Source organism: Gigantopelta aegis, chromosome 4 (genome assembly GCF_016097555.1).
Source record: "Gigantopelta aegis isolate Gae_Host chromosome 4, Gae_host_genome, whole genome shotgun sequence".
Lineage (NCBI taxonomy): Eukaryota > Metazoa > Mollusca > Gastropoda > Neomphalida > Peltospiridae > Gigantopelta > Gigantopelta aegis.
Genome location: NC_054702.1, coordinates 73,925,397 through 74,060,927, shown reverse-complemented (window position 1 = coordinate 74,060,927; position 135,531 = coordinate 73,925,397). Strand labels below are relative to the sequence as shown.

Sequence of the window (135,531 nt, the reverse complement as noted above, 5' to 3'; positions counted from 1 at the left end):
GGTTTCTTTCTGTAGTATGTGTATTAGTGATTAATATGTGGATTTTTTTGTATCAGTTAACTCGAAAATGATCGATGTAAAAGTATTTGACGTCAAACATAGGATTGTTGTGGTATTAGAGCGGGAATCTTTGCCTACCGTTTGGTAGTCAGGAATTGCCTAAAATATACATAGGTTGGTCTCTGACTGTAATGAGCGTATTTATGTCCAAATATCCGTCTAGCTCTCTTACAGTCAGAGTACTCGGGCTACCTTTAACCATGATAATAGAACGTTAAAAGGACAAATTCTGGGAATATTCACAACATGACTTGCTTGATGTTCACGCTCAATAATACGGTAACATTTATTAACATTTTGTCCATAACGGGCCTCCATACTAAACAATCACAACAACCGCGGTAACTGAGAGTTCCTTCCCTTTGCGTACGTACGTCACCGCATCAAAACTGATACGTTTCTTACTGGAAATTAATGACTTGGGTGGGATATTTTTATTTCACTATATGCATGAAAGCATGAATAACAAAACAGTAAAAAAAAATGTTAGATTAGACAAATGTTTTTATTCAGAATCCCATTTTCCGATAAGCCACACGGTATGCTATATATATTTTACAAACTATTCACTGGTATGAACGCAATGCCTATCAGTATTGACATCAAGTGTTAGCGATGTGTGTTGGTAAAACGCGGACCGGACCAGAACGCTTGACAAACTGAATATTTCCTTAAAAAGAAAAATTAAACAACGTGTTCGTCAACTGTGCATATTTAAGAAACATATATTTTTCATGTAGCCTAGTGACCTTAAAGTTACATTCTCTGGTTACCATATTATAACATCATGTACAAATGTGAAATACAAGCTCAAATGCACTTTTAAAAAAGTTGTGTATGTTCGCTATGAACGGATATCGTCAAACGTATACGCTTGATTCGTCGCCTGTGTCGCCATAGCTCGGCAAAGCACAAACGACAGCCTGTTGTCAGTTTCAGTTAACATGTGCGTTTGCCGATTTCAAATTGTAGGGTTCGTCTCAAAAAATTAAAAGAGAAATCTTGCGCTGTACGAAGAACGTTCGGTTGAGGATACGGTACTAGAGTCTTTAGTTAAAACCGGTTTGATCTTAACAACGTATTATCGACAGTCGTACCTTCCTATTTCAGAATTGATATTTTATAAAGTGTTAGTAGAACTTTCAAAGTTTGGTTTGTATACTAGTAACACATTAATCATGTATATATTTTTAAAATAAAATATACTAAAGTAGACCATGAACGTTTTCACTTCTTAATTTTACGTGTTAAAATCGACAAATTCAAATAAATATTATTTCGTTTGGAAAGGGTAAAGTTAGGGGGGGGGGGGGGTTGTTTAACGACATCAAAGATAAAGCATATTAATTTAATAATCATCCGATCTATACAACCGTAAATAAAATGTGTTGAATGCGTCGTTAAATAAAACATATCCTATCCTTCCTTCCATCTGCTGTTGGATGTCTAACATTTGGTAATTTTGACATATAATCTTACAGAGGAATCGGGTGCATGTGCAGGGGGAGGGTATTGGAGGTCGAAACCCTTACTTGCCCAAGCTTAATCAAAATTGAAATGTATTTTTGGGGGGAGCATGGCCCCATATAAACTTCGCTCAACACAGTCTATAACCCTAACCCCGCTGAAATCCCTGCACATGCGACTTGAAAACCCGCTACATTTTGTTTAGCAAGGGATCGTTTATATGTACCATCTCACAGACATTATAACACATACCATGGTCTTTTTGTATACCCGCCGATGGGGATCGATCCTAGACTGACCGCGCATTTCCAAAAAAAATACCTTTTTTGGTCTAGGTAATTAATAAAAATAACATATAGTCTTGAAAAATGTTACGTAAATCGAACACAGTACCCTTTTTCTCTACCCCTAGAGCGTTACGTAATTAGTAACACCCCCTTACATGTAACGCGTATTTCAACAGCTGGCCACTGTCAAAATATCAAGGCAAATCCCCCACTCACCGACCCCTGGAAAGGCATTGTACCATGCCTCTATGGATATAAATATGTTTTGGAGATATGAGACGACCCCTCAATCAAGACAGTTAAATTTGTTCAAAAATTGCGAAATCTCACGTGATCTCGTTGGAGAATTCTATACTTGTGATAAGCCAATGAAAACCGAGATCCATTAGAAGTTTGCTGGCGTGGCGGTCTATTTTTAGATTAAAAAATCATTTATGACGCACATCCGTCTAAATATAGACTAGTTATTTGATTGTCTGGACTAGACCATTACAGAGAAGGGGTGTAATCATACAATATTTACCTGTGCACTACAGGACAATACTGTTGCACGTTGACACTCGGAGTTGATTGTTTGTGTAACAGGGACATTTTAATCTGTACATAATGTTTTATTTTGTTTATTTCAGTTTACAATTACATGTAGTTTGTTCTTTCTTTCAGACTGACATGCAAACTGAAATAATTATAGTTCACCTGACTCTTGCACACTTCACTATCATTCGCGTCACGGCAATCGGCACCTACGTTTTCAGCAATAACTTTACTTCTAAAAAAAAATTGCTCCTATTTTTTTAAGTTTTGAAATAATTTAATTTAAATTAAAATAAACAATAGTTCTTTTTTAAAATTTCCAAAACTTTTTTCCTTTTTTGACTATATGTCGTCCCAAACTAAAATAATCAAGAAAAAACAAAACAAAGTAAAACGGATTTGTTTTTAACGAAATTTATAGTATAATAGTTTATCTTTACTCCTTTGCAATAAATAAAGAATTCATACAACGTATTAAAATTTGTCAGTTTAGGAGGGTTGAGTTTCATGAATTTCACACAAAATGTCAAATATCGCGTTTTCGTCAAAATCTTCAAAACACAAACACCTTAAATTGTAAGATATGTCTACAACATAGTAATTTTAATTGAAGTTTGTGGTTGTTATGGTTATAAAAATGACCGTGGAAAATTGCTCAAAAATCGAAAATTGTCTAAAAAAAATATTTTTCTTTCGCTATTTTTTTAATTTTTGAAATAATTTATTTAAATTCACAGAATTTTTTTTTTTTTTTGTCTTTATTTCCAAAACGTCGATCCTAACTAAAATAATAAAGGAAAAAAACCCTACTCAAGACTGCTAGCTGTTTGTGGTATAGGCCAACGAAATGCACAGAACACACAACTCATCCACACCTTGCATCAGCAGCAATGGGACAGCCCACACATGTCAGATGTTTACCGGACAAAAGACACACAAAAAACACCTTCGTGTCGTTTATAAGACAAAAATTACAAATATTACACATTTAGCATAATCTACAATCAATCCCAAAGTCAAATGAGCCCATAAAATCGAGAAATTGATACATTTGTTTACAAACTTTGACGTTTTCACTAAGTTCGCAACAACAGACATATGGAGTGCGCATGCGGTGAGAGTAAGAAAGTTCGTAAACTTCACTTTTTTTCAATAAAAAAAATGATGGATTATAATCTGCACCAGTCAAAAAAATATTTACACTGATAGCTCGGCAAGTATCTCAGGCATTAATTGGCTAGCGAACTGGGATGAAACCGCCTCCTGTCAAAATGCTTGACTCGGGGAATCCCTTCGAGTCCCCGATTTTAGCAGGGAATCCTCAAGCTTTTCCATTAGGAATGAAATTGAAACGATTTAAAAACATGAAAAATGACGGTGGAAAAATCAATAAGAAAAATATAACAAAACTATTTTCGGGTAGAAAAATGGTTAAAGTTCCATATTCTGAGCGAACTGGCTTGCGATCGCCGTTTTATTAAAATACAAATGTGTTGACAGTGAAAAAGCCTGTGTTAAAACGTTACTTAACCATTGAATTTAATTAGGTCTGCGCTCAGTGAGCAAACTTCTTCTAATGGGTACGAGCCCGTCAAAAGTGTCCCACTTTCAAAATGCTGGCTTTGTTTTTGACCTAGATAAGCCAGCGTGAAACCAATGCGGAGTGCGGCGTCATATATGCACCTCTATTTCGAAATACCATAATTTTTTTATTTTTTTAAACATCAACAGACACTTTCCATTTAATGCAGTATATGCACAAATTATCCAGTGAATGTTGCAGGCCATCGTCTGACTCGGCAAATAAAACCATAACGTGTACATACATTAAAATAAAAAGACTGAGTTCTTGGAAATAGTATGGTTCAACGCTGTTCTGTACAAAATGCATCTCACAATCATTGACAAATAGATTAAACACAATTGGCGAAATTACCTCCGCTTGTACTAGGCCAAGATAGCTGGTGAAGTACTCTGTTAATTTACCATTTAATGTTACACATGACATGACTTAAGATTTTTATATAAAGATCTTATTGTATTAAGGAGTTTACCCCGGATTCCGACTTTTAGTAATTTGTACCGAGTCAAAAGCTTTAGAAAAATCCACAAATGCACAATAAAGTCTTCCTTTCTGGAGAATGGTTTAAAACCAAATTGAACATCAGTTACTATATTGTACATTTCTGACCACTTAAGTAATCTATTGTTGAGAACAGAAGTAAATAGTTTGCCAAGATGACGTAGCAGGCTAATGCCTCGAAAATTACTTGGGCCATTAGTTTCATCCTTTTTATGCACGGGAACAATTGACCCCTCCGTATGACGAGTTAACCACGCCCCCCGTCACACGTGATGCAAGGTTAGACAAACTTTCAATAATGGCTGCCAATTCGCATAGGTCGATAGCAAAATCAACCGATCTGCCGATTAAGTTTTCGCCTTAATGTATTTAGAAATATCGTTGTTTAATTAAAAAGCCGACAAGAGGAGGCATTCAAGTGTTTCATTACAGGGTACATTTACGATGACAACGTGATTTAAATCGACGAAACCATTTTTACTTCAGTATATCGAAGCACAAGAACCGGAAGTGACGAACGTCGAATGCAAGCAAAAGATGATTTAAAACATCCTACCGTATGCTAACTTTTGTCAGAACTGACAAATTAAAATGTCTTGTTTGTTTCGTTTTTCTTCTTCTTTTTCATCTTAATTTGTGTTGTTGTTGTTCGACTTTTATATTTATGGAATCCCGATATGCCGAGGAACAAGTGAATAGGGCCTAGAAGGCGCGGCGACGATCCGGCCTCGACTTGTTTAAAACCGTGACGTCTTTATTTTCGGTCGGGTTGCGTCAAATGTTTTTTTTTTTTTTTTTTTTTTCAAAGTGGAGGGGGGCGGGGCGTGAGCAGTAACATTAAAATACACGGCGTGGGGGAATGCTATTATAATGTTATGCACGAAAGGTTACAAAACTATAGCAGGATACAGTTGCATGTGCAAAAATTATGCAAGCAGTGATTTAGATTGTGGGATTGCGAAGTTTATGTGGGTGTATTCTTACATAACTGCACTGCTTGAACCAACCGATATACGGCACTTGCGCTATTTATGAAACCAAAGCCATACACGAAATTTTTTTTTTTTTTAAATCACAACTGGCATAGCCAGAGGGTGAGTTGGTGGGGACCACATCTTTGGGCCTCCAGTTATGTATACTAACATATTGGCCAAGACATATTAGGGCTGTTTACGTTTGGGTGCCCCAACCCCACTTTATAAAATCAGGCTGTCCAGCACACCCTTTTGAAAAAGTTGGACACAATTAGGAATGAAAATATAGAAAATGTAAGACAAAAGTAGGAAAACGTAGAACAAAAGTAGGACAGAAACAGTACGTAGCGACATTATTCATGCTCATATTGAGAAAACACAATTTTTTGTGGTGCTCAATTTGTATATGTATTTTGTGTTCTATCAAAAATTATGTGAATCTTATGTAACGGTCACGTTATAGTTATTTCAAATTACTGTACACTATTAATTAATATACATATTTACATGCATAGGAATGCTGATGCACAGTAAAACAGAGTTAACATGATTAATTTAAGTTTTCTATAATGTATTATAGATTCTGAAGTTATACACACACATTGTACATTATAATCATGTTAATCATTGGAAAATATGTTGGCTTTGAGGGTGTAATTTTAATATGTTGAGATTATATGGTGCCACAAACTGAGAGATATATCTTGCTGCCAAGAAAAATTAAAATAATTCCCATAACTGATGACTTTTATAACACAAGGAATATGCACACTTTAACAGCAATTCGTGGCATTTTTAAACAAAAAAGTAAGAAAAACTCAGTATTCTGAAGAAAAAGTAGGAAAAATAGAACAAAGACCAAAAAGTAGAATTGTTGAACAGCCTGTAAAATATTTGCCAATTAAGCCAGTACAACACAGTGTTTAAATAAATTATAAACTTATGTGTTGCGGCAACAACTGTTGGGAATCAAACTTGAAGCTTCTGGCCCCCACAACCCAATCTCCCCCCCCCCCCCCATTAGTTATCCTACTGTCACACAAAATGTACTCACAAAGCTTTTTCTGTTCTAGAGGCATAGGCAGATAAAAAATAGTAATAAATATTATAAGACAACCCATGCCTACAGAACAATAATAATAATACAACATAAAAATTTAATTTAAAAAATGTATATATTAAAAAAAAAAAAGAGGCAAAATTATATATATATATATATATATATATATATATATATATATATATATAACATGAAACTAAACCACAGATTGCATTCGCATAATTTGTTTAATATTTATTATGAGAATACTTCCTAAGATTTTCTTTTTTCTCAAAGAGAGGGTCTTTACATACTAATCCTCATGCAGTCTGGTACAGGTAAATATATTTATTCAAAAATGTATCTTTCTGTGGCATCCATCTCCAAATCCTCTAAACTTGTACAGTCAACTGAGCAATTAAGGATTACCATTTGATGGGTGGTGTCAAACTGAATCCCAAGTCTTGGAAGTCTGAATTACTCGTTAGCAGCAATATGTCACACACAAAAAACAATAAAATATTGTATTAAATGAAATTGTTGAAAGTGTTTCATTTTCAGCAGCAATTTCACCCACTGCCCCAGTTTTTCTTTCACATATCAGTTGAAACTGTTCTATTATTTTTATCATTCTGTTCTCAATATCAAGATGCAATGTAATTTGTTTAATAGTTTGTCTTCAGAATCTCATTTTCGACATCTAATCAATGACTCCACATCCATTGGTCCAGTTGCTGAAATATATAAAAACAAACATGTTAAGTATTTCACATCTATGTGAAGAAGTACATTAGTCTGTAACTTAATTACATATTGTTGTATTAATTTAAAGTTTAATTTAATTTTAGGAATTTTTTTTTTAACAGGAAACAAAATCAGTGTGACTAAACAAAGAATAAAATTAAAAAGTATAGCAGTAAATTAAGAAAAGTAGTAAACAATGTATTTAACTTCGATGATGTTAATTGATTTCTATTAGAAAGTTGCACAAAGCTACATATATGATGACATGTGGAAGAAGAAAAATGCCTATGCTTTGCTAAAATTTGGGGTATAAAATAATGATGAAAAACAAAACTACTGTCTCCAAAAGAAAAATCATATTTAGGGTAGGTAATAAAAACAAAACAGACATAAGTGCCTCATCTAGGTGGTTATGGGTTTGAAATGTTTTGAAATTAGATTTGGGACATTGCATTTGAAGCACATGACCATTTATAAACAGCAGTTCTTTTACTATCATTTATCTAAACAATAATAAATATATATATTAATTTCCAAGATTTTAGGGTACATAAGTTTAACCTCAGTACCCTCTGGCAAAAACCATTAAGTTGAAAATTCTAAGAATAACAATAAAGGAATAATAAAATGTCTTACCAGTATTTATTATAAATTACCCAAGATTGGTAATTGATCTGCTTGTTAGGTGAGGAATTGTTTTAATATATATTATGGTAAAATTGGGTTGTTTAATTGAGAGGTGGGGTGGAGGGGGACTAATGGATAAGTTAAAGTTTGTTTTGTTTAAAAACACCACTAGAGCACATTGAATTATTAATCATCAGCTATTGGATGTCAAACATTTTGTACTTTTGACATGTATAGTCTAGAGTGCAAACCTGCTACATTAGTAGCTTAGGTATCTCTAGGTATATATATATATATATATATATATATATATATATATATATATATATATATATATATATATATATATACACACCACCCAACAGACAGAATAGCACATAGCACAGCCTTTGATATACTAATCGTGATGCACTGGCTTAAATCGAATCAAACCGAGAAACCATAACCGGCAGATCTGTTCCTATTGCAAAAAATCACTATTATTATTTTTTATAAATTTTTTTTGCTTCAAAACATTTCAGGGTCCCTACATAAAATTTACCTAATTTATAACGTTCCAGACAATACTTCCTTATCCCCCTAAAGCTCACAACCATATAGGTTACTCCCTCACCCCCCCCCCCCCCCCCCCCCCTCCCACCCACACACAAAAGCACATACACACACTCACACTCACGCCTACACACATTTAAACAAAAAGAAAAGGAAAAAAAGCTAAGACTCGAACGTTCCAGCATGCTTGTTAATACTATCACTAACCCTAAACCTAACTTAAGCCTGAATTAACTGAATGCTGGAACGATCGGAAGTCTTGTCAAAACCTTTATTTTGGCCATTCGTCTGACTGTGTATCGTTCGCCCCAGTTCGCCCCCACCCCAAATGCAGGTAGGCAGGTATAATTAGTTTTCTTCTTCTTCGAGAAATCGAAGCTCATATTACGAAATAAAAAAACTAAATCAGGTAAGTATAATTGGTTTAAACACGTTCTTAAAATGAAAGGTGAAACTTAATTTAACTTACGTGGGGGAGGTGAGTTTGAGGTGGGCAGGATTTAAAATAAACCCAATCAGTTAATACGTAAGCGAAGAAGGAACGGTATTCACAAGTTATCGCGCTATACATATATCGGCGTAATCATGGTACTTTGATGTCGGTTGAAGGTGTTTGTCGCTTTGATTCGTAATGACAACGTGGCCTCATCTTGATATTCACTGTAGCCTTTGTTCTACCTGTAATTGTTATAACAAGTTTGAAACACACACACACCTGCGGTCAAGTGAACCGTAATAGTGCATTAATTAATTACTTTTACAGTATGGCGGCCAGTCGTCTTCTCAAGGAATGTGCAAAACTCTATGGATTATGAAAACAATATCTGTGACGAACTTCAAAAACGTTTCTAGTGTGGTTCTCTCCTCTTTTGTGCTGTTAATGTAGTGCTCAATATGTTTAACGTCATTTTTATGTCAAGTAATGACGTCATTGTTGTCTCCTATTCAGTGCCTCCACATCTGTATTGCTTGTAATAAATATTATATTTGAAGTTAATGCTGAAAGGTAAGAAAGGTGCAATTATTTTAATAAAGAAAATTTATTTATATTGATATTATTGCGTTATGTTGTTTTTTTGAAAACAAAAGTAAAAGTGTTTCGAAAAATATACCATTTCAACAGGTGTTGTTTTGGCTGGAAACGATTTGGGGGCGAACTGGCACTTCGTGGGGGCGAACTGACAGATTATTCGGGGGCGAACTGACTGGGGGCGAACTGGCTGGGGGGGGGGGGCGAAACGTCATGGATCCGTAGAATTTATATATCAGTTGAATTATGATGGATTTCGGCAAAAAATCACTTCCAGTACCATGTGACGGTTTCGCAGGAAAACACTGATTTTACGTCAATCCTAGGCTCCGCATAGTTGTCATCGCTGTTAACACATGTCAGCAGAAGTATATCTTTACTATGATTATAATTCAGTTGGAGTAGACAATTATTTTAACTAATTTTAATGCTAACTATACAAAAACGTTACACATCGAAAACAAGTATGTTGTCTAACCTAATGGCGTCCAAGCAAAGTTGGGCCCGCGTTTTTTGAATCGCAAAACATGATTGGTCCAGCGCGGTTGTCAATCACGCCGTACGGAGGGGTCAATTATTGCTGCTGACCAGCTCGCAGGAAAAAAAAAACAGAATTTAGAATTTTATTAAATAGAGTTAATAGCAAAGTATCAATATTTCTTTACATTCCATAAAATGTTAATTTAAAAGTCCACCAGGGCCACAAGAATCATTCCATTTAAGATTGTTGATCACTACTTTAATTTTTTCTACCATGATTTCAGCATCAAGAATTCCATATACACAAGTATTGTCGTCATCAACATCATAGTCCGGGATCCACAGGTATCAAAACCCTCAAAAATGGGTTGAACCTGACTTCACCTAACACACTTTTATTTTGTGTTTTATTTGTTTGAATAGACCTTCGTGTGATAGAATTGGGTGGTCTGCTTTGCCAAAAATTTTGCAAACAAAAATTATGGCTACATTTATACATATACTATGCAATATTTTTGTAGCAAAAAATAAAATAAAAATAATATATTTTTTTTTATTATGTTCTTCCCTACAAAACCTCTTGTTACTGTAGCTCATTAAATGCATTCTAATAATGACAAACAATTAACCATTGACCCACTGACCTGGACTTACAGCCCAGATAACTGTAGTAAGTGCCCAGGATAGCGTGCTTGAACATTAATTGGACATATGCACGAAAATCAAATTAAACGTAAAGAAAAGAAATAAAAAATCAGTTCAACAGATGCTATGCGTTCTGACGCATGGATTCATAGACGTGTTATAAATACGTGTACCAGGAAGATTGTGAACAACCATGTGGCCCGCCCATTGTCAATCTAACACCCCCCCCCCCCCCCCCCCCCCCCCCCCCCCCCAATCCCAATGCTAAACTGTTATTAATGATGCTGATCAATTCCATACCTATGGAAACTATCTAAGCTTGAAGGATCACTTCCTACCTGAACTAAACACAAATCTGTATCGGTGTGAGTATATGTGTATGGATATTTTGACCAACCTTGTGTGTTCCCCTTTCTACTTTGGATCTACGAAGACGAAAGTAATGTTTAAACACCTATGAGAAGAAACAATGACTATGCAATGAGAAATGGAAGTACAGTCAAATCTAAACGAGTCGCTAACCATAGTCAAAGGCCACCTGTCTTAGTCGATTGTTCTGTTCCCCCTGGATGATTTGTATTGCCTTTACGAAGTAAAAAGACGAGACATAGGTACATGTATTACCTTTACAATAGCGGCGGTATTTGTGGTAATGGCATCATCTTTTATATTTAGCTCAACTTTAAAGTGTTGCGTTTAGCCCCATTTCTCACAAACTATAAGTCTTACATCATTGACACTGGGTTTATAGTTTCAATGACCGTTATAAAAAAATCTAATTTATTAAATAAAATATTAACTGTTGGTGTTTTTGATAATGTTTTTTTTTCTTCACATACATGTACATAGAGAAAAACATCTATGGATGAAACCATCAGCTACCCTGAATGTTGAATAAAGTTATGGTAGACATTTAATTACACTGAATTCTTGATTGATAAGTGACCTGTATTAACCTGTTACCTGTCTAGCATTGGCAGCAGCAACTTACATAAGCATAGGAGATAGGAGAGGGGGTAATAACTGCCCCCTAGTGCTGGAGCAAAACCTCAAATTCGGGCAGAAATGATACAGATATTCCGGAAAATGTGCTAACCTGAGACCTTTTACCATGTATTTCCATCATTAAACCCTCAAAATTAGTTAAAATCCATGTAAAAATGTGCAGTGATTCGTTTGCAGCCCTATATAGCTGTTTGGTAGTAATATTAAGATGAATAAATGGTGTTATCCAGATTCTGGCATTTTCTTTAATTTGGGCAAAAGCCATTCTTCTACCGAAACTGTATTTTAATGAGATGTGCAACAGTGATGCTGAAGGAGTCTGATCACTGCAAGATGTCCCAAGTACTGTCGATGCAAAATATAAGCTAGAACCTGCGAGGCTGTACATAATCAAAGGCTAATGTGAAATGTATGATGGCTTGTCTTTGCACTGGTGATCTAAGGAAATTAGACAGCAGTGAATAATTAACTATTGACAGGAATGATAAACTTGCTGGATAGAAGCAGTAAGTAAACTTCATTGTACCAGCTTCCACATTTCAAATAATACTTCTAAATTCCTATCTTTTGGAATAATAACAGATGTTACTAAAATAATATTGTGAAGCATTACCAATAGCAGGGATAGCTTCTACACAATAAAGTATTGTGGAATTGTGTCAACCTTCAGTATGTTAAAAGAGAAGCCATTCAATATGTGACTATGGGTAAGGGTAGACAATCTACATTTTTAATTAAAAGAAGTGCAGTAACCGAAAACAAGAACAACGCTTAAATCCATGATCGAAACATAATGTGTTAATTTGATACCAAAGTCTTGCCGCTTTTCTTGAGAGGCACACTTTAATTTATTGATTCTCATATTTTCTACTGAACTGTGATACACCAAACTACTTCTATAGGGCATAGTGCAAACTTGCAGATTTTGTTTTCTCTCACACACACATTTATGACAATAATTAAAAATAATAATAATACACAGTAGCATGGAACTTCGTTGGATCATGATTCTTAATGATTATATTACTATATATTCAATAAAGTGCCACAGAATGGTCAAAACTGTATTGCAATATATATTTGATATTATTTATATTTATATATTCAAATGAAAGCAGAAGGAATAAATATTTTATAAACTTTGTTTATTAACTACAACGGATATGCTAAATCATTTAGTCCATACCTTTCTTCACAGAAATCAGCATGGCTACTATTTCTGGATTCGCTGTGTATAGTACATGTAGTTATTTATTTTTACTGGGGAGGGGTTGCTATTTTCTTAAATTCACTAGAAAGTGAGAGGCTTATTCAAAGATATCAGCTTAATTCTGGTAAAACTTATTACAACTTGGAAACAACGTATAAAAACCGCGATATGCAAAACTGTAACGCGATTCGTATCAAGTTGAAATATCGCGATATACCAGTTTATGGTTGCAGCATTAATATTAAAATTGAATGGCAAATGTATTATTATTAATTAATTAAAAATACTTTCTAAACTCGTAAATGGACTAACAATGTCAAAAGAGATCCTGATAATTGGCCGATGACGGCACACTGAACAAAAAATGTCAACTCTATTGTTTCACGATATTTATATTTTCAAGTATGGAAGCATAAGAACATATCAATTAAAAAAATAGCTGACATTCATACAGTTGAATGTATCTTATAAAGCAAATGATAAAAAAAGGAACCGTTTCATCAGTTATTCCTATAAATTTAGCAGTCTACACATTGCTGCAAGGTGTTTAAATACTACCTCCAAGATAAGATGGTACAAACTTCATTTGCTTTTTTGAATAAATTTGATGACATTTATTATTATTCATATTTTAAAATCTAAATAACCATCTAATATTTATTTAAATAAAACACTCAAATTATATGCTGTATTAATAGACAGTGTTTTGATGTGAAGTTCATTACTGATCTGCCTTCTATTACGGTTTTGATTTGTACAGATTTTATTTGCTTCCATAAAATGATCGATGTGTAATTTTACAGTTTCACTGACATTACTCACTAGCATGTAAATATAAACATGCACATACATATGACAGTTTGCCATATGTTTAGGGTTTAATAGTTATAAAATACTAAAACTACAGTTGTTTTAATGTGCATACAGTTAGTGTGCTTTTAACCAGTTTAGGTTTGGGTATAAAACACATTAATTTCAAAAGTAAAATTAAAAAACAATATGGATATACTTCAATTTTCGTGGCTGGTTGCTGTCTGTACTTCTGCTTGTCCATCAGGAAAAGTAATTAAAATTATAGGTGGTTAATTGCTAAAACAATTGATGAAATCTCAAATGCTCCGATTCAATACAGCCCGCGATTCAACGAAAAGCAGTATACATGAACATATGGTCATATTTTTTGTTTGCAATGTTTCCAGCAAAGCAGACCACCCAAAGGTTTATCCTGAAGGTCTGTTCTAACAAATAAATAGCAAAGCAAAAGGGTGTTGTGCGGAGTCAGGTCCATCAACATTTCAAGCCCTTGGATCCCGGACTATCAAATACAACTTGATCAGTTTAATTTTCATCAAAACTACCGAACAGGGATTCATATATTGAAATAGTTCATTCAGCGAAAGACTGGAATGTAAGGACTTTTCATTTTTAAATTTGCTATAAAATTCTCTTGGATTATTAATTCTTAAATATTCCAACATATTACCCTCATACTGCAGGTAATTTCTTGAAAGTGTTGATTCTTTAATTTTATAACTTTTTTTTTCGGCGTCGTAAGCTGTCTATGCGTGCGAGCATTTTTTGATTTATTAAAATCGTTCAGTGTACTTCTGTATATACGATATAGTCGTTTCATATCATCGTTAGACCAAGGAAAGAAAAATGTTTTATTTAACGACGTACTCAACACATTTTATTTACGGTTATATGGTGTCAGATATATGGTTACGGACCACACAGATACATGGGCTACTCTTTCCGATTAGCATCAAGGGATCTTTTATTTGCGCTTCCCACAGGCAGGATAGCACAAACCATGGCCTTTGTTGAACCAGGTATGGATCACTGGTCGGTGCAAGTGGTTTACACCTACCCATTGAGCCTTGCGGAGCGTTAGACCAAGGCTTATCAGAATTCTGTTGTGTTTTCTTATCTCTTACTGTCGTTCTGTTTTGGTAGTATTTTACAAAAAGGCGACATACTTTTTTTTTCATTTATCAGTGGATATTAACCGCATCATTACCAGATTCCTGTGATATAAAAATCTATGCTATTAATAGGGGCTCTGTGTGTCATAATTTACACGTATTGCCATCGCGCCCTGATGTTTATACTATATATTCCATTGACATTATAATTTGGCTCATTCCCTATAGTTATTTTACATTCGGATGTAAGGGGGCGTGGTCAGAATATTCAGTAAAACTACACACAATGTACTTATTAATCAGTTAAAACATTTCACTGCTTGTAACGATATAATCGATTACACTCTAACCCGTAGCACCACAGAATGTATAATCGTTAGAAAAAAACATCTTTATGTCTTCCGTTAACAATACGAAGAGAAGCGCTTTTCCATATGTGTAATAACCTGTTACCAAAGTTGTTTACGATATCCGGATTTGTACGGTCAACCAAATGCACATCATTTGCATATATAAACAATGATTGTTATGTATTAAGCATTGTACTGTGTAAACGATCATTTACAATAACATCTGGTTGGTTACCTGTTCTGCTATCAAGATCTATTATCATCATGTTCCCCTTATTTCAATAATTTTCTACATTTTGTTTTTTCAATTTCATAAAACAAGTCACAGCCGTATTGTTTATAAAAAGTGGAATTTGAGGGTGGTACATATACACACGCCAGGTAGATGTCGTAATCAGGGGCAAGAATTGAACTATCTATTTTCAACCAAATAACACTGTCATATTTTACATGTAATAAAGATTAAAAGAATTCTTCATATGTGTCCATGTGGGACAGGACTAGTCCACCCAAGGGTACATACTTTGTTGACAATCATATTATGTACGCGAGGTTGGAATAGCCCTGTCCCACATGGATACATAATGGAGGATTTGGGGAAAATGTGAAAAACCTACATTTTCTATTTTTTATTTTGTTGATAACCATTGAAAAGATCGTAACCAAAAATGGTTTATACTAAAAGTATAAACCGAAAATGATAGTATAATTTCATTATGACAGCAGGTTTCCTTGTTTTTATGAAATGTAAAAAGCATTTCTTGCGTTATTTTGCCGTTTACGTGACGTCACCGAATGTTAAAGTGCTTTTCCAGACCATACACTAAACTTTCAAATTCCACAATTAAATGCTTTCTTAATTCATTGCAATATTTTACACCGATATTCAAATCAATAATTACGAAAATGCCCCATAAAAGTATTAAAACATCACTCCCGTAGAACACTACCCGAAACGACCGAGTAAAATTCTCGGTAAAAACATTTGTCAGTAAATAGCCGTGATGTCATGGAGGGAACTCGCTTCACAGAAACCTACCACGAGATGACTTCCATCGCAAGCGAAAGTGGGACCGACAGCAACTGCCAAGCTCAATTATCATGCGATTCTTCTTTCGATGATAAATAGTGTAGTAATGACGACTGGACTAATATTTGTGCAACACAACAAATAATGCCTTATCAGTTTGAACCTGGAACATCTTCCTACGAACCACTGGTCTGACAGATGACGATCAAAATGGTCGTGGAGACAGCTTACCACTAATTTACAACTTTTATTCTTGTTTTGTTCTTTAACTTTTCGTGCGAATTATTTTGCTACACTGTATGTTTTAATACTTGTGTAGTAGAAAAGAGGATACATAACTCTTGAATTCTACGAGTCAAGTGGACCCGTTATCAGTAATTTTAAGAAATAAACAAAACGACTTTTAGTCCGTCCCATCCCTCTATAAAGATGTTTTTTGTGTGAATACTTTCAATTTCGTTTGACGTAAAAAAAAAGAGAGTAAAATTGTTTTGGAAATAACAAAACAATACTATTTTTGTGAGCAGTTGTGAAAACAGTCGGCTTAGAAATAACTAACTTATAGCACATTCCATAATATGAAAAAAGGTGTTCTCTGTGGGAAGGTATAGTAAAATTAATTTAATGTATTTATAGTCTGTCTCACAGGTAACGTCTTTTTTTCATACTATGGAATTTACAAGTTATTTATTTCTGAGCCGATTGTTTTCTAAGATGCATACAAAAATAGCTTCTTTTTTTGTGTTATTTACAAAAAACATTTTTGTAAGATGGGACGGACTAGGCTATAGATACTTACTTGTCTGAACTTTATTGTTAATGAAAATGTTCTCGAACTGTAAAGAAAAACCTCACAAATGAACGAGATGCAAACGGCAACATATCGGATCTGGTTGATTGCACGAACCGTGCATGAGAAAACAAACTGACCGGAGTTTGAAGCGTAAAGCAGTTTGGGACTTTGACGATATGCACCCCAAGGTCGTTTCGATGTGGATGGCGTCAGCTTGTTGTCATTTGTTTTGTGTCGCAGAAAAATTGTTGGTACGGCATCTTTTTTAAAAGCCATAACACATGGTATTCCCATATCTCGCTTAAGCCGACAAGCCAGTTCGGACGAATCGAAACTAAAGTGTCTGCTGTCGCAACGGTCTCCGGCATTTTCTTCCTGTCCAGTCTTTCCACATTGTTTTAATCAAATTCGCACACAGCTTTCTCACAGAAACATTACTAGGAAATGCGTGAAGACTAAATTTATCGGCTTTTGTATTGCTACAGCCGCCAACAACACGCCTTTTAATCATAATAAAAACACAAGAAGCATTGAACAATGACGCTGACTATCGAAAGGAGTTCCCTTCGTGACTTCACGGATAAAAACTTACGGAAATTCCCGAAACGAATTCAGGTGGTTCTGTTTTTCAGGGGAAATTCTTTAAATGGAAAATATACCGGTATATAATGTTTTCCCCCATATTTTGTCCAGACACAAATCGTAAAGAAACCCCACAACCCCCTCCTCCGCAAAAAAAAAGAAAAAAAAGAAGAAAAATAATAAAAAAATAAATATATATATATACCCCCCCTCCCCGAAAAAAAAAAAAAAAAAAAAAAAAAAAAAAAAAAAACAAAAAACCCAAAACAGAACAAAACAAAACCCCACAGAAATTCCACTTACTAGATTGTAACCATGTCAACGGCGTGTATCGGCTTCACCGAGATAGCACAGGACAAATAACAGAAAGAAAGAAGAAAGAAATGTTTTATTTAACGACACACTCAACACATTACGTGTCAACAAATATATGTATAGTGTATTTTAATAAATATGCGTCTTCTACTCACGAAACAGAGACCTCAGTAGAACAACGCTGTTGCCAGGACGCCGTATCGACTCTGCCTGCAATAATAATTTCATCACAGGCTAGCGCACACGATGCAACGACATACGATTTTTGTAGCATGCAACAAAAGATTGCACCTTCTTGCAAAGGTCTGCGGTGGATTTTATGCAATACCGATTTATTCCGCATGGGCTGACGTCATAGAATACGCCTGTCTTTCATGGCTAGGGATGGGAGAAATATACGGTTTGAATGAGTTTTTCGCGAAAATAACTGAACCACCCCCGTGTGTATGTTTTGATATCCAACATTCTGAAAAATACACAACGTCGTACGTTCTTATAAATGCACAAAACTATAAGCCATTTAGTTTTTTTCTCCAGGCCTCCTTTATGTTCCATTATAATAGTTTTAAGTCGTGAGGGGACTGTTTAATCTCCTCCTACTGTGTGTCCTAGGAAGACGTAGGAGTAGCTGTAGCTGGATTAGTGTTCGGGCTATCATTCGCAGCCAGCGTTGCTCTTGTGACTGGGTTTTGCGGTGTGCGGTTATCCTGATTGGGACTTAGTTCAGGCCGATTGCTAGGTCTGCGTTGTTGGTAGTTCGGTCTGTTCGGGTCTCTGTCGGTAGATGGGTGATATGCACGTCCGGCCACAAATAATTGATCGTACACCAACTTGACTTTCGCTCCGCGACGTTGGTATTCTTTCAGTTTTGGTACTAATGCTGATCTTCGTTGATTGATCTCTGAGGGTTATACTCAGGGTTTCATACGGGGGGGGGGGGGGGGGGGGGTGCGGGGAGATCCCACCCATCAGTCTGCAGAGCAGTGTTTTTTTAAAGGTCATTTTTAGCTCTTAGCATAACATTTTCTAAGAAAATGCTAGGTAGAGAGAATATGTTAATTATCAAATGTTAATTATCTAGCTGTTTTGCTAGTAGTGTAGTGGGATATGACACAGGAACCTTTTTAATGTTATTAATAAGCGAAAAGGTAAAACTGTCCCGGGATTTGGGGGGGGGGGGGGGGGCATGGCCCCGGCTACGAAAAATAACAAATGTGCACAGCAATTTATTACTGATGATATTGCTGAACGTCATGGGCACTTGTGTCTAAGACTGCCGCCAAGACATTCTGAAGTCAATCCGATAGAACTGATCGGAGTCAAGTCAAAGAGCACATAGTTCGTCATAATGATGGTAAAATGACCACGGTGCGGAGAGAACTTGCACATGCATTGAACTCTGTCACACCTACACACTTCTCTGACGCAGTTAAACATGTAATAAAGATCGAAGAAGATTTTAGAAAACAAAATAGTTTTACAAGAAATAAAATACCCCCTGTGGTAGTCCCCCTTAACGAAGATAGTGATGAAGAAATTAGTTAGTCGACTGATGAAGTTATTTCTCCATACCCATCAGGAGTATTACTTTAATGTATGCATGAACTATTTTACACCAAAAACAATTTATTTCCATATCATTCACTATCAAACAACCTAACAACCTATAAACTAATCGACTAGAAATGCATATAGACTACACATACATACGAGAGAAATGTTTATTTAACGACACACTCAACGCATTTGATATACGTTTATGTGGCGTCAGACAAAACGGTTAAGGACCATTATGACAGTGAGAAAGAAACTCGCTACCGCCACATGGCCCACTGTTTCCGATAAGCAATTTTGATAAGCAATAAGGGACGTTTTATATGCACCATCTCATAGACAGGATAGCACATACCACAGCCTTTATACATCAGTTGTGGTGCACAGGCTAGAACTAGACACAACCCAATGGGTCCACCATGTGGGATAGATCAGTCGACCTACCATGAGCGAACGCTTTACCTCTGAGCTACGTCCCGCTCCATATACAAAAGAAGCCTTAAGTGGGGTTGGGGTTGTGCAGAGGGTCACACCTCCACCAATCGCATGCATATCATATTCTTCTCTCTCTCTCCCTATAACCATATAACCATAGATTAAAATATGTTGAGTGCGTCGTTACATAAATCACGTCTCTCTCTCTCTCTCTCTCTCTCTCTCTCTCTCTCTCTCTCTCTCTCTCTCTCTCTCTCTCTCTCTCTCTCTCTCTCTCTCTCTCTCTCTCTCTCTCTCTATCTCTTTCTCTCTCTCCCTTCAGCGCGCGCGCTTGTGTATTCCACAATATAATTATAATATTTGATACATATTTTTTTTTCAAACTGAGCTTTTGTCACTTGAACTCCCCACCTGAATCCGCGCCTGCTTCATGTTTACAGATATTTTCTTAAATATAGGTCATACTACGATTTGTGCGGATAGGACGATAGAACCGAATATTAGTTTGAAACGCACTATAGAATGATGCTTTTGATATGCAAATGACCTTAGTTATTTATAGGAGAAATAACGTGCATTCCGAACACACAGAGATTTTTAAAAAGTGGAATTAAGTCAACTTCGTGCATTTTATATGATGATTTGTATATAAAACCTGTCGGGGTTTGGGTTTGTTTTCATGTAAATGCAAAGAAAACAAATATCGAATAGGAAATAAACGTAACATTTGCAAAAAACTTTGGATCTAAATAATTGAACAGGATAATAGTGTAAAGAAACAATAACACGAAAGAGAATACGTAACTGGTGCACACGTTGTCCTTGTTCACTTTGTTTCACGGTGAAAGGGGGAGGGAAAGAATGCAGTCGGGACAACCTATAAAAAATCCCAACTTGCCAAAACACCCTACAGATAACCCGTCCCCAGTCCCCCTTCCCCATCCCCAAGCACCCCCCGTTTATATATATTTAAAATAATTATAATAATAATAAAAAAAAAGACCCGCCATCCAAAACCCCCAAAACAACAACAACAACAACGAAATCCTCCAAACCTAAACGATCCCTGCGCATCGTCCTCCAAGAAGATAAGGGGAGGGAACAGGGGTAAACTAAATCCTATTTTACCAAACAACCATACGAATATGAGCCCAGTTAACCCATCTCCAGTTAACCCTTTCCCCACCCCAAAGCAGCTCCCCCTATTCAGTAGCAGGCAGCGGACCACGGCCAAGATCGAACTTTTTTTTTTAAATATTAAACTAATCTTATTACTATTCCATGATCACTGTTTACAAAAGGAATTAAATTAGTTCATTGAAACAATTAAAATTACTTAAAAACCATTAATTCGATTATTTATAACAACAACAACACCCCCCCTCCCCCCAAAAAAAATAAAAAAATAAAAAATAAAAATAAATAATAATCAAATAATAATACAGTAATACTAACAGGAACGCTAGAAACAACAGACAAATAATATTAATAATAATAATAATAATAATAATAATAATAATAATAATAATAATACATTTGTACATTTGTTGGTAGATTGAGTAACAACTGGTGGCAAAAATTAAAATTCATAGTGCTCTTGATTGCTGTGATTTAGGTTCACACTAATTGGTCATATTGCTAGCCACTAAGTAACTAAAGTCTAAGTTATTGCATAATTGGCAGGTGACACCATAAAAAATACACAGCTAAAATATGAATTACTTTTGAATATGACAGAACAGAACAGATCTTTATTTCGCTTAAAGCCACCAACCGGCAGCTTCAGAGAATTATATACATATAACAAATAAATATATATATACACATGCGCGCAAGAGTTATATCTCTATGGTATAAATATAAACATAAATAGATACAAATTTGAAAAATCAACAACAGAAAATCAAACAAAATGAAATAGGTTTTTAGGAGAAAAAAAACAAACTATTTATAATATTAATAAATTCACGCAGCTTTTTAAGAGTACGGGCACGTTTGCGGTTGATGAATTCTTTCATTTTGATCACATTAGGTCTCACAAAATAATATTTGTTTAGCAGTCTCATTCACGCATCTTTTATGTTTATTGCATATAAATAGATAATGAAACCCATCTCCGATATCGTCTATATTAACTAATTTACATGTTCTTTGTTCTCTCTGTACACTTGACCATCTACGTGACCACTTGACTAGAAAAGTAATGTCATTTTTTTTTATTTAAGATGTTAAAATAACTTTCAAATTCTATTTTCTTTTTAAAGAGTATGTATAATTTAGTTTTACACTAATTGGTCTGATTGCTAGCCCCTAAGTAACTAAAGTCTAAGTTATTGCAAAATTGGCAGGTGACATCATACAAATTATTTGAATCGTATATACACAGCTAACATATACATTTCTTTTGAATATAGTTGTAAATGTTCCACTATGACAATATATAGGGAATGGCTAATATTCATTTCACTGACTAAAGCTTACAGTGTATTGTAGGGCACAATTTTAAGTGGACTAAATTTATACACACATAATGTAGTTACTACTTTATAGGCAGACTTAATTAAAATAATATATTCACAAGGACCTGGATTTTAACAAGTATCTAGAGTAAATTAAAGTATATAATGATATATGAAAAATATGAAAATGAGAGAGAGAGAGAGAGAGAGAGAGAGAGAGAGAGAGAGAGAGAGAGAGAGAGAGAGAGAGAGAGAGAGAGAGAGAGAGAGAGAGAGGATAAAGGAAAAACAAATATGCACACACATACACACACACGCACGTGTTTTGATTATGTACATATTTATCATTATTTGTAACAACATTTCAGTAGGATATACAATAGGCATACAGATATGAAGGTGTTTTACTTTACATCAATTTTACGTGACCTGTTGGGGCTGATGAAAACAAATGAATGAACAAAAGTAATTTTAAAATTATATATCAAATAGAGAATGGTACATTGCCCACTTGGTAACGAATTTATTAAAGCAGTTTTTACTGTAGTGAATATGTTTCTCAGTCAGGTATCTTTGTTTAACTTCGTTTTGGAAATGAGTAATGTTTAACTGTACATTTTGCACTTTGCATTTATATATAAAATACTTAGCTAACAATAATAATAAATCAAAAATATTATCTGTTTTAGTATTACTTTTACATCCAAATATAACAAGTTCAAATGATAAATTTAGGTTAAATATATGATTACAAGATTTTAATAACCAATTAAAAAAATTGTTCCAAAAAACCTGAACAACTTTACATTCCCATAATAGATGTTCTATAGATTCTCGCATTTCATGACAAAAAGTACACATTTCACTGTCAATAAGTTTTAGTTTATAAGCAAACGTGTTGGTAGTCAGTATCCTGTGTAAAATTCTATATTGGAACCATCTTAATTTTATTTCTTGAGTGGTTATAAATGGCTTTAAGTAGATAACAGACCAGTTTAGGTTGGAAGTGAAATAAAGTTGCCATTTTAGTATGGCAATATTCGGAATTTTCGACAACGTTAATGTATAATAATATAATTTTGAGCCTTTTCTAATAGAGCAAAGTGACCGTTGAACCGGAGATATTTGTTTCAACTTTTTAAATATTTGTTTTCCTAAAATATGACTTAACGGAATTAACGACGCCATGGTATTCTAGAAAAGAAACATCTAACTCGTATATATCATTAAATTCATTTAAAGTCAAAAAATCTCTTCGCACATTAACAAGATCGCAAATCTGAGAAATGCCTTTCTCAAGCCATTTCTTTTTCAAAAATGTTTTCCTATCAATTTTTATTTGGGAATTATTAAAAAATTGGTTCAGATAAGAAATCTTCAAAGGATGTTACTTTTATTGCTGTCGAGAAGTCGTAAAAAGCCTGAATACAGTCCTTCCAAAACAGGTTATTAACATTTTTTAAAACATTTTGAGGGGAAGTCGTTACCAAATACAGAAATATTACGAAATTGAGGAAAACAAGCAAATAAAATAGGTTTCAAATGGAAATTATATTGAAGCAGAGGATGGTGTGACAGGAAAACCCCACTAATACATCAGTCGTGTTATGTAACAGAGTGCATGGGAACAAAGTTACTTAATATACAATAACTATTTGTAGTAGCCGATATATCAATTTTTTAAAAGTTTAATATGATCTTGTTGCCACTACGTTCAAAACTAAGATTTAAAGGAGTACACAATATTCCTATAGACTGATTATGAGTCCATAATATATTGTTTTTGTCCGACAGATAAATAAACATCTTCTGAAACACATGGCCATTGCTTACTAAATATCCGCCAATGACCCTGGGCTTGTCTGAACCTCCATTCTGTAGGGAACGCGATGTTGTGTGGTTTACAAATATAGACCAGTTAAAGCCCGTGTTATTTAATGTGGGAGGGCATTTTCACTCTCATATCATGTCCACAATGCAGTCCAGTTTTTAAACTTAAGAGGAGTTATCTGATTGGCTGGCCTTTAAATTTTTATTCATTCTGGAGCAGTGGTCCGTATTACCTAGCGCCTTTGATCGTGTCTGTCAGAGGATGGAACATAAGCTGAACTGCTAATTTATTTCATTGTCTAGACTACCCCTTAGCGTTATATTGCCTCAGAATTCACCAAAGATCAATGGGACAAAGACCACAAGATGTGTTTAGATCTTTGTGTTGGTAAATGGCAGAAACAAACTAAGATTTAATTTTAATTACATTGGATATGCATCATATGGTTAAGTGACTGTATAACATATCATGCATAGTTATTATGTTTCACTTGCTGGTAAATGTATTACCGTGATAATATGCAGAGAAAGAATTTGGATTATGCTCTTGTCGAAGAAATCTCCAGAGAAGTAACCGTCGTGTTTTATGTCTTGAAACAACGACATAAAAAACCAGGGCTCGAACTTAAGAATTTATCACCCACGGCAATTTAAAAAAAAAAAATACCGTCGATGAAAGGGCCCACCAACGGCAATTTTGTGTATGCGACGGCAATTTTTTTTAAACTGACCTTTGCAACAAATAAACTTGGCTGAAAGGTTATTTTTCTGTATACACATTTTTCTGTATTGTCATATTTCTTCAATTTATGTCAGTAAACAATAATTTGTTATGAATGGAATCATGGACCACATAAGCTAACATTTAACGGAACATGGTATTTCTGAGACGAAGTTTCCCAAATTTTCGGTGAATATGACATGAAAATTGTTCAGTGAATGGCATTAAATTGTATACAGTGTTCTCGCTAGTTGAAAATTAAACGAAGATGGTCGCGCGACAACCCCACCCCACCATTTAAAACCCCCCAACAAACCCGAACAAAAACTTGAACAGCAAAAAAGAAAAGAAGAAAAAAGAAAAGAAAAAAAGTGAACGTTTGGTTACCGTATATCATTATGTGTTGGTCGACTTTGTGGAAATACCTATCCCTTATTTTGCCCCTCAGTATCTGGTATTGAAAAGTTGGTACCATGTACTAGCTGTCTTATCTTTTATATCCGTTAAAACGTAGTTCAGTTAAAACAGTGTCGGTCTGACATTCACAGGTATTCGTTTTGCTAAAGTTTTAATATTATTATTTTAATAAAGATTTTAAGATATCTGAAGAATAATAAAGATATTTTTTTAAGTTGATCTCCTACTGTGGGATAACATTTTTCTGTTCTTTTTATTTTCATCTTCATCAAATGAATCGATCGCATTATTACCAGCTAATAAAAATAGTTTCATTTTTGTAAAGACAGTGTATATATTACTTAAAACCCAAAACAAATGATTTTAGTAATGAACACTACCACTTCCGTTGTTTTTATAAGCGGTAATAACCCTCACTGAGAAACTGCTGCATGTGGGTAACTCTAACGTTTTCTTGACCCATATCTGTTCGTACACACACCGGCTGTCCCTGAAACTTTCGACATGCTTCCACAACATACCCAGCAACAGCACGTGGATCGCTTCTGGTTTTGGCAGCCTCCAGCCATATTATCTTTTTAAAGAATCCGTCAATGCAGCCATTGATACAGATTCCACATGGTGATAGTTTGTCGTAGGAATCAATGTGCCACATGAAACTTGGGTCCCCTGCTAGAGTATACACGCCATCGTATACGACACGCTGATCGAAGCTGGACACCAGCAGGCTTCAGTACTGCCATCAACGACCGTATTGTTTCTTCTTTTACGACAAAGCCGGACTGGATACATTTTTGATGCATCCACCGATATCCATGAATCTGTCCTGATAGTCCAAGTTGGTTTTTAATAAAGTCGATGACAAGGACGATTTGATTATTCTTTTATTCGAAAGAGTGAGAGGTATCTCAGTAATCACTTTAAATGGTGAACCGAAAGTACAATGCCATGATTTTTAGCAAGAACATATGTTATATGATATTGGTGAAACCGAGACTGAAGTATCCACGAATGAGATCGCATCTTCTTTCCAATCATCAACCCTCATTACCCGCTGAATTAGTCAGTTGCAGCTCTATTTAATACTGTACGTGCATGTGTACCAAGAATGCGTAGAATACTTGCATTAATAACAACTTGTGCGCATACTTTAATATTTCATGCAGAGGCTTTAGTAACTAGTGTGCACATTTAAAATTTAAAAAAATATTTGTGTGTATGTGTAAGATTCCAAATATACCAGTCACCTGGAAAGTGAAAATCCAACAACTGAAAGTAGGAGCGACATTTATTTCAAAAGCATGGCGTCTGACAACTTTGTTATCAATGTCAAGTTATGTTACATGAATATGCACAAGGCACTACAATATCAACATTAATATGACTTCAACACTAATACTAACGCTTGGTTAACGCATCTAACCTGTATTCTTATTATAGTGCACTCACACTTGGATGACTAAACAATCAATTTCCACAATAGGACGTGATACATTATCATGACCATAAATCGCAGTCATTCTGTCAACAATATCAATCTTCACCTTAGCCCAACTCTTAATTAACAAATTCATGACATTAAACTATATATTCAATATCAGTCTCCACTTTAACCCATATGGGGTTAACTCTTAATCAATTAACTCTAGTTTACGTAATGAATAGAGATTCAGTTGCAAACCTATTTGATCCATTAATTCAAATAGCTAAATACTGAAACCACACAACTTGTTTCTATTCCGAACAATTAAAATGTAAACAGTGGAGTTACTTCCCTTAATAACGCTATGACTGAAACTTCTATTTCTCTTCCGAACATTAAAATTACTTCCCTTGATGACGCTAGACTGTAATTCTTGACCGATCATATAGACCGATCGACCTACATAATGCGCTATCAGTCAAGGCAATTACATGTATTCATCTAGTTATTTTCCTTTGTTTTAAATTGAGTACAAACATACACTATTTCCTATCCAACAATTACACTGTATCATATTAATAAAGTATTTTAGAGCAACAATTAATTTTCCCTAAACCATGAACTTAGATTTACTAATATAATCCTACATAACTTACCAACCCCCAAGGTCATGCGACTCATCGTTCGCGATAACCATTTATTAACAAAACATCAAATTAACTGGACATGTCAATTTGTTATACAAATATTTACATAAACTGTGTTTTTGCCAAGGTGTGGGACGTGTAGGTCTTCTGTACATTGTGTTTTACTAACCTGGAAAGTGAAAATCCAACAATTGAAATTAGGAGTGACTTTTATTTCAAAAGCATGGCATCTGACAACTTTGTAATAGCCAATCAGACTTCACCACACACTATAGCTCCGTACTTTATCCGCTATTTACTGTAAATACAGTTGACAGCCAAATATTTCCTTTTCCGATTTTATCGTTTTGTTACACTCTCCCCCAATTTAAATATGCTGTCCTAACATAAAAAAAAAAAAAAATCCTATCAACACAACTGGAATGAATTATTAACTGCATGCACAAGCTTTCATGCATCTCCACTGACAAAACACCCTGGCGAGAATTGGTATTTATCAGACTCATGTGCTACTGTACCCCTATTACTATTCTATTCCACGCATCAGTACCATAGTTAAACTCCTTAACGTCTTGATTAATTGGTCTCTGTATTACTTACCCTTAAGAATAGTATCCATAGGTATGTACCAATCCATACTGAACAAGCACCAAACACATCACCAAAGATATTAAAGGAAATCACTTATTTTTACCTACACACCTATACAGCTGTCTCGAATCTAAATCTGGGCAATATATGGTAACACTTTGTGCAACTGATAATTTCCACTTGTTTACTCGTATCCAGATTCCACGAGGGTTTACCCAATGTATTGTAAGTAAACACTGCTGGAGGGTGATGGTCATGAGGTTCCATCTCTATCATTCTCAGTTTGCTACCCATCATCACCACTATCTTCATTGAAGTTAGCTTCCTCCTCCAATTGATCATTGATCTCCACTGTTTTCCTGTAACAAAAGGTTCAGCTTCAGGATTCAGTTCCGTTCGTATGGGTTCAGTCTGTGTAGGGTTGTTCATCACACTGTAACAACTTTCCTCATCAGAGGAATCATCCGACGACACTCGGCGATCTACAGGTGTAAGTCGCCCTCTAATTAATGTTGATTTTGAGGCTACTTCCCGTTCTTGAGGAACCACTGGTAAATGGTTACATAGCAGCAACACATTCCGATGAAGAATCCGATCCCGTCCCCTTTTATTCTCCGGCTTAATCATAAAAACCGGACTGTCATCGGCCATTCGCTTGACCACTACATCTATGCAGTCTTTCCCGGAGGAACAGAGTTTTTTTGGACCACGTCTCTCACCTAGATTCTACACTAACACGTGGTCACCTGGCATCAGTACTGAACTATGAACTTTTCTATCAGAAATGTTCTTACCTTTTGTTCCAGATTGTTCTGAATTCTGCGCTGCTAAATCATATGCTCTCTGCATCCTTCTTTTCCATTTCTCAGCATATTCTCATTTTCCTCGTCTTGATCGATACCAAAAAGGAAATCAATTGGTAGCCTTGGGTTTCTACCGTATAGCAGGAAGAATGGTGAAAAACCAGTACTGTTACTTTTTGTACAATTATATGCATGCACCACTTGAGCAAAATGGTCCTTCCAATTGCGTTTAGCCTCTTTTGGAAGCGTTCTCAGCATACTCAACAGAGTCCGATTATATCGTTCAACCTGGCCATTACCCGCTGGATGGTATGGTGTTGTACAAGATTTCTGAATACCGCAGTAATGTTGTAAGTGATCAAACAGCTTGTTTTCAAACTCACGTCTTTGGTCATGGTGTAACTTTTCTGGAAACCAAAGTGAAGAACATAATCATTAAACATTTTGCTGGCTGCTGTGTTTGCTGATTTGTTACGAGTGGGTAACAGGTAAAGTGGTCCATGATGACCAATATATATTAATACCCACCACTACTCTGCTCCAAGTGAAGACAATCAATGCACGGTTTGGGATATTTGGTTGCCTATCCTTGAGACAATGACAAACATCTGTTAAATTTCCTTGTCCATCCGAGGCCAGAAAAAAATACTCCCGAGCCAGAGCTAATACCCTCTCTGTCTCCCAGGTGTCCTATCTTATTGTGCAGCTCTTCCAAAACCACTGGTACACATTTTTTTGATACAACAATTTGTACTTTTGCTTCACCTCCGGAAAAGGTCACTTTTGTCTCCAATACTCCATCCGAACTCACCGTCATCTTATCCCAATCTCATATCATCAACCAGGAATTTAATGGCCAAGACCGTGTCTCCCTGAAACTTGGTTTTTGACCTTCTAATGTAGCTTGGAACACTGGTGCGATCCCATGATCTCGTCTCTGAGACATCTGAATATCCAATGGTAACAACCTCTTGAACCCCACTCCAAATTTTTCACCTTTATCGAGATAGTTACTGGTAACAGTGCATATCCATGGGGTCTCTTTGTTTGCGCACACAGTTTTTACCACTGCTGACAGAAACGCTGGTGAAATTTCTTCCCTCTGTTCATGTCTAACCTTTTCAATATCTGTCGGCATTCATGATAAACCGTCCGCATCTACGTTCTTTTTGCCAGATCTATATTTGATTACGAATTTAAACTCTGAAAGTTCAACCACCCACCTTTGTCTTGTGCTGTCAAGTTTTGCTGATGTTAAAACATACGTTAGTGGGTTATTATCTATATATACTGTAAATGAAGGAGCATAGTACAGATAATCTCTGAAACGTTCCGTTATAGCCCACTTCAAGGCTAAAAAATCAAGTTTCCCGGAATGCATGTGGTATTTCTGCTCGGCAGGACTGAGTGTCCTCGATCCATAGCCTATCACATGTAGTTTCCCATCATTGCCTTCTTGATACAAGACAGCTGTCATGCATCTGTATTAACTACAAATGGTTTTTCAAAATCTGGATATGACATTATTTGCTCCGAACATAGTGTTTCAATCAAACAATTCAACTGCTGTTGGTGTTTTTCTGTCCAAGTGATTGGTTGTATAGAAGATGCTGGACCTACCTTTCTTCTCCCAACACTATTTCTTCACTCTGATGACTTGTCCCGATCATTGTTCACCTTAAGAAGGTCATGCAAAGGTTTCGCCTTCCTTGAAAAATCTTGTATATATCGTCGAAAGTAGCCAATAAAACCTTACAGTTTCCTCAATTCTCCTACGTTATGTGGCCTTTTCTCTCTCATGGCCAACACTGCTTCCCGATCTGCTGGATCCATTTTATATCCATCGGCTGATACAATGTGTCCCAGATAACGCACACTTTTGTGGAAAAGTTTAGGCTTTAACTTTCCTCCTTTCTCTGCTACACTTGGCGAGGCACTATAAACAATAATGTTGTCCAAGTATGGCATATAACACTCGTCCCGGAGACCTTCCAATATATTATTCATATATCTTTGGAACTCTGCAGGAGCTCCTGTTAGGCCAAATGGGATCCGAACCCATTCATATAGTCACCATGGGGTGACAAATGCGTTATACAGTATACACTACTCTTTTACAAATCCTTGATGGTACACCTTTCCTTGGTTAAAACTGAGAACCAACTCTTACCTCCAAGACTATCTAATGCATCCTGTATTCTGGGCATAGGTTGTCTGTCAGGAACAGTCATTCAATTAAGTAAGCGATAGTCGATGCAGAGTCTAAGTTTTCCATCCCGCTTCCGCACAGCTACCAATATGGTGACCGAGATGTAACAATCCAGCCACGCCAAATTAAGTCTTTCAGATATTCCTTCACCTCCTTGTACAGTGGGGGAGGTATTCCCAAGTACGTTTTCTGTACTGGTGTCCTGTCCAAAACTTCAATATTCAACTGCAGTTCAGGTATAGTCCCTACTTCTCCATCTTTTGTAAAAGCACTACTTTCCTCCTGCAGCATTTCTCGGACTATCTCTTCTTGTTCTCTGATAAGAGTTTGCCCAAAATCTACCGGTAGATACCACTTACCCGTATGCCTTACCTCATCGCTTTTCTGTCCCTTGTCACTCTTGTCGGTATTACTTTCAGTTTCATTTTCTTCCACTTTTCCTTTAAGTGGGGTTACTGACTGTATCATTTCTAATGTGGCCAACATTAGCTTACCTTTTAGAGTGACTGCATGCTTATTGGTATTGGATACCCTAATGGAAACTGGATTGTATCTCCCACCTCTTAGCTTCATTACAGACTCGGTTACCTCCAATCCCTCTTGCCAGGTTGCTTCCACACACGGTTGAGACAAGACTGGGATTCCATTCAACTCCGGACATGTTCGAACAGAACATTTCACAGATTCAGAAGTACATGCCAGTATTACTATCCCTTTCCTACCCAGCCTTACTTGACCTACAGTTTCACACCTATCCCTTTGATGACAGTTACCACTGCTTTTGCTCTACTAAAATCTATATCGCCCACTGATGCCCTCATCACCATAACCTTGTCCTTTAATGGGGACTCTCCTTGTTTCATGTAATGTTCTATTACATTATACCCCACTATTACCTGATTAAAATCTGACATATTTGTAATCAAAAATGGTACTGAAAGTTCTGTTTGTCCATCTAGCAATTTAAACTGGATACACACTAATCCGGTAAATGATACGATTGTCCCATTGGCCGCATGTAAAGTTAAATGATTATCACCTACCAATTCATTAATAGGTCTAACCACAGTGCCTTTCAGGTGAGAATGTATCCAACTTTCTGGCATGATGCACACCTGAGCCCCCGAGTCCCACAAAACATCAGTCTTTACACCGTTCATAGTACATGTCACCCGACATTCATTCACAACAAGTCTTGTCAGTTTTGCACTGTCACTTGAAGGCAGAGAACTCATTCCTTTGAACTCATGAATGCTCCATGAAATTGTTTGTGATATACTCTCGAGGCTCCTAATCTTTTCACAAAGCTGTTCATGTGTGTATGGATCGTTCAGTGGATAACGTTCCTCCGTTATCCCATAGTCAATTTCAGAATTTACTGGTTGGGACCTTCTGTTTAAAGCTTCAGGTGGTCCCCTTTCTGAAGCCTGTGTCGGTTTCCCGATCTCTGGCAACCTCGACTCCAGTGTTCTGAGCTCCCGCATTTAAAACAGTGGTCACAATGGAAATGGTTTCCTTTCTGTGAACAGGCCGTACACTTTCACACGGGTCTGGCTGGTCTCGATTCTGGTCTGTGCTTCTTCTCCTCTGGTTCCTGGTTTAAAGCACAAATTTCCGCCCTCGGTTCCTTGATTGTCCTCTCAGTGGTCGCATCAAATGAGTTTATTTTCTTTCTCACTGCTTCGGCCGTTTTCGTTTTCTCTCCGCCTCTGCTGCCATAGAAGGACTCACAGCCTGCAATAATTCATTATCCGATGGATTTCCCAACAAGATTGTTTTCAAATCTTGACAAATCAACCCATCCTTGAGGCCTGTGTAGATAGCCCTCAGAGCCATTCGACGTACGGGTTCTTCATCACATTGTAAGCCTGACCCTTCCTCTTGGGAGGCAAAGTTAATGTTCTGATGTGTTTCCAAAACACGAAGTACAAAGTCCTGTGGGTCTTCATTCTCTTCCTGAGCCATAGTGCACAGTTTTTGATATAACTCGGTTGCTGATTCTCTGTGTAGAAAGAATGCAAAATCTTGCGTAAGATTGGCAGATTCAGAAAGTCCATGCCATCAAGATAATCTCTGAGAGGTTGACCAACTTGAAACTGCACGAATGACCGCATCCACGATCTCTGAATCGTTGTATCCCTTCTAGATTGCCGCCTTTATTTGTCTTGATAAAGATGTGAAGGAAATGGCGCTACCCACACCAATCTGTCCACTTATTTTCATGTTCTTTCTTATTGGTGTGTTTACTCCTCCTTTGTTTTGAATGCTTTCATGTTTTTCCACAAGGATGTCAATATAGGGATTACCTCCCTATCTTTTGGGATTTTCTCCAGGTAGGGTTCAATTACGACGATGGCGTCAGCTCTTGTTTTCACAGTAACTTTCCTAGGAACTTTGCACATTTTGATGACTTCAAGTAAGTCTTTTGCATCCAGTGCATACAGAACAGTTCTGATGTTAAGAATCAAGCTTTCCAGTTTCATGGTGTATGTCCATGCAGGTAGATGGTATCAGAACGGTTTGGTGTTGTAAGTCTCCAATTCCATGTAAGTTGTTCACATGGGTCGACTGTATCCATTAGCTAGGAACCATCCGATCCTAAAACGGTTGATCTAGGATGCTTCCAATCCTGGCAAGCTCGCCAAATGTAAGATTCTAAATATACCAGTCACCTGGAAAGTGAAAATCCAACAACTGATTTAGGAGCGACTTGTATTTCAAAAGCATGGCATCTGACAACTTTGTAATCAATGTCAAGTTATGTTACATGAATATGCACAAGGCACTACAATATCAACATTAATATGACTTCAACACTAATACTAACGCTTGGTTAACGCATCTAACCTGTATTCTTATTATAGTGCACTCGCACTTGCATGACTAAACAATCAATTTCCACAATAGGACTTGATACATTATCATGACCATAAACTGCAGTCATTCTGTCAACAATATCAATCTTCACCTTAGCCCAACTCTTAATTAACAAATTCATGACATTAAACTATATATTCAATATCAGTCTCCACTTTAACCCATATGGGGTTAACTCTTAATCGATTAACTCTAGCTTAACTAATGAATAGACATTCAGTCGCAAACCTATTTGATCCATTAATTCAAATAGCTAAATACTGAAACCACACAATTTCAGTTTCTATTCCGAACAATTAAAATGTAAAAAGTGGAGTTACTTCCCTTAATAACGCTAGACTGAAACATCTATTTCTCTTTCGAACATTAAAATACTTCTGTACATTGTGTTTTACTAACCTGGAAAGTGAAAATCCAACAATTGAAATTAGAGGCAACTTTTATTTCAAAAGCATGGCGTCTGACAACTTTGTAATAGCCCATCAGACTTCAACACGCACTATAGCTTTATCTGCTATTTTCCGTAAATATTTCCTTTTCCGATTTTATCGTTTTGTTACATATGTCTCTTCAACGCCGTGGTAATATCTAGTATCATTATATAAATAATATCTTGACATTACTTTGTATAGTAAGGAAGATAGCTTTGATTGTTTTCCCAAGACAACACGTGTCCAATGACAAATAATTCTTCTTTGAACAATCAACGCTATTGAAATTCTTCCTAGCTAACCATATAGCATAAAATATGGGATTGTGTTTTTCAATGGTAAAATGTATCGAATAAAATTAATATGAAAGAAAGAATGAAATGTTTTATTTAACGACGCACTCAACACATTTTATTTATGGTTATATGGCGTCAGACATATGGTTAAGGACCACACAGATTTTGAGAGGAAACTCACTGTCGCCACTACATGGGCTACTCTTCCGATTGGCAGCAAGGGATCTTTTGTTTGCGCTTTCCACAGGCAGGATAGCACAAACCATGACCTTTGTTGAACCAGTTATGGATCACTGGTCGATGCAAGTGGTTTACACCTACCCATTGAGCCTTGTGAAACACTCAATCAGGGTTTGGAGTCGGTATCTGGATTAAAAATCCCATGCCTAGACTGGGATCCGAACCCAGTACCTACCAGCCTGTAGACCGATGGCCTTCCACGACGCCACCGAGGCCTGTGTATCATGGGCCCCGTTTTAGGAAGCGATCTTAGCTGCTGCTGCTATAAAATCGTAAAACAATTGTAAGCTATGACGTATACGGTAGTGACGTCACAACCTACGATGTTTTTACGATTTCGTAGGACTAGGTTGTGGGAGCGTGCGTGCATGTGTGCTACATGACAGTGAATTCAACTGCAAATTATCTATTCACAGTTGGATATTTTAATGGCCGAATATGGACTGTGATAGAAAAGTTTGGGTAGCTGTGCCATTCAACATAAAGATTTCCTGTGAACAGATTTAGGCAAACGTGATTTCTAAGAATCAAAAATGTTTATTCTGCATTATCTGGTCTTCTTGCACTTTCTTCACGGACAAACGTTCGCAGCTCTGAAAGATCTTTACATACTAGGATTGTTCCCCATGGAGGGTGAATGGAACGTCGGGCTGGGTACTCAACCAGCAGCTGAGTTGGCCCTGGAGTACGTTAACAATGATGTGGCTGTTCTTCCAGGATATCGACTCAATATGATATGGAACAACACAAAGGTAGGACTGCACATTTATTATTATTATTCCTGGGGGAAAGAGTGCACTGTAAAAATGGTATTTTTGTTTTCTAGTCAAGGTCTAGTTTTTTATTTATAATTATTTTACAAATGACGATTAAAAATAAAATTTCTTGCCCTTAAAATAATTTATTAAAATGTATGTATAATAGCACCATACTTGTGAAAAGTATCGTGAATAAATCGAACCGTGGACCAAAATCGAATGAAAAAAAGAATTGTCCTATCTCAATGGGGGAGGGGGAAGGGGGATAATTTACTACTAACCACCGTGGTTAGTTTTTCTTCCATTTTGTCTGCACCATGTTAAGCGATAGTCGTATATATTATATATTGGTTTATTTATCAGACTCTCAGGAAGCGTACAAATCCAGAATATCTACCATTTTATAATGCAGGCTGTCCAGCGATCCTACTTTTCCTACTTTTATATACTTCTTAGTCTTTGTTTTGTTTTGTTTAGTTTTGCAAGTTTTCCGTACTTTTTTGTTTCAAAATGCCGCGAATTGCTGTTAAAGTGTGGATATTGCCAGTGTTATTATAAAAGTCAACAGTTGTGAGATTAAAAAACAAAAACATTTTCGGATAATGAATGAATGAATGAATGAATGTTTAACGACACCCCAGCACGAAAAATACATCGGCTATTGGGTGTCAAACTATGGTAATGCAAATAAATAAAGTGATGATCAACATCAATATAAAAATTTAAAAACAGTGTAAAGAACTGTGCAAAAACATAAATATCACAGAATTTTACGGATACTGAATATGACTCAAAACTTAAATTTTGTGCTGTATTGGCCATTCTCAAAGAGAATGTTACACCCCTGCACCACGGTGAGGTTACAGCACACGCAGGGGCATTTTCGGATAAAGACATCTTTGAATATGCTGAACCATATATTCTCAACATATTAATTGACACCATGAAAGTCAATTTCTGGCACTCGAAGGTTACTTTGTCATGACTAGGTAGTGTGCTCCATCAATACTCTGGTGAAGTTGTCCGCTGAGTACTGGAGTTGTAGCGCTACTACATTGCATTGAATTATTGTCTTTATCTAACATTAGCTTTCACCTTAGTTTAATACCCAATATCTAATATATTTTGTTTTGTGCTGGAGTGTCGTTGAACATTCTTTAGTAGTATATCCGGCACTTGAGCCTCCAGATATTCAAATGAGCTTGGTCAGGTGACCTGTTCTGCACTCTGATTGGTTGGCAGGGCCTGGCCTTAATGATGTCAAGGCGTGGCTCTAAGTTAATGGCTTTGGCAGCTGTCAGATGACCTCGGTGACCTAGGTTAATGTGTTTGGCAGCTGTCATCTGTCCTCGGTGACCTGGGTGATTAGGTTTGACAGCTGTCAGTTTAACGGGGGTTAATGACTTTGGCCGCTGTCATCTGACCTCAGTGACCTGGGTGATAGGGTTTGACAGCTGTCAGGTTTAAGCGTGCGGACGCTGACGTAACGGGGTGGTGTGGTTTGACATATGTAGGGGTTAGGAAAAAAATAATAAAATGTTTCTTGTGAAATATGTCTTGCCTGGCTGAATAAAAAAATATGATACCCTGAGTCGAAACAGATGTCTTTTTAGCAGACGAAAAAGAAGAAAGAGATGGCAATAGGGGAAGAAAGGAATGTGTGACACCCCAGCCCATTATTTAAAAGCGGAAATGATTAAAACAAAAGAAAGGAATGCGTAGATGAACTCAATCAGCAGTTAACAGGGAAAGAAAGATATATGAGTTAAGGAGAACAAAGGGATGTTTGTTAAGGAAAAGAAAGGAATGTTTGTTATTGAGAAGAAAGGCATGTGTTAAAGAGAAGAAAGAAATGTTTCTTAAGGGAAGACAGGAATGTGTGTGTCACCCCAGTCCATTGCTTTGAAAACAGACATCATTATACAAATAAAAGAAAGGGATGTAGAAGCCTTAATTGGTGGTCAGTAGAGGAAGAAAGGAATGTGGTTAACACCCCAGCCCATTGCTTTGAAGAAAAGAATGTTTTATACGTGACTGCAACTCAACGCTCCAAACTAACCTATGACTATAATAACTGCATTTTAAACTTCCTTAGAGAACTAGCCTTTACAGGGTCGTTTAATATCAATTTTACCAAATAGGTAAATACAGGGGTGAGACGTAGGTCAGTGGTCAGTCTAGGATCGATCCCCGTCGGTACCCCATTAGGCTATATCCAACCAATGCACCACGACTGGTATATCAAATGTGCTATCCTGTCCTGTTCACACATCCCTTGCTACTATAAGTTAACGGGTTGCGGCAGAAATATCAACTGTTTGACATCCAATATGACAAATATAGTAGTGTTATGGAGTAAAAACACAAAAACAAACGCAATGGTTTGGTTTTCATTTATTTTTATTACAATCACTAGTCTACTGACACATATATAGTGGACACACATTGGGTTACACCGTGAGGCCTTAAGGGTGACATGTGAATATTATTATTAGTGTTAATTTTTCTTCATCATCTTCGTCAGTACTGTAATAATCATTGGTATCATCATCGTCTGCTTTGTCCAGGAACGATACTGATTTAATTTAGTACGAATCTGTGGACTCACATCTTTGTTGGGATTCACCGACTGTAGAATTTTCCTCGTGGTGGGGCCTTTGTCAAAGTAATGCATATATGTACTGAGTCAAATTAAAAACTCCACAATCTAAAATTTGAATAAAGTCAGTGAGTGTTGAAAGCAGGTATTTTTCAGAAATAAATATTGTAATGGCAAAGTCGATACTCCATTTGAAGCCCATCACAGCCCACGTGACCTGATCCATAGCACATGCACAGCACCATTGAGGTAAAAGTGGTTTTGCATGTGTCACTGGTCACGTGATTACAATAGCACACATGGTTTCATCGTTACTTGCTCACAGTAATCTGATAAAACGAAAAAACACGTTATTTATGATATTTGTTTCGATGCCACACCTCACAAATGTGCAGCGTGAACGTGTCATCGGCATGTTGCACGCGGGAACGTCAGTAGCTGACATTGCAAGGGTGTTATGTTGCAATCAACGTGTAATTTATGACCTGCGGACATGAGTACAACAAACGGGCACCACAGCTGATCGCCCCCGACTAGGTAGACCACGTGTGACGTCACAGGCAGATGGCCGTCATATTGAGATGGCAATAGGGGAAGAAAGGAATGTGTGACACCCCAGCCCATTATTTAAAAGCGGAAATGATTAAAACAAAAGAAAGGAATGCGTAGTGAACTCAATCAGCGTTAACAGGGAAAGAAAGCATGAGTTTAAGGAAACAAAGGGATGTTTGTTAAGGAAAAGAAAGGAATGTTTGTTATTGAGAAGAAAGGCATGTGTTAACAGATAAGAAAGGAGGAATGTGTGTGTCACCCCGTCCATTGCTTTGAAAACAGACCATCCATTATACAAATAAAAGAAAGGGATGTAGAAGCCTTAATTGGTGGTCAGTAGAGGAAGAAAGGAATGTGGTTACACACACCCAGCCCATTGCTTTGAAGAAAAGAATGTTTTATGACGTGACTGCAACTCAACGCTCCAAACTAACCTATGACTATAATAACTGCATTTTAAACTTCCTTAGAGAACTAGCCTTTACGTGTCAATTACCAAATAGGTAATACAGGGGTGAGACGTAGGTCAGTGGTCGTCTAGGATCGATCCCCGTCGAGGCTATATCCAACCAATGCACCACGACTGGTATTTCAAAATGGCATCCTGTCCTGTTCACACATCCCTTGAATTTACGGGTAGCGGCAGCACTGTTTGACATCCGACTAGTGTGGAGACAAAACAAACGCAATGTGATCACGTGACACAGTGGCACAGATGGCCGTCATATTGTGTAACATCACCTCTGCAACGGTTTCATGACAGCTATAGCAACCAGTAATGGACTGTTCAGACGTCACCGGTATCCATGGGCTCTTCATCCACGATTTCAATGGATTCACGAGCAGCATCCATTTGATCCGTGGCATTCGTAGGTCTACGTGTTCTCATTTTGTTTGGTAGCCACTCTTTTGCATTTGATCGTGTGTCTTTCGGAACATTTGCATACGAAGACGTCATCACTGCTACCGCTGCTAAAACTGCTGCTACTGTTGCTGTCCACTCTAGAATATCCCGAAGCCATTTGGAGCATACGTCTTCTCTCTACAACGGTCGACCAACGAACGACGCACAGTTCTAAAATCTAAGGTTTTTATACACAATGTCGGGGGGTTTCTCCCTGACGTCACAACTCCGAACATGTCTGGACACGTTCGAATTGAGTCTAATTTCTAGGATTATATTCTAAACATATCATGGCTCCCATTAGATTCTGATGATCCTCTCGTAAGTGGCACGGTATGACATCTCTCAACTATGGCACGAAGTCGTACATACCAACAAAACATTTCTGGAGTTTTCCCCATTGTTCGCCATTCAGTCTAACACCTCGACGTGAAGGCTTCAGTTCTTGCCCCCAATACCACCACTGACGAATGTCCACTCCCTTATAACTCGTCTCGACGTAGATGTTGCCGCCAAGATGTTGTGATGTGTCCCGTTTGCATGCCACTAGTTCCAGCCACTGCTTCATCATCAGAGTGATGCCTTTCTTGATAGGAAGCAGTTTACTCCAATCTTCGTCAAATTGACGAATGTGAATAGCAATCTCCCCATTCCACGTTTTCGCCACCACGAATATGTTACTACCAAGATCTATCTGACATCTGGTTTCATTGCCTTCTGTAGTGCTTCTTGAATATTCCAATGCCATTTTATATATAATACTATCAATGGTATACGTCTTCTCTCTAGCAACTTCTGTGAAAATGGGCAGAATTTTGAAAATAGCAATTAGTAAAAAAGTTAATAGAATTAAAAAAAAAAAAAAGGTTACAAGCCAAAAATAAAAAGAATTGACTGCTCGGCCGAATATTTACATAATTTGGAGCATTTTATAAGGACAGTCCAAAACTAAATAAGAGAAAGAAGAGAGGATCGGACTGTTTAATAATATTTAAAAAAAAGAAGTAATTTCGACATAAAATTTTGAACGCAGATCTAAAAGTTTAAAGTCCGATCGATATGTCCACGCGAGTGGCCTCGTTAAGGCCGTTTTGGGTGCACAGCTTAAAGGGACGAGATGGGTTGCATCCCGTCAAGAAAACCCCTAGATTGACAGTCGATAGATGTTGAAGGTTTAGTGCTGTGCTGAAATACAGATCTTGAGAAGCCGGATCCGTCTGAACGAGAGAGAGTATCAGACTAGGGTATAGTCCAGTCGTCATGGGTTGGTATAGTGGTGCGGACGGGCCCGACTCCGGAGGATACGAGATGGTATTACTATAAAGCAAGGTAAAGTCTAGAAAAAGAGTAGTAGGGGCCGACCCCGCTTCCTATTTCTTCTTAGAGTGGGGCGGTCAATCTTCCAGTGCTGCTAGGACAGACTCGGACATGTAGAGACTAAACGCGAACAACCGTGGCGTTCTGCAATTAAATTAGAGCCACGCCGTGACGTCATTAGGCCACGTCCTGTCAACCAATCAGAGCGCAGGATAGGTCACGTGACCTAGCTCATTTGTATATCTTGAGGCTCAAGTGCCGGTATGCTAATTTCATTCACTCATTATTATTATTATTATTATTATTATTATTATTATTATTGCCCACATCACTGTTAAAATTGATTATTTTCTGTTGTTTTGACAGTCCTTAAAACATCAACGTTGAATTTCAGCCTCAAATTGTCCACATCACTCTTTATAAGCAGTTGGTGTCAAATTTACAATATCATTAAGTTTCCATCTCATTTTACATTAAAAAGACAGACGAAATGTGCTGTAACAGATTATTTTATCCCATGGAGAGGCTCTATTGTGGACAAAATCTTTGTAGCACTGCAGTCAGTCGTGATGGTAGATCATGACTGGCGTTGCTAATTTGTTTCCATACTGTGATAGCACTGCTTCAAGCTATTTCCATTATTAGATATTTTTATATTCAGTTTGTGTAACTCTAATATCTAGTGTCTGAAAAATAAGGGCTATTAACAATTTTTAAACTCAGTTTAAATTGTAAAATTTTCGGTGTTAGCCGTTTATGATTTCTTCAAATACTCAGTAGATAAAAAAATTTCCAATGTTAATATATCAATTAACAACAATATAAATAACTGTATAATATGGCCGTTACATAAGATTCATATTATTTTGAATAACAAAAATATAGGTACAAACTGAGCAAAACGTTTCTCAATAATACAGCTTTTTGGTTTTAACACATTCGTTTACCCAGTATGAGCATATTGTTAAGTACCATTTGAATCCTACTTTGTTCTACTTTTTCCTTCTATTTTCCTACTTTTGTCCAACTTTTTCTGTGCTTCCATTCCTACTTTTCGCCTACGTTTTCATACAGGTATGCTGGATAGCCTGATAATATATTATTTTCACGTTACTACATATAAAACTTTCTCTTTATATATTTAACATTTTAACTGAATTGGTATGACTCCCTTGGTAACGTGTTTTCAGTCATACTAGGGTTTGAGAATTGTGAAACGTAGATGTCCTGACATGCAATTTTCTGTTTTCTATAAGTTTATTTCATCAAGAAAACATTTGATAAATCCCTATAATATATATTTTTTATTCAGCCACCCTCCCCCTCCTCCCGCGCTTTGCCGTGCCTGACGCACAGACACACACTTTAATTGGAAAATGTATTCATAACCCAATTGCATTACTACCTGCAGTTCATATCACGGCCTGGGTCAAATAAATATTATAATGAAACCAAAAAGCGTGATTCTATAAATCCTTCAAAAGCAGCAGCAGCAAAAAGAAAAAAAGAAAAAAAAAGAAGGCCAGGGGTAAAATATTCCACATTTTTCTGGGGCAGGATCTCCATATCCCCCATCACGGGCTTCGAGCCTTCAGCGTTCGCCTCAAAGGGCTAAGCCCTGCACACGAGTTCGTTTGATTCACAGTCAGTCCCTAATTTGACAGGCTGGTTATGGCCCTGGTGATGAACACAGATTTGCAGTCATGGTATACTTGACGCCAACAACAATCTACAGTGCTTCAAACAGACTTTCCTCGGCTCAGTCGCTGTACGCTCCTTCGTAGTTATCGTCTCTTTTGGCTCTGACCTGTTCCCATTCCTGCACTTATTATGCCTTGGAACCACCAGAGACCAATCTATATCAATATTGCGCAATTTCTGCATACTAAAACGGTAGTCAAAGATTCCTGCTATAATACAACAATCATATGTTTGACGTTAAATACACAAATACATCGATTATTTTCTAGCTCCCCGATAAAACATAAAATAAAATTCACATATATTATTAAAATCTAGTACACACGCTACAGGAAGAAACCCGACAACACCCCCTTTCAAAATGGTCCGGTTAAATATGTATTTGCTGACGGGGTTCGTCCTGTAGTGTTTGTATTAGTTATTAATATGTGTCACACGACTTGTATGTAGAATGTGTAGTATGTTGTCCTGTCTGTGGTCAAGTGCATATAAAAGATCCCTTTCTGCGTATGAAAAATAAATGTAGCGTGTTTCCTCTAACTACGTGTCACAATGACCAAATGTAGTCCAGTGACCAACGATGTGCTCTTCTGGTGCCGTTAAACAAAACAAATTTGTTTTGGTCAAGGACTTGATTGTTATGTTTTTTCCCCCCAGTGCAATGCAGGACTGGGCATCAACACTCTGGGACACATGACATGTAATGGTCCAACGTTCATAATGCTGCTTGGTGCTGGTTGTTCTTCTGTCAGTGAGGTCGTGGCAGAGGCAGCTAACCTCTGGAACCTAGTTCAGGTGAACGTCTTTCTGTCCAGGTAAAATGATGTAAATATGAATAAATTCACAATGCCGTGGAGTTTTTCATTCTCTGCGGCATTTTTTTGCCGTGGACTATATTGGATTTTTTTTTCAGGGTGGATTTTTTTCCTTATTGTTAGAAATAAAATATACTTTATGAACTGAAAACAGACTAAAAATAAATATTAAAAAAAGTAACTGCACCGTTATTATTAAAGTATCTGAATCTCAGCTCCATCGGGCTTGATCGCAAATACATCTAAAAGTTCTACCAGCAAACGTTTCGCTTAACTTCGCGAACTATTTGATTGGTTGCCGACGTGGTCATTTGGTTTACTCTGAAGCGCTTAAACCAGTCTAGCGGACGTTTTTCTGCAAGGGTTCTGGCTGAACTCGATAAAACATTGAAGCGAGTTTCAATTAGGTCATTGCACGCTGTTGACTGTTTGTATCACGTGCATTGCAGGGACCACCTGATTGCAAGGAGGTGACAGCTTATACAGTGTTGAACCGTGGCTATGGTGTGTTACGGGTGTTTTATTTTTAATAAAATGTTCATCATACACTCTTACAAATCACTTGAAGTGTTATGGTCAGCCTGATGATGAGATATTTGTAGATAAACTTATATAGAGAGATATCGTTCCGATAGTTTAATAAACATTTCTTCGACATTTATGTTGGCAAAATATGCTATCCTTTTCTGGTGCCGAGTGGCCTAATAATAATAATTAAACAAAATAATAATAATAAATAAAATAAAATAAATCAATCAATCAATAAAAATAAAAAATACAACAAACCCACATTTACCGATTTACTTGGTTTTGAAAGGAGGGCATTCGGTCTTGGCGACAGATTTATGAACAGAACTTATGCCATTATTAAAGAAAATTATTTAAATTCTATATTGCATTAAATATATTCTGACACTGATGTAATATAGTTAAAAGATAAAGATTGAACTGGCACGTCAGTGTGGACTGACTACGCTGTATATGATAAATTGTCATCCCCTTACAACCCCATTGTTCTTGATCATGCACTCATTTCAGCTTATTTTGGTGGTTATATCCAATTAAGGTTCAAGCACGCTGTCCATGGCACACACCTCAGCTATCTGGGCTGTCTGTCCAGGACAGTGGGTTAGTTGTTAGTTGGTTAGTGAGAGAGAAGAGGGTGTAGTGGCCTTACACCTACCCACTGGGCCCTAAAGAATTCGCTCTGGGTTGAAGCCGGGGCACGTGTCATTTGCGTGTTAACTGTTACGTCACTTTCGGTCAACAAATACTATGACTGGTATAAATGAATCTTACGAGCATATTGGCAAACAACACAAATAACAAATTCATCATTCAAATTTACTTACAATCCAGAGTTGCAAACATATTAACTGTAAAATTGCCGTGGAAAATGCCGTGGACACTATTTTTCCACGGCATTTTTTGTTGTTGTCGTGGTTAGTTTCTTAATTGCAGGGGTTGCACAATGGTATTAACTAGGAATATATCATTAAAACACTTGCAATAAGGACAGCAATCGAAATTGTTATATAGGTTTCAATTCTTTGCCATTTCCCGGCAGCAAATGCTACCCAGGTTTAACATTTTCCTGGGTCATCGCTGTCAGGAGTTGCTGCCTAATGGAATTCCCTTAATTCAGTCAAAATTTAAACCTGTGTCTCTCCATCACTATGCTAATAATTACAATCATTCAAACCCACCAAAAACATTAACAATAATAATAGTGGCAGGATTTAGGATAGGTAACTTTTTTTAATTTTTAGCAGCAAGCAACGTTTTAAAAGACTATTGTTTCATTGCATTCAATATCAAAATATTGAAATGAAATTTTGCATATAACTTTATTATGTATAGGTACATATACAGTTTGACATGCACGGCTCTTAAGCACAGGAACTATTACAACCATCATAACATTTGCAATGCTTTACGATACTGAACTGAACTGACTTTTGGGTATTGTTTTATCACAGAGAGGTACAGGTCAAGTTTGTGTTTCATGAATTTTAGAGAGCACAACTGGTTATACACCTTTCGGCCTTGTATGGAATTGTGTGTATAGCTTAACAATGAAGGGTTACAGATCAAGTTTGAGTTCTATGGGGATTTGCTAATTGTGTTACTAACATTTCTTTGTAAAGCATCAATTGGGTTGAAATTTTGCATATAGCTGTATCATGTATAGTTACATAACAAGTTTCACAGTGCAAAATGATGCGAGTACATTGTATACTGTAATGGCCCACAGCAGATTTCTTCTCTATCTGTGTTGACCCAATGGTCGCTTGTACTTATAAAAAGTATACTAGTATAGGCAACTCAACAAATAAAAAGATAGTGTTGTTGAAATAAAAAACAATAATTTATTAATATACGGTCTTGGTAGTCAATCTGTGTGTTCCAACTCCAATAACACTAATAACACTCATAAACTACGTTTACTATCAATAGAGTAAATGGCAGCTTAAAAATCGGGTCACAGTAGATAACTTGATAAGACTCTAATCCAGTTAATTTCCCGTTGATAACTCGAAGTAATTGCCTTTCTGAATGCCTTATAGTGAAATGTCAAAGTTTACGATAGTTCACCTTTAATTGTAGACAAGGGAGTAAGCTGTCAATTACATTCAAAAATATTGGCTATGTTCTTTAAATAGACTATAACTTTACTGTTGTGCTCTACGTACTCTTGATGGAATTAGATCTTTATTTCTGGCTTTATTTCGTTTTCAAGTCACTGTTTGGTTCCGGTCTGGCAATCGACTACGTCCCGGCCCTGCAACAGAGTGACACCATTAATGGGAATGGGAAATTGTTTAACATGCACATTCAGAGCAAGCTGTTGTAGCGCACGCCTGTCCTCTGCACAAGTACCGGCCTCAGCCGGTTCTTCCGTCCAGGACAGGAAAGGGTTGGGGTGGGTGAAGGAGGGACCGCCTGCACTGGCAGGTGCAAGGGAGGACCAGCAGTCCAACCGTAGCCGGTAACAGGCGGGAGGTGGTATGGTGCTATGCAATTTGGAATGTCCCGTAGGATTAAGCCAAAGGGAAATAGGTGCGCATTTTGATGAAGGACGTTTGGCGCAATTTTGATGGTCGTTCTCAAAAAAAAGTAGGGAGATACGTATGGGTTTGGATTTTAGTAGGCCGAGAGTAACTGGTTAGTTAAGACCTGCGGATGATGAGGTGTCTCCATAGGGCCCTTGGAAAGGGTCTGATCACTTCTGATCGTGGTATGACAACCCAGACACCATTAAGGATTTGCCAACGCGGTGCGACCCGTTTGACGTTATGTTTACTAACTTGGCTTACTAAAATGCTATTTTCGTAGTTACATCATCATGACCATAATGTTGTTGTACAGTTTGGTACCTTCAGTTTGTCTAATAAGTGTATAGTTGATACAGAATTATCAAATGCAACCGGCCAACCTGACATGCGACCCGCTTGCAACCTGACCTCTCGAAAGGTAAATACCAACCCGATCTAACAAAACGGTGTAAACCAATAATATTTGTAAAATAACTGTTTCAATTTTGTTGTAACTGCATTAACACTCACACAATAAAATATTTGGCGCCCTAGATTACGTAATAATCTGCACCAGTAAGTCAACGTGAAATACTAAGGGATAGTCTAATGTAACGATACAACTGTAACCACAAATCTACAGTTGACGACAATACAGATCAAAACAAGTTTGATAAATTTTAACACAGGTAACCGATATTAAATCTAAACATTAAATTATGTAATTATGTCATTCAGCTACATTCCATTTCGTCTAACGTAGCCTTGACCTGTCCTAACACATCTTCAAGTAAACATGGCGGTGTCCTTCAAAACCCGAAAATAAATATAAATAAACTATGGCGATTCCATTGAAGTGATAAGTTATTGTGTGTAGAAACTTATCATCATTATATAGCTATTTGATCAAATATTAAAATACATCTGTGACGTCACTTTATTGTCTCAACGCTCCATTATGTTTCAGTAATGGAGCGATGATTCAATAACTCTCCATTACTAAGAGTTATTACATTTCCCGCGTATCTAATAAATATTACAAACGCAAACACTTCAGAAAATGGTTTTAATAATACCCAGTCACGTTTGCACAAGGTGACAAACTGAACGTTAATTAAAATATACTTTAATTAAAACGAACTTGCACATTTAAATACACCGAAACATCTTTTCTATTTGTTAAGGCTTCAAACGTGCTATCCTCAGTTTTATTTTATTTTATCTCTGCAGTAGGACCTCCTGTAGATGTATTTCCTTGAATTAGAGAACTTATTATCAGAAGAGGAGTATAATACTCGTCTTCTGATGTTCGTTTGTAGTTACGAACAGCTGATGACCTATGCCCGGTAACCTCACAAATAAGCTGTTCGTCAATGCCAGATTGATACATACGGCTAGCCGCCGATGCTCGAAGAGAAAGGTTTGTATGGTAGCCCGTCAGACGAGCATTTGCACATACACGAGCAACAACACCTACAAGTTTATGTCTACTAATAGCCTGGTCTGAGAACCAACTGTCACTAGATGGCTTCACAATGCATCAGTTTTATTACATGTTGAACAATGTGAATGGTATTTTTCAACTACATTTACAATGTATCTCTCTGGACAGTCAGTATTTTCTTAGGCAACAACACATTTTCTGTCCACAGATGCATGCTTCAAACCACCCTGGTTAGTCTTTGATGAGTCCTCTTTGTATAACAGGTATCGACCGTGATTATTTCTCTCAATTGTTAACTGAGACGTTTTTCCACGACGCAAATCGCGATGTTCTTGCCCTACTCTTAAGGCGAAATTAAGGCCGATGAGGTATAGTACAGTATTCATCCGTTATTCCGGATTTTCAATTCTAAGTGCACCCGTTTGCCAGAGTATCTCCTCCTCTTCGAGGGTTATCACTTGTGCTTGTCTTTTATGCGCAGTTATCTTGCTATTGGCCTTCATCATGTTGTTCAGGGTATTTTTAATCTGGGAAAATTATTAATCAGAGAGTAGTTTAAATTGTTTGCCCAATGTTTCCAAATATAACTGTAAACAGATAACAACACTGTACAATGTGTCAGATAATCACTTCCATCAACATTTTTAATCTCGAAATCTCGAAATGGAATAATTGATTTCATCTCGTGTCAGGTTTTCCAGTTCAAGTGATATTATACTGATATTCAGGTCGTCTGCCAGTTGATTTCTGCTTATTTGCCAGTCTTTGAACGTCTTGATGGCCCGCCGTATCTTCTGCATGATACTGCTGGCAAACTCATTATCGATATAATGTATAAATGAAACGCAAAAGTGGACAATCAATTTACTTTAAACACAAACATTTTATATTAACACATACCTCTCCCTCCCTCTCGCAGCTAATCACGGTGCTGAAAAAAGGGGCCCGATAGTGGGACTTGAGATTTAATTGATTAAAAATATCAAAATATAGTAAAAATGAACGTTAATACATAATGAACAAACGTTCATATTTTGTTTTGTTTAACAATAACACTAAAGCATATTGATTTAGTAATCATCAGCTATTGGATGTCAAACATCGCCTACCCACATGCCAGCACATACTACGGTCTCGCCCACTGGCAATGACTGATGCCAGACTAACTCGCACCAGCCGAGTGCTTTACCACTGGGCTATAACCCGTCTCTTATAAAAAGATGATAAGAAAGCAAATAATAATGAAAACTACCTTTTGGATTGTAGAATCTGAATTTCCTGGTCGAATTTCGGCGTAGCAAATCTCTGCAAATTTGACATTAACGTGTTTTTACTCCTAAGCGAATTTTCCACCACTTACAACTCGCCACGATTTCGTCATCACTGATAGTGATATCAGAATACAGTTCAGATTCATTAACTTTTTTATCCTCCTCGCTAAGGCCGAAATTATTTTTTTACTTGTTTACATGCTGGAAAAATATAGGGTAGGTAGGTAGGAAAAACATTTTATTTTGGAAAATAATTTTATTTATGGATATTAAATAAAGGTGTTGACTACCGGTATCCAAAATAACCTCTGCATGTATAGAAATGCATTATGCAAACCAACAATACCATTCATCACAGTGTTTTCCCTAGAAATGAAGTAATGCATGGTAAAGTGACGTTTTGGGGGCATATTTTATGTGCAGTTTTAAATATAAGGGCTTTTTTTTCCATTATACAATTTTCAAAAGGACAAAAACCTTATGGCCATTTTATTTTCTATATCTACTTCATAACTTAATTAAAAAAAGGAAATATGTAGTACTATTCACATAGGTGTGTTTAAAAGGCTCCTTTTTACATGAGCAACTTACAAATTTATAAAAGGCAAGGCATTTTGATTTTGAGGGCAACATGGTGCTAACCTATCTGTGGGAGAGTACACACAAAAGACCCCTTGCTGTTTAATAATAGGCAGAAGGTTTACTCTCATACTAACACTTAACTTCTGTACTAGTCCAGGACAGACTTGGTTGAACCGTAATGGGATAGAAACCAGTAAATAAGTTATAACAATTTCTTTTAATGAAAACTGAAAAGAAGGGTTCTATATTTATCTGTCCAACGATACCATTAAAAAAAAAAATGTTATGAATATTATTTTTCCTAGTGTATCTAAGAAATGGTAGACTTACCAATTTTATAATTTGCAATGTTAGTTTTATTCTGTATGCATCCAGTATTAAAGTACACACTTGGTTTGAAGCAATCAATTGGTCCAATGAATAGAAATGCAGTACAAATGCTCAGGATGCTCAAACGAATGTTGAAAAGTAAAGTTTGTTTTATTTAACGACGCCACTAGAGCACATTGATTTTTATCTTTAATATCATCGGCTATTGGACGTCAAACACATAGTCATTCTGACACTGTTTTTAGCGGAAACCCGCGAAGTTCCCAGTGACCACTTACAAAAAATAACGAAACGCATCGAGATCTTACTGACATATTTAATCATGGTAAACTCCATCAGTATCGGTAAACATTCCCTCCCCTAGTTTATCACAAGGTCACTAAATTTCTACAAGGCCAGTTTGTCGCTGGAGTAAATAATTAAATATAGTTATTATAATCATTATTATTATTATTATTATTATTATTAATCAGAACACCTCGCTACGCTAGATGTAGAGTAAATCGGAAAAGATCGCATATATTCGTAAAAACAATTTTCCGATTCTTCGCCCGATGTCTCACGAAAGTTACCGAACTTCAATTTGAAGGGAAGTAACTCCATCAATCAATTGTTAGAAGAAAACATTTCGTGGCTAACGGGTCGCCAATAAAACTAAATTTGCGACTCTAAAACCACCGATATACGTCCGCAAATCGGAAAACACAGTAGGGTTATCCCCTAAATGACACTAAATTAGTGCTTGTGATAGTTTTGGAATGTTTTCGTGGAAATCGTTGTTATATTAAAAAAAACATTTTTGGATATACAAAAAAAGTTTTAGGGTCGGCAGGTTCAAATTAGGGTCGGTCGGGTAACCAGAAACAAACAATATTTTATGATACGCCTAATGGAAATATCAATGTTCGACGTCAAGTCATTTCGCAAAGTTAAAATATCTACACAAGCAGTATCAGTGTCGTAGTCAGACTACTCTAAGTCAGAAAAATACTTTCTTCTTCGCTCATCTTGAAAACGATTTGGCTTTGTCAGTTGAGGACTTTTATTTAAGACAAGTACGCAAAGTCCATTCAACTCCCAGGTAAGTATCCCCCAACCTTGCAATAAAGTCAAAACAGTCTCACACTAACCTTTAAAATTAATAAAGTACATGCAAGTTTATTGCATGGCACTAAGATATTTTATATAAAGTTTATGTACGTGTATGGATATACACACATAGATATATAATTCTTAACCTAAACTCTATAAATAAGATGGCATGCCCCTCTAACGCTGTCAAAATGGTAGATCCCAAGTAATACAAAATAATGGATAGTTATTGTCTTGTTGTGTAAATGCACAGACACCCGTGAATATGCATGTAAACAGCACACGAGATGTACATGGACACCCGTGAATATGCATGTACACAGCGCACGAGATGCAGAAATACAGATGAAATATATTAGTTCATAAGGTTCTTGATAAGTGGGCCCAATATTTAATTACAACTACACAAAAACAGTACATTTTAAAGTATCGCAATTTATCAAATGGTTTTAAACACTTTTAAATTACTATAAACACGACCTATAATGATGTATTTTAAGTAGGGGAATATCCTCGTAACTCTCCATTCCTGAAAAATAATGGGATTCGGCCCTAATGGAGAGTTACTCGGACATTCCCCTTAACGTAAAACGTTTGTCACAATGAATATCCACGAGTAATGTATGACAATGTTCTGTTGTTTTGACAGTTGTACTTCGTAATCTGCACTTTGGAACCTATGCGACCTGCCTCGTACTTGCACTAGAATAGATAATTAAAACCATAATGGACACTCAGTATAAATGATCCTCTGGATCATGTTGTAGTCAGCAATACCATCATTAGTTATCGACCTAAGTATTTAAACCTAATTAATATCCTTAGAATGTTACACAATTATCGTTGTTAATCTCAGCACATCTAGTTAGAAAAATCGCGAGATTCTCCATCCATCTGAAGAATCGACTAGGATCACAAACACCTATCACTCTATACAAATGTCCTCCATTAATCTTTGACGATTCCAATGATAGAAGAGAGTTCTCCATGAATCACCGAAGAGCCAGTAGTTGAAGAATTCTCTTGAATCTTTGGAATATATGTTAAATGAAGAGAGTCACTGAAAAGATCAGAAGAACGTTCTTAAATCTCTTAAGAAACCAATAATAGAATGTTCTACTTGAATCTTTAATAGAATCAGCAGTAGAGTGAACTAAAGTCCAATTGAAATATCCAAGCATTAACAATCATAGGAATGGAATATATATATATATATATATATATATATATATATATATATATATATATATATATATTATTTATATATTAACTATTAGACCGGACATACATCTTGACCACAGACATCCTAGTAAAGAACGTTCAGGTCTGTTTATCAACACATCGAAACACATTCCATAGTTTGCACATACATCACGCAGTTGCCCCGTACACGTGCGTGGGGTGTCATTCTCGATTTTGACAATTTCCAGGAAGGTCGATTAATCACTGTGGAATATTATTTCAGTCAATCTTTTTTCATTCTGTTGATCATACAGTTGTTATTGTCTTGTTTTTAGTCAGTGTTATTGTTTGAATTTGCGATTTACTGATAAAAAACCCGTCTACTTTCAAATTTCACTTCTGATCCCAATCGTCCTTCAAAATCTTTGGTGGTCATAAAACCTAATATATATATATATATATATATATATATATATATATATATATATATATATATATATATATATATATATATATATATATATATATATATATATATATATATTATATATATATATATATAATGAACTTGACTGTGATGCCAAACAAAGCGGGAAAGTTTCGATGGGGTGTGGTGGCCTTACACAGGAATTTTCGACCAAAATGCGATCGCCGTGTAGATAGCTGCCCTCATTAGCCGAGGCTATGTGCATGGCCGTCGTTTATATAGTTACCTCTGTGTTAAGTGACATAGATGACGGCTTCTGATGCCGTTGTGTTTATGGAATTAATATTTGTATGCAATATTTAATATGATGTGTGTAAATTAGTTGACTAGTTCCTAGTGCAAAAAAATCCTTGCGAATTTCAGCTTCGTTAAGTACAAAAAAGCGGTCATTAATACAAATTAAAAGATAAGAAGCTATCAGAAAGGTCAGAAACTGCATATTAGACTATAGATTATACAAATGCACAAAGAGGGACAATGCAATAACAGATACACACAGAAGACAGTTGATAATGATTTTAAAAAGTGTATGTTCACAACCAATCACCTGAATAACAAACAACATACCATCAATAGGTCTAAAATAATTTATTCATGCATATTATTAGAAGTTAAATCACTTTTAGTTCATAATCCCCCCCGCCCCCCCCCCCCCCCAAAAAAAAAAAAAAAAAAAATATATATACAGATATAAGAAATTGTGGATTTGCCTAAGGGAAGGTAATTATGGCGAGATTGTGACGTCATAGATCAACAAATTTGACAAAATTATATTCTACAAAAAACCCACAGTCTGTTATCTTTAAGATGATAGATAATTTAAAGGGACATTCCTGAGTTTGCTACATTGTAAGATGTTTCCGACAAATAAAATACTTCTACGATTAAACTTACATATTAAATATATTTTCTTGTTTAGAATATCAGTGTCTGTATATTTAATGTGTTTCTGGCCGTCTTAATATTTGTAAGAAGCCCAAACTGGATTTTGTTTTCAAATAATTTCGTACGTACGAAAAAATATATTTTAGTAAATAAAATGAAATTTAACCTAGTACAAATATTAGAACGATCAGAAACACGTTTAATATACAGCCACTAATATATTATGCAGAAAAATGTATTTGATATCTGATTACAATCATTAAATAGTCTCTGTTAGTCGATAACATCTTAAAACGTGCAGCAAACCCAGGAATGTCCCTTTAAAAAAATATATCAATTAATAAAAAAATTATGGTGGAAAATGTATCCCTACCCTCTAATAAAACACCCTCACCAATATTTCTCATATAGGTCATATACATACGCCTTGATATTTTTAATATTATATTATGAGGTATTTCAGATTAAAAAAAAAAACAATTTTTTTTTTTTTTTAAATCCGGTGCAATTACTTGTGGGTTGACCCCTTTTTTTAAAAGCTAATTTGACTGGAATATAGAGTGTGCGCCTTTAATGTGTTCATTCCTTGAGCATGTATCTTGCGTTCGCTCATGACGGGAAGAAACATTCATGAAATACGCAGGCCTATAGTGTCCAAGAGCAACATTCAAATTTGATATAAATTATGGCGGTAGGTAACTACGAAAGTAGTCAGTTATTAATAATACAACCAATTATACATGCATTGCAGAGTTGTTTTTGTTTATACGTTTGGTATGTGATTTTCCCTTCATAAATCCTCGTATCGTCTTTCACTAAAATTGAATGTCTTGTTTTATATTGAAAATATACTAGTACACCTCCACTCCATACCCATATGATACAACCCCCTCCCCCAGCATTATCCCCGGGATTGTTGATGTACATGTTATAATGAATAACGTCACAGACCATGTTATCATTCTGCTCACTAAATATCGGAATGCTAATGATTTAGAGGTTTTATATGTATGTATATAAACATATGTATACCATATGTAATATATAAAATATTGTGAGACAGTGACATCGGGGCACCCCTACCCTGACACTGCCATTCTGTATTCTGGGGACCCCAAAACAAAACAAAACAAACAATCGGCAATTTTCGTACAGACCTATCATTCTTACGGAGGATATTTAATCATTTAATTTCCTCCTCCCCCCCCCCCCCCCCCCGGCCCCGCCACTTCCCCGTGACCACATGGCATCCCCACGCAGTGACATCGCCAGACCATGCTTAGAAGCCATCCAAATCAGATGGTGGTCACGTGACCTATCTCATTTGCATACATGTGGCTCAAGTAGCCTACCTATTATTGTTATATCCTTTGAACTTTGGAAACATTACTACCATAACAACATCAAGCTAATGAACTGAAGTTTTGAATATAACGTTATCGCAGATATTCAGATCAGATGTCATGAGGTTTGTCCCTTTTAGACAGCACGATTGGTTGTACACTAAAATTCAAAGTGAGGAAATCAGTATAATAATATTTCTGATAGGGTAATAGTCAAAATGCCTCTTCGCCCTTTCAGAAATGTTATATTTGTATGATCCACATGGAAATGTGTTGGTCCCGGCAAGTTACATGTATCACTTTAGCAGTTCTTTCACAATACTAGTTTGACAAACTATTGGTATAACATTTAAATAGTAGCTGTTAGCACACATTATTTCCATTGTGATCATTCATAATGGGGAAATTGTTCTCAGTAAGAATTATTATAGTAATATACATTGGTTTAATTGGTAATTTCACTGGGTAGTTCAAGTCACTTTGGCTGGTAGTGAATCAGATTGTAATGACATTAGCCAGGTACAGGTAATGCTAGTGACATTTGCTTTGCATTAAGATATTCTAGAATTTACGGTTACAGGTTAGCTACGGGTCCTCATCACCAGCTCTGACGAATAAGGTCCGCTATCCCACCTTTTTTCGACTTGTTGTTTCCTTGAATGAAGATAACTATGCTCGTGTTGCTCTGCTCCAGCATTTTAATTGGACTCGGGTCACAACAATACACGAATTAAAACATATGTTTTCAATGGTAAAGTATATTTTATCTTCATTGGCTCTTCATAGTGGTAGTGTTGGTGATAGTAGCAGTAGTAGGTGTGCTAGTAGTAGAAGTAGTTGCAGTAGAAATTGAAGTATAGTAGTAGTAGTAGCAGTAGTAGTAGTAATGGTAGTAGTAGTAATGGTAGTATTGGTAGTAGTAGTAGTAGTAGTAGTAGTAGAAGTAGTCTAAATCATCATGATGGGAGGGGGAGGAGTAGAAAACGTATTAGTAGTAATAGTAGTAAAAATGGTATGTTGTACTGGAAACACTGCAGCCTGTGCTGAAATTACAGGTATCTGTACAAATAAATGACTGCTTTTTTTCAAATATTATATTTAGTATCAGGGACTTAAGCAGATCATTGTGGCCAACTAGGGTAAGCTTGTTCTGACCTGTGATAAAAACTAATGGTAAATGAACATTTGGTATTTTACAGAGTAAACTTTAAATGAGATTAAAATATCAAATGTACACCCCCCCCCCCCCCCCACCCCCTCCTCCCACCAAAAAACCCAAACACTTTATTTTGTTATTGTTTAGGCCAATTTGGCCAGTATGAGAACAGTAGTTAGCAGTGGTGTATACTTATTATTTAGTAGTGGTAAATAGTATTATGTTTCTAACTAAAATTATCTCAAAACAAAAACATCAAGAACACCAGTATAAACGTAATCTATCTTCTGTATAGTTACTTCAATTATGACAGTTTTCAAGTCTGAGGTATAATTTTATATGCTTTATTTTTATTTCACTATCAGATGATGGAAGATATTCAAGGTATCCTGATTAAAAAACGCATAGAAATCACGCATATGTACCAGTTCAGCGAGAGCCCCAGAGTGTCCGTCCAACAATTAAAGGTAAGAGAATCACAATTATATTATTTCTGATCTGTCTGAGGTTTTCTTTATTATTTCCTGTCTTGGCAATGTCAGTACTCCTAAAGGCCAAGTAGGAAGGGTGTTTTAGGAAAAACACCTGGTATAGACTACTCTAAATATTTGAATGTGATGGGTTGATGGTTTCGCTGTTCAAATTATAATTTTTTTAGCTCAACTATGACTTTCGTCAGTGGTGCTTTTCTAATAATACAGATTCGTCTGGCGTCCATGAGCCAATGAACGTTTTCCTTGAAGTCTGTCTTCTCATACAGATTTGATTGAATTGTTTTGAAACCTTGTACAATGATCCTCCACATAATAATAGAGATTTTTTTCTACTTTTTTTCTTCTAGAAAATAGTGAATATGTGTTGTTTTTAAACATTACATTTGAAAGTCTATCTTCTCTTAAAGTTTTAATTGGATATTTCTGAAACATGGTTCTATGATTTTTATAGGCAGTCTTCAGAAACTAATATAGCTATATTTTGGAAATATATATTAGACCGAACATACGTTTTAACCACAGACATCCTAGTAAAGAACGTTCAGGTCTGTTTATCAACACATTCCATAGCTTCGGGTGTCATTATCGATTTTGACAATTTCCAGGAAGGTCCATTAATCACTGTGGAACATTATTTCTGTCAATCTTTTTCATTCTGTTGATCATACAGTTGTTATTGTTTTGTTTTTAGTAATTTTTTATTGTTTGAATTTGTGATTTACTGATAAAAAAAACGTCAACTTTCAAATTTCACTTCTGACCCCAATCGTCCTTTGGTGGTCATAAAACCTACTGTAATACTGAACTACCAGTTGTAATGTTTGCCCAGTTAATTCACTATTATCATATAACCATTGCCCACAGCTAATATACCTTACAATTTTTGCAATAATAAATTCTTACTTTTTTTTAAGAGTGTATATATATATATATATATATATATATATATATATATATATATATATATATATATATATATATAATAATTATATTATTATTATTATTATTATTATTATTATTATTATTATTATTATTATTATTATTTCGTCCCTTCAATAGTCCCAGACTTTGGCTTGTCTACATTCATGCATTCTGACTTGCACGTGAAAGTCTCGGCGTTCGCAAATTGTCCGAGACAACGTTAGTGTCTCGATTCATGCATTAGACCCCAGGTGAAGCGTTTAAGTCTGTGTTATGCTCAACTTTTAAAAGTTTGTCATTCTGCAATTTTGCTTAGATGTACCCTCCAGCTGACCAAGTAGTAATTAGCTCTGTCTACACCGGCATGCGATCGTACTTCAACTGTCTACCAGTAGTCACCTTTTAAACAATGGGGACAGTTCCTAATTAATTAGAACACTGAACTGAACTGAACTTTATTACACTCAGGCCGTTCCACAACGTAAAGTAATACATAGTATAAACGTGACAAGATGGTTTACAGGAGGATGAAATAATAACATATGATAATACATAATACATGTATTTACTTGTATATGATTTTAAATGATAATAACTGTAACAGTAGTAATAGTAGTAGTAGTAGTAGTAGTAGTAGTAGTAGTAGTAGTAATAGTAGTAGTAGTAGTAGTAGTAGTAGTAGTAGTAGTAGTATAGTAGTAATAATAATAATAATAGTAATGGTAGTCGTAGTAGTCGTAGTAGTAGTAGTAGTAGTAGTAGTGGTAGTGTAATGGCAGTATCTGGTACAGTAATAATAATAATAATAATAATAATAATAATAATAATAATAATAATAATTTTATGAAATAATCGTGCCTCTTTGAAGGCTTAATGAACAATGAACCTTTTCATTTAATTTCAACTTATTTTCTTACTTATAATCCAATTAAGGTTCAGTCACGCTGTCTTGGGCACACACCTCAGCTATCTGGGCTGTCTGTCCAGGTCAGTTGGTTAGTTGTTAATTGTTAGTGAGAGAGAAGAAGGTGTAGTGACCTTACACCTACTCATTGAGTCGTTAAAACTCGCTCTGGGTGGGAGCCGGTACCTACCAGCCTTATGTCGAATGGCTTAACCACGACACCGCCGAGGCCGGTAACAATGAACCACACCTGTTGTAACGGGTGTAGGTAGCAAGATAAATCGGATTATTATTTGTATGTGTTCATACCTGCATTGTATTATATCAATCTGTTGTTTAATACCTGCATAAATGACACTTCCGTTTGGCATTGTCTTACTGAATTTGTAATGGCGGATCAACCAAAAAACCGGGCAACATGTCAAACTCTCCTGAGAACATGAAGTGAAATTGATTGATGGATTTTCATCAAATTCTCTGTGTAAACAGAAAGATTTAGCTTTGAAAGTCAAGATTGGAAGCAGACAGTATCAGATATACTGAAACGTAGTGACCATTACCGGCAATTGTACGAGGACAACATTTCGGTAGAGAGAAAACCAATAGCCAACAGCAAGTTCGAACATTTGAATGGTTTCTTAGAAACGCAAATATGTATCAGGTTTATACCAGCCACTAAAAGAAGCATTGCTTAGCCTTGCTTTCACATAGCCCAAACGTTTGGTTAATATGGCGTTGTATTTGTGTTGCTATTTGCTGATTAATATATCGTAACTCTGGACGAACTCTGTCTACACCTGCACAGGCATATTTCATCAGTCCCAAGTAAATCCATTTTAGACAGTCCACAGTATATATACACCTCCACCAACAGTTCAGTAATTTAATGACATGTTTTGGCATTTTGCCTTTTTCAAACTGACAATAAGATGATGTCAAGTCAACAGGTTAATTATATATTCTTATTTCTATTAATATCACTTTGTCATTATGTTCAGGATATGTAGTAGATTCAAAAGTAGACTAAAATTAGCAGGTTAATGCACAGACAAATAGCCGTGAGAACAGACATTAGACCACTAACTGAACATATTGAAATTTTAAAGTACAAAGTCACATTTCAAGTAGGCCTATATAAAAATAAATAAATAAATAAATAATACAAAATAGTGCATAGGCATCAATGCATTGCTTAGCAATTTTTTAGAATTACTATAAAGACAAGATTATTAAATGATCTACCTTTGTATATAAAACATTGTTTCAATGTAGATAAATACAAAGTAATCCCACTGTACTGCATTGTATCTGTATGATGTACTAAGTTATTAAGATATATTTACATTAAATAAAACGTTATCATTAAGTTCATGTGGTGTTTAGTTTGTAATTCGTGTATCAACAATATTTCCCTTACTAGGCGATGGTGTTCATCATTGTTAATAACTGTTCAACTGGGGTAAAAGAAAAGTTTGATATGGAACGACAATTCGTATTAAAGTGGGTATTAACTAATATAGATTTACATGAATATAAATTGATGTCGCTACTATATCCATTAATTCGTAAAGACATCTTACCCCCTCCCCTGTTTGTCCTGTATATTGCATACCGCATTTTGTGCAAGTGATAAGATAAATAACATTTGAAGAACAGCATGTCATAATATGTTTTATGTGATAAACGCCTCCATTTTGAATGCTTTTAAAGTGTGTTTTTTCTTCAAGGAATTTGTAATTTTTACATTTACGTTTGCCACATTTTAATGCAGAGTGATTTTTTATTAACACGAAGGACGGAAGGAAATGTTTATTTAACGACGCACTCAACACATTTTATTTACGGTTATATGGGGTCGGATATATGGTTAAGGACCACACAGATATTGAGGGAGGAAACCCGCTGTCGCCACTTCATGGACTACTCTTTTCGATTAGCAGCAAGGGATCTTTTATATGCACCATCCCATAGACAGGATAGCACATACCACGGCCTTTGATGTACCAGTCGTGGTGCAATGGCTGGAGCGAGAAATAGCCCACTGACGGGGATCAATCCTAAACCGACCGCACATCAAGCGAGCGCTTTACCACTGGGCTACGTCGCACCCCCTTTTATTAACACCATTATATTGTAGTTTAGAATGGACAAGCATGTTGGTTGAGTTTTTTTTAAAGCAACAATTGGATTGCTTTGTGTCAGTACTTTGAATTTACTTGACTGTTCGAGAATTCACCAATACCTGTGTAATATGTGACCAATATTTGGTAGGAATGGGATGTATATTACGACGAAAGGTATTATTGTTTGTTGTTCAGAAGTAGATGCAGGTGATTCTAGATGCTTTTCTTTGGGTCCAATTAAACCTTTTCCTATGGCGTTATTTCCAATGGGAGGAGGGTAAAGTCTGTTTAAGAAGTGTTGTTTTCTTTCAAACGTTTTAATTCAGTTTGTAACGTCTCACTTTTAGAAATGAATGTGTGTACTTTTTAGCTTGATTGAACGGAATTCTTTTTTTTTTTTTACATGCTTTTGGGTGAGCTAATTTAAAATGTAAATATTGGCGTGTTTGTTGTTTTTGTATGAACCGTTGTTTAAAAAGACCCTCTAATTAATAACATCAATATCTAAAAATATCACTTTATTCCTTGAATATGTGTGTGCGTAAATTTAATGGTCGGGTGTTGTTCATTGGTAGACTGAATGAAATTATTTAGATCTTGGTAAGAATGGTCCAAAATAAAGAATTTGGTATCTATATATCTAAGCCAAAGTAGCGGCGATTTCACACATTTGCTTAGTAAGACTTTTTTCAAAACAGCCCATAAATAAATTAGCATAACTAGGGGTCATTCTTGTACCCATTGCAGTGTCTTGTATTTGGATAAAGCTTTAACCATTAAATTGAAAATTACACAATGTAACAAAGATTTTATTATATTGATATTTTTGCATTTTCCATTCAGTTTTGTTAGATTAAGCATACATTTGGCATTAATTAGTACTATATGTCAGGTTTTAGAAAAATATTCCACATTCTTGAAATTCCAAGCACCGAATATTCCAGTACCTTTTAGGACCTGATGCTTTCTAGAATGTTTTGGTACTTTCTAGAATCTTCCAATGACTGCTATGTTTAAGTATTCTCTAGAATGTTCCATTACTTTCTAGAATATTCCAGTGTTGTATATAATGTTCCAGTGCTTTCTAGAATGTTCTACTGCTGCCCCCAAATGGTGTATATATAGGTCTATACGTGTACAGGTCAACTTACTATTTTTCATGTGTGCAATGTCTTCATCGCGAAGCTGCTTACATTCTGGCGATTTATTTTGTTACGTTTGTGGATTCAACATTGGTCATATGCAGGTAAAGCATGGAATCAAAGTATCTACGAAATTTGCACAAGCCTATGAATTATACTTTGGCATGAAGATTGGGGATCAAGACAAATCAATGGCTCCACACGTTGTTTGTGGTACATGTCGATCGGATTTGGAGGGATGGATGCGAAGTGACCGCCCCTCAATTCCCTTTGCCATACCCCGAATATGAAGAGTACTACAGAACCATGTGAATGACTTCTATTTCTGTATGGTGGATATTTCAAGATTCAAGAAAACGAAAATATTCCATCATCTATTGCTCCAGTTCTACACTCTGAAGAACTGTCTGAAGAAGTTGAAAAGTTTGAATTTGAATCTGAAGAATCTTACGTTGGTCATACTGACGAAGAAAAAAAAGCAACCACACTTTCCAAACCAGCAGGAACTGGATGATTTGATTCGCGATCTCGGGCTGACGAGCTTCTAACATCACGACTGATGGAGTGGAACTTTTTGGACAACAGTTGTCGAACTACAGCTCCTAGGAAAAGACATGAAAGGTTCTCATAATATTGTGAATTATGATTGTTTCTGTAATGACATTGAGAACTTATTTTAAGAACTGGGTATTGATCATGAACCAAATGATTGTCATCTGTTCATAGACAGTTTTTCCCGAAGTCTCAAATGTGTTCTTCTGCACAATGGAAATCAGTATCCATCAATACCAATTGGGCACTCTGTGCATATAAAGGTAAACTACGAACATGTAACATTTCTTCTGGAAACTATATAAACAGGTACAATTGGCAGGTCTGTGGCGATTTCAAAATAATTATTGGATTCTAATATTGTTGCAACTAGTTTACTAATTGTATTAATGGGTATGTTGGAGTTGTAATTGTCACCAGTAAGTGTTATTTCCATTACTTCAATTCCTTCGTTGTCAAGAATGTTTGTATATAAAGATGACACGTCCATAGTTACGAAGAATGTTTCTTTGAATATGTTTGGTATATTATGCAATCTTGTAAGAACGTCCGATGAGTCATGGACATATGAGTCTAATTTTTCCACACGTGGCTTCAAAATGTCATCTATGAGACACGAAATACGTTCTGTTGCTGAATTACATCAGGATATGATTGGGCGTCATGGATGTCCAAGAGAGATATCTTTATTAACAAGTCTGACGTTCATCGTGCTTTTAACACTTACGAGGCGGGATGTAGCCCAGTGGTAAAGCACTCGCTTGATGTGTGGTTGGTTTGGGATCGATCCCCGTCGATGGGCCCATTGGGCTATTTTCCGTTCCATCCAGTGCACCTCGACTGGTATATCAAAGGCCGTGGTATATGCTATCCTGTCTGTGGGATGGTGCATATAAAAGATCCCCTGCTGCTAATCGAATTGGTCCAATCCAGCCAATCACGGATCAAGAACCCCACTACACCTAACTGTAAATAAACTGCACGAATTTGTCTTTGCACCCGCACCATGTTTTTATTATTATTATTATTTTTATTTTTATTTTTTTTGTATTACTGATGCATTCCATCCTAGCTAACTAATGTAAGTCAACTAGGGTTCCAGAAGCAAAGACATGCAGGAAAACCGATACCCAACTATCCAGATAGCCTGAAGACAAACCAAGTAAGCCTACTAAAATCCTATATTTAGGGGGCGGGAATCAAAATTCTTCAAACTAAGTACCTAGATCGGTGCATACATGTATACAATTGCTACTTGCCACCGTTAGTTTCGTTTTATTGCATTGGTAATAAAGTTAAGTATGCCAAGCACTAGGCTTTTAAACTAATACCTACACTATAAGGGTTTAACCCTTCAAATTAGATAGCTAGGCTAGTTTAACTTCCCCTGCGTCATTGTATTCAATGCTAAACAAGGACGGAGGGGGATGGGTGGTCATGACTGACCGTTGAACTCACTAGAATAGGGACTTAAGACAATAGATACAACCGTAACACAAAACTAGGATTCACAGACAGACTACACGCTCACTGCATCAGTACACAGGGTGCATTGACTAATGATAACAATGTACCTGCCCCCATTTAATGGTCCAGCACGTACTCTAATAAGGAACCGGACAAAAGAATACCGTTCCGAGTACACAATTGCAATGCACCCGGGGGAAGCTGAACAAAAGAATATCGGCCTGCCCCACCCAAACCCCCAATACTTGCTGCTGGTAATAACTTGGTACTTGGTGATGCCTCGACCACAAGCGGTCAGGCCCTTTATAAGGGCCCTATGGGCAAACCAAGGGAGACACCACAGCATCGTAAAGGTCTAAAATTAACGAGCTACTCTCGATTCATTAATATCAAAACCTATATTAGCTCGGCCATTTACCTTTCTACCGACTGTTCAAAATTGCGCCAAATTCCTTCAATCAAAATTGCGCACCCTTTTCTCTGGCATTTAACTGCTCCATTCAAATTCCATAGCACCACCCCCACCCTTACCCGCCTGCTACCGATTTGATCGGGCTGCTGGTGCTCCCTTGCACCTGCCAGTGCAAGCGGTCCCTCCTCTCCCCTCCCCCCACCTTTCCTGTCATGGATGGAGGAGCCGGCCAAGGCCGGCTCTTGTGCCCACGACAGGTGCTACAACAGCTTGTTCTGAATGTGCACGTAAAACCCTATGACATGACATGACATAATCGAAAAGAGTAGCCCATGAAGTGGCGACAGCAGGTTTGCTCTCTCAATATCTGTGTGTTACTTAACCATGTGTCCGACACCATATAACAGTAAATAAAATGTGCTGAATGCGTCGTTAAATAAAACATTTCCTTCCTTAAACACTTAAATACCTCCGCAGTAATTTCTTGATCATTGCACATTAATTTGATGTCTCATTTTGCTAACATTTTTTACATGAGTCTCGGTTAAGACTGTTTCTGTTTTTGTGTTTTTTTTCTCTTTTTTCTCGTTTGTTTTTTTCTCTCTTTTATTTGTAAAAACATTTCTCTGTTGACTTCTGCGATGTAACTGTCTTTGTCAATAATTAAGATGGCGGAACTTTTGTCAGCTTTTTTAGTGAGTGTTGAATCATCCATTATTAATTTACTCAGTACCTTCCTTATATATATTCTTTTTTATTAATTATTTTAATTTAAAGGAAACTTAGTATTCAAAATGTTTAAAGGCTTTAAATATAATTTTGTTCGAATCTTGTTGTGAATAAAACACAATGATACAACACTAACATAAATGTTCTTAATACAATATTAATTTCGAATAACGATTCTTATTTTCCAGGAACATGATGCAAGAATTATCATTGGCGCCTTTATTGAAAATAAAGCTAGACAGCTTTTCTGCGAGGTTAGTCTAATTGAAGTCAAAGACATTTTGAGAATGCTAAAATTAGGTTGACTTTTTTGTAAATGCTTGCCCTCATGAACATGTCACAGCTCTTACTGTTGCTCCTCTTAGCTTTTCAACAGACGAATTAAAACTGTTAGCATAAAACTGTTAATAGCAAAACAAAGTTTAAAGTGTTTCTAGTGTTCGTTCATAAATAACATGAAATGGCATTGGGTAGGTTAAATATATTGCCCGAGAAATGGAACGGAATGGAAATAATATGTGAATGAAATTTGAAACTGCTGTTCAGAGCAGATCTATGAGATCTTAAATTTAACTCATGTCTTTTTACTTATAGAATGAATGAATGAATGAATGAATGAATGTTTAACGACACCCAGGCATGAAAAATGCATCGGCTATTGGATGTCAAACGATGGTAATTCAAAACATGAAGTGATGATCAACATCAGTATAAAAATTCAAAAGTCAAATAAAAACACAGTGTAAAGAAATGTGCAAAAATACAAATATCAAATTAAAATTTAGAGTAAAAGTCGGTTTCACGTAAAAATTGTAATAAAAATTCTGGATGGAATTGAAATTATTCCATCACATTCCTTTGACAAGATATATATTTTTCGAGTTTCTTTCAGATACTTACACTCACCAAAATGTGACATACCGTCAGTGTACACTGACGGTGCATTTTACTATGGTAAATAGAAAAAATATGGTAAATGCAAAAAATAAGTGATGAACAGCATCAATCTAAACATTCAAGAAGTAAATTAAAACACAGTGTAAACAACTGTACAAAAAGGACAAATATCACAGATAGATAAAATAAAAATGTTGAATACAATTCAGTATCACAAAGAAATTGCAACAAAATTTATGATGGAATCGAAATGATTTTATGACATTTCTTCGTCCAAAGATATATTTTCTAGGTGCTCTAAGATGACTTCACTCCCCCAAAACGTGGAGTACCGTCAGAGTACACTGACAGTGTATTGTATTGTCCATTCTCATCACTTATGTCAACAACCAAAGGATGGGTGGGGGGTGTTTCAACATCAGACAACTTTCTGTACTTATGTTCATCAATTGGCCAAGTAAGATCAGTATTGACATAAACACTTGTCATGGAAACCTTAACTACTGCAGCATACATTTTTTTCTGCAGTAGCTGAAGATATTGATGTTTCCACCATTTTTCTAGATTTCTGAAATGACAAGTGCCTGTCAACCATGACCTGCTGAACCTTCTTTTCCAACTTCCACTTAGCACTTTCGCGAATATGCAAAGTGATTCCTGTTATAATTGACACACTTAATGTTTTGTTGTCATGGTGAAACTGAACACAGCGAGCACATGTATATTTATTTCAGCATGTATTCTGATCATGCCTAAATGTTTGATGTTTGACATTTGAAACAACGTAAAAGGTTCGGGATGTAAAGTTGAACAGGTACACCGAGATAACCAGCATTAATTGAGCTTGGAAGCGTTGGTTTATCTTCAACAACTCCTTCCAAATCTCGACATCTTATGGCACCTTTGGATGAATTTAAAGTTCAGTGAGCTGTCACTGTAATCGATATATTGCACTTTGAGAGATTCTCTTTGGAACATTCCACTAGCAATTAATCATTAATCATTTTGTTTTACATTTTTTAACTCACTAACCAAACCAACCAGACCTTTCTGAATAGCAAACAGTGAAAGTTTGCCAACGGCTATGTCAGTTGAAAAAGTAACAGCCAAGAACCGTGACCAGGATTCAGAAGAAACTAGTCTGGACTTTTTAATTATAACATTGATCATGGATTCTTCATTATGTGAAGGAGAATCCACAACTTCGATGTGGACCCTTCTTGAGCTTAGCATGTCTAATCAGATCGGGGCTTCTTAACCAACTATCTGACTGAATTCAACCACCAGGATCCCATCATCAAATATTTCGGGTCACACCTCACAGCCAACAAAGTGCCCCAAAAGGGGAGTTGTGCTGTATTGTCCATTCTCAAAGAGAATTTCATACCACCTGCACCACGTTGACGTTACAGCATGTGCAGGAGTATGTCGGAATAAATTCTATGAAGCAAATCACTATATCATGAAAACTGTATATGTCTGTGTGAGTGTGTGAGTGTGTTTGTGACAGACAAAGAGATAGAGTGTTTTGGTGCGCTGTTTGTCAGATCGTATATTGGCATGTCTTGCTACCTTAAATATCAGGTGTAAAAGAATAGTTTGTATTCAGTTTTCTCGAGCAACCTAACATTATACCACTACTAGTGAAGTATTTGACTGATATGCAACTTGTGTTTTCTTTACAAAGGCCTTTAAAATCAGATTCAGTGGACCGAAGATTGTTTGGGTGATTCCACACTTAGAAGATAATTGGTGGAAAGTCAACGATACAGACTGTACTAGTAATGAAATACTGTCAGCTGCCGGCAACTACTTCTCTATTAGTACTTTCTTTGAATCTTTTGGCACTAAGCAGGATGACAACGGATTTACACTACAAAAGTTTATGAGTGATTACAATACTAAGACTGATTACGAAATGCGTCCAGGTCACGACATGGCACAGGCGGCTTATGATTCGGTATGGGTTATTGCTCGTGCTCTCAATGCTACGATGGCTGATCTTAAAAACACAGGTACATATTTTTGAGTATTGACAATTCTCTTCAAGATTGACAAATTTGAACTGAGAGCACTATTTACAACAAATTAACCTTTTCAGGCAATGCATATTAGCTTATATCATATTATGACATATATGTATTGCAAACGCAGCTATGTGGTATAGTAAGCGGACACGCGAGGATAGTAAACGTACAGACGAGAAGGTCCAACATTTCCACCACCGTGTGTTTAGTGTTTCTATCCCACATGACTGCGTATGATGGATGACTTTTCTCTCATCCATGCAGTAAATAAAGTATTATAATCACTTGCAACTTGTGTGTTACCTTTGTATTTTGCACGATTAGACAAAGAAGGCTTTCCAATTTATTTATTTATTTATAAAGATATATCTAAACCATTTTATCAAAAATAAGCAACACTCTCATGTGTCCCACGTCTCTGTAATATTTCAGCGGAAATGGAGTGTGTTTCAAATGGGTTAGAGGCACTGTCAGTGGAGTGGCCTAGTGTTGTTCAAATGCATCATTTTTCGTCTTCTGGGGTCTTATGCATGAACCGAGACAACCAAAAGTCTCGGACAAGTCATTGTCCCGGACTACATACGTCGAGACTTTGCCCGTCGTCAATTGCCTATGCATGAACTAGACGAGGGACTAAGACAATGAAGTGCGAGACTTTAGTGCGATAGTCACGACGTTTTCCATAATTCTATTTTTAGAGTGGTAAATGTACACCATTTCATTCAGAGATACGTTGTATGCACGTGTAAACATGACCTCACCAAAGTCACCCGTAAATAAACGTGTAAAGAAACCAAAATGTAGCCAACAAGAAAATATAGTATTATTGGAAGAAATAGCGTTAGAGAAAAACCTTTTGACATCACATTTTCAAAATGGTATTACTATTAAAAAGAAAGAATTGATGTGGCAGACCATTACAAACAAAGTTAATACTGTTGGTGGCCATGGCCGGACCGTGGCACAAGTTAAGAAAAGGTGGAAGGACATGAAACAAGCCGTTCTACAAAATCAAAGAAAAGCTACTGCTACAGGCGGCGGGGGCCCTCTACCTGAGGTACCCTATGAGGATTTAGTGAGATCCATAATTGGAGACAACACGAACCTTGTTCACGGTATTGAAGGTAAGTTATGAAAATCAATTGTCCTGTTAATAACTTTATAATATTACCATATTTTGTTGTGGTCAAAATGCACGGGGTGGACACGATAGATCCTTTTTATCGCGAGTGTCCTTTATCACTTTCTGTTATACATAATAGTAGAAAACTATATATATATATATATATATATATATATATATATATATATATATATATATATATAAAACCGGTAAGGGCTACATGATACTCGAGGTACCCCTTTTCAAAATTGCAAATAACACATTTACACAACCCACCCTGAACAATGAAGAAAAACATTTATTACTGTAATGACTAATGACACTCTACCCACTAAAAATAGTCTTTAATTTCATAATTAAATATTAGTTAACGTGGTATGTTGAATACAACTAGGCCTGTGCATTTGCATAACCTATCAGGCGCAGATCGTAGTTTTTAATAGAGGGGCTGAATTCGGTTACGTTTGTAAATTCCCTCACCTTATAAAAATAAAATATTTAACACTTTTCCCTGCCTAAATTCTCGGTTGTCTAAGATATTTAAAGTGGATCAGTTATTTATGGGGTGCAGTAGCTTGATAATCGGTCATATTATTTTTACTAAATAACCGTATATAACATTTGTAAATGCAAATATTATTATTAATAAATATTTGTTAACAATAACTATGTTTTCGTTTAATTTTTACAGTTGATGTGCCCACTGACTCATACATAAAATTGACATCAGTATCACAATCCACGAAGGAAGATGATAATTCTGACAAAACTGGAAAGTATTATTTTATAATTCATTAAAAAAATACTTTCAAATTAAGAAAGATATATTTACTACAACAGTTTTATATATGTTATAGGCAATTTGACACATCACCCAATCTGAAGCATGCCTGGATATTTAAAGCTATCTTCCGATTGGCAGACTTTCAGTGCTAATTTCAACACATTTGCGGAAATTTAAAGTCCTAAACATCAATAAACTACCCTTTTATGTAATAGTAAGCCCCAAAGTTGATGTTCATCCTTAGAGGGTGAGTCTATAAGTTGACGGAGGATCAAGTTTTACAAACGTTAATTAATGTAATTATTTTAAATTTCAGTCTTAAATAAAGGACTGCTCTACGCTAAAAGGTACTTGATTGATCTTTAAAATATTTTCATTGTAGCCAATGTGTTGACAAATTACCCACCCACGAAAGGCATTATACAGATTACTTTTTTTTTCCATTGCATGTAACATATGAACACACACATATAACATTAAGTGAAATCATTTGCAAGGCATTTATTTCATTTTTTTATTATAATTTCCTACAGATATTGGAAACAATGCTGAATTAAGTGTTACATCTGACGCGTGCATCGGTAACAACACAGAGGAAAATGTTAGTGGCCCATCTTCATCAACTGGGGGTGAAACTACATCAACCTTCAATTCCATTGGTTCGTCGAGTAATACAAAATCCGTGTATTCTACTAAGCAGACAACAAAGAGGAAGAGCAAACTACCTATTCCAAGCGTAGAGTGCAGCTCTGAAAATGAAAATGAATTATTTTTGAAATGGTTGTCTTCCGAAATAGATAAGAATGAAGTCATAACGGAAATGGTGAAGTTAAAAAAAATTAAACTTGAATTACAAATAGAACAATTGAAAAAACAAGGACAGTGAAAATAAAACAAAACGTATATGTATTTGCAAAATAATATTAAGTTTCATAATTTACAAATGAAAATAAATTATTTGAAATATCAATTGTATTTATAGCGTGTGTGTGTGTGTATGTGTATGTGTATGTGTGTGTGTGTGTGTGTTTTTTTGTATGAGTTACATTTATAAAATACTTTAAAAGCATTCGTTGATTATTCTGTCTCTAACTGTTTTCCCTGCCGCTGTTCCTGTCCTCTCTGATATGGTTTGCTGGGTAGTACAATCGTCCCCATCATCCCCATCTTCTGAAATGCTTGAAGGGTTTGTTGCATCGTCGGGTGGTGGAAGATTCTGACGTCTTGCATGGTTGTGCAACATGAAACACACAATGATGACTTTGCAGGCTTTGGGGGGTTGCAGTCGTAAACCACAATGGAGACAATGAAATCTTTGTTTAGCCACACCAATGCTTCGTTCAACAGTTGTTCGTGTTGACGAGTGAGCAAAGTTGAAATTTGTCCGTTTTCTTGTAGTTGGGTTCATAATGGGTGTCATGAGCCACGTTCGAAGCATGTATCCACTGTCTCCCAGTATAATGCCGTCTAGTGGAGGTTTGTTTCCTTCAAAGTCCGCAAACAGGGGCGATTGTCTCAAAATTCGCGCGTCGTGCACTGACCCAGGCCATTTGGCTATGACATTGATGAAGCACATATCAGCATCACATATCACCTGAAAATGACACAAATAATAAATTTTATAACAGATGTTTAACTTATAATTTAATTTAAATAAATTTACAATGATCAAAGAATGTGTAAAGGAAACCGTAGCATGGGTGTACAGTATAATATTTTAACAAACTGTTTAACCTTCTGACTACTGCAGGCGAGATATCTCGCCCGACGTCACGTCAGTCGATATACTGTACACTGTATACAGTGCATTCCCCAATTCATATTTCCCGCCGTTTTGCACACGAAACTCACCGGAAACGGAAATATAATTAAAGAAAAAAGATTTTTTTTCAAAATGGTGGCTTTTGTTTAGATTTTTCAATTGAAAATACCTTGAAATTTTGAGTTCAAAAAGTGGTTTTCGGTAAGTATTTTCGCTTGACAACAATGGCGGCACGTCGCGGTCATTTTCAGGGATCGATAGCTGATTGTGACAGCTAATTTGATAATAAATTTGATCGTTTTACCAACAACGAAAATTACCAAATATTGCAATATGAATCTTAGTTCGGGTTTTAAAAAAAATTCTGGTCAGAAAACCACTGTTATCGGGAATAATGGACATAAATACTGGACAGCTGGCCACAAATGCCCGTAAGTAAACGCAACTTTTTCGATTTTTTGCCTAATTTTAATCACCATTAGCCGATCTAAAATAATAAAAATTACAAAAAAAGACACGAAAATAATACTTACCGATTAATATATGAACTTTATTTCATGTTTTTATAAAACATTTAAGTGAATATATGTGAATAAAAATTATAAACTTGTACCCACTCAACGTGGTTTTTGTTAAAAATTAATCCAGTAGTCTAAAGGTTATATACACCTTCCCATATACAGTACAGGACAAACCACAGAATACATTGATCGTTTTGTATCCTTTCTGAAAGATTGCTTGTATGTGACAATGTTAAATAATATATATATATATATATATATATATATATATATATATATATATATATATATATATATATATATATATATATATATATATATATATATATATATATATATATATGTGTGTATATATAATGTGTGTATGTCTGGGTGGGTGGGTGTGGGTGTGTAAAAGTTATTGATGTTAATGTTTTCTAAAATTAATTGCTGAACGTAACAATGCAGTATTATGTGTTAAAGTAGTTGCACTTACCTGGACATTAATAGAATGGAATTTTTTTCTGTTTATAAATTCGTGTTCCTCTTGAGCTGGAGCCTGGATGCGGATGTGTGTCCCATCTATGCAACCAATAACACTTGGAAAGCGTCTCATTTGGAAAAAAATTAACTTTGTTTCATCTGCCTGTGTCTGATTTGGCCAAACGATGTATTCGTTCATATGCCGAAGGAATGCGTCGGTCACTCTTGACACTGTACGACTAACTGTGGACTGGTCGACGCCTATTAAGTCACCTATAACATTCTGAAATATTCCCGTTGCATAAAACCTAAGAGCAACAAGCACTTGTAACACGGGGGTTAGCGACCCATTTCGTGTTAATGGATAAGCAATATCCTCGTACAGCTCGTTGGTTAGTTGCAAAATCATGTACCTATGAAATCGAAATTTCTTATATATCTCAATATCATCGTATATATCCGAAGGATGGGTGACATCTCGAAATATTCTGTTTCTTCGAATAGCACGTCTGTTGTTGTAACGCATCAGTATAACCGCCGCCATACTAAATGCCCAGTTGTCCAAAACTACTGCGTTTACGCCTGGGTTATAGCAGGTCTAAAAATCGTGTGATTTCGTCCGTCCAATCGTCAGTGACTTTGACTTGTCCGTGTTCATGCATTCCGATTTACTCGTGAAAGTCTCGACGTCCGTAAATAGTCTGGGAGTTCGTCATTGTCTCGGTTCATGCATAAGACCCTTGAGCACAATTACAGCGACGAACAAGGTGTCTTGAATAAAGTGAAAGATATCGGTTCAGCCTGTTTAAGCCGAATAATGAATGTGAACCTGTTGAATGTTGTTTTTTTTCAGAATGGATCGTCTATATGCTATATTGTCATTAGGGGAATGCATAAACTGCAAAAGAAAACGCATTCTGGCTAATCGACATTCAGTATTTTAATTTATTACAACGTTACGTTCCGCCTCGTTTTCACATTTGAAAAATATATCAACTTTAATTTATCGCTTACTTCCGGTTATATGTAAGTACGTGCTTTAAGTTTTTTTAGTTTTTTTTTTTACTTTACTGTCAATTAATACAACAAAAGTACATAGAGATTTACGTCAAATTGATCGGATTTATCTCGTTTCTGTTAATATTTACTTAATTTTATCATATACACAGAAGAAATGTGCTAACATCCGATATCAACGAAATGATAATACTGCAATGCAGTTTCACTTTGAGGTCTGCTGTACGAATTTCGAACACTCGAACTCCCTGAAACTCGAACTATTTCGTTGTTCCCTTCAACTTCGAGTTAACGAAGTTTTACTGTACATATATATATATATATATATATATATATATATATATATATATATATATATATATATACTGAATCAAATTAAAAACTTCACAACCGTTTCATCTTGGCTAATTAGCAACTATGACAGAAGAACGTGTTAAATAAAGTGGGGTTTTTTTATTATTGTATGACGTCCAAAGAAAGACATATTAGATGGCATTTCGTAGGTTCATTGGTTGACATGGGCGGAGCAAACGTCACTGCGTGTTCGCACCAGTTGTGTTGACGTCATTCGTACAGCTCTTGGCGATGATGTCTGGCCAATAATGTCAAAGTAATTTTTGTCGCATGAAATGTTATTAAGACGGCTTTTTGCGGTGTCTTCGCGATTAAGGCGATCGAATTGCTGATATCTGATTGGTTGAATTGGCGAGAAAGCGAGGAAATGCCGTCTAAAGCTTAATAGAACGTGTTTTGTAAACTATATAAGCAACTTTAATTCCAGTCAGCCATTACCCGATATTTAAATGACGTAAGAATATGAGACCGGTGTCTTTTTGAATGGAAATGATGTCATATTCGAATGACGTCATTTTGGATGACATTACATAAAAATAAACTAGTTCTTAACGTTGTTTTGTGTTTTCTGAACGCTGGAGAGCTTTCATTGTAAAGTTGCTATTCAAATATTTTTGTTTGATGACTATGAATGAACACGTCAATTATGGAGTGTCACCATAGAACGTTTGCTTAAATGTTAATAAACCTAGTGCCGTGACCTCAATTAATTTACATTTAATTTGCAAAGTTATCAAATTCTTAAAATATGTGATCTGATACATCAGGGCAACCAACTTTTTGGAATGTTCCGAAAAATCCGGAATTTTTAACCCATATCTCGAATTCCGGAATTAATGCAAAATATCTGGATTTTTTTTCCAAATACGCTATCTTTTATTTTTTTAGGGGGGGGGGGGGGGGGGGGGGGGGGGGGGGGGGGGGGGGGGGGGGGAAGCAACCATTTCTGAATATATTTTTCTATATTTTTAAATCCCGAGTTTATTAAACAGAGTTTATCATTCTGCATTCTCTATTGCAACCTGAACTTGGTATTATCGACTGTTTCGTGCTATTACTAAGACGTTTGTCTATTGGCTGTATTTGTCGACAGCCGACTAGTGAAATTTGTCTTACTTGTTATGTAGTTTATGTATTCATTTTAAAGATATTTCAAATATCATATAGTAATTATTACGGGACAGACATCGGATCAATGGCAATGCATGCAACTTCGCCATGGTGTGTAAAAACCTGAACATGTTACAGAAAATAAAAGAAACGGATCCACAGTTCTCTTCTTAAGTTCTTTTCGTATGCTTTCACATGCAACATTTCACTAAATAATATTTGGCTACCAATAATCTGTGACACATTCATGACATTAATAATTAATTAATTAATATACCTACCGATCTTGTTTTATTCAAGTAAGTTAAACTATAAAAAAATTAAATATTTACAAACCATTGTTAGATTTTGCCGCGAAAAGTACTACTCAAATAGTAATGTAAGTGTAATGCAGAACGGTAGCCAGTCTTAATGCGGGTACCAGACGTTTCGTCCCGGATTCAGTCAACCACAAATTAGTTCGACCCCACTGATAAAATAGTGCAAATGTGGCAGTGTACCTACATAAAAATAACATTGGTCCCAAGTTTGTCACTTTATTACTAATCTGTAGGTGGGAGTTAAACTGTACTACACTATTTGCTGATAAAGTGGGGCTTTTAGGGTGTTTTTTGGTGATGATTTTTTATGTTTGGTCTGTCTGTGTCTCTCTCTCTCTCTGTGTGCGCGTGTGTGTGTGTGCGATAATGCTTGTAATTGCTCTACTAGGTATAGTAACTTTATTTACACTTATGAATATATTTATCATGTTTTGTAAACTAGGCAAGTAATAAAGTAGGGCCACTTATGTATTCAATAATAAAAGTATATATCAATCCACATAACATTCCAATAAATAATACAATTTTTGTTTATTGTTATCTATCTCTTTGATTGTTTTTTTTTTTTTTAAATGTCAAATATGGTGCTGTTTAAATAATTTTTTATATTGTTGAAAATGGTGTTTTCGCGTGCTGGAGCTCCACGCGGTAAGACGTGTTTGTTTCGCTTGTGCACACTGCACGTGCTTTCGTGTGCTCGACTTGGGGGTCCTTCATTTCGTTGTTTTTGTCAGCGAAATGAAGTTTTCTACTGGGATGTATGCGGCCATTGGAACTGATTGAACGCTGGAACGCTTCTCGTTTCGACAGTCTGCACCACCAGGTTGGATTCTTTTTCAGCGAGATTCCTCGCCTCCACGTTTTTCTCCGTCTGACTATGTTGACTTGTTTTTTCGTGACTCGTATGACGGCCATTCTGCAGAACGCCACGGTTGTTCGCGTTTAGTCTCTACATGTCCGAGCCTGTCCTAGCAGCACTGGAAGATTGACCGTCCCACTCTAAGAAGAAATAAGAAGCGGGGTCGGCCCCTACTACTCTTTTTCTAGACTTTACATTGTTTTATAGTGATACCATATCGCACCATCCGGAGTCGGGGCCCGTCCGCACCACTATACCCTAGTCTGATACTCTACTCGTTCAGACGGATCCGGCTTCTCAAGATCTGTATTTCAGCACAGCACTACACCTTCAACGTCTATCGACTGTCAATCTAGGGGTTTTCTTGACGGGATGCAACCCATCTCGTCCCTTTAAGCTGTGCACCCAAACGGCCTTAACGAGGCCACTCGCGTGGACATATCGATCGGACTTTAAACGTTTAGATCTGCGTTCAAAATTTTATGTCGAAATTACTTCTTTTTTGTAATATTATTAAATAGTCCGATCCTCTCTTCTTTCTCTTATTTAATTTTGGACTGTCCTTCTAAAATGCTCCAAATTATATAAATATTCGGCCGAGCAGTCAATTCTTTTTTATTTTTGGCTTGTATCCTTTTTCTTTTTTTTCTTTAATCTATTAACTTTTTTACTAATTGCTATTTTCAAAATTCTGCCCATTTTCACCGCCCCCCCCCCCCCCCCCCCCCCCCCCCCCCCCCCCCCCCCCCCCCCCCCCCCCCCCCCCCCCCCCCCCCCACCTCCATCCCGAGTCAGGCCACCGATCTTATCGGAGGTCGGACTCGGGATGGGCGTGTTCGAAACCCTAGTGGTATATGGGTACGTTAAACTAGTTATCATCATCGCGTGCTTTAAACTATTGTTTTGAAAGGGGTGTTCGCGCGCTTAAAAATGAAAATACCAGGAAATTCGGGAAAAATATTTCAATTAATTGGCCGCCCTGATATATGGTTCATCAAACGCAAGAGATGAGTCAAATAGCGTGAATAACTTGACCAAACTACATTAAAATATGTTCAAGGCAATATAGCCTAATTCTTATTTAATCTGAGCACACCAAAATTATATATTGTTACTGGATTGTAAATAAATTATCCTGAAGTAATTGTTATCTCACTTGGAGTTTTGATGAAAATTACTTGATTACAGGCTATATGATATACAGTTTGTGGATATTCATTAGCTTTCCCTTATGTTCATTTCACAGGGTATGGACTTGAAAATTTCACCTACACCAATACCAATATGGGCGAATTAATCAAGAACAACACAAGGAAAGTTAACTTCAATTCGCTATCGGGTCATGTGTTTTTTGATAAATATGGTGATGTAATTAGAATGTCGATGATTCAACAATTACAAGGTATAAAGACTAGAGTTCATTGTTTCCAATCATCTATTTTAGTTCAATTATATATCGTGGTGTGTATGCAGAAAAATGATTATACATAAATATGTAAATCTATATTATGTATCAAGATGTAAGCGACTGGAGAAACAACTAAAATTGCATTTTCTGTTTCATTTACTAATTCTTTCAAATAATATGTAACCTTTGTAATCCGTTTGACAACTAAGTCCATTTATTGGCTTTTTAATATCCATTTATTATTACAGGCTTAACTTTATTAATTTATATACTTTTCTGAAGTTGTTTCAAGATATGTTTTGTATTTCTATTAATATATTTTTATTACCTTTTCAAGCTTTATTCAAAGTGTGTGTTATTCTTTTTACTTAAACTTCTGTTCCAATTTATTGTTATCCGATAGTTTCTGAAAATATAATAAAATGCTGTGTCATTTTCAGATGCGAAATTAGTGACAGTCGCTTTATATGATAAACTTAATATCGGCAATGAGTTGATATGGAACTCTTCACGTGTCTTATGGTTAAATGGTAAGTACACATAAAGGTTGTAGTGTGTGTATATTAACGACCTCTGCTGATATTGACTTGGAATACCAGCGTCATAAAGTAAAAATGGAAGCCAGAATTGCTGCCATTGATATACATACAACGAATGATATGTAGGGAATTAATGAAAGCTTAATGACACCCCAAACACAAACATTCGTTGGCTATTGGGTATCAAACAATGGTAAAATATAACTGAATTGACGATCAATATCAATATAACACTGTGTAAAGAGCTGTGCTAAGTATAAATATCACAAATATGTTAAAATGTCGAGTAGGTATGTATATTAAAAGTTTCAACAAAAGTCAACATGTAAACATTTCAAAATAAGTTGAGGATGGAATCGAAATCATTCCATCACATTTTATCGTCCAAATATATTTCTACTCGTTGGATCCAAATGATTACACTCCATCAAAATGTGGTGAACCGTCAGTGTATACTGACATTGTTCACACTGAGCTTGAGGATACCTTTTCAGAACAAATTAATGTGGCAAGCATATGTGACCGATGTGATTATGACACAAGAATATTTCATTCTTCCTACTAGCCTATAGGAGCAATGCCAGTATCCCATGACTAGCTTGACTGAAATAACATTCATCGCAACCGCACCGGTGCAAAGATATTGCCAAGTTGAAAAAATATATTGATTAATGTCACATTTAAGATTAGTATAAGGCACGTTAATCCTGGATCGAGTGAAATCGAAAGCATATTTGTCAGTTACATATACCATTTAATTGCCCCTGATGCTAGTATGAATAGGTATCCAACATAATACAATATGCAAATATGCAGAGGTCCACATACCTCACTGTTTTGTGGGGTTATTTTTTTCTTATTTTTGTTTTTCCTCCATCTATTTATTACAGTATGTCACATGTAACAAATTCCACGAGCCTTTGTAAAACTGTAGTATTTCACCGCCCCACTGTCTCTTTATCTCAAATACACAAGCATATGTTGCTTGTGATAAGGAAGTTGATCTAAGTGTGTTAAAAACATCAATACATAGTATTCGAAGAAACAAGTGTAGCGGGTTTGCTCTGATGACTACGTGTCAGAATTACTAAATGTTCGACATCCAAACAAAACAAACGTTTTCGTTTTCGTTTTCTTTTTCAAAGAAACAAAACAGTAAAGCTTGAGTGTTTGAAGTTCTGCTTGTCGAGATGTTAACTATTTTATTTCGAGAGTTCAGCATTTCCGTTATTGAAAAATCACGTGAACATGAAGATGCTTGGCCATGTCAGTGCGACATGTATAAAACATATCTTCCTATTAATATTCCACAAAAGGAGATGGGCGTTGATGTAGGGGATATTACACACAGGAAGGGTCAAAGAGTTTGATACAGTGGAGAACTTGAGGGTGTGTGCTAATTAAAATTATGAAAGTTTGTGAACATACTTTGTATATAGTTCCTTGTGTCATTAACCTGCTGAGTAACATTACCATTGATTTTATCGGCCCATGCAGGCAAGCTTTATGAAACATGAAGCTGGATCATCATTTAATTGGGATGGTTATACGAAAGTGCGTCTTTTTATCCATTTCCGATAAAGATATTGTATGTTGTTGGATGCCCAGCCATATTGGCATCAGTGGTAATGAAAATACAGGTTTAGCTGCCACGTCTGCTTTGGATTTGCCTCATGCCAGGGTTGGTGTGCCTTATACTGATTTTAAACATACTATCAACCTATTTATCTTTTTGACTTGGCAAAATGATTGGAACGGTGCTGTTGCGAACAAGCTTCATGCTGTCAAGCCAATCTTGGGAGAGTGGCAGTCCTATAAACAGCGCAGGAAGGATGAAATAGTCTTGTGTCGTGCTCTCATCGGTCATAACCATTCATTTATCTTGAAGAAAGATTCTCCACCTCAGTATGAGCATTGTCAGTGTATTGTGATGGATCGACACATTTTGATGGTGTGCAATCATTTCAAAGAAACTAGAAAAAAAATATTTTGACAACGAAATCCAGAACTTTTACGTGATACTAACTTTTATTCTAAATTTTAATTTGACCTATCTGTGATATTTGTATTTTTACACAGTTCTTTACACTGTGTTTTTATTTAACTGTTGAATTTTTATATTGATGTTTATCATCACTTTATTTGTTTACATTTAACATAGCTTGACACTCATTAGCCGATGTATTTTTCTTGCTGGGGTGTCGTTAAATATTAATTAATTCCTTACTTCATTCGAATGCAGGCAATTTAATCTGAAAACTCGTTAAAAACTCATACATTATATTTTGACGAAAGCATTGTTCCTTTAAAAAAAAAAAAATAAATAAATAAATAAATAAACGAACAAAAAACAAAGATAAAAAACACACAAACAAAAAACAACCAATAAACCAAACAAACACAAAACCACACACAAAAAACAAACAAACCATAAAAGACTAGCTTGCCAATGTATTACATTTTTAGCCACTAAAACGAAATACAGCCATTATATTTATACGTTAAACATTGGATGATAAAACCGTTTTGAAGTTTGGTTGGGGTAGGGGTGGAAGTGGGCGGTGCGTAAGATTCCTAAGATCCTCATCTAGGACAGGGTCCGCACCTTAAATTGTTCACTTAATGAATGGCAACAACAGATCATAGACTCATGAAATCTGGTATAGTTAAGTAGTTATAAACTTACTATACCGTTTCGTGCCATTTCAAAATATATTGTATTTTAAATTTTAAGAAGTTTGATTTAATATGTGAAACGGTATGCATTAAGTGCTGGTAAAGACTATATGGTAGTTTTGAGTTATTCTGATCTAAGTTAGCCTACTATTATTAGTGCAACAGATATGTGACAAAATTGTGCCTTTGATGATAAAAACATGCAACTTTGCATGGGGTTAGGAAGTACACTAGAGAAAAAAATATAGATATAAGGACATTGCAGATTTGTCCTCTGGGGGTCATGGCGGCCATGTTTCAAAATGGCCGCCGTGGCTACCACAAGACTCAATACAAATGTCTGAATTTACCATATTTTTTGTTCTTTTTAGATCTGATCTATAGATATGCCCATTGTATGTTATGTTGTGGTGACGTCAGGGGCAGTTCCAGAACATAAGCTAATTAAGGTTATTTTTGTTCTTCCCATACTACATTGGTAGCCTCAGGTAAGGTTGTCCACATCGGTTCCCAGCTGCCTGTGTCACCTTGATGCCATCCCCATTCATTTGGTGGTGGGAGTTCTGGAGCAGAAACTAGCATCTGACCCCAACAGTGTGATGCCTGGTACACTGCCCTTTTCACATGCTGTTGAAGTGCTGCCTTTGTAGGAGGTATTTGATCGAGTTGCCTTCTCTTTTGGGCGAAAAGCACTTTCCGTGCATCATTAACATGGTGTAGGCTACTGGTACGGTAATACAACAATACAACAAAGTGTTCTAATGTTTCAAACCAGTCCTCTGTGGAGCATGGTTTTGTTGTTAAGGCACATAATGCTGATGTGACTCCATGTGTTAATTTCCTGATGGCCCAACATGTTTTCTTGCCCCTACCACCGTAAAGGCATGGAACATGGGCAGTGAAAGGCATCTGTCCGGACCCAAGGCATGAGATATATCATGGGCAGCCAGGTATCGTAAATTCTTTCCAGTACCAAAAGCTACCCAGAGTTCAGAGATATTGAGCTTCTGAACAGTTCGTATGGCCAGAGCCAAGACATCAGTGTCCACTTGGCGTATTTGGATTTTGATGTGTCCTTCATTGAGAGCATCAGCTTCATGAAGCAATATCCGTATGTCTGCCTCCTCATGGGTGCATGTTGCTATACTGGTGACATCTCTTGGCTGTTTGCATAAGAAATTTTGAAGATGAGGGCTAATGACCTGGCGCTCAGTTTCCAACAGAACTGCTTCGGTGGCAAGGAAGGAAAACAGTTCAGTCTTGTTTTCGTCAAGCCTTAAGAATCCATGCCAATCTCCAGGAATTTTAGTCAGTGGCTCCACATGTCTCCGTATGCCTTTTCCTCTCATGCTTCGAGTGCTTGACTTCAGACTGGTTAGATTGTAAACATACCAGATGACATCAATCCTCATAGTCTGTTGTAGCTGTGATGCAAGATATGGAAGACCTGACTTGCATACTTGGCTGTCCCAGGTTTCAACATGTTAACTACAGCCGCACCATCAAAGACGATTACCTCAACAGGAGGTCTCTTACAATCGCAATCCGATGTAACAAGATCCGCTAGGCAGTACACATGGTCAGAATTTGTGCTAAGTCTTAGTTGTCCTATGTGTGACAGTGAAGGTGGCCAAGCTTGATTATCATGCTAAAAAAAGTCATCCAGGTTGCCATCCCGTACTTGACAAGCAATATAAAGTCTGGAAAACAGAGAGCAGTCATATTTCAGGGATTGGAGAGGGGTAAACAATTCTTCTTGATTGGTTCTTGGATGGACTTTGTTTCTGAAACAAGCCTTTCTTTCACAAATATTTCATACTGATTCTGTCCCAACTTCTCAAGTCTGTGCATGGTATCAGCAACAGCTTGGTCTGCAATGTCTTGGCTGTCTAGTTTGATTAGATCATCGTTGCTTTCAAAAATGGATTGCCCATCCCTTCTATGGTATTTGTAACAGACTTGACATCTCGAAGACATGATTTTTGTGTTTGTTTGGTCTGTTCATGATGTACTGAATTTACTGCCTTTTGACTCTGCTATCAGTCGAGCCATCTCTGGTCCACATACCATCCAGCGTCTAAGAGCTGTTGGATTCTCTGTCAGACCTATAGCTCCACCATCACCTTTCAAGGCAGCGTTATTTTGTTCATGGGCCTGGTCAGTGGCAATAGCAGAGAACAGGCGTGCTATCTTCTTGACTGTGAACCTCCCTGTAGAAATTTGGCATATACCAGGGGATGGCGTCACCAAATCTCTCAAATGGGCCGGAATCCATCTGGCATAATTTGTGTTATCTAAAGCAAAGAAGAATGGTGTAATATTGGTCAGGGCATCAATGCACAAAAAGAAGTTTGCCTCTCGGATTGCTCGGATAAACATCAACACTGACTTCCAGCTGAAGAACCATGAACCAAAACTGAAACTGGGGACTTGCTTCAGCTCTGATACTGCACCACTCTTCAATTGACATCAGATGCTCGTGTTCTATAAGTGTGCTATTGTACCACGTATATGCCTTTTGTAGGAGTATTTGCAGGCTGCAGGCTGTGATTTGATGAGCTTTACGAGTGCGTGTTACATGGGTAGCTTTTAAGAAAGAATCTGCTGTACCTGATGAGGCAACTCCAGCCTGTAGAAGGACATCTGTGCAACCACTGCCATCAAGAAGATCCCCTACCACCGTAAGGGCAGCCATTTCAGTATGAAGACCACCAAAGAGCACAATAAATTTGTCTTCACCATGACTTCCTGGCCATGTCCACTGAATTCTTTTAGCAATGGCATACAGAGGTTGATCCAGCGTAATTACTGGCACCTGATCACTACATCCATTGAGTGACGAATCATAGCCTCTGAATGGGCTGCATCATAGAAGAGAGGTAGCAGACAGTGGGACCATTATAATTTTCAGTGAGAAGATCACGTTGAACACCTCTGAACACATTGCTTGGATGTTGGAACAATGATATTCCAGTTGCATGGAAGGATCCGTGTGCACTCGTGGAACTAGGATTATGGTCGATGTTGTCAACAGCAGCAGTAGTAAAAAAGATCACTTCTCAAGTTTGGAGGGCAGACAGCGTTCTGCACTTCATAGTGGTTACATAGTTTGTTTCCAACTCTGTTGAGATGCTCAGTACTCTGTCATACGAAATGCACAATCCCAGGCTGAATAAGGAGTCTACGAAGTCACGCGTGCGAGTTTTTGTGTGAAGCATCATACCAAGATATACTTTGTTTCTGTATTTTGGTTATGCTTGGATGATCTAGAGGCACCTTCACGTCTGCGTACAGTACTGTTGTACATAGGTAGATGTGATATAGCTTAGCTGAGCTGCTGAAACCAACGAGTCAACATTTGATCTTTCTTTTATGCTTGAGCCATTCAGAATCATGCCAACCAGTGCCAAAAGTGATGCTGATACTGATTTCTCCTGGCACCAACTGTCAAATGAATAACTGAAAACAGCTTTCAGTTTGAACATATCCCTTCGCAAAATGTTTGCTGCTTTGACAAGGTGGACAGCATCTTCATCAGCATCATACTCACATGCTTTCTTCAATGCGGCTCCAATATCTTGATTTGAAAACAAGTACTATTTCACGACCTTGCTTGTAAATCTGGAATATACCCCAGAATACGATTCTTGAGTTTAGTGGAGTGCACCCGTCCAGTGATGTTAGTACCAAGCTGCTGTACAAATTGGCCAGATCAGTCATTTTAAAGACTGGCGCAATTTCACTATTTGTGCGAGCTTCTTCAATGTAAGAAATCAACTTGGCGAGTGCTATGCCATTTTTATTTGTATCTTCGTCCGTTTCATCTATTGACTTGTTATAAGCTTGGCCATTAATGGCTCGTCTTCTAGTTTGTGGGCATACTTTCGGACCCGCTTGTTAAGCTGAAAGGTTGAAGAATGGTGTAAAGGTATACTACCTGCAGGTTTGTCACAGAGAAAACACTGACCGTTTGAAGAGCTGGAATGATCGGTGCTTTGTTGTGTGTACTTTTTTTCTTCTTCTTTTTTTTTTGGGGGTGGGGGGGGGGGGGGGGGGGGGGGGGGGGAGGGGATCAGCATTCTCTTCACATGATGTCTTCCTCTTCTCTGCTCTCTGGAGTTGTGTTTTGTTGTACTGTAATCTACATGAGTCATGCCACTTAGCACTGTTGTCTTTACTACTATTTTAAAAGCATTTGGAAAAATAGTGGCCAACTCGAACACTATTTCATAGAAATTCAAGACGTAATGTGATTACTTTCCTCTTTATACAGATGAATCATAGGATGGAAATTCAGTGGCTACGGTTTTTCCATCATGCAAAATAATGTCCATGACACTTCCCGATTTGGCATGATTCTTTACTGCTGAAATTTGGGCAATCATTAAAGCCTGGGAAGAAATAATGGATTATATTGTATCCAAATTTATTATTGCCACCGATTAACTTTGATGTCTCCATGTCACCAAAACAACAACACATTAATAGTGGAATGACCCATGTGTACGTGTACACGGTTTTTTGTGTTTGTGTTTGTACAAATTACTAATTCGTAAATTTTGATGATGTGCTATTTTTCCGTGCTTTCCTATCCATGATTCCTTCCTTGTTTTAGGAATCGTGCCATCTGATTCTTTGAAAACAGTGTCAGGTCCACTTGTATTATCACAAATACTGTATGGAATCATGTGTGTGTTTGCTGCTCTTGGGATGGTTTTGGCATTGTGTTTTCTTGTCTTCAACATCAAATTTAGAAATAAAAGGTGAGCTTTTGCAGTTGCCAGAAGCAATCATTTTTCAATATTAACCACATGAGTCAACATAACAGAACTGTAAATATCCTGTCAAACGTTTTATGGATGTATCCAAACAATTAACTTTACACACGAGCCATTAGTCTCTAACACGAAAACCACATTGAGGTTGCAGTGAAGTCAACACAATATTAAAAGCATAAATGAGTAATTTACATATGAAGGCTCAAGTGGCTTTCGTAATAATCAGCAAAACAATTTTAGTCAATTTCCTGACCACATAATAAAATATTTCATGTGAAAGTGACAAAATTAAATTGGATTAAAAGTGTATGTATTATGATTGGAGAAGTGCAAAATGTAAAACCACTACTACCCCCAGAATCCACATTGCAGTCATTCCGTCACTCTCAAATATGTGTTCAAAACATTTGTTTGGTATTCTATATATGGAAAATAAACAATTAATACTATTATTTAGTTTTTTCCTATAATTGTACATATTAAATAGGTATATGCTTTGGTATACCTTAGTATTAAGTTTAAGAGTTTGCTTCAGGAAACAATCGATAAAATTTCAAATATACAATATTTATTTTATTACTAGACACAGCAACTGGGCCCTAATATGTAATAGTTATACCCACACTTTATGAAGTGTATCGGTGAATATCCCTACAGTTTTGGTCGACCAAATATAAACGTGTATTACAAAACACGGACAATCAATATAAAACCATATAAAATACACCTACACACGAAGCCAGACGTGGGTGTGGGGTTGGGCAGAGGGCCACGCCTCTCCACCAATCACGTGTATACAATATTCTGGCCACGTGTGTGTGCAATATGTGACAAAGAACATCACGAGATTTAGACCTCACTCCAAACACCCTCATTAAAAGGGAACGTGACCTTCAGTTGAACACTTGCCATGCATTAGTAAATAATAAATATTATATATTATTCATGGACATACATCCTGACAGTCATAATGTATCAACCTATCTTATAGTCACTTTACAGTGTTTTATCCCAATAGCACCCACACTTATTTATTTTTGTATCAGTACATTACATTAATGACATAGTAGGCGCGGATCCAGAAGTTTTTTTAATAGCGGAGGCCCAAAACCCGTTGTTGCTTTTGAATATGTGGATGGGATAAATTTTAATGTTTGTATATTCTGTAATATATATATTGTTTGACAAAAATAGAGGGGGCGTGTCACTTGGACTCCCCGCCTAAATCCGTGCCTGAAACATACTATAGAGTGATGCTTCTGTTATGCAAATAGCCGTAGTTATTTATAGGAGAACGAACCTGTATTCAAAACATACAGAGAGTTTTCTAAAATGGAAATAAGTCAACTTCGTGCACTTTAGATGATGAATTGTTTATACAACCTGTCGGGGTTTAGGTTTATACACACATAAATTAAACGTAACATTTGCAAAAAACGTAGGGTCTAAACAGTTGAACAGGATCATAGAGAGTCGTGCAATCGGCGCGTGATAATCAAATATAAGTTAAACAACGATATATCTTTCGCATTTCAATGTAAGGTGTCGCAATCAGTGTTCATTGCAGTATTCATCTTTTTTGTTTCTTTTTTCTTTTGTTTAAAATATAGGTATACAGATACAAAAAAAACGACCTATCCTCAAAAAGTATAGGTGTATCGGTGAATACACTGTTAATAAAATAAAGCACGAGAACGAGACCGGAAGTGGGGTATAAATAAGATTGTCAATCATATCATATAATGATAAAGTGAATATTTAATATTTCACAATTACCTGCATGGTTGGTAATTACAAGATGTGACGGAATTGATATTATGTCACATTAATGACTACAATTGTCAACATATAAATGTATTAATTTATCCCAAATGGTATCATTTAATCCTGTTAAGTTTTATGCACTAGATTAATACGTTTGACAGACAGATAGAAAGTTAGAAAACGGTGGTTTCTAATAACATTGATTTTGTGTGTGTGCGTGCGTGCGTGGGCGCGCGCGTGTGTGTGTGTGTTTATATGATTAACTTAAATTCATTACTTTAGAAAAAATAATGTATTTATTTAAAATGTTTTAAATTTACTAACCTGTATTTCAGATACACAGAAACACATAAATTGACACACCATTGTAATAATGCTGTCTCATTATTGCATTAGTTTAATAATATTTTTTATCTTTAGAGTTTGATTAAGATGATCAAATTAACAATGATATAACACATTTAAAAAAAGAAAATATTTTAATATTTATCATTTTCTACCAATGTAATTTTTCTGGATGGCATTTCTGCCTCTAATTATAGAATGACCCTATTTTTAATGTAATATATGCTTCATTTATTCAGTTTTCAAATAAGATGGGGTTATTCGCGTGAATGAATATCTCTGAATTCAGTTTTCAATCAGTCAAACAAAAATCAACAATGTTGTGATAATTGATCTACAGAAAGAAGAAATTGAATCAGAGTTTTTGGAGAATGGCCAACGAACAGTTATACAACTTCTAAAGTAAATTTCAAAACCTTTAATGATACACGGACGTGATACATCCTGAAATTTAACCTAAGCGACTAGGCACGAAAGGTGTATCAGTGCTGGGAAGTGCACAAGACTATAAGAAACAAAACTCACAGCCATCCATATAGAAATTTCTATATATGTAGTCTGGACTGTTATGTCATGATTTTGATGTGTGCATTTTTAAAAAATATTTTTGCTACATTTGGAATAACTGTATTTTTAAAATTATTCATATTCCAAAGAAACATAAATCCATTGTTGGCATTTTTTCCTTCACAATGTTGGTGGTAATCTTTAATTCAAGATGGCAGTTACGCTAAATCCACATTGGTCAATATCCGAACTTGTTTGTAGGTTGTATACTCCTCTACCTATCACTGTATGGTATTAAATTATAGGTATGTGTCCAACAAAAACATATATTGCATAACATCAACTATAAAGAAGTTACTATAAGGCCTATTTTCGTAAGAAACATGGATGCATTTCCTTGATAATTTGCAAAATTTAATATCAATAAACTTGATGTCTAGTCTGTGTGCAACATTAAGTCACTTATATGGATCCAAATATATGTCCATAGCTCTCCTGGAGTAAGGAATAATACCAGTTGTTATATAAACTGGATTGTCATACACGTTAAGTGCATAATGCCACCTCTACCCCTCATTTTGAGCCAACTTATTAAAAATGTGACATCGTCTTTGATTATGTTTTATGCAGGTATATATTACATAATTATGCATACAGTATACCAAAATGTTGATAGCTGTGAACTATATATATATTTAATTCAAGGTGTTAGAAACGGATGTTTGGGTGGAAACCCCCTATGTAAGCAAAAATGTTGTTTTGGGGCCCTCTGGACCTGTCCTGTATAGTTTCACCTGCCAGTGTCTCGAAACCACCACCCTTGTATAAATAACTGTACAAGTGCCAGTATTTTAAAATTATTTAATTTTCCTAAGAATGTATAAATTTAAAGTTTATTATTTATACTAGGTGTCTATAGCCCGTGAACCAGATCACCCCCCTCCGGCAATGTATGTGATTTGTTTGACAACGTAGTAAAACAAATGATGAGGTAAAAATATTATGAAGACTTACTCTGCCTTATCAAAGATATCGATCCACTTGCTAGAGAAGTACATTACCATAACATATACCCGAAAAGATGAGAGAACCCAGGTACCCTAAAGCAGATGACGCTAATGAAAGGCAGATCAGAGCACACGACAAAGCCTTTGAGCATATTTGTGATTATGACCAAATCAATATTATCAGTGGAACATAGGTTAAACGGATGACAATGCTACGGGAACGATGTGGATTTTTTATGCCAACACATTTCCCCGATTTATACAATCAGCAGAATACGACATATTGAAAGACAGATTGAAGAAGTACTTTGGTCAGAACATAAAGTTTTGGCGACTATTTTCAGATGAGGTGCCAACTGAGCAGGTCGTGGAAACATCTGAATTCGCCTATTAAGTAGAGAGACGACCGATGGAAGCATATATCATTTTGTGTAGCTGCATTATAGATGTGCATGGGGATTCAAATGAAATGCCATTATCATCTTCTATTTATTTTCTTCTATCTTAGAACGTCAAACCTTTAGTGACCTTTTTTATACGCATGCTATCTGGCGGTGATGTTAGGGATTCATCTAACAGCAAAGTGATTAGTTACATTTATAGCTCAGGGTGTATGCCACGTGGTAACTTGTGGTTGATGAAAAATGCCAAAGCTTCTTGAAATGACGTTTGACACCCAATAGCTTATGTATTTTATTTATTCTTGGAATGACTTCAAAGTATCGAAGGTATTGGTGGAAACACGTTTCATCTAGTAACAATTTAGCTACAAGATGATGGTATGCATCATTTTCCTTGCTGTTTTTGACGGATAGGATGAACGCACCACGGTGCTTTCTTCTTCCCCTCTTTCTTAAAGTTGTGGCAATTGTCAGTGCCAGTAACATGTTGTCAACCCCCTCTTCGTCCAGAAGGGCTTACACGTTTCCTCTACTCATATTTCGGTGGCCACTTCCTCAATTTACACGTTGTGACGTCACGCCAAAATGTTTTACGCATTCTTCTACGCACACATAGAGACAGTCATTACGCATACGCGTACGCACACGTTCGCGCATATTTACTGTATCCAGCTTCTGTTATTCTTTGTTTAAAAATCCGACCGCAGATGTCAAAAATTTGCGCGCAATACCAGAATGAACTCGCTAAGGTAGATAACGAAAATAAGTTACATACGTAAACTGATTGCATAGCCATAATAAATAGTTTTACGTCTGTAGTAAAGTTAGCACACCTCGGAAACTTGGGGACTTTTGATATATTATTACTAATGATATTCCACATCTATCCTGAACAAAATAAGCTCTGTACTATTTTCGGGTTAAACCCTAACGTTCCTGGACTATTAGTGCGAGAGAAGTTGGTGTAGTAGTCTTACACCTGCCCACGCAGGTCGTTAAAACTCGCGTTGGGTGGGAGACTGTATCGGGAGGAACTTGCGAATTCCAATGTACTTATTTACCTACTTGTTTTCCCAGACTCAACATGGGTGCCTGACTTGTGAATAAATTAACACTAAATAATCCTATTATTTCCAAATTATATTTTCTCAAAATGAACGATTCCTGTTTGATATATGTATACGTCCACAAAATACCCTAGTATACAAACGCATATATACAATGAGCTGTGTATAATTGTGAATATTTATTCTTAGTTAATTGGGCTTCTATTTTCGTGGCCGTCCTGGTCAGGTGTCGCGCAGTGTATTTGTAAATTGAGGATGGGTGTCACTATTAGTATAATGACCCCGTGGATGGAAATTTGAGGATCCACGGGGTTGGGGGTTGACAGCATGCTCCCCCGAGAAAACTGTTAATTCGCTGTGTTCCTATATGTCATTTACAGCACAGTAACAGGAAAAAGGTGTTCTCTGTTCAAGCCATTGCTGTAGGTTCGGATCCTAAAATTTGACACTGCTTTTTAAAAAAAATACAGACAGCATATTCATTGTTAGGATCAATTTTGTTATCCGCTTGATTGATTGACTGATTGATATATTGATTTATTTTATTATTATTATACTGACGGAAGAAAACCAAACGCAAGGGTTTTTTTTCGGTGGTAAATATTTTAAATATACATACATACATACATACACACACACACACACACACACACACACACACACACACACGTATATATATATATATATATATATATATATATATATATATATATATATATAGGCTATGTGCTATGGACCTGTATCTTTAATCTCTTTGCTAAACAAAATGGCCACACTGGCAGTATTTTATTTTATGAATATTAATGAGATAGTTGGGCTTTCATGTTTTGTTTTGGGGGGAGGGGGGGGGGGGGGTTTTTTTTTTTTTTTTAAAGTATGTAACTCTTGACCATGCCCCTCCCCTCTCTACCCCGTGGCATCGTTTTCCAACACATCCCATGATGCCCACTCCCCTCCTCTTAACGTAGATATATGTTTTACACTGAATACTGTTTATAATTTTTGCTGTCCAACTCAAGATTACAGCCAGTCACCCAAAACAAAGACAAAGACAACGTCATAATATGTTATTGTTCTCAAAACAAAGTCGTGTGTGTTCGCTATGGACGGATATCGTCAAACGTATACGCTTGATTCGTCGCCTGTGCCGCCATAGCTCGGCAAAGCACAAACGACAGCCTGTTGTCAGTTTCAATTAACACGTGCGTTTGCCGATTTCAAATTGTAGGGTTCGTCTCAAAAAATCAAAAGACAAATCTTGCGCTGTACGAAGAACGTTCGTTGAGGATACGGTACTAGAGTCTTTAGTTAAAACCGATTTGATCTTGACAACGTACTATCGACAGTCGTACCTTCCTATTTCAGAATTGATATTTTATAAAGTGTTAGTAGAACTTTGAAAGTTTAGTTTGTATACTAGTAACACATTAATCATGTATATATTTTTAAAATAAAATATACTAAAGTAGACAATGAACGTTTTCAGTTCTTAATTTTACGTGTTAAAATCGACAAATTCAAATAAATATTATTTCGTTTGGAAAGGGTAAATTTGGGGAGGGGGGGAGGGGTTGTTTAACGACATCAAAGATAAAGCATATTGATTTAATAATCATCCGACTCCATACAACCGTAAATAAAATGTGTTGAGTGCGTTGTTAAATAAAACATATCCTATCCTTCCTTCCATTTGGTAATTTTGACATATCATCTTAGAGAGGAATCGGGTTCATGTGCAGGGCATTGGAGGTCGAAACCCTTACTTGCCCAAACTTAAAAAAAATTGAAATGTATTTTTTTTTGGGGGGGGGGGGGGGGAGCATGGCCCCATATAAACTTCGCTCAACACAGTCTATAACCCCAACCCCGCTGAAATCCCTGCACACGCGCCTTGGAAATCCGCTACATATTTTTTTAGCAAGGGATCGTTTATATGTACCATCCCACAGACAGGATATCACATACCATGGTATTTTTGTATACCCGCCGATGGGGATCGATCCTAGCCTGACCGCGCATTTCCCAAAAACACCTTTTTAGGTCTAAGTAATGAATAAAAATAACATATAGTCTTGAAAAATGTTACGTAAATCGAACACAGTACCCTCTTCCTCTACCCCTAGAGCGTTACGTAATTAGTAACACCCCCTTACATGTAACGCGTATGCCAACAGCTGGCCACTGTCAACATTTCAAGGATAATCCCTGACTCACCGACCCCCGGAAAGGCGTTGTACCATACCTCTATGGATATAAATATGTTTTGGAGATATGAGACGACCCCTCAATCAAGACAGTTAAATTTGTTCAAAAATTGCGAAATCTCACGTGATCTCTTGTTTGGGAATTCTACACTTGTGATAAGCCAATGAAAACCGAGATCAGTACGATCCCGTCAAAAGTGTCCCACTTTCAAAATACTGGCTTTGTTTTTGACCTGGATAAGCCAGCGTAGTGAAACCAATACTGAGTGCGGCGTCATATATGCACCAAACGTAATTGGATTTTCTGTTCTATATGCTTAAATAATAAAAATATTCCAGGGAATGTAGTTTTAAAACAATTTCTGTTCTTGCTCAGTCGAGTTCTCGGCCAATCCGGCAAGAAATAACAAAGCGAGGGGACTGGACACAACAATCCATATTTAGAAGGAGGAAGGAAAGAAGGAAGGAAATGTTTTATTTAAAGACTCACTCAACACATTTTATTTACCGTTATATGGCGTCGGATATATGGTTAAGGACCACACAGATATTAAGGGAGGAAACCCGCTGTCGCAACTTCATGGACTACTCTTTTCGATTAGCAGCAAGGGATATATGCATCATCCCATAGACAAGACAGCACATACCACGGTCTTTATGTACCAGTCGTGGTGCACTGGCTGGAGTGAAAAATAGCCCAATGGGCTCACCGACGGGGATCGATCCCAAACCGAACGCGCATCAAGCTTTACCACTGGGCTACGTCTCGCCCCCTTCCTTATTTGGCATTGCTCCATATTTAGAAGATCGATGCCAAATAAGGTTATCGCTACCAGTTAGGGTCTCCACGAGTACTCGAGTACTCGGGCACGGGTCGAGTCTAGCAAGACTCGAGTCCGTTCACAGGACTCGAGTACCCTACAAGGTGGAATCAACTATAATACACTGGACAATGTAGGACAATAATTTCAGGATTAGATAATCAACGATATAAGTGACACAATAATTATAAGATCATGCGCTAGTTTCTTTTTTTTAAACTGGCCGTCCATCCATCATAACACTAAATATATCAACCGGTTTCTAAATGCAATACAATGACATGATTTGGCATCTATGTTCAGCCCTGGAATTAAGATGCATAATGCAATTTAACTTTATTCTTTAATCTCATCATCATCTAGTGTAAGTGTCGGGTACTCGGGTCCGGGTCGAGTTTGACCCTCGAGTACTCGAGTCCCATATTTTGGACTCGTGGAGGCCCTACTACCAGTCTCTCGCATTCTCGTTGAGAGTTTGCACGCGTGACGTAGAAGTGAAAATTCTCTGACGCCTACTGTCAAATATTGTTTTCTACACAACAGAACGACCACTTTATTTTGGTTAGCAATTGATTATGTATGAATAGGTCAATCTCCAGGTTTTTACTGAAATCTCCAGGTTTTGGGGCTTCAGTGTCTAGGTATCCAGTGCCTCGAGGTTGAGAGGTCTGAACATGACAAATAAAAAGTGAACCTTGTTGTAGCTAGCAATAAAACATTTAGTATCAACAATGCAACATGTTTTGAACAGTATTTCATATTATTTGATCGCGTTTTGTAGCTTTACGAGAAGCAGTTCGCTATTGAATAGTAGACTGGTCACCCGGACATGCAAATGGCGCAAGTCATATCTGTCGAACAAAATTGGTTGAAAGCATGTTTGGTGACTAACAATCGACATTAAAAAAATTAAATCAAATTTTTTTTTTTGCCAAATCGAAAATTCTTTTGCCAATTTTTTTTATTTATTATTTTTCGAAATTTGCGACTTTGACGAACAACAAGTTCCGTTATTTTTTCAAAAATGTGTTAATGGAACATTTGATATTTATTATTTTGTTTTTTTAAATAATTTCTCGAAATTATGTATTTTGTTTCATGACACTGATAATTTATTTCTCGGAAATTTCCGTAAAGTTATCGTCCACGGAAAGTCCCGAAGTATACCGGTACGTACCACGACAGCAAAAAAACATACCGGTACACCAGTATACCGGTAATACCGAACACCTCTATTTGACAACTTGTGTTGTGTTATAACAGATGGCGTTCGCAATGATATCGTTAAAATGTGGGTACCCTACGACATATCCTGATCCAAATCAATAGCGTGTGTACTAACCCAGGGCTACAGTCGCTGCTCTAACTCTCTTTACCATTCACCCAATCAAATGTGTATGGTCCTTTGTGGGATATTATTCAACTAACGAAGAAAGGCCTGCGTGAGCTAAGCGACGTTGTTTAGGATGTTGGCGCGTTTCCTGACCCTCCTGTCCAGCTCGTCACACAAATGCTCGATCGGGTTCAAATCTGTACTAGTTAGGGTGGCCATTAGAACACTGGGACATTGTTTTGTTTGAAGAAGTTAATAGAAACCCTCGCAACGTGCGGCCTCACATTATCCTGCTGCAACATAAGGTTATGCGCATGGATAAGTAGAAACACGTGAGGCCTGACGACCTAATTCACTAAACTCTCGCAACTATACGATCTCGCAGTGCAATGTTAAACAGAGGATGCTTTGTTGTCTAACAGAGCCTAAGAGACTTTTGTGAATTAGGCTTACGGTTGTAAGATTGCTGTGGATGACAACGACAGGTGTTTTCACGCTATGAGAAGTTCCACGACCTCCATCCCACCCACCCCTCCCCCCAAAAAATAATAAAAAATCATAACAGACGCTTCCCCAAATCTGTTGTTTTCCGTATCACACGTGTCGTCAGAATATTGCTGACCACGACGTTGATAGACGTTGATGTTGTGGTCCATCTGACCTGTAAAGCAAGAACCGAGACTTGTCACTCGTCTCCTGTGGGCCAAGTGAAACCGACTTCGTGCATGTGCGCGCAGCGACTGCAATCGATGTTGACGTCGCCTGGCTGGAAGTTGCGGACCAATGTAGAGACGTTGTGGCCATAAGTTGTACCCACACAACCGATTCCTAATCGTTCGTGGAGAAACTGGACGACCATGTGTGCCTACAACCTGACTTGCTTTCTCCGTAGCCGTCTAAAATCGGTTACGGTGTGTGAGACGTATGTCTCTATCTTGACGTGGCAAGGAAACGCGCGGAAGCCCGCTCCTGGGACAGTCCGATAATCTTCATGTGGCTCTGAGACACCCGACAACTAAACGAGCTATCGTTGACTCCTGTATCCCAAATTGCTGGGCGACGCGATGTAGCGATTGACCCTGCATAATTAGAGGAATAGCCCCACCCCTATCAACTTGCAACATTCGAGGCATTTCCCTTTTCAATTGTGTTGAAATGAAATGTAGAGCACTCGATCTGTACTATTTTTTTTTTTTTTTTTTTTTTTTTTTAAATTGTTTTTGTAACGTCCAACCTCTTTCTATGTGTCAAGGCTGTTTGCTTAGCTTCTGTTTTTTTCTATTTTGGTTTTGCGTTTCTGGTTGTGAAACTCGGTGGAATTTACCAACTTGTTTTACACATACTCAATTATTAATCTCTCTTAAATTGGCTGAAATGTTCCGAATACTTTTTTATTTTAATATATTGGTTGGGCCCCATATTTAACCAGAAAGCACGTATTGGTATGGCTGCATATTATACATACTAGTGAACTAGTCAGTTGAGTTATTATTAAACAAACTTTTTGATTGTTATAAACATTACATTTTTGGACATTCCAAAATAATACACTGTAACAAATGCATGGAACTTTGGTCACCAGGCGATAAGGTTTTGACTTGCCCGATGTTGTTTTCATTCGCCTGGGGCGACCTTAAAATGCATACCCCGTGGCACTGATCATATTTGGTCTCAAGTTCTCTTCAAGATGTCTCAAGTCAGAAGATTCTATCAGTGAATAACATTGAAATAAGAAGATAAGTGGTAAATATATTAGAAAAATCGCTACTTTTTGGGTAAACATTCCTACTTTCCCCCTACTTTTTTGTCTGCTAGAGATTTATTTTCCCCGTAACTTTTCATAAAGCACCACTTGACAGCCTGGGTCTCATATATATATATTTTTTTTCTCAACAGGATAATTAAAATGTCTTCACCTAATATCAACAATGTCATTTTGGTGGGCTGCATACTAGCGTACACGTTTGTCTTTGTAACAGGAATGAATAAGAGGGAACTGCCAGCTGTATGTCAGGTATTATCAGTCAAAATGATATTATTCTTTTTTATTCTGTGATGTGTGTTGTGGAGGGGTGGGTTTGGAATAATATAAATTTTTCTAGTGAATATAATATAATGTTAAAAATAAGTAGGGGATATTCGAATATAACAATATAACAGAGATATATTAATTTTAATTGGAATATTAATTAATGGTAAAACACAAGCACTCATGTGAAAAGGGATTGGCATTAAAGATTATAGCCAGGATAGTGAGGAGGAGATGTAGGTCAGGAGGAGATACAGGGGTTGTCAATTTGATGTTTTCAATATTTGCACCAGTAACGGGTAAAACCCTCCGATGATGTCCCGCGTGTGCTCAATGGGAGAACGGTCTGGACTTGTGGCTGTACACGGCAGTGTGTGATGTTCTGCTGCTGCAGATACTCGGTGACCAGTAGACTCATTGTGACATATTACGTCTACGGGCCACAAATCGCTGCGTGGTGCCATCTTGGTGCATGACTACAGCCCTGAGACGTTCCTGACTTCGGAGACGTCGCATTGTTGAAAAGTTACACAATGTTGTAAAGAATGGCAGCAAGGTTATTATTTAGTATTCCAATAGCAAACAAGAAAGAATATTGCCACAGTGTGCACACAACGTACACAGAAACTAAGTGTTTAATTTCAAATCACACCCTTCGCACATGCAATGTCACGTCACGTGCTTCACGAGTGGGAACATGAACGCACAGTGGCACTTAGTTTGAGTTTTATATCTCATTTCATTCTATGATTATTGATATTTGAAACAGTATATTACAGTGCATATTTATTCGCATGCACTTTGTTCGTGTCTCTGGAACATTTTATTATAATAGCCATATTATTATATAAAACAAAGTACGGGCAGTTAAAGGTAGGTATTTGTTCACAAAACAAAAGACCACAATAATATGTGTTAATTTACCCACAAGTAATAGAAGCCATAAAACACATGATGATTATGAATCGTACATTAGTACATTTAGTACGATATTTCTGCAAATGATTGAGCCCAAAATAAGCCACGACTAACTGCAAGGTACTTTTTCTATAGAGGGACGCTCATCTTGTTCACGGTTTATGGATCCTACTTCTATACAATGTACAACCCACTTTTCACTAATATAGCGTAAAACTCAAAAAACAAAAAAACAATTACAGTTGAAAAAAAGGAACATCTAAATTTTTCATATGAAGATGCATAAATTAATATTTCAAGGAAGGAACTGTGAGTATTGTAATAAGTATTGCTCACATGATTTCCGCTGTAAATTATCGTTAATGGCAAACAACAGAAACTTTGCAGTAAACCTTAAAATAATAACTCTAAGTTATTTATCATCGGGTGCTTTTCTTCTGTTTGTTCTTTTATCAACCTATATTATACACCTAGATTTCAGAATGTTATGCTTGTACAATTCGGAAAACCGAAACTATCTGATCTCTTGTTAAAACGCAATTTACAATGTTTATAATCAACTATGGTCCTATTATAACAGTTTTTAGAAACATGGAAAATTATTAGCTACATTCTTATGAACTTTCAGAGTGAAAACAAGTCATTCAAATCCATATCTAAATTGCCTTTCATTTTTTTTTTTTTTTTTTTTTTTTGGGGGGGGGGTGGTGTCATCATCTAGCCTGTCGAGCTTCAGAGTTGGTGGAGGGCAGTGCTTCCGACGACTATGTGTACATAAGCAGCTGACAATGATCACTGTTTTATTATACATATGGAGCAAGAGTATAATCAGTGCAAATTATACAAATACCTATGGCTGACCCTCCCTTGAGGTCTGAATATTTTAATTTAAAACATATTTGGGAACTTGTCGTACTGTAATGTTTGGGACTTTTGTCACATACTAAATGTCAAGACAAAATTACACAGTCGCCAAAGACTAACAAACTAGAACGAATTGCCGAGGAAGTGGAGTTAAGAGAAAGAACACACATGTTGTGAAATGTTTTTATTAATATAGATACCGTTATTAAACGAGATAGTAAAATGATTACAAAATGTATAAACCCAACATACATACTTATTAACGCACTGGCACTGGGAATAAAATCTTGTTCAGCCTTACAAATTTGTCTCATGTTGTTGCTGGGACTCGAAGCTATGGCACTGATTCGCCTGTAGTTCTGGACCACGATGAAAACCATTCGGCTACTGAGAAAGTCTTTGCATGTCACAGGTATATATGAATCGATGTATCGATATATATTTATCATATGTATGTAGTATAGTACTATTACGTACACAGATATTAAGTCACAGACTCAGGGGATAATTAAATCCTTTCTGGCATAAAAAATTGTATGATGCGTTACTGCGACTCAAACCTATGACATCGAATCGCTCGTACATTGCAGTCTTGCCAGGATATGATCTCGGTTATCGACACACTGACAGTCCAGGTGACATTCCGTGTGTAAATAATGCTTAAAATATCGACGAATCACAGTTTGCCTTTTATAGCGTTATTTGGGAGCATACAAATTAAAAAAAAACATATCGGAAGAGACTATTTATGTGACTGCCGTACCGCGATCCATACCAATAAATATAGACTGGGTTAGCCGACTGCTCAACTGCTTTGTATTATATATACATATTTACTTACCCAAAAAAGTTTAGCAATTTGGTAAATGTGCTTAAATAAAAGAAAACTCGTGACTTACAAAATAAAATCAGACACTAATTTAATTGAGACATCATTTGTCAGTATAAGTAACAGGAGATTTTCAATACAAAATAAAATGTGATACTATCACGTTCTTAAATGGTGCTTGGGGGTCCATATACGAACCTCTGAGGAGATAATAAGTCGAGCTATTGACATAATAAGTCAAGCTCTTGAGCTAATAAGCTGAACACTCGAAAAAGAAAGCCCAAACTGAATATTATAAGTTGATAATTTCGGATAATAAGTTGAACACGCAAGATATAAATTGAACACTCGAGATAATAAGTCGAGCACTCAAGATAATAAGTTGAGTACTCGAGATAAGAAGTCGAGAGTTCGATATAATAATTCAAACACTAGAGATAATAAGTCGAGAGATTGAGATAATAAGTCGCGCCCTAGAGATAATAAGTCGAAGACACGAGAAAGTAAGTCGATCACTCAATATTATAAGTTGAGAGTTTTAGATAATAAGTCGCAATCGAAATAAGTCAAGTGCTTCAGATAATAAGTCAAGCACTGAAGTTAATAAATTGAGCAGTTGAGATAATAAGTCGAGCATTGATATAAATAATACGTTAAGCACTTGAGATAATATGTAATGTGCAACAAGATAATAAGTCAACCACTGATGATAATAAGTCGAGATTTTGAAATAATAAGTTGACAACTCAAGATAATAAGTTGATCATTTCAGATAATAAGTTGAGTTTAAGATAAGTCTAGTGTGCATTTAGCGTGCATAGAAAAAAAGGTCGATCAGTGTTTAGTTGTCGTTTAAAAGTATTTTGGTGACCTCAAATTACTAACACGTAGATATGAAAATGCACATTTCCGGTCGCAGAACACATTAATGAAAAGTGGGCCTTGAGATTTTGGCATATCATGTTGACCGCTGAATCTCTGTCTTGAGCTCTCAAATTATATTGTCTCGTCATTGCATGCGTACCTTAAGTGGCATATAGTCATAGTAACAGGTCCAGAGCTTGACATAATAAGTCAAGATCTTGAGATAATATCTTGAAATATGTTGAAGTTCGAGATCTTTAAATGTAAGAGAAAAAAATGTGTGTCCTAAATATTACGACATATTTATTTTATGGGTGGTTTTTTTTAGAGTGTATGAAAAGAAAGTTTGAGGCCTTAGTGCATTTTAAATTACTGGTGTTTAATATAATTATAGTTATTTTAACACTGTATTAAATAATAATCGTCATCATTTTTAATTTAAGCTCTCGACTAATCTCGAGTTCTCAATTTATTATCTTTATATACTCAGTCCTCAGTTACGGCCGTGGTTCGTATAGCCGCTCCAATTAAATTATGCTAATCAAAAGAATTTAAGGGTCAAAAAGTAATAACCACAAGAAGTTGACCCAGATCTTGCAGGTTGGCGGAAGGAGCGTGGTGATGCCGAACTCGCGATCCCAACCATCCCAGTCTTCTCTGTTGGAGCCATGACAGGCGAATGTGCCGGCCAATCCATTCTGGCGACACCTTGTTGCCCGAGAAAGTCTGTCACCACCCTAAGCGGCGTGGTCTGGCATTGTCGTCCAGCAGAACTGCCCCGCCCTCCATCTGCTGTAGGCCTGAGATCACCAACGGCCAGATAATCTTGTTCAGATGTTGTCTGATGTTGACGTCAGCGAAGCGATCACATTGACGTCTATAGACGTGAACTCGACCGTCGTTGAACTGAAGAATAAACCTGGATTCATCTGTTAATAGCACTCGACCCCACTGAACACGTTGCCACCGCAGATGATGAGTACACCAATCACGTCTGGTCGTTCTGTGACGTGGTGTGAGTGGTAGTCGAAAAAGCTGGTGGCAGAAGCGCAAATTATAGGCTCTCAGGTGATTGCGTTTACATAAAGCCATATAGGTAACGTAGCAGTCCTCTCTATTTGTAGTGATTCAGGGTCTTCCCGAACGTGGACGATTTAAAACAGAATTCGTTGCTTGATACCCTTGCCAAAGTCGACCAACGACGCTCTCATTGATATCAAGTCTCGAAGCAACATTTATTTGTGTATTGTCATCCTGATCTCAAGCACGAACCCTTCCCCGATATTCAATAGTCAGTTGACGTCGCACCATTGTCGAATTTGGAATACGTACCATAGACGAATCCAAGCTCCAATTATAGAGAAACTACGCGTGAAAAAAGCCACTAATACACACTCATCAGACCTTTCGCGTTGGCCCTGGTTTGGGTGCAATTGCAAGCATGTTTTCTCCATTAAAACTAGTCGACAATGTCAATGACAATGTATTTGAATCCATCTTGGGGGTTTCTTAGACCCATTTTCTTTATTATGGAACACTATCAGGTGTAACATTACGATTTAACTAACATAATGGAAATTCAGAAAATAGTGCTGAAAACATTGTCTGATCCTTAAATTATTTTAATTAGTATAGATTGTCGTTAAAGAAATAGGCGAACACGATGGTCTATTTCACACACACACACACACACACACACACACACACACACACACACACACACACAATGTGTATGTGTTGGGGAAGAGGTGCAATAATAAACTTTGGATTAGATACTAGTTTAAATAGATTTTATGGCTATACTATCAAGATGTTTTTTTCTGTCTGGAAACGAAAGTCTAACATTAACATTTTATATTAAAAGTAGTTTCCATCAGAATTCATAACTCACCCGAAGCATATAATTTCGGCATAATTCCGAATGTTTTCAATTAGTGTTCAAATCACTTGCATGATTCTGCATGATTCTGCAAGTAATCTGGCATGATTCTGCAAGTAAGATCTTGACTGGTCGAATGAAAGGCCAACTGGACGCTGCCAGGTCCACAGGTAATAGTTATTAACCGGTGAAGCTGATTTGAATCAGATTGGGTTATCGAGGCATTCTTACCAAAATAATGCTCTTTAACCGACTATATTCATGGGGCCTACAAGCTAATATGCGGTCGATCTCGCACTGACGGAGGCGACAATTAAATCCGTTTTGCCCTCATACATTGTCTCATACTCTTTGGCACCGAATCGCCATTACATTACACAGTTGTCTTAACCATATTCTTGGGGCCTATACGTATCTATATATCTTTGAGTAATATTGTATATTCTTGGTACATTTTTCCGATATCCTAAAAGTTCTTTTCTGTTGTTATTTTGTAGATCAGAGGATTTGTTCTGGTCACAGCTTTCTCTCTAGTATTTGGTGCACTATTCACAAAGACATGGCGTGTATACATCATCTTCACGAATATTTATCAGTTACAAAAGCGGGTAATATATAAACCTCCAATACTAGGGAGGTTTTTAATACTGACACATTAAAATAGTGCATTTAGTAATTTTGTATGCTTCTTCTTATAATATCAGCATTATAATATTATTAAAAAGTTAGGTGAAAACGAGACTTCAGTTATTAGACCAGAATTACTAACACCAAAAAAAACAAAAAAACTTTCTATGCTTATAGCCACTGAATTTTATAGTAAAATCTATCACTCCGTAAACGTCTTTAGGCAGGAACATGTTTTACTGTAAAGGTGTAAATGACATGCTATGTATGACTGCCTTTGTGCACAGTTAGCATGCTTATCTGTCAATCTCAGGTAATCGGTTTGGCTCTAGCAGTCTGATTATTAATTATAAAAATACATATTCTATTGTGTGTAAAATGCTTAATGTAATTGTTCCTCCAGTTTAAATGCTGTAATTAATGTAGATATGTTGAGTTGGTGGCGTTATATATACTGGTGTGTGTGTGAAACTAAAAAACAACATAACACACGCATGTACGCACACGCACACGCACACACACACACACACATACACACATACATATACATATATATATATATATATATATATATATATATATATATATATATATATATATATATATATATATATACATATATACACACACACACACATCGAGTGCACAACATTTCATTTCAACACGATTGGAAAAGAAATTGCATGGAATGTTACAAGTTTATTGGGGTAGGGCTATTGCTCAAATTCTGTAGGGGCAATCGTAACGTCGCGTCGCACAGCAATTTGGGGAACATGACTCAATGGTAACTCGTTTAGTTGGGCTTCTCAGAGCCACATGAAGATTAGCTGACTATCACAGGAGCGGAAATACGCACGTTTTTTTTACCCCGTCAAGATAGAGGCATACGTCTCACACACATCCGTAACTAATTTCAGATGGCTACGGAGATGGCGAGTGAGGTTGTAGGCACTCATGGTCATCCAATGTGTCTATGAATCGGTTGCGGGAGTTTAACTTAAAGCCATGACGTCCCTACGTTGGTCCACAACCTACACCCAAACGACGTCAACGTCGATGGCTGCGTGCACATGGACGGAATTGATTTCTCTTGACCCAATGTTATTCACTGACGAGTATCGGTTCTCACTTTACAGATTAGATGGACGACAATATGTCTCTCAACGTCGAGGCGATATTCAGATGCGAAAACGACCGATTTGGGGGAGGGTCCGTTATCGTTTGGGCGGATTTCTCATGGCGTGAAAACACCTCTTGTGGTCATCTAGGGCAATCGTACAACAGTAAGATATGGGGGTCAAGTCATCAGGCCTCACGTTCTTCTGCTTATCCATGCATGTAACCACATGATGCAGCATGATAATGCGAGACCACAGGTTTCTTAGGGGTTGTCTTAACTTCCTCAACCAAAACAATGTCCCAGTGTTGAAATTGGCCACCCTACAGTCCAGATTTGAACCTGATAGAACATTTGTGAGATGACCTGGACAGGAGGGTCAAGAAGCGTGTCAACATCCTAAACAACATCGCTAAAATATATCTTTTCTAGTTTCTGTGAGATGGTGGCACTCCACCAAATTGTGGCGTCGTATCGTCAAAGTACACTGGCAGTGCTCACACTGAGGTCGAGGATCTTTCTTCAAGATAAATGAATGAGTCAATTATGTATGACCGATGCGAGCACGACATAACAATATTTCATCCTTTCTGCACTGCCTATAGAAGGACTGCCACTCCCAAGACTGGCTTGATAGCATGAAGCTTCTTCACAACCGCACCTTCCCAATCATGTTGCTAAGACGAAAAGATAAATTGGTTGATACTATGTTTAAAATCGGTATAAGGCACATCAACCTTGGCATAAGGCAAATCCAAATCATTACCCCTGATGTCAATATGGCTGGGCACCCAACGGAATACGATATCTTTATTTCTACTGTATAAAAAGACACACTTTCGTATCACCATCCCAATTAAGGGATGGTCCCAATTAAGAGATGGTCCAGCTTTATATTGCGTAAAGCTTGGAAACACGAAAGTGAGTCTGTAAAAATAACAAATTTGAATGCAATCGAATCCTTGATTTCTTATAAGGCTTTAATGACTGCCCAAACTTCAGCACTAAAGATTGATGCAGAGTCAGGCAGTCTCATGGAAAGTATTGTGTCTGATGAAAAAACTGTAGCACAAGCCACAGAATTCCTACCCCGTGATCCGTCTGCATGAACAGGAATGTAATCACGGTGTTTGTCTTGAATTTCCATGAAAAATTGCTTGCACACAGCATCTGTACGATCTTTTTTTCAGATACGCAAGATCAAACACAATTTTAGGTGGTTTAATACACCAAGATGGTAAAGGAAAATATGAAGGAGTTTCCAAAGTGTCAGTTAAATCAATGTTGGAAAGCGACAAAAGATGCTGAATGCAAACATCAAATGTACAACTAGCATGTTTCAGTAATGATTTAATCTTGGTAGCATACTGCAGAGAAAGCTTTGCATGTCTAGCACCCAAACAAGGTTCGTGTGCATCAACATACAAGCTCTCCACAGGAGATGTTCTAAATGCACTAAGACAAAGCCTAAATTCCTGTTTCTGTATAAGATCTAGCATCTGCAAGTAAGACTTGCGTGCCAATCCATACACAATGCATCCATAATCACCTTTTGAGCTCACAAGAGATCTACATAGAGGAGCATAACCTGTAGGTCTGCTCCCCATTCTGTATTACCAATAACTTTTAAAATATTGAGTTTTTAAGCAATTCTTTTTTAACATATTTAAGGTAGAGCAAAAAGGATAGTGTCCTGTCAAATATAACCCCCAGAAATTTGGTCTCCTCCACAACTGGAATTGGATTTTTGTCCAAAAAGAACTGTGGATCTAAGTGGCAAATATGCATACAAACTGTTTTTGCCTTTCAGAATCTAAAGCCATTGTCAGTTGCCCAATGATGGAAGTTTATTCAAACAAAGCTGCAACTTACGTTCAATGATACTCACATTGGATGATATGTAGCAAATCTGTAAATCATCGACATATAACGAGCAATCCACACCAGGTGTTAAACACTTGGTGTTGCTGTTAATTTTCACAGAACATAAAGTTACAGACAGGATACTACCTTGAGGCACACCCATCTCATGTGACTGAATGTTGGACAAAGTCGATCCCACCCGAACTATAAAAAAAAAATCTTTTAAAACTTGAGAAATAAACACTGGAAGTCGACATCTAAGGCCCATGCCATGGAGGTCTTTTAAAACCCCATACTTCCACGTGGTATCATAAGCTTTCTCCAAATAAAACTCCCAGTGTTGATTATGGATGAAAGCTTCCCTACAAAATGTTTCAAATCTAACAAGATGATCAACCGTGCTACGTCTAGATCTTGGAATCAAAATACCTATGAGTCTATGATTGATCATTTGGTCCATGCTTGTCAAAACGACAGGGTCATAACTAGTAGGATTAGTTGGATCCTTACCAGGCTTGAGAATAGGAATAGTAATTGCTTTCCTCCAATCAGAAGGAAAGTCACCAGAAATCAAGATGTCATTAAACATATTCAAAAGAACCATCAAAGATGATTCAGGTAAATGTTTTAATAACTGGTCCTTCTGAAGTATCATGGGCTCTACGAAGAGCATCTTGCAATTCCTCCAGAGAGAAACGTTGTTGTATACTTCAGCATTTTCAGATGAAAATTAATGGACTGCTTTTTGTCTTTAGTTCTGACAGATGTAAATGCATCTGTACTGAAAGCAGAAGATGAATTATGAGAAAAGTTGCCTGCCAATGTATTTACTATGTCACGATGAGACGTGACATCTGTGTCATTGACAAACAAATGTTGAACTGTATTACTGGAGTCTTTACCTTTGATTATACAGATCCTATTCCAGACAGATATCACCGATGTTTGTAAATTCAACTTGGAGACAACATTTCTCCAAGATGTTTTCTTACTCTTGTCTAATCTCTCTGCGAGACTTAGCCCTAGCAATACGAAATGCATCCATGTTATCCCCAGTAGGTTCACGTTTGAACCTCTCGAGCAACCTTTTTCACTCATTGAATGCATCCTTGCACATATCATTAAACCATGGTTTATTGAAAGACTTTGACACTGCCGAAGGCTTAGGAATAGTTTCATCTGCAATATCCTTCAAGATGGAAGTGAACAAAGACATAGAATCATCAGCATCAGTAATGGCAATTTGTTTCAAGCGATGGAGGTCCATCATTGTCCAAAATAATGGGAAAGTGGTCACTACAACCAACTTTCTAGGAGTGATCACCAACAAATTAAGAACTACACAGGGTTAAGTCTATAGAAGTGAAAGATCCACTTGTATAATGAAAATAAGTGTGACTTTTATCATTAAAAGTATATAATTTTTGAGAATTAAGTCTTCCAACTGTTTTCCTCTAATATTAACATCCTCCCATCACCACAAAGTGTGGTGACAATTAAAATCACCCACAATAATATTGGGAGTAGGGAGCTGGTCAAGAAGATCCCTAGGATTCAAATTAAAATGATTACGAGGTGGCAAGTAAACTGAACATAAAGTAAGACACTTATGAGTGTGACTTTTACAGCAACAGCTTGTAAATTAGTATTTAATGTGACAATACTCTGAGGGATGTTTTCAAGAACAAGAATGGAAACACCCACAGATGCCCTATTTTCAGTATGGGGTTTATTTTGACCTTTTACTTTGCCCTAGGTTGTGATGGCTTTTGTGACTGAGAATGATCCTTAGATGAATAATCCATGCCATCACAAACATCAACAAAGGTTCAAATTGTTATGTATTGGGACGGATTGCTGCTCAATTGTCTTCATCCATCCCGAAGAACTATGCTTACTACGACTAGTGTATTTTCCTGTCTGAGGGCATTCTAGTGCTCAACCTACTTGATGGATTCTCAGAATGCAAAGACACTTGAACTGACTTAAGTTCTTTCTGTTTTTCAACTACATCTTTCATTTTCTTAACAGCTTCATTTTGTCGCTGAACTTGTTTCGCTGTCTGTTTTTCCAGCCTTTTCAATATCTGAAAGCTTTTTATATTTACTTTCATCATAACACCATGTTAAATTTGTGTTGACTGACACGCTTCTGGTGGAAACCTTAACAGCAGCAGCATATGACTGACCTGTAGTGACAGGTGCTGCAGCCTCCACCAGGTTTTTGGCTCCAGGAAAACACAAGTGTTTTTCAACTTTTACCTGTTGAACCTTTTTTCCCAGCTTCCACCATGCACACTATCGCGAAGACTTCCCTTGCAATTGATGCAACTGATGTCATTATTGCATGACTCGCTCTCATGATCAGCCTGACCACAACGAGCACAAGTCAGTTTATTAAGACAAGTGTTTTCTCTATGACCATACTGCTAACACTTAAAACAACGCAAGGGATTTCGTATGGAAGCCTCAACAGGTATATTTAAATACCCAGCCTCAATCAACTGCAGAATGATTGGCTTTCCAAAAGAAAAGATTTAGGTATTCATAGGAACTAATTCATTATTTCTACAAACTTTAATCCTCTGGACAGCAGAAACACCCTGTGATGAGATATTTTCTCAAATGTCGTCATCACTTACACTTTCCAAGACACGAGACCGGATCACCCCCTTTGATGTGTTTAGGGAGGAATGTGGCATTACAATGATATGGATATTGCCAAAACTGGTTGATTTCAACAAGCACTGTGAATGACTGTCTGTGCTGCATTCAACCAACTGCGATCCACCAGACACCCATACCAGGGATACATGGTTGATATACTCAAGCAATTAAATAATCAAGCACCTGATTGACCCCAGCCTCTGCCGTAAGAGCAACAAATACAAAGGTAACTAAAACAATGTTTGTTCTTGGCTACTATAAACAAAACAAAGGTTGTGTTCTCTCGAACTTCGCACGACCAGCCGATTGATCAGGTCCGGCCTCCTTGACCACCCGTCTGGCTGAACTTCAGGCCTAAGTGGTGTGTTGCCAGAAAACATCCGCAGATATCCCCCAATCAACCACCAGGATCCCATCATTCAACATTACGGGATGCACCTCACGGCCAACAAGGTGCCCTAAAAGGGAAGTTGTGCTGTATTGGCCAGTCTCAAAGAGAATGTTACACACCTGCACCACGGTGAGGTTACAGCACGTGCAGGGGAACATCACACAAAGGACCAATAACAACTTACTTGGGTCAGTGGTAAGGAGAGTTAGATCAGCTACTGCAGCCCGGGTTGGGCATACACGCTATTGATTTGGATTAGGAAATGGCGTAGGTTACCCACATTTCAACGATATGCATTCAAACGCCGTCTGTTATAACACAACAAAAAATTTCAAAATATATTTAGTAATAAAGACATAATGAAAAATACAAACAATGAAATAATCATCAATAAAACATAAGTAGGGGATATTAAAATATAACACAATATAACAGAGACGTAGTTTTATTCCAATATGAATTAATAGTAAAACACAAGCACTCATGTGACAAAGGACTGATATTACAGATAATAGCCAGGATAGTGGTGTAGGTCCGGAGGAGAAACAGATAGCCAACAGGGGTGGTGCTTCTGAATTTGATGTTTTCAATATTTGCACTAGTAACGGGTAACAAAAACCAAAATTCGCCAAGCATGCATGAATCGGACATGGCATGCTCCTTATTAAACGTCCAATAACATTTTGGGGGATCCTGTCTCATTCCTGTTGGAGAGTGGCGCCTAATTCAGCCAAGTTGGTTGTCTGACATTGGTGTTCTCAGAGACATCGCCTGATGATGTCCCACATGAGCTCAATGGGTGAAATGTCTGGGCTTAGGGCTGTCCATGATAGTGTGGTCATGTTCTTTTGCTGCACACGGCAGTAAACTTCGGTGAGCATGGGCGTTGTCGTCCTGAAAAAATAAAATGACGTCCAGCCTGATGTGCACAGGGCACAACCACTGGTGCAAGGATGTTTGTCACGGTAGTTCTGTTCAGAAACCCTTCCATGAACAATATGCAGCTGGGTTCTGACAGTCATGGTGATTCCACCCCACACCATAACGGACACTCCTCCAAATTAGTCATGAGGACAGACGTTGACGTAGCATTCATTTCGACGTCGTCAAACTCGCTGTCGTCGATCCTGGAAGTCTAGTGGTTATTTGAACTCTTTTGAAAACGTTACCCGAGCCCAGTGCCTCAGTCAAATGTGGATAGTTTGACACCCAATAGCCGATGTATTTTTCGTGCTGGGGTGTCGTTAAACATTCATTCATTTTTTCATTCATTCATTCAGTTATATGTGGGGTAACGTCAAGTCGACATGCATGGATGTTACACAGAGTTCTTTTGCGATTTGATTGGCTGATTGACATCGATTCCTCAACGTTTAAGTCCTAATGAATCGGTCTTCATTTGGAGTTGTGTCTCTTGTTCTTCCTGCTCGGGGACAATCCACATTTCTGGTGTGTCGATATCGAACACACAATCGGCTATTGACTCATTGTGCCAACTTGGAGCACGCCTACAGCCCTGAGATGTTCCTGGCTTTGGAGACATCGCATTGTTAAAACGTTACACAATGTTGTAAAGAATGTGATAGCAATGTTATGATTTACTGTTCCAGTAGTAAAAAAGAAGGAATATTGCCACAGTGTGCACACAACGTACACACAAACCAAGTGTTCGATTTCAAATCACAACCTTCGCACGTACAACGTCACATCACGTACTTCGCGTTCAAAACAATCGTTGCGGGGTTTTGTTCATGCTGTTTGAGTGGGAACATTAGAGCACATTGTACACTTATTTTGTGTTTTATATCTTATTTGATTCTATAATTATTGATATTTGAAATTGAATATCCCCTACTTATTTTTAACAGTATATAATATTTTGACCTCAAATGTTCACTATAGGTTGAAAATATCGATATAATTATGGGTGTAAGATATCAAAGCCCTATTACTTTTTAAAGAACTCTGAATATTTTTTAATAATGGACCTATGGAGACAGTGACATGAATTTAATGATTATAAACGCAGTCACATCACACACCCATCCTCTGTTACTACATATACTCATCCAGAGGATAATAAAGATAATAATAATAATAATAATAGTACACATAATTAGTTGAGCTTTGGTAATGTGCATTCATTATAAGTTGACTTCCAAATACTTGTTCACTGTATTTTATTCATGCAGCCACCTAACGACATCGACTTGTTTATAAAAATTGGTATCATTACTGGCGTTAATGTGAGCATCATGGTTTTGTGGTCAATCCTTTCTCCTAGTTACCCGGAGCAAATAATAATGTATGATTGGGTAAGTCATGATTTGTTAATTTTCAGTTGATTTTTCGTCATGAGGAATATCATTACTCATTTAAAAACCCACCCAGTACGACTATACTCGTTAGTGTTAAATGGCATATGATGAACTGGTATGTAACTCTAAAGTGACTAATATTAAAAGCCATATGAAAACACCTTGAAATATCTTAAGATTTTAGCCCAAACTACCTTCCATATATTACCCACCACCACCACCCCATTTTTGTTTACAATATTTTTAAATAACATATATTCATATAAATAAAAACATTTCTTAAAAAATGACTAACAAGTTACATACGTGTATGGATAACACTAACCCCTTTATTATCGGCGGGAGCTAGTATGGATAAAAGAATCCCTAGTGAATATCCCTAGCAGTGTCCACAACAATCAAACTATAAAAACAAAGTCAGTTTGCATTTAAATGTGGTTTGTTAAACCTTTTCATTTATAGTTTTAAATTATTTCAGAACTTTTAGATTTTTACATTAGCGACAACAGTCTTACAAACTCACCAAAACACCCCAAAGGCAGTTTCATGGTTTGTGCACAGTGACTGGCTCTGTTGAGGTTCTGATCAAAAATCCACATTTCCAAAGGGGACAGTGAATTAAATCTTCCATTAATGAATATAAAACAGTTTTTAAAGTTTAATAGGAAAATTATATGTGACTGTAATGCGTGTGTCACCATTAACCACCCCACCCCCACCCCCCCCCACCCCAATTTTTTTTTTTTTAAATAAAAAAGAAGCACAAAAACCTTGTATTGAAATGAACTATGTAAATGTTATTTACTTGTTTATTTGAACAAAATCTGCCACTGCAAACTATTACAAACACATTATAGGTGCCATTTGGCTAATTTCAAGCATGCCATTTATTGCCAGAATGCAAAGCACTAAACCAGGTTTAAAATATATCTACAAACTACAAATCTAAATCAAAACCACTTTTATGCCATATATTTCTGCTAAGTTTGTCTGTTCATTGCTATTAATACATATGTTTCTGCTCAAGTGAACTTGTATCAAAAGGACACATTTTTATAACTATACACATAACATAGTTTACTGTTAATGATGTACATTGATGGAAGGGAGTATGACATGAAACACTGATTGGGATAGGCATCCGAGTACTATGGTCACAGGTGGTTAAGCCTGTGTATAAGATACAGTCATCTTGTTCTGCATGTATATAATTTTTCCTGTATGTCATTCCAGAAAGTCTACTATCCAATCAAGGATATTGTCCTGGTTCCAGCAATATGGCATTGCACATCTGTCTATGATGAATACTTCAACTTCATTGTTTACGGCTTCCAAGCCATCATTCTGTTGCTTGGCGTCTTCCTGGCTTTCACAACCAGAAAGGTAAAAACTGACCTCAGACAGCTGCAGACTTCTGTCTGTTAGCAAATGTAAAAACAGAAAATTTTCATATAGAATCTTGGCAACTATGTTAATTTCATCTAAAATATATCACTGATGAGACAAAATGTTGTTGCCAGTTTTACTTTGCACAAAAATAAATATTGGTGAGTAATAGGGGGGCCTGTATGGAGACATGACCTACTGACGTACTTTCTCGTGACCTACTTTCTCGAGACCTACTGACCTACTGATCAGACATACTGACCTACTTAGACCAGACCACGGAGTGTATAAAAAGTAGCAGCATTCTGAGCTGAACCACAAACATTGCAGCTGTTAGACAACTGTATTGGATTGCGATAGAAAAAAGTAAGTATGTATTGTATTTTATAATACGGGGGGTGTGTGGGGGGGGGGGGGGGGGGGTGAGTAAGAATTGGTGGTAGAAAAATAAAATGTCTTTACATAATTATATATGAGATAACAAAGTTGTATTTAACGATGCAAAGGTGATGCGTTTATTATGGAAATGTGTCACTAAATATACGAAACACATTTTGATATAAATAAAAGTTTTACCAGCGAAAAACGTACGTTATTTGGAGACTGAACACCATTTTTCGCATATCACAGGAATGCTTTTGTCGCACTCGACACAGCTACAAAATAATTTCTGTATACTGGAGAGAATGAAACAGTTAACAGACTCTACTTTCCTAATCAGCCGACGGTCGAATTGCTATACCCAGGTTATTATTGGCCAAACATCATAACACAGTTTTATTTAATTTTTGTATTTAAAGTGTATCATGAAACTCTTGCAACGACCTAATGATCATTGCAAGAACTCGTTTTTGTTCCTGTCTGTCCCTGAAAAAGAAAAAAACCCCATTAAATGTTGATTTTGTTTTTTAAGAGCTTAAGATATTTAACACGTAAAAATTCCCAGTTTAATGTCATTTAATCAGTATGTCTAGTCTTTGTATAAGAGAGAGAACATACACGCAATCACTCCACCTCCTTAATGCCAGATTGAACGCACTTGAACATTAATATCAAAAGCAACATCCAAAACAAAATAACGTAATACAATAAAGCACAGTAGGGTATAGTGTGTTTTCAGTAAATACTTACATATAGGGGGTCTTCAAAATAGACCTTAATGTTGGGTTGGCGACGGTGGCGCTCGTGGTGGCGACAGGGCTGCCGGGGGCGACGATGGCGATGGTGGAGGGCGTGTAGATAAACACGTCGCTGAAAATATTGGAGATACGTATAAAAAAAAAAAAAAAAAAAAAAAAACGAGCATTGTTCATTATTAGCTTTAAGGCGACTGAGATTTCTTAAGAGTTGTACTGATTTTAAAATCGTTGCAATATATAACTGAATGCAATTTTAATATTTATTTACGTAAAAAGAAGTAAATGTAAAACTTACTTTTCAGAGGTGTCCATAGCTGTCCAAAGTAACGATTGACTGTTAGCAGCTGTGTTCAAAGTAATGAATGATTGTTAGCAATGAATTTATAATCGTCATACTATGATGCGAGCAATCAAGTACCGTTAACATTCCCATATGGCAACTTAATTACCGTGACGAAAAGAACACATTTAAAAAAGATAACAACACCAGATCATATGTCCTGCTCCTCGTCGTGGGTACAGACTCGGCATCGGGTCCCGGCCTTTGATGGTGGACAGTATCCACGGAAGGGGTGACTAAACCGTCATTGGATAAAGGCACTTTAAGTAAATGCGACTGACTGCTTAACACTAGATTTATCGTAACGCTCCAGAGGAACCACAATGAACGCGGGAAAGCGCTCCTCCCCTGGGTGGATAATGACATCATTGTCACCTATCGAGATGTTAACATACACACGCTAACGACAGTGGACAATACTTTTACAAATAAGTGGCGTTCTTTAGTAAAGACCATGAAATAACAGGTGCCGGAATACAGGTACACAGCTTTAACTAATTAAATATGTTTTATTGTTAAAGACCACCGTTCACCATTTCACCGCTCACCATTTCTCGTGACGTAAACAATGGAGCCAGCCACAAGACAATTAATTTGCGTATAATCATTATGACAAGCGAAAACACTGTCCTTGTTCATCTACATAATATGAAGCTATTTACCTCCAAACAAGGAATTACCCTACCGTATCGTTTCGTTATGTAAATTAAATTAGAATTATTTTTGCATATGTCTTGTGGTTTAATGGATAGAGCGTAAGCGTACGGCACGGGCGAACCGAGTTCGCCTCTCAGTATTGCAATTGTATTTTTGTTTTTTTATAGTTTTTTCCTTCTTATATAAATCTATAGTTGTTTATTCTCTATTTGTTAGGTATACAAAACAAAATTTCACGAATATAGTAAGTAGGCCCGACTGAATGTGAATAAAAAATTGCGGTATTGAATTTCTAACAGTCACGCGTATTAACGTGTGTGTGTGTGTGTGTGTGTGTGTGTGTGTGTGTGTGTGTGTGTGTGTGTGTGTGTGTGTGTGAAACACTCCCAGCCCATTGCTTTGAAGAAAGAACGCGTGGCTGCAACTCAACGCTCCAACCTAACCTATGATCTTTTAACTGCATTTTAAACACAGGTATTTCCCTAGACTACAAGCCTTTATAGACAACCAGTGTATTATGTCTGGTATGTGCTGTCCTGTACACACAACTCTTACTACTATAAAGTAGCGGTAGAAATATCCAGTCACAAATCTAGTCATAGAGTAAAAAACACAAAAAACAAATGCAACATATATAAACTAGGCACACATTGGGTTACACCGAGAGGCCTTAAAGGCGACATGTGAATAATATTAGTGTTCATTTCACTTCATCTTCGGCCTCATCATCAGTATCATCATACTCGGTATCGTCGTCGTCTACTTCGTCCAAATATTCGCCGATCCAGGAACGATACTGATTTAATTTAGAACGAATCTGTGATCTGACATCTCGGTTAGGATTCACAGACTGTAGAAGTTACCTCGTGTTTGGGCCTTTGTCAAAGTAATGCATATAGGTCAGAAAGCGAGAGTACGTGTCTTTAAATAACTTCCATTGTAAAGTCTTCATGTTTCTTTCGATGGCATCTTGGGATATGTTTTTTTCTTCGTAGCGTTTTCTCTTGCTTTCGATATAGTCATGACAGATGTGGAATTCACGTTCCACCATGAGACGAATGCCTTCGTTTTCCAGGTCGGGCAACATCTCTTCTTCCTTTTCATTTTCCCTCCTCGCACGTTTTCACGTGTCGCTGCAAGTCGCTTCCGTCTTTAAAGACCAGACCACACGTATCGCAAGGCTGCATCCTCTTGACTTTTTTCAGATAGGGTTCCACCTCATCTTCTTCTTCGTCGTCACTTTCGTAGGCGGGTATGCCTGGTAGTTTTCTTTTGAATGCGTTTCTTTGCATGATTTGCTCTTTCTCCGTCGGTGGCTGCAACTCTTCTGAGACATTCGCCGTAACGTTCGCGCTGTTATACCATTCGGACGGCCCCGTCTCTAAACCATTAGGTCAAAGGCGCCATTGTTCGGGCGTGGTCGGTTTCAAGTCCACCAAGAGATGTCCGTAGGGCCTGTGGGTAGCTTCCTCAAACCGCTGCATGAAATGACGAGTATTTCCAGGATACATCTGCTGTGCCAAGGTTGCTGCTTGTCGATGGGGTTGTTGAACAGTGCCAGGTAATGACAGTTTCTTCTCTGTGTCGGGTCCTTGCTGATATATAGGTTCTGATTGATGGCAATCACAGAGAGGTTTCTGTGGTGAACAGGTCGGTGATGCGAGGGTCTTTTCCAGCTGTAGACATCAGGTCGTCCAACACGATGAGATTTCTGACTCTCGAAACCAAATAACGATCCTTTTCCAAATTCTCGGGTATGCCTTGAACAAATTTCACTCGAACAACCATTTTTATCGTATCATAGAGGGGTTGCCATCGTTTGTAGAGCCAAATAATGCGCTGGGGAGGCGGCTGGATTTTACCATCCCGTAGCAGTTTGTACAACAAAAATGTCTTTCCACACCAGGTGGGTCCCGACACGATCATGGTGAACGGATGTAACAATCTTAGGGGCTGCTGCTGCTGCTGTTGTTGCTGCTGCTGCTGCTGCTGTTACTGCTGTTGCTGCTGCTGCTGCTGCTGCTGTTGCTGGGGAGACTTATTTTCAGATTCCAACGGTCCATGTTTATTTCGTATGTGCCGAATTAGGTCGTGGGTCCAAACATATTTTTTTCGCAAATGTGACACTGATTCACGTTGTGACTGTTGAAGTGTTCGACGTGAACTGGCGATGTTGAAATTGCCATGCCCCCTTTTATAGCCTTCTCAGAAATGCTTGTGCCGTTTTTGCCCAGTCTGCTCTCGTCGTTTCTGTTCCACGCCACTCTGTTCTCGTTTCCGTTTCCGATCGGCCTTGGCTTGCTCTATCACCTGTTGCGTAGGGGAGACCATGACGATTTTGGGTGCCGGAGGCTTGTTCTGTTCCTCTTTTTCTTTTTTCCACCTGGGATCGTAGAGTTCTAGACATCGATCCACACTGTACATGATCTGGCTTTTCCCACCATGTTGAATTTCGAAGTGAGGTTGAAGTTTGCCTTGTGCCTGCAGTTTATAGAAACGGGGTCCACTTATCCTCGTCGGGTACATACAATTTGTATTGGTCTGACATGTTGCTCCTCTGTAGGTTCTACCTCAAATGACGAGTTTTGAAAACTATTTTATTTATATACCTACTTCCTATGACTTTCTCGTGCTATCTTAACATTTGAATTTGTGTCTGTCTGTCACACAGAAGTATCAAAGGTAAATGAACTTTCTCTCTCATCTGATTTATAAACTTTCCACCCAGGATCCCACTGTGCCAGCCGAGGGACACACTCAGGGACACATATTTACACTAGAGGGACACATTTTAGACTGGAGGGACACATGCAGGGGCACACTTACACACTACCCTACTTTAGCTATGGATATTGGGAAAAACATATACCAAGTAAAGTAAATCCATCGAGATACCGTTCCCACCGAGACATAATTCTTAACTGGCCTATAGGTCATAGAGTCATGCTATTTATAAATAACGAATTCATAAGATACAACACAAAATTTTATTACTAAACAGATTCAAAAATGTAGTACATAAAATATACTCTTCAAAAAAAAAAAAAGCAAAAGGGTACAAATGGGTTATAACTCCGATTTTATGTTTCCTACCGGTTCATGCTTTGTGAATATAAGGTCATTGCATGTCCCAAACACATTCCCACGGTTACATTCGATAAAACGCAGCTACTGTACAATAAAGTTCCAAAATGTGAATATTCGCAAAAACGCAGCCACGTGCAAACCATGTCACCACTGCACGTGCGTTGTCTGCACGTGCAACATGAACACCGACAGTATAAAAGTGCAGGGTGTTCGCTTGCCTGGCCTCTGTATCTGGCCGACAGTTGACAATCCAGGACATGCCACGTCTCAGTGAACCACAGAGAAACAATGCCATCGGCCGACTAGACGCAGGCGAATCCAGAACGGCCGTTGCCAGGGCATTCCATGTGTCCCCAAGCACCATCTCCAGACTGTGGGACCGTTACCAGCAACATGGATCAACACGTGACCTCCCTAGATCCGGTCGACCACGGGTCACTACCCCCGGGCATGACCGCTACATCCGGGTATGCCACCTTCGGGAACGATTGACTACTGCCACCTCCACAGCCGCAGCCATACCAGGTTTGCGCAGGATATCCGACCAGACCGTACGGAACCGCCTACGTGAGGTAGGAATTCGTGCCAGACGTCCAGTTCGAGGTGTCATCTTAACACCATAACACCGTCGACTCCGAATGCAGTGGTGCCAGATTCATCGACAATGGCCTCAACTGCGATGGAGACAGGTGTGGTTCAGTGACGAGTCCCGATTTCTGCTCCGACGTCATGATGGAAGATGTCGCGTGTATAGGCGTCGTGGTGAACGTTATGCGGCAAACTGCGTGCAGGAAGTGGACAGATTCGGCGGGGGTAGTGTCATGGTGTGGGCAGCCATCTCACACACTGGCAGAACTGACCTGGTCCACGTGCAGGGCAACCTGAATGCACAGGGCTACATTGACCAGATCCTCCGGCCACACATCGTTCCAGTTATGGCCAACGCCAACGCAGTGTTCCAACATGACAACGCCAGGCCTCACACAGCAAGTCTCACAACGGCTTTCCTACAGAACAACAACATTAATGTCCTTCCTTGGCCATCGATATCACCGGATATGAACCCAATTGAGCATATATGGGACGAGTTGGACCGACGCCTCCGACAGCGACAACCACAGCCCCAGACCCTGCCCGAGCTGGCAGCAGCCTTGCAGGCCGAGTGGGCCACCATAATCCGGGACGTCATCCGTACTCTGGTTGCTTCAATGGGCAGGCGGTGCCAGGCAGTTGTCAACACACGCGGAGGCCACACCCGGTATTGACTCCAGATGACCTTGACCTTGGTGGTGTGTCCTATCACTTACTCACAATGGACTAGAGTGAATTGTGAACAATCCTGCAACATTTGGTAATTATCGGACTCACCATTCAATAATTAAATCAATTCTCCAAATGTTACGACAATGTGGTTTTGCGTTTCTTCTTTTGAAGAGTATATATGACAAAACATACATTTATGACAAAAACATTCAAGTGTCTCACGCATGTTTGAAACAGTTAATGTCTGAACAGTTAATGTCACATAGGGACATCTCGGAGAGAGTCTGTACTGTTCCATCACCGGGACGTCCATTCTCTGCCATCGGTAGGCGCCTAGTCCACAACAATAACCGACGACGGCATCGTGATCTCCCGTGTAGTAGAAACCGGCCTTGGCGGGCTCCCTCGGTTTCTGGCGTAACTGTATTGGCCACCGCCCAAATGTCTGCATCCGCGTGTACACGTGTCGCATTTCGGGACGATGGCAGAACAGGTAACGTTTCTAACAGCAGTCTTCTTCATCCCAGGCAGCATCTGTTTTATATTCTCGAGCAGCATCTGTTTGATCCACGGGTTCTTTGATTTCACCATCTTCATTTTCATCCATATTTTCACAGGCAGCATCCGTTTGATCCGTGAGATTTTCATCTTGTTTGGTAGTCACTCTTTTGATCGTATTTTTTTCTGAACATTTGCAGACCAAGCCGTCGTCATCATCGTTTAAGGGTTAGTGCAATACCTCGCTTCGTGGGTAAAGTGGCATTTTCGTCGTCAAATTTCCTAATGTGAATGGTAATGTCCCCTTTCCACAGTTTGGCCACAACGTATACGTTACTTCAAGTTCTATCTTGCATCTCGTATCGGTATTGCTTCCACTTGTCGAACAGGCCATGTCAAATGAATTCAGTTCTCGTTCGTAGAGAATGAAGTTACTAACGAAATACCCGGTGTTTTTATACTCTCGGTGGTCTGGTCTAAGTAGGTCAGTAGGTCGGTGTCAGTAGGTCACGAGAAAGTAGGTCATACCTCCATACAGGCCCCCCTACTACTTTGGTGGACATAGGCGTATGGGGGGGGGGGGGGGGGGTGCAGGTTGGCTTTTGCCCAAATATTGTGCAATTAAATGCTATTAATGTTTAATTATTCATTATGTACACAAATACTTAAAAACTGAGGCACAGTTTCATATTGAAAAAATTTGCAAACATCAGACAATCATCAATTACTTGAGCAACGTTCCCCAGTTAAAGCCACGTAAATGTACATGATTCCTTGCTCCTTAAATTACTCCTCTTCCTCATTTAATTAAATTCCAGTGTATTGTGTGTCATCACAGTTGTCGTCTCCCATAGAGTGGGCAGTCATTAAAGCCTTGGAAGAAGTAAAGGATTTGATTGCATCCAAAGTTGTTATATGTTCGTGCTGGGGTGTCGTTAAACATTCATTCATTCCAAAGTTATTATTTTCACAGACTCACATTCATGTCTCCAAGCTTTACGCAATATGAAGCTGGACAATCCCTTAATTGCGATGGTGATATCAAAGTGTGTCTTTTTATCCATTGCCAATAAATATTTTTTATTTTGTTGGGTGCCCAGCCATATTGGCATCAGGGGTAATGAAAAGGCAGATTCAGCTGCCAAGTCTGCTTTGGTTGATGTGCCTTACACAGATTTTAAACATAGTATCAACAAATTTATCTTTTCGGCTTGGCAAGCTTCATGCTATCAAGCCAGTCCTAGGAGAGTGACAGTCCTCCTATAGGCAGTGCTGGAAGGATGAAATAGTCCGGTGTCGTACTCGCATCGGTCATACATATCTGACCCATTCATTTATCTTGAAGAAGGATCCTCCACCTCAGGGTGTGCACTGTTTGTGTACTCTGATGGTACACCACATTTTCACGGAGTGTAATCATCTCAAGGAAACTAGAAACAAATATATATTTGAACAACGAAATGTAGTGGAATCATTGGGATTCCATCCAGAATCTTTTAATTATAATTTCTACGTGATACTGCCTTTTATTCTAAATTTTAATCTGTAATATTTGTATTTTTTGCACAGTTCTTTACACTGTGTTTTAATTTCACAGTTGCATTTTTATATGTTGATGTTGATCATCATTTTGTGTTTGCATTTACCATAGTTTGGCACCCAATAGCCGATGTATTTGTGTGTCATTAAACATCTAATCTAATCGAATATAATTCTTTTCTTGTTACTGTTATTGTTTCCAAAGAGTTTCTGCAACGTTGTATTAAAAAAAAGAAGTATAATGTTTGCGTCATCAATGGAAGAAACCGATAAAAAGTAATTATTTAATGTTTCAGCTTTTTGAAAATCAGTAAAGGACACATGCTCATTAGACATTGTATCTTTAAGTGGTGATATAATAGTTTGTGGTGTAGATGATTTAAAAATGCATTTCATAAGTTGCCAATATGTGAATTTATTTTCCTTACACAGTATTGCTAATGTTTCATCAAGAGTGATTGCAAATTCTTCTTTAGCTTTTTTTTTCTCACATTATTAACTTTCTTTCTTTCTTTTTTATATTCCGTAGGTCTTATAGTTTTTAACGCTTTTTTTCGGAGTCTGTCTCTTATTCTTAATTCTTTTCTTAACAAACTATCAAACCATGGTTATCATTTGGTCGAATGGTAACTTTACAATTACGTATATAATTATTCATCTTATTTTTTAATTATAATTTAAAAATCATTCCGTGCTTTATCAACACTTTCTGAGTTCTGAGGTATTTCTAAATCATATTGTCGGGTATGTCACCAGGAAGGCTACATTCAGATGTCACAGATGTTAATTAGTGAAATAAAACCAAAAGATTTAGATCACTTCCACAAATATATATTGCACCTGCAGTGAAGAAGTGCACCATCTGAAATCGTCCAACAGATCCAATGCAGCGTTTTAACCTCCTTTTTTTGTCTTTTTTTTTTTTTTGGACTAATGATTAATGTATCCATTATCTTGAGACACGAAATGGGAATGATAAAAGCTGACTCTACAGTCTTTACCCAAACAACAGTCATTGGTTGCGACGTGTCAATTTATCACAGCCAGGATGGCATTGAATATTTGGTCTATATGGTGTAACATTACTTTCTAGATAGTTTAAAAATGGATCGGTGCACCTTTAAGACACATAATAGCGGTCAGCGTAATACTTATTATTTTAAATTTCTCTATAGAAAGTGACTGCGAGAATTAAATTCCTTGCCCTCTTAAAAAAAAACCCCAGTATTTAAAGTAAAACGTATTGTTAGGGGGAAACTAGAATGAAAGATCTGGCCACTTCTTACTGGTTTCCAGTTCTGTTTCAACAGCCATCTTAAATACTTCAAAATGCTCAAGCTGCCAAGTTTGCACCTATCGGATCGTTAATCAGCACTTTCGAAAGATGCTAAAAACCACAAAGAACATTCTAATTACCGATCTACAACGTTTATAAATACTTTGGTAAACAGTAAAACACTGTTTTCTCGGATTTTTCGACAACTTGAATGATAAATGTTAAACGTCTGATAACTAGCTATAGTTATTCTATTAAAATGCCCAACATGCATTTTTGTTTTGTCCTCGGGTTTACTAAAACAATTATAACAGTTTTGTTCGGTGCCTCTCGGATGGTACCAATTTTTGGTCTGACTACTCACGCCTAACAAATGGGTTTTTTTTTCTCTCACTACTTAGCAACTCTGACTACGTTCTCGACCACTGACGAATGCATTTTGGATCAACTTTAAATTTTCAAGAAGCTTCCATTTTATTGGTTCTTTATTGGTTTTTTGCAAATTCAATAGCATCAAGTTTAAATTCAGTAGTATTGTCTATGACAATATTTGGATGATGACTGAATTTGTAGGACTTATTTTCTATCATGGATGTTTCTATGCCAATTTCGGTCTACTTTCTTTAATTAAACGTTTTGCCTGTGTAACATTAATTGATGTAACATGTAAGTAGTTCCAGTATCTACAAAGCATATGTTTCCAGTCGATAATTATTTTGATGGTTGCTTACATGCTCACAATACCGGTACGACATTAATTTCACACCATATTTACCTTTTAAATATTTTATTTATTTATACACATAATATTAATATCGACACATAGAGACATTTTCCCACATAAATCTACGTTGGGATCCAAAAATATATCGAAACGTAATGTCGACCCAATCGTATTGACTCAACGAAGATCAAAACATGATTCATAATAAGACGTTTTAAACGTGATAATTAATAGACGTTCATATCGACACAAAGGGATATATCGTCTCAAGCAAGATCAACACAACAGTATATATAGGCCTACTATGCTGAACACACACATATTTATGTCACGCTTTCAAAACCGGACCATCTGTAAACCGGAATTCCCTTAAAACCAGACTTATTAACAGTCACTTTTTAATAATCTGTACAAAACGTAACCTCTTAAAACCGGAACTTTTACTTGGTCCCGAGAGTGTCCGGTTTAGAGGGGTTTCACTATAGATATGTGCCTGTTCCAATATAAATTGTTTTACAGGTACATGCTGCAGTGAACCATTAATCGTGTTAAAAATACAAACATTTCGTGTGGAAATAAGGTAGTCATAGACGCTACCCGTTATCTCTGAAATGAGCAGCTTAACCAACATTTTTGTCTGGTTTACTTTAAGGTTGAGTGGTGGTAGTATTTATATCTGTGGTGTATATGTCGATTAATACAATGCAGGTAAGAGTTTAAGCCCCATATGTTACTATTGTCATCTATGGGATTGGATTTGGTGGTATACACCCTGCAATACGACTTTTCATTGACTGAAGTAAGGCTTGCACCGAAAATACTTATATATCCGACTCATCAATACTGAAACGTAGTATATTCCAAATTTTCTGATTGCTGCTAGCCTGCCACCATGTTTGTTCAGCCATTATACATTAGCAAACTTGCCCTTTTGTTAATGTATAATGATTTCTTACCTGTAAACCTTTGCACACCGTGGTTTAATTTAAAAGGCAACACACTGCAATAGGAAGCAATAACACATAAATGAATAATAGATTGATTTTCAACAAAACGTGTTCAGTTTCTGCTTTTAATAACATTTATATGCAGGGCTTTTTTTGTTTTTTTGTGTGTTTTTTTGTGTTTTTTTAAATCTTCTATTTTAAATTTTTGTATTGACGTTTGCTACTTTGATGAATTCCACTTTAATAGCAGTCTTTATAGTAACTAAACTATTTCATATCTGATTTTAGTTACCTAAATATAACAGCAACCTGTAAATAATGGCCACTATTTACCTTATTACCGTTATATATATATATATATTATATATTATAAGTTAGCACCAGTGTGCGTTTCGGTATCTTCAATATGATACATTATGAATAAAAATTGTATTACATTGCGAACCTTTGATAATACATTATTTCTTTCCTAATATGAAATATAAAACAGACACGATTACAAAGCTTGAGCTGTCTTCTTCATGTGTCCCGTAGTTCATGCAATGCACCTGAAAATCATGGATGGGTTGTTGACAGAATCCTTTTTGCAAGGTTTACGAAGCTTTGTTGCTCACTATCAATGGCAAAATGCAATGTTATGAGATAACATATAAATGGTGCATATTTATAGATGCCCAAGCAGAATTGAAAAACACCTTTTTTTTCAAGATGGTAGAAAGAAGATTCAGCATTGTGCTATGTTACACAAGATTAAGTGGATGTTCGTTAGCCTTTTGTTCCCACACTAGGCTGGCTTTTATATCTCGATATATCCACGGTGATTCAAAGCGACACTGGCCTCCAGATTAAGCTTATGTAACAAAAGGGATGACCTCAACTTTACAATAGTCTTTTTTTCCCTTTATGTCGAGTAATGTACCTTCTGCTCCAGCTTTTGATGTCTACATAGCACAAGGAGGCTATGTCTACTAAATACGATGCATCACAGAGCAAGAGGATGGCTGATGCCATCCCATATAATTTATGCCGACTCTTTGGTGAAACTCTTGCACATTTATTCTTTTTGTTTTGTTCTCTTTTTTTCACAGTTGTGGTGGCAGTACTCACAACGGGTTACTTAAGTATGCATGTACATGCCTTTTCTTTTCGTGTCTGTTTATTTATTTATTTATTTATTTTGTCAATAAATACAAAACGTATTATTTGAAATTCATCCGAGGTAGCTTTGTTATTTAATTAGTTTTAAAATGTACCCACAAATAATTAACCATAGGCGCTGGAACATACAAGCAGCTGACATTTGGGTGAATTGTCAGTTGGATATTAATTCGACTTTAGGAGGAGACAAACGTTTCTGATAGTATCAATCCAAATCACCCATCCAGATGCACTAGGCAAATTTCCAAAACTCAAACTCCCTGAAAGTCGAGCTATTTTGTCACCGTGTGTGTGTGTGTGTGTGTGTGTGTGTGTGTGTGTGTGTGTGTGTGTGTGTGTGAAAGAGAGAGAGAGAGTGAGAGTGTTTACCACAGAGAGAGAGAGAGATTCCTCTTTTGTTTAATAAACGTAAATGGGTATGTGATAAAACTGATTTAGACGTTGCTTTGTATCTTTTTATTTATGCATTTAGGTCACAATTCCAGCACTGAATGATTCAAAGGCAATCTTATAGTATCAAACCAAATCACCCATCCAGATGCACTAGGCGAATTTCCAAAACTCTAACTCCCTGAAAGTAGAACTATTTTGTCAGCGCGCACGTGTGTGTGTGTGTTTGTGTGTGAAAGAGAGAGTGAGTGTGAGAGTGTGTGTGTGTGTGAGAGAGAGAGAGAGAGAGAGAGAGAGAGAGAGAGAGAGAGAGAGAGAGAGAGAGAGAGAGAGAGAGAGAGAGAGAGAGAGAGAGAGAGAGAGAGAGAGAGAGAGAGAGAGAGAGAGAGAGAGAGAGATAGAGATAGAGAGATTGATATTGAGATTCCTCTATTGCTTTAATAAACGTAAATGGGTATATGATAAAACTGATTTAGACACTTTGTATCTTTTTATTTATGCATTTTCGATACTGTTTCATATCTTTACATTTAGGTCACAATTCCAGCACTGAATGATTCAAAGGCAACCGGACTGTGCATCTACAACGTGATTGTGTTATCTACTTTAGGATTACCAGTAGCATTGCTACTGAAAGACAATTTAAACTTTCAGTATGGCCTCATTTGCACTCTCATGATTGTTGGAACTACAGTTATCCAGATGCTTATATTTTTGCCAAAGGTAAGACTGATTAATGGTGGCTAAAGTCCATTTATATTGATACAGTAAACGCTATTAAATATGTGTGCCATATTATAATACTATACCAGTAGATTTAAGGACTCCGCTTAGTCTTAGGAGACTACCGCCTCAATGAATAAAAAGGCAATTTAAGTGGAGCTCTGTACACTAGTTGGAATCATGATAGTAATTATCAGTGTAGAAATGTAGTTCCATGTTGTATGGTTCCCTGTTTATTTTAGGCGAAGATACATAGTTTATGAAATAGCAGCTCCAGAACACGTGTTAACTGCAATGCTGGTACTAAATATGAGCGAGAGTCAATGTTGTTATGGTCCAATCCGTTATTAATGGGGTGGGTAGGCATGACATGGACAACCCAATTATGCTTTCATTATTATTCAAACACATAAAGAATTGATGCATAAATACTTTTAGGTTTAACGATTCCCTGCCCCCACCCCCTATCCCAATGATCCGTCTCTAGGCTATATCTAACTTAATCCACCCTTGATTTATGAGCATTGGGATCATTAGCACAAGTATTAAGCACTGTGCGTTTAACACTATAATCCATTAGTATATGTTTCAAAGTATATAAAACAAAATAACATGTGTCATTTTACATTAATATTGTTCCACACCCATTACGAAATTAATATATGTGACTGGTCGGTTTACGTTAGAATACTATAGGTGTCCTTATTTAAGTTGTGCCCCCAAATCTATATAATACACGTTAAGTCATGCAATTTTTCAATTGAATTTACAGCCATGATTGTACGTTTTATGTGTCCAAACATACAACTTTTTCACAATCCTTTAACATATTTGGATTCGTATTGTGTAATCTACAATTTGCAAAAACTATGTTGACTGTAGATAATGTATTAAGTAAACAATCTAACAAGTGGTCCTTTAGTAACGAATAGTATAATAGCAAGCTATTACACAATTTTACGATAAGATAATACATTAGTTTCAACACTCCAGCATTCAATCATCTCATCATTGGCGCCAGTACGTTATCTCCAATTTGCAGACACCGTTGCTTAGGGTCCAGGGACCCAACCCACAAAGCGATATCAGCACTACTATCGCCGTAAATACCTACTATGGCGACCTTATTTTGTTTCTACGATCGCCAGCGCATTCTACGACGCAATGTCTGTTATTATTGTCGTAAATTACTGTGAAAAGTTGCAATCGGTAGCGGCAGTTGTAAGCCATTAAAGTAGATGTCTAATGGCAGTTAAATGATGATTTGATCATTTTCGAAGGACACTAACTTTTTGTGTAAACGTGGATCTAATATATACCAAATACCTTTTATAAAACCTTCACACGAAAATACGTGATAACTCTCATGTCTTATACATTCTGCAATTATTGCTTAGCAAATAAACTGACAAAGTTACTTCATGGAAGTTACATGCCAATAAATACATCCAATATGTTTCGAAAAGTCGGTGGGTAATTAATTTATTTTTTAACTAATTAAAGGGGCACTTGTGACTATCGTAAGTTTCCTTTTTGGAACAGTTGTGAAGTTTACGGTACCAGTTGTTAAATTCACCTCAAGTCGTTACAGTTAATCTTAGCTATGATTATTTTGTTGTGGAACGGAGACCAGGCCATTAATAATTGTGAGTTTTAACTAGATAGGTGAACCAGCAAACTAAAATATATATGTTGATATTTCTGTAGCTGGAAGATTCTGGTACTTAAACGATTCTTTGCTTTATGACACCATCTCCATGAATTTAGCATATTATACACTGCTCAAGATATCATCTGTCTTGCCGTCATATATAATGGAACGACCGTGTTTGCCTTATGCGCTCAATGTCTACATTTGATATAACTAGCATATCGGCAAGCCCAATATGGAATAGATGACTCGATTATTCAGATACTGAATCGAGTTTGTTCTGCAACATAAACGTTAATCGGTAATACTATGTATAACAAAGATGAAATAATCATGACTTCACAATCTTGTTCTTTCTGACGTATCCAATGTTTTGGATCGCCATCTCCCTCACTGTTTATTAGTTTCCCCTGGAATACTTCGCAAAGTAGCCTCCGTTGCGGCTCCTATTCTGAATCTATGTGACCTAATTGTCACGTCCGCCACATTATGAAACTTCAGTGTTTTTTGTAATATTGACGAAAAGTGAAAACGGGTAACGCGAGTTCCATCTAGATGAATCAGAAATTGTCCGTTCTTTGTAATTGGACGTACGAGCACGTAGACCCGAATTGCGACGATTGGACATACCCGCGGATTTTGGTTATTTGCAATGTAAATAGTTTGTGAAAGTGTCCGTTGGTCAGTTTTTGAAGAACGTAATACTAGTTTAATTTTATCAGACAAGATAGTAACATTATCAACGTCAAGTTCCATTCTGGAAACGTCATGTTTATTTTCAGCAGCAAGTTCGCCTACCCGTAAAAAATCCAAAGAATGCCATTGTGAACCTAGCTGTAAACAACACAACTTCGTAATGTGAAAAACAAACTAATGGCAAGACTTCTAATAAACGTTCCAGCATATCTAATGTTATCGGAGACCAGACGTCAACCCGTTTATTCGAGCGCTTAACGCCTTCCAGTAATTTCTGCACAATACATTTCGTATTTTGTGTACATAAGATAACGCGCTAATATAGGTTTGAATTGTTGATGGGGGGAATCTTTTTAGTGACAAATATGAAATAAACTACACGACATATACTAAAACGCAAAAGAAACGCAGGTCCTGAAAATGCGAAAGAATTGCACTTTGTAAAGCAGTATCTTTGGTGGAATTGAACCTCAACTGTGTTAAAGGACATGGCACACACCCACACCGCAGTCCCACCTGCGTGTCAATTTCATTACCTGTGTGACGTCACGAATTCTCAAAACACGTTGTTTGCACGTGCTGGATCATCCGTATCATGAATCCAGTGCAAACACACTCATTGAAATGCTTATAAAGCCTACACACCTGGATTTAATCGCATAAATTCAATTTGAGTAGTGACAGACAACAGAATCACATTTTAAAAATGCCGCGACTGACGCAACTCCAGCGAGGGATGGCCATCGGGATGTTGCAAGCCGGACAGACCCGTACTGCTGTAGCCAGACAATTGGGATGTCATGTTTCGACAATCGCACGCCTTTCTCAACGTCACCAAATCACTGGATCTGTGAACGATCGACCACGCACCGGCCGCCCGAGGGTGACAACCGCAGCCCTAGACCGGTACATCCGGGTGACCCACCTTAGGAATCGGATGCTGCCAGCAGCTAACACCGCTCACCAGGTGCGTGGTCCACGTGGTCCAGTGTCCGCCGATACCGTCCGACGCCGTCTGAGGGCAGCAGGACTCCGTAACCGCCGTCCTTATGTGGGACCAATATTGACCCCTCGGCACCGCCAACAACGTCAACAGTGGGCGCAACAACATCAAAGATGGCGACGTGGCCAGTGGCAACAAGTTCTGTTTACTGATGAGAGCCGTTACAATGTTTCCAACGCTGATGGCCGAATCCGAGTATGGCGACGTCGACATGAACGTTACTCCGACTGCTGCGTTCTGCAGGCCGACCGATGGGGCGGGGGTAGTGTGATGGTGTGGGGTGGGTTCTCATTCAACCACAGAACACAACTTCATGTGTTCAGACAACGCGTTAATGCCGCCGTGTACCAAAATGACGTCATCAACAATCACGTCGTTCCCTTCTTTGCCGCTCACCCACGTGTGCGCTTGCTGCAGCAAGACAATGCCAGGCCGCACACTGCCAGGGCAACACAGGCGTTGCTGGCTCAGCACAACATCCCAACGTTGCCGTGGCCAGCCTTATCACCGGACATGGCGCCTATCGAACGCGTCTGGGATGAAATCGGACGTCGCCTTCAGGCTCGCGGACAACCTCAGAATATGCAGGCGCTGGAGGCAGCATTGGTCCATGAATGGAACTCACTCCCTCAGGCATTCTTTCAACGGCTTGTCAACTCAATGAGGAGACGTTGCACTGCCTATTTGAATGCCCAGGGTGGTCACACGCGATACTGACTTTGACAATGCTACAGGTCGTCTCTTTCACATTTTTAACATGGACCCCCACCCTACTTTATGACATGAAACAATAGCCAAAAAGGAATTCAATCAAACATTTCCAACACCAATGTGTGCCGAATTGGTGTAGCTCCAAAATAAATGTTGAAATCTTCATTTCGTTTTGTTTTTTTAATATTTTATATCCAATTTAATGAGAACCTGCGTTTCTTTTGCGTTTTAGTATATGTAACCGTGATGGGCCAAACAGTCTGTGGAGAATATTGCAGCCGGGAACTGGTTTAGCGCACACGAATAAGTCTTCCATGTTTTTTTCTGCCAGAGACATTCTTTCTAGACGACAGTACTCTGTATTACGTTATCCCACGCAGAAGCTGGAATGGGTTCTGGCGTAACTGGGGAATGACTCCGCAAATGAAACCGTTTCCACTGATAAAGAGAAATTGCATCACATATTGCATTAGTTTTCCCGCTAATATGCTCTGCTCTTATGAGAATGCTGCAGTGTTAACAAGACTAACCGCCTAACTAATCACATTACAGCACGTACATTGCTCATTTCCTCCCAAAATGTCGACGGGCTACCATCAGCCATGCTTTTTAATTTGCTTGAAATATGCTTCACATGATTGTGCTTAGAACGTTGAAGAAACCTATCAAAGAGTTTGCGTTTCCTAACGAACATTGTTCTGGATACGGGCTTGGATCTACCTCTATCCTTACACTAAACAGACTGCTGCACATGTCAATTCGGGTGTCCGCCAGGGATTACCCACCCCGTCTACGCTTATTCTTCACCCCATATTGGATGGTAACAGTTTTATACCTTAATTTTATGTGGATTTCATGGTATATTATATTAGAAAAGGTTTCCAAAGCTGTATCTACGTCATGTTGTTGTTTGCTACTCTGTTCTAAAGTTTGTATGATCTGTTCTAATGCTTGTCTGATCGAACCATTAGAGAACATTTCTGCTGGTGGGTCTTTTGTAACAAACGTTACTTGTGTAACCATTTTCGTACTATAAGTATCAATTACATAGGTATACAATTCTAGCTTAAAATCCCATGATAAAAACGAGTGATCGGGTAAAGAACTAGTACAAGAAAAGATACATGTCGCCTTGCATTATCGATGACTTCAGAAATCTTAGTGACACTAAAAGTTGATCAGGAACCAGACAATAATTGACAACAGATTTGCTTCTATTTGCTATAACAGTGAAGTTAGTATTTGTGGTGTTTCTACCATTTAAGATACAAAAATTAGCTCTTTTTAAAAAATGATATAAGAGTTCTCAATATCTGTTTACATGACAGTGAACCACATCTCTTTCTGGAATGTCGTCAATCCCTGAAGTAAAATCAGTTATGTACTCGCACCGACTGTTGAAATCACCACAAATAAAGAAATTACAGCATTTTTTTATATTCATGTACATGTCCCAACAGAGTGTCAAAGAAGGCCTCGGCGTTTAGATAATGGGATGGATTTTCTGGGGGTAAGTAACATACACTAACTAAACAACATTTCTGTTAAGTGAACTAATAAATTATAACCACAATATATCTTCTGTTTCGTTGTCCAAAATTGACACCTTATGGCACTTTAAAACTTTTTTTTTTTTTTTATAAACACACCTACACCGACTGAGTCAGGTATAGCCCTTGTATGTAGTTTCAATCTGTTTTGGCCGAACCACGTATAGCCCGGAAGATCAATGATAGCATTATTTTTAATTGTGTTTCTGCAATGCCTAAAATATTACAATTACAGTAAAGTATACACGCTTCTCTTACACTGTGATTTTCCGACGAATCATCACTATTCCACCCGTTAACGTTCCAAAAGCTGCACTCCACCTATCGCCGAGTTTAAGTTACATCTGCCTCGATTCCGTTCACGGTCCTCATCTCTGTTATTGTCGTTGCGGGAGTGTTGATGGTTATGTTGTCCCTCGTGTTGTCGGTCCTGCTGATGTGTACTACGATAACCCAGGTCACGCTGATATATGTCACGATGAGTGTATGACGAATATTAACTCAGTATACGTTGACCTTTGATTTCCAATCGGTCACCACCAATTGCTGGAACCAGGTTAGCTGCCTGTGCTCTTTGTTCGGGTCAAAGGTCATGTCATATATAAACATTTTTGAAGGATCTAGAAGCTTTCAGGAGAAGAATTATTATTTTGGGCTGGTTTTCAAATGGCAGTACTAATACTAATGTCCTTCAGTTTAAGTCCCTCTCTTATCAGTCCATTGACTTTATTATCAAAGGTTTTAATGACAATATTTAAATGTCTACCCACATATGCATCCGTTGCACCAGACACTGCATTTTTATAGGATGTTGTTTGTCGCATATCCGACTGAATTTTCTGTCTTGACGTTTCCTTCTGCAATATATGTACGTTGTCAGAAAGTTGTGACTCAACAGTCTTGATGTCTTCATTTAAAGATGCTCGCTCGATGCGCGGTCTGTCTGGGATCGATACTGGGCTATTTCTCGTTCCAGCCAGTGCACCACAACTGGCATATCAAAAATCGTGGTATGTACTACCCTGTCGGTGGGATAGTGCATATAAAAGATCCCTTGCTGCTAATCGAAAATAGTAGCCCATGAAGTGGCGACTGCGGTTTGCTCTCTCAGTATATGTGTGGTCCTTAACCATATGTCCGACGCCATATAACCGTAAATAAAATGTGCTGAGTGTGTCGTTAAATAAAAGATTTCCTTCCTTCCTTGATTTAAAAAAATCAGGTTCCCTGTCATTTCAACTCGAATTTCAGACACCTGTCATTAATATTGTTATCAAGCTCCCTTGTTATACGGGTTTCAGTGCTAATCAGTTTTTATTCAAACGAATTTCCAAGTTTGTTTATGGCATCCAGAATTAGACGCATATCGGGACTACAGTTAGCTCATTTAAGTCACAAAGCGGGCCACTCTCGTCTTCGCTTGCATGAACTAAAACATCGTGAACCCCAAGTTTCTATGTTTACTCACGGGAGAGTTTTTTTTCTTTTTCTTTTTTTTTCGCTCTTATGTTTGTTAGAAATGTCATCAGAACGGTGCCGTTTACGAACAATTTGCTCACCTCCGGGTGTTGCTTGCTGTTGTGTATGTTGGGACGCCATGACAGCTTGAACAAAATCATCAGAGTCCGATAATATAAAATCAGTCATTTTTCACCCTTAGTGATTTTTATGGCACAGAAATGTTGCAGGTGGATTTGAACAATGCTTAAATTCATTTAACTTCAAGCAACAAAAACACTTCTTTTTTTGTCTTTTACATACATTTAAAATATACACAAAAGGCATCGGAAGATGACAGCAGCTAGGGGTGTGATGAACTACCGTTTATATATTAATTCGCCCTTCAACAAGAAATGCAAGATTTTCAGAGATTTGGAGAGGGTCGTTTCAATTGCAAACTAAATCATCCATCTGAAATGCAGTTTCAGTTCTGAGGTGTGCGATACGAATATCGAAAATTCCTTAAAACTCGATATATATATATATATATATATATATATATATATATATATATATATATATATATATATATAGATAGATAGATAGATAGATAGATAGATAGATAGATAGATAGATAGATATACACACACAAGATCAAACTATTACAACACACACACACACACACACATTTAAAGTACAGACTAAGCCATTTAATAGTATAGTTCAGAATGTTGTTCTCGAATTAATATTTTATTTAAACATTTACGAATTTTTCTGATTAATTTAAGATGTATAATTTGTTTCTATTTGTCAATGAGATATTAAATAACTTAATTTTTTCATGTTTATAGGTGAGTGCGTTAAAGAAGTATTTGAAAGGAGATGACACTGAATGCCGTTCTACCATAAATAAGATATCTACTAGTGTTAAAGTGGACCAAGATTTGTAGATGTTTCCACTCAGATCGTGGGTGTCATTTGCTGAAGAAAAGAGCCACATAAATAAATAACTGCTAATTATAATACGAGCTATCATGCCTCCGTTTTATTTGGAACTTTTAGCATTTTAATTAGACCAATTCGTGTTGTAGGCATATAAGAACATAATGAACGCTGACATTATTAGCTAAACATGCTCCTGGTGCTAAGCGCTAAGAACATTTCCGGACCTATAGCAGTTTATAGAGACACATGCCTTTAATGAACAACACTTTAAAATCAGTGAAGGCGTATTATATAACAATGCACTTTAAAAAAATATTTTTTCCGTTACTTACCAACCATTTCACGGAATGAATGAATGTTTAACGACACCCCAGCACGGAAAATACATCGGCTACTGGGTGTCAAACTATGGTAATGCAAATAAATAAAGTGATGATCAATATCAATATAAAAAATCAAGATTTAAACAAAAACAGTGTAAAGAACTGTGTAAAAACACAAATATCACAGATAGATACTGAATTTTACTCAAAACTTCAATTTTGTGCTGTATTGGCCATTCTCAAAGAAAATGTTACACCCCTGCACCACGGTGAGGTTACAGCACGCGCAGGGGCCATTTTACGGGGCACATCGATAATTCGACGATGCCTTTGTGTCGGACCCTTTGATTTTACCCATGGTGTATTCTGTAGTTAGGCCTAAATAAAGTCTTCAAGTCGTATATAGTTCAGCAGGGAGTAAATTAAAACATTGTTTTAAAAGGTAACACTTTCACTAACATTAGTAATAATAAAGTTACAAGATAAATCTGTAAAAAATAAAATAATTATTTTCTTTTAAAAAAATCCAAACCAACTAAAATTATATATCATTAAATAAAATAAATAAAAAGGGCACCTCCAGTATTGAGGGAGTTAGCAGCGTTAAAAAAGGATGCCTATAGCAAGGGCAGCGGACCAGGGGGCCGCAGAGATCATGGCACACCACCCACATTTCCCAGTTGATACTCTGTTCACCTGAAATTCAATATTTCAGGCCAAGCTAGAGCTAAGGTTCACCTAGTTCATCAAGATAAACGTCGTGCGCATATTC

At 37.2% G+C, this 135,531-nt stretch overlaps 1 protein-coding gene across 3 annotated transcripts; it reads left to right on the top strand.

Annotated features, from left to right (window-relative positions):
* The first annotated feature begins 34,998 nt into the window (after positions 1-34,998).
* Positions 34,999-134,872, top strand: LOC121371078 (gamma-aminobutyric acid type B receptor subunit 1-like). 3 transcript variants are annotated; one of them, XM_041496708.1, is made up of 15 exons: positions 34,999-35,417; positions 43,154-43,291; positions 55,543-55,713; positions 56,484-56,585; positions 65,051-65,116; positions 67,447-67,774; positions 77,345-77,500; positions 77,947-78,036; positions 85,337-85,484; positions 96,845-96,962; positions 102,829-102,939; positions 111,188-111,310; positions 112,547-112,696; positions 126,252-126,440; positions 134,343-134,872. In XM_041496708.1, the coding sequence occupies exons 1-15, from the start codon at positions 35,199-35,201 to the stop codon at positions 134,439-134,441; spliced, it is 2,208 nt and encodes a 735-aa protein (XP_041352642.1). In that variant the 5' UTR covers positions 34,999-35,198; the 3' UTR covers positions 134,442-134,872. The 3 variants fall into 3 exon arrangements, with proteins under 3 accessions (XP_041352642.1, XP_041352644.1, XP_041352643.1); XM_041496710.1 differs by lacking the exon at positions 55,543-55,713; XM_041496709.1 differs by lacking the exon at positions 102,829-102,939.
* Positions 134,873-135,531: the final 659 nt, after the last annotated feature.

Excerpts from the sequence above, each read along its gene's own strand:
- LOC121371078 (XM_041496708.1), top strand. The coding sequence starts at position 35,199 with ATGTTTATTCTGCATTATCTGGTCTTCTTGCACTTTCTTCACGGACAA. Across the intron at positions 35,418-43,153 it reads TGATATGGAACAACACAAAG|TGCAATGCAGGACTGGGCAT; the intron begins GTAGGACTGCAC and ends TTTTCCCCCCAG. Across the intron at positions 126,441-134,342 it reads TGCTTATATTTTTGCCAAAG|GTGAGTGCGTTAAAGAAGTA; the intron begins GTAAGACTGATT and ends TCATGTTTATAG.